We start from the raw sequence: 121,896 nt of genomic DNA, 5'->3' as shown, positions 1-121,896 counted from the left end.
GTTTCCAGTGCTAAGGGGAACACAACATACATGGACCAATGCAATAATCAGCTGGATTTTATGTCTGATCCAATCAGATTGGAATGAGCCCTGGCCAATGTCAGAGAGGAAAGAGAATAGGTTTGGCCACATACATGAACAGGTGGCAGATTTTGCAGTCAGCATCAGTCTTTGTATTAGTGAAATTCACTAAATGAAGTGCAGTTGAGGAGCAGTGCCGCAACCTATAGCATCTCACTACAGTTGAATTAATTCAAGGATATGTAGTTAAATAACAGAGTGAAAAAAGTCAAAAGCATTATTGTACAATACATCGAGAAGGTGATTTATTTTTAGCCCCAATTCATTTATCATATTATGCATACAAGTATATTTAACAAATAAAATAAAATCACATAGTATGATAATTTTATCTTGGATTTTCCAAAACATTGATTCAGACATGGTTTTTTTTTTCCACTCTCCCCTCTAATGCCCTGCGCATGATCCCAGGGAAAAACAAAAACACGGTGCAGAATTGCTTAACGCCAGGGTTTAATGGGGTCCAAAATAGTATTTTAAGGTGAACTGCCACGTTCACTTAGCCACAAAGAGTTCAAAAAAAAAAAAAAACAGCAAAGAGCACACAAAGTCCTTTTTACTTAGTCTTTTTTTTAAAAAATCCTTCTGTTTATGCGCCCAGTCTGTCCTGATCATAGTACAACTCATCGAAAAGCAGGAAAGCATTGAATATCGAATCACCTGAACTGGACAACTGACGGAGAAAGATCTACAATGCTGCACCAAGCAAGTGTGGGGGAGGAAGGAAATAAATTGACGTTTTGAAAACAAAATATTATGTGTTCATTGTACATCCCTTTATCTTGTATAGCTCAGGAATCTGCAGCCTGTGGATCTCCAGAAGATGCTGGACCACAACAACCAGAAGCCAATGACAGTAAATAGCTGCACCCGATGGGGAGCCACAATCTTGTGGATCCCTGTATGATCTTACTTCCCTTTCACGGGTCAAAATGGCGGTTTATTAAAAAGAAAATCTTGTCTTGGGAGAAAAGCACAGAGTTTTGAGTTTTTGTCCTGTCCTACTAGGTGATATACTGTACTCTGGATGGAGTGGACAATCCATTGGCATGCACGCTGGTGGGAAATAAGGAGGTACAGTCGGCAAGGTTTACATCCCAGTGTAGGCTCTTTTTACAAAAATGGAACTATCGGAAACTATACCTAGGGGATATGATGAAGGCTTCCACTGAGCAATCTGCTCATTATCTCCAGACACATATTTCACAAGAACTTCCTGAGAAACTAACAAAGCCCCAGTAGCAACAAGTCCAGCATCCGACCTTACTGTCCCTACGGGGATTCATTTAAAAGCCATGCTTTGACCAAAGTAAAAATGTGTATATATATTACAAAAGAAAAGAGGTTTGGTAGACTACGGAGCTTCAGGTTTTTCTGAAACGAAGCTGTAGGGAAGGTTCTACAAGTAGAACCAATATAGCTTGAGCATGAACGAGTGCGGAGCTTGATTAGAGTAAACCTTTGATATAACTCAAATGGCTGACACTTTAAGTTGAAACAATAAATCTCTACTCAAAAAGACCCAACTTTTCCTTCTTCACGAGTCTCTGTTTTGCAAATAAAAGGCTGCACTAGGTACGAGACTAGTATATAAAAGAAAAAACATGATCTAAGCCTACAGGCTGACAATCTGATCTACGACCCAAGACGGTGGTAAATCAATTCCCAAATGTGCCATCCCACAGCAAAATGGTGAGAATGAAACATTTCCACAAATTTTTCATTAGCCATTTGAGGGTTTTCAGCTGCTGCGATGGAGTAAAATAGAACTGAATGTAGTGTGGAAACAAAAGACACTTTGAATCACAGCTATAGCTATTCCTATCACAACTAGAGGAATATTGAAGCAACATCATGTGAGGCTTTTCTTCTAAACTCCTCAGTGTTAATGGGTCACAAACTGTGAGCCAACAAAAGCCATCTCCAGTGCATTCATATGTGCCACTAACCATAGAAAGTCCACATAGAAGCAATCCAGGAACCAGCGTCACTACGGCACTAAATACACATCTATAAGCAATGCTCTGAATGGTTCTCTTCATCTTTGGACATTGCTCCAGCATTCTGATGTATATTTCCCAGTTAGAGGCATGTTCATGAAGTCTGATCTGCAAGTCCATAACACCCAAAAGATGGCGGCTTTTCTTTGCTTTAGTTTCAATAAGTTAAAATTTTGTGCAAAATGGTCTTCCTTCATTCAGCTTCAAGGAGAAGCCCAGCCCCTAAAAATCAACACTTCATCTGAATCTTAGGTAATACAGGTATGGGACCTGTTATCCAGAATGCTTGGGACCTGGGGTTTTCCCGATAACGGATCTTTCCGTAATTTGGGTCTTCATACCTTAAGTCTACTAGAAATTCATTTAAACACGAAATAAATCCAATATTCTGGTTTTGCTTCCAATAAGGATTAATTATATCTTAGTTGGTATCAAGTATAAGCTACAGTTTTATTATTACACAGAAAAAGGAAATCATTTTTAAAAATTTGGATTATTTGGATAAAATGGAGTCTATGGGAGACAGCCATTCCGTAATTCGGAGCTTTCTGGATATCGGGTTTCCGGATAAGGGATCCTATACCTGTAAAAGCAATCAAGCTTTCATCTACAGCTGACATTTATGTGGCACCCAATCCCAAACAGCTTTTCTTTGTTCCTTTCCCTTTCCAAAGGCACACACATAAATAAAACGGTCTAAAGAATATTGCAAACCAAAAATAATTCGTTATTCCATGTCAAGTCTTTAAAAAGAATTACTGATTCCTGTATCTGTCTACTGTAGGAGGTAAAAATTCACAACAAGCCCCACCGTAGGTCAAGCCATGATGGCGCCAAAAGACCACTTCTTGCCACCAAGAGTTTGAAATAGAACAGCTAAACTGGTGTCCCTTGAAGATATATGGAGTAGGTGGAAGATATATGGAGTAGGTGGAAGATATATGGAGTAGGTGGAAGATATATGGAGTAGGTGTGCTAAACACAGATATAGACAGAGAAAGGCAATAACGTAGAAGCACATGTACATAAGTGGTGGGAAGAAAAGCAGGGGACCACAGGGAAGTGATCAAACACAATGCTTGAGAAACCAGCACAACGGCAGTAGCATCTTTAGACAAAACAAGTTACAATTCTATGGTGGATCAAAAACATGTGGTGCTGCAATAGGAATATATTTGTATTCTGTGCCTTTGTGAAATGATTTGTTTTGTGTAATCCTAAAGACTTTACCATACTTTACCAAGAATACTAAGGCATAATAAAAAGGCTGTAACCTTTACTAAGGGGGAGTCAAAGAGGGCATCCAATCAAAAAGCAGGAGAGGCGTTTCCTCTAATGCAATGCAGTCTATAAACTCGTATAACTGCACAGCTGAGCTGCAATAGCCTCAAAGCAGAGGTTCTTAACCGATAGCTCAGGACCCAAAATGGGTTTCCATGTTTGTTGAAGGCGGGTCACCACCATCTCCCTGACAGTTCCTCGTACAGCAAAAGAGAATCTTTAAAACTGAATGTGGGCTTGCAGAGCTTAGTCACTTCTATTAGTATCACTGAAGAGACGACACAAGACTAAATTGGCATCAAGCTGTTTTCAAGACTCAATGGCTTGGCAGGGAATGGTACTAAATGTTCCAAGAGACAAATGGATGTGATCGATAAAAGTCATCCTTCGAAACAGAATTCTCAATAAAAAGTCCATTCCTAAGAAAAGCCCTCAACTCTCAAATGCTGCAGTACCCAAGCTCTGTTGTTAAAATATGTAGTACATACACCCAGTTCCAACCACCTGCCTGCTTTGCATCACCTTGTACTTCTCTCATATCTACAATAAATTGGCTGGATTATCTCCAATGCTGTATCCTAAAAGACATTACGATTTAGAATTGTTTTTGAAAAGGAGAAATATGCCACGTTCGTAATCAAAGCTTATTTTCTGTTAATAAATACATAAAAGATGAAGTATCAATGAGCGCTGTTCTTGCCCTTTAATTGTGCATGAAGTCCAGCGGGCAGCTCCTAACAGGACAATGGCTGTGCGGATTATTTCAGTATTCACGCTACTGTATAACTCCATGAGAGAGACCTGATACCTATTAAAATAAAAATGGCAGATGAAATCCACCACCCCGAGTGGTCTTTTCCCACAAGGCCAACACTTGTATAGAAATATACACTTAGTAATGTTGTGTGTTCAGGAAACAATTTATCAAGTGGTTATCAAGCTATTTTCACACTTTTTGACTTCTAATGTTGCAGCAGTGTTGTTCATATTTACATGGATCCAAAGCCTTAGCGGCCGCACAATAGGGGCGTATCCACCCGCTTCCATGAACAAGAACTGGCCGCCAAGTACAATATTCAGATCCATAGGAAAAAGATAACTTCAATAACAGAGTTTTTTGGGTTTCAGAAAGTTCACTTTTTAGTGTTTTATTCAGTTCACATCCCAAACTCAGGCATAACTGTGATGAAAGTGCTATGAACCAAAGAGTGGTATTAAAAAAAACGGATAGCCTATAATGTCGGCTACTCATATGGTTAACAGAGTTCAAACCAACTGCCGCCAAAATAACAGAAAGGGAGCATGTGCCTGCAGTTGCGGTTTAATACTCGACAAAGATGGTATGGGCTGGATTGCAATTAACGATGGGAAGAAGTAAATCGGCCTGGTGAATACAAGCCTCCGGGCCAGAGGAGCTGTCAAATAAAAGATGCAACTGACACTTGCACCAAACCTGGGAGCCCATAGAAACTTCCAGGAGAAAATCAAACAAGACAGGTTACAATCATAGAGTACAGTTCATTAATGCAAAAACGAGGGGATCAATGCAGAGCTCTGGCATAGTTCTCATGATAATTGATGTGCAGAATACAATATGGAATAAATGATCTTCTACCCAAACTCCAGGTGCTGTACTGCTCGGGGTTAAATACTAATTCTTGGTATTTGGAGGCACAGTCAAAGAGTAGCAGACACCAGGAAACATTTTGCTGCTTACACAGGGTTACGTGGATACAGGGACTTTCTGTAGTAGTTGTAAAAGATACTCATTCTAGACCCATCACACCTGGTCATCACCTCTACAAATACTTTAACCCCCACCCCGCCCCCACCTCATAACAGAAAAGGGTTAGTAGTACTCGTCACAGCTTGTGTTGATAAATTTGGGACAAGTGGCTGTGCAACCAGCTGCTGTGGTGGCATCATAGGTGGTAAACCCATTCCAGGAGCCACCGTACCAACTGGCAAGTTGGGAATTCCAGCCATAGGCTGCATTCCAATCATTGGTGCCACGTTTGCTATAGGAATTCCAGGGGCCATGGGAGAGACAGACATCATGGGGGAAGTGAAAGGAATGGTTGCAGGCGTTTGGCCGGCTGGGGTAACTGGCTGTCCCAAGGTCATCACAGGGCTTGAGCGCAGCTGGTTGAGAGTAAGAGATGACTGTTGGTTGGGCTGGAATGGATTTGTTGTGGTTGCGTTGGGTGTTCCTGGCAAAGAAAGAAAATGAGAGCAGAGTTAAAGGCTCCTTGCATATACTGATCACAGTTCACAGATCTCTCCTCTCTAGGGAGATCTAGAACAATTAAAAAAAAAACAAAAAAAAACAATAGTTACTTCCTGTTCTTCTAAAGTAAATAATCTGCGTATTACACATCAAAGAAAGTCTCTCTAGAGAATACAAGTTATTGTTGTTTCTGCTTTTACTAGTACGGTTATAAGTCATTAAAGCTGGCCATATTCTCAAAGATCTGCTTGAATGGCCGAACGATCGAATTAGGATACGCCAAGGGGCTCCGACAGGTCGGTCAAAAATCAAACCTTCCCGATCGATATCGTGGCCAGATATCGATCGGGAAGACCCGTCGGAAGCCGCCATACACGGGCAGATAAACTGTCAAATTGGTCCAAACGACCGATAGCTTTATCTGCCCGTGTATGGCCACCTTAAGATTGTTACACATCAACCAATAGAGCATCTCAGTGCAGAACATTCTCCCTGATCTGCTGTTCAGCATTTCCTCCATGACTCGGGTCCATTTACTAGTGAAGACGTTAGGTAGGGAGAAAGAATGAACAAAGCTTTGGTATAGCCCTAAAGATTTATTTAAAGGGAAACTAAAGTCTAAAATAAAATAATGCTAGAAATGCTGCATTTTGTATACTAAATATAAACATGAACTTACTGCACAACAAGACTAATAAAACAAATGATTTATGTTTTCAAAGTTGGCCACAGGGGGTCACCATCTTGTAACTTTGTTAAACATCTTTACAAGACCAAGACTGTGCACATGCTCAGTGTGGTCTGGGCTGCTTAGGGATCGTCAAATTATCAAAACAGCACAAGTCATTATCAATATCTGCCATAGAAGCAGATACAAGACTGATTAATCAGAATATACAGACTGCATTGGGCCCTGTGTTGTCATGTAATCTAATATGGATTTTATAGGTTTTTTTTTAAAATTTACTTTATTAACTGAAAAAGAAACCTATCCCCAATATACTTCAATGAAAAAATCTGTACAGTTTTAGAAGAAACCTGACTGTATGCAGTGAAATTTCCCCTTTGTTTACTTGCTCTGACTGCTGCAGATATGAATCACTAGACGGTCACCGGCTGTTCTGCAGGGACACAAACAAAGCTGCTCGAGTTCTGGGAAGTCCCTCTCCCCTGCTGTTTGAAAGTATGATCGTTTCCCTGCAGAGCAGTTAGGGACCGTCTGAAGTTCCTATCCACAGCTGTCAGAGCAAGTAAATGAAGAGGGAATTTCACTGCATACAGTCAGGTTTATCATAAAAACCGTAGACATTTTTTCATTAAAGTATATTGGAGATAGATATCTTTTTTATTAATTTTTTTTTTTGCCTTTACATTCCCTTTAAAAAATGAATAATGACTACCTGTAACAAGAAAAGGATTGGAGGTCTTTGTATTCTGCATGGCGGATTTCGAGATTAGAGAATCCAAATCTACAAGGGCAGCGTTCGGTCCCAAGAAGGACTCCGGTGTTTTCCGCATTGGCCTAGAGGAGTCAGACAGGGAGCCACTCATAGCAGTCATGTCAAAAGCATCGGGGCTCTTTGATCCCAATGAACGAGACATTGGGACTTCTCCCGCCAACAGATCTAGTTCACCTGCAATAAAAGGAGAGCTTTACAGAACCTTCATATATTTGCAGTCACAGGATACTCTTTATGTCCACGGAGTAAAAAGTCATCAACCTTTTCTTACGACTGTCCACAACAATTTGCTTTATACCCAAATGAGAGAAATAAGCTTGAGCAGTAGGAAGAGATACATATGCAATATCTGAGTGGCCCTCTGGAACACATGTCCATGGTGTCCCCCTTTATACCTCAATGAGCAGGGGCTACCTCACATCAGATGTAAAAGTAGTGAAAAATCCCAGCAGTTTCAAAAACAACTTCATTCTGATCAGATTCATGGATATTGAAACAGAGAAATCTGCGGTAGGCACAGCTGCCCCAAATATATAGCGGATATACACCAGAGACATTAGCATGTTCTGCTAATACTTTCTATGAAGCCTTACTCTATGTGCTGCGACTGATCTAAACACCCCAATGGTATATGGGAATTGCTGGCCTGTGGAGAGAAACAAATCCATAAAAATGAAACCAAACCTGTAGGGAAGGAAATGATTGAGATGTGGGAGACAAGAGCCGGCTTACCCAATATTTGACACCAAGCAATTTATCCCAAAAGCCAGCACTGCCCCTCACAGATATTGTTATGTGCCCAAAATTAACCCAGCAGAGAACTTGAACTTCTCTGGCACCCAAAGGGTAAAAGCATGAACACAAAAATGATTTCAGGCCATGATTTGAATGTTGAAAGGGAATGCTTTTTATGAGAAGCCCGTCATTTGCTTATATCCCGTGGTTTATAAATATAAAATATACATGTGATTTTGGACTGAAGTTAAAATATTAAACTCGTTAGTATACATATGTATTATCCTTTGTGTCTGTCACTAAGCTGCAACCACAGGATACAAATGACAGGAGGGTATGGAGGAGAGAAGAAACCAGAATGCAGAGCACAATGAGGATGGAATCACAGCGAGCGGACAGGTAGGAAAGAAAGAGCATTCCCCAACCTGTGCTGCTTCCTGACTGGGGCAGAGCATTCCTCAAGGTGTCAAAATCCGAAAACTCGTCTTTATCTGCAGGATTGACGAACTGGTCAAAGGTGGAACTGGCTAAGAAGGGAGGAGGAGCAGACAGATAGGCACACGTACATAAAGACAGACATTGAGACATAAAAAACACAGACAAGGCCTAAAAACAAAGACTGTATAATTGTTCTGCCCTGCAGTCTCTCCGTAATGGCAATAGAGACATTCTGATTGCCTCTATAGCAGAGCACGTTCGGGTGATTTAGTTGATCCACAGGGCACCCAGTTCCCTAATAACAGTGATGCTGATGCAGTCACACACAGAGACAGATGCCAGCACAGATCCATTCACCATTGACAATCTGCTACACTGTCCATCTGACCCCAGGGAGTTCCAGAAGAAAGTTACACTGTTACAATAGGGCTTTGCAAGGTACAAACAAATCAGAGTTTTCTTTGTGTGCCCATTGTGTTTCACCACTGAACACGCACCTATAGCAACTGCTACGGACATCAGGGTAAAGACCAACCAAATCTAAAATACGGGGAACTAGGACAAATTTGTGGACCTATTTTGCATATTAAATGTTTATGAGATGTAAACCAGCTACTCCAGATCCAGTTAACGATGGCTGCTACTCACCCATTGTCCCGTTTGTGCTCGGTTTAGAAGGTGATCCACCCCAAGGATCAGAAAATGAAGCTGCCGGGGCCCACGGATCTGCAGCTTTCTTCACAGACTGAGCCACTGGTGGACTAGAGGACCAGGGATCGTTGCTTGGGATGCCAGTAGTTGCAGCCGAACCTAAAAATGTTAAGTAGCAAAGATACTCAGGCTCATGCACTTATATGGAAAACACATGCGCTTATCTTCACAAGCTCCCAAGAAAGATACGATACGGATTCCTTTGATTATAGCCGCCTTGAAAAAAAGCACTATTTAATTATTGGCTTACTAAGGAATATCCATTAATAACAGATGTCACGTCATACCTCAACCACCTTACTTGTCAAGAAGCTCTGAAAGTTACTACTTTGTTTGACAACTGACCAGAAATTCTAACAACATTTTAATCTCATATTTAAAGGGATCCTGTCATCGGAAAACATTTTTTTTTTTTCAAAACGCATCGGTTAATAGTGCTACTCCAGCAGAATTCTGCACTTAAATCCATTTCTCAAAAGAGCAAACAGATTTTTTAATATTCAATTTTGAAATCTCACATGGGGCTAGACATATTGTCAATTTCCCAGCTGCCCCCAGTCATGTGACTTGTGCCTGCACTTTATGATGGAACTACTTTCTGGCAGGCTGTTATCTCTCCTACTTAATGTAACTGAATCAGTCTCAGTGGGACTTGACCTTTACTATTGAGTGTTGTTCTTAAATTTACCAGGGAGCTGTTATCTTGTGTTAGTGAGCTGCTATCTGGTTACCTTCCCATTGTTCTTTTGTTTGGCTGCAGGGGGGAAAAGGGGAGGGGGGTGATATCACTCCAACTTGCAGTACAGCAGTAGAGTGATTGAAGTTTATCAGAGCACAAGTCACATAACTTGGGGCAGCTGGGAAATTTACAATATGTCTAGCCCCATGTCAGATTTCAAAATTGAATATTAAAAAATCTGTTTGCTCTTTTGAGAAATGGATTTCAGTGCAGAATTCTGCTGGAGCAGCACTATTAACTGATTCATTTTGAAAAAAAAGTTTTTTTCCCAAAACAGTATCCCTTTAAATTCCTTTTGAACTAGCACACTTGTGTGTTACTTGTTATATGATTTCAAGCCTGCAGGAAAGTAGCTGTCATGTTATTATGCTCTTGCTGTTTATTGTGAAACATCCAATAAAATATTTGAAACATATGTTCACAAGAAAGTATTGCAAAAAGGCTAAAGGTTATTATCCACCAATATATTAAAAGGACGTCAAGCTGTAGACGACAACTAAACCTAACGAGGGCATTTGCATGAATGCCTGAGCCTTAATACAGCTTGCGGTTAGGAGAATGGACTCTATACTCTCTGCATTAAGGCTTGGGAACATTTAAACACACTTCTGACATTTCTATTAGATCAGTTTTAGGTGGCTTCCTAATGAAACAATACATCCATATATGGCCACCATACATGCATAACAAATTTAATCCACCTACCTCCTGGATTCCATGGATCAGACACTGATTTGACATCAGCTGAAGTAACAGTAACAGCCTGTGTTCCACCCCAGGGGTCGCCAGAAGTGGAGTTCATCTGTACACCAGTTCCCCACGGATCAGCGCTTGTACCTGTAGCAACTGGAGGGCCCCCCCACGGGTCAGGCGCTGCTGCTGCTGCTGCTACTACTGGTAGTGTAGCTGTAGTAACTCCACCTGCCCATGGATCTGCAGGGGGCGAAGCCGAGGCACCCCATGGGTCTGCAGTAGTGGCGACTGGTGCAGGGGGGCTGAAAACATCAGCTAGGTCCATTAGGGATGACTGCTGGATGAATAAGAATAAAATAAGTTTTTCATAGAATCTAAAGGGAACCAAAGTTGTTTAAATAAAGTTTACAAATGCACAAAGCAGTCAAAAAAAATAAAAATTCTTATTAATGTTGTACAGGTATGGGATGCGTTATCTGGAAACCTATTTCCCAGGAAGTTCCGAATTAGAGGAAGGCCATCTCCCATAGACTCCATTTTATCCAAATAATCCACATTTTTAAAAAATTATTTCCTTTGTCTCTGTAATAATAAAACAATACCTTGTACTTGATCCAAACTAAGATATAATTAATCCTTATTGGAAGCAAAACCAGCCTATTGGGTTTATTTAATGTTTACATGATTTTCTAGTAGTGTTAAGGTATGAAGATCCAAATTATGGAAAGATCGGTTATCCAGAAAACTCCAGCTCCCGAGCATTTTGGAAAAGATATCCCATACCTGTATGTCACAGACACAATTTGGTGCTGTATACTCTGGATTTAAGCCACACCCAGGGCTGAATTTACTTTGAATCACTGCCATTTAATTACAATATGAGTTGTCATTATCAACTACAGTGTCAATGGACTATGGAAAGAAAAAGTTACAGATCACCTCTTCCTGTTTGGAAGGTGCCCCTTTTCTGCTTTCCTCTATAGCCATCTGAAGCCGGAGGTCGTCTCCTCGTTTGATTCGCTCCTCCTGATTTAAATAGAAATAAATAAATGTCCGTTTATTCATCTCAGTGGAGCCCCGGACTATTTCTTTTACTCTCTGACTCGAGTGAAACAGCAGTACAAATAATGTAGGACAAATGGTAAAATGAGACGTGTGCCATGGTCTTCAAGCAGCAATCATAGTGATAACCCAGGGAAAGAAAGGCTTCCTATTAGTTTCAATCATTGCCCTGCTCTTAAATTCTTTACAGCAGTTAAAGCAACATCCTTGCCAGATACAAGATATATGAACTGCCATTGTGTGTATGTTGGGGGAGAATATACTTATAGCAAACATGTACAGATGCACACGTGTGTATTCTAAAAGTTACAATTGCTGCTCAGATTTAGGATGGGGGGGCAGAAAGTTAGGAAATACGACAACCCTATCGGGACAGTTCTAGGGTGAAAATGATGATAAGCATTCATGGAGACAATAGGAGGAAGATGGTTAATACTATACATAAGTTAAGTGCAAGTAAATGTGAATGAGGATTTTTGCAATCAAAAGGAAATGTTACCCCCAAATCAACACAAAGCAATTTACATCCTTTAAAAAAATGTTTTTGGTTAGGGATGCACTGAATCCAGGATTCGGCCTTTTTCAGCAGGATTCGGATCCAGCCGAATCCTTCTGCCCAGCCGAACCGAATCCTAATTTGCATATGCATATTAGGGGTGGCGAGGGAAATCGTGTGACTTTTTTGTCAAAAAACAAGGAAGTAAAAAATGTTTTCCCCTTCCAACCCCTAATTTGCATATGCAAATTAGGGTTCGTTATTCGGCCAAATCTTTAGCAAAGGATTCGGGGGTTCGGCCGAATCCAAAATAGTGGATTTGATGCATCCCTATTTTTGGCACATAATGAATAACTGACACAGCAGTGGGTGTGCAGAGCTTTTCCATTTTAATGTATTATTACAGTAGAACCCCAATTTTACATCTTTTTTCAACAGTTCCTTCATGTTCTAATGCATTTCAAAAGGAGTTTTTTCCGGGTTTTATTTCACTTCATCACCCTTGTCCCTTGCCAATTGGTCTATTTTATCAGTTAAAACCCTTTTACATTTAGTGTTAGCCGTCTGAAACTTGTGACACGCAAAAAATTCAGCTGGAACCGGCAAGGAGGTAGAAGGAGTAAGGGACCAGGCACAAGACTCGGTTCAAAGAGGGAGGAAGTCCTGAAGGTAAGGGATCAGGGCACAAGATTGTGAGCTTCAAAGGGAAACGGTAGCCATGCTTGAGAAGACGGGAGAGGGCAGGCAGGATGCAAATTTTAGAAGCAATTTGTAGAGGTAAACTGTGTTGGAGAAGAAAGTGGACCAGAGCAGCAGCTGTATTGGAGAGGGTGCAGAGAGGCAAGCAGAACTAATGGAGGCGTTAGGGACTGGGGCACAAGATTGTAAAAGTAGCAAAAGGAAGCGAAAGCTTTGTTGGAGAATGAGGGAGCAAGGGAAAGACCCAAGAATGTGTCTAAAGCATGTAAAATAACTTGGTGAACGTAATTCTGTTTCAAATAAAAAAAAATCCTGCACATCTATGTCCTTTACACTTTCCCCATATTTACCATTTTCCTGGCTTTTTTTTTTTTCCCCCACGGTCCCATGAGAAACATAAAATTCGGGGTTCTACTGTATGTTTATGTGATGTTGGACTTGAAATTTTGGAAGCTTCGCGCCAACTGCTTTGTGTTTAGGGGTTGAGAAGACAGGATCAGTCTGTGATGCATGCAAGGGCAGAAGAACTGAAGACGCTCATAATGAAGCAGCAAACAATGGGTCCAGGTTGGACTAATAAGAGTCACTTCTGAAAGCTGTTCCAGGAATAGTAACGGAGACACAATACAGAATTGGTTCCCATAAGGGATCGGTGTAAAGAAAACCTTCATGCACCCTATGTAGATTCCTTCAGGCTCCCAATAGATTTTTAACACCATAATCTGAGGAGTTTTGGGTATTAACTGTATTATTAGATGTACTATCCTTTCTAACAACGCTTGCTTACCTGCACGTTTACTACATACGGACTTAGGAAAGGGGGAAGCACTTTTTATACTTACCTATAGCCAGATTTTGTATTAAAAAATCAAATTTGAAAGCATCATTTCAGAGTTATTAGTAAATGTCAATATCAAGAAATCAAATAAGGTTTTGCTGCTGACAAGAGTGTTATTATGGAAGGGAGAGGAAACATCATTATAAAGACAGTCAGGTAAGAAACTGCAGATTCTGTGCCTTTAAAACATCCTTCTAAAACCACATGCCGCCGTACATTAAGAAACAAGAAACAAGTCAGTGGAAGATACTGTAATATGCATCCCAAATTAACCATTACTTTCTTTTTTAATTACAAATCTTGGTAATTAAAGGATATTCACAATACCAGCTGTTGTAAGCTCTTAGGGTAAGGGCACACCTGGCGATTCGGGGAGATTTAGTCGCCTGGCCACTAATCTCCTCTTCTTTGGGGGCGAATAATCTGCCCGAACGGCTTCTGCACGCGTCGCTTCGTATTCCGAAGTTTCCTCGTGAGGCAACTTCGGAATACGAAGCGTCGGGATTAGTCGCACCAAAGAAGAAGCGATTAGTCGCCAGGCGACTAAATCTCCCTGAATCGTCAGGTGTGCCCTTACCCTTACACAAATCACCCCAAATTAACTTTACCAATAATTAATGAGAAATTAATTCTACAGACACAAAAGGATTAGTACGATCAATGGGAAGGCTAGGTAGCCATGGGTGTTTCGCTTCAGCCCAAGGGGAGCCCAATCTCTGAAGCAATTTTTTTGCTCGCAAGGCACATGCCGGGCACTGGGGTTAATTGAACATTGAAAGTGAAGGATGGGTAAAGAGTAAAAAAGTGCCTAAAAGCGAGATAGAAGAACACTGCTACCTGCAGCTGCCAAGGGTATACTGCCCGTGCGAACGCAGCTTCTAGGGATTCACCACGTAATACAAAAGGAAGCAGAAAGTAAATGAGATTTGAAAAATTGCAGCGTCAGCAAACAATGCTGAGATTTAGTAAGCTCTAGATTGGGAAACTTGGGTGCTGGAGAAAACAACATGAAAATCATGGCCTAGACTACAGGTGGTCCCACTAAATTCATGTAAAGGGGCCGGGAGCACAAACAATGTGCAACAAGAGCGATCCAAAATGCACAGTCATGTATAAGTACGGGTATAGGAACCGGTTATCCGGAAAGCTCTGAATTACGGAAAGGCCGTCTCCTATAGTCTTCTTTGTAATAATAAAACAGGACCTTGTACTTGATCCCAGCTAAGATATAATTAATCCTTATTGGAAGTAAAACCAGCCTATTGGGTTTATTTAACATAAAAGGCATGAAGATGAAAATTATGGATCCTTCATCCAGAAAACACCAGGTCCAGAGCATTCTGGATAACAGGTCCCACCTGTGCTAAGTAACCGTGAATACACCAGCAGGATATGTTTAAGACTATCCATCATGTTTACGGTCTTCTTAGGGTCAAAACGATCACATATTCTATTTTCTAGTCCCACCAGTGCCAAGCCTGTCATAATTCATTTGGCACATGGAGCGGTTTAAACAGGTAAACACTGGGTATTTGGAATACTAGGGTTCTAGAGTTCACCTTTCCATGAACTTTTAGTATGATGTAGAAATTGAAATTCTGAGACAATATCCAATTGGTCTTCATTTTTGTATTTTTTTTGCTGTTTTTATTTGGCTTTTTGTTCAGCAGTTCTTTATCTGGTTGCTACAGTCTTATTTACCATAGCAACCAGGAATTGGTTTGACTTAGAAACAATTAATAAGAGGGGAGTGCCTGGATAGAAAGATAAGACATAAAAATGTAACAATAAAATTGTAGTTTTGCAGTTTTGGCTGCCAGGGTCAGTGACCCCCTATTTGAAAGTTGCAGAGGCAGAAGAGGAGGCAAATAATTAAAAATAAATAAATAAACAATGAAGACCAATCACAAAATTCCTAAGAACTATAACATACTAAAAGTTAACTTAAAGATAAATCTCGCCTTTACATTGATGCAAGACAGTCAAAAGTTATAGACCCCTAATGTTACCTGAATGCAAAATAAAACAAAAGCTGGTACCTCTGATTATATAAAGCTTAAGGCACAGATATGGAGTCATTTTACTTTAAAAAATAAGTTTATAGAGAGACATCTAGGTAAAATTTGATGTCATAGTGGCATAGATTCCCATAAACTTCAATGGTGAGCAATTCTTGACAGATCCCTGTATTTTGTGTTAAAGCAGCCTATAGAATCTAGTTTTACACTACCATAACATGTGGCAGAGATAGAAGCGATCTCTAAATATCTAAGGCCAGCAATGTTTTCTTCTCCAGCTCTCAGAGCATTTGATCAGTAGAAAGAAGCAAAAAAGGGGTTAGTGCAAGTTAAATAGCAACCTCACCCTCTTCACCAAGCGGAAGAAAAGAAAGGAAACGGCTGGCAGGGAGGGGGTCTGATTGTTATTGTTGCTCAATTTTGGACACCAAACTCATCGGCTCTACCTTGTCGTGTTCCTCTTTGCTCATGCTAAGGGCAAGCTGTAGCTGCAATTCCTCTTCGGACACAGGAGGGGGCTGGGAAAGAGAAACAAAATAAAAGCACAAGACACACCAGCATGGTGGGAAACCAAGTAGAGGGCAGAAAGTAATGGGGAGGAGGCAATAAGGAAAGCAGATGGAGAGATATAAAACATTCAGCCAAGTACACCACAGCTTCAACTCTGGGCGAAAGAACTACTGTAAATTTTCTTTTCCTAATCTTTCTTCTGCTGAAGGCTGATGATTTACGGAATCCCTTAAATATTAAATTATTATTAGATATGACAAAATAAAAACCCCAAACCTTATATTGAATATCCAAGTTCCAGGCTTTTAAAGCTAAAAATTTGTGTTGGGCAAAATCTGAATGCTCCTTAGACACGTGTTTGTTCTATACATAAGTGTTTGTACTCTATACGTGTAGATACGTGTTTGTACTCTATACTAGTGGATACGTGTTTGTACTCTATACTAGTGGATACGTGTTTGTACTCTATACTAGTGGATACGTGTTTGTACTCTATACTAGTGGATACGTGTTTGTACTCTATACTAGTGGATACGTGTTTGTACTCTATACTAGTGGATACGTGTTTGTACTCTATACTAGTGGATACGTGTTTGTACTCTATACTAGTGGATACGTGTTTGTACTCTATACTAGTGGATACGTGTTTGTACTCTATACATTATATATAAGTGTTTGTACTCCCCATGTTGAGAGCTTTAATTCCTAGAATTCTGCTCATGGAAAATGGACTTGGTAGTGATAGTGCTGGTCTCATACTCAAGTGAAAACGTTTAGATGGACCTCACAGTGCAGAGATGTCGGCCTTTAAGTCTTCCAGCTATCAAATCTACAGCTTCCTGCACAAGAGGGTGAATTTAGATTACGAGAGGACTAAAACTGTGGCAATTCTACAGCAATCTACATATGTGGGGGTACATATACAATAAATACATATGTGCATGTATGAATTACCATACACATATAACCGTAGGAGTTGAAGCTGGGTAAACGTTGGCCTCAGTCACCAACAAAGTACCAAATAAACAGAACAGTGAAACTGAAACAAAAATACGTTTATCAACAAATGTGCCGGCAATGTGGGTAAAGGGAAGGAGAGAGGAACAAAAAAAAATTGTTCAGGAATTGAGGTAAGGGGAAGATTTTATAACTGGTCCAAAACAGGAATTGAAGGAGAGAATTCTCTCTTGTTCTGGAACAACCCCTACAGATTGTCCCCATGTTGACAAAGCCGAGGAGCCCCAACAGATCTTAGTACAAACTCAGTTTGGGCCTTTGTTATGGACACCTCTTTTGATACTCTGACCTTCTCTGGAAAACCTTTGTGCATAGAAAAGAAAACAGTTTTAATATAGATGTTTCCAGCAAACTGGTGAGATCCTTCTGCATCCTTCGATGGCTTGTTGACCTTAATAATAACCCTTCTTTTAGGGACGCACCAAGCCATTGCTTTATTCAATTTAAACACAGATTCCTCCACAAAAGGTCTGGCTAAATATATACCTTACCTGAATCCAAACCCTTTGCATTCTCATAGTTGAGCAAAATAAAAAACAAAGTCATCTGTGAGAATCAATTTGTTACAATACATTGACCACAGTGCTTTATAGCCCCCTAACATTAAAGATTCAGATTGGTTGAGAATCTAGGATTTCCCGGCATCTAAATCCTGCAAAAAGTGCTGGAGAAAAGAACCTGCTTTGGGTGCATCCCTGCCAATTATTAAAGGGGTTGTTCATATTTAAATTAACTTTTAGAATGACAGACATTGCTAGTGTGACAATTTTTTTTGGCGGCAGGGGTCAGTGACCCCCATTTAAAAGATGTAGAAAAGGAGGGCAAATCATTTTTAACTATTAAAAAAAGAACAATGATAACCAATTGCAAAGTTGCTAGAAATAAGACATTCTATATGTACCAAAAGGGAACTCTAATAGGAACAACCGCTTTAAAGGAGCAATCATTCAATTATGGTTTTCTTTAATTCCGGCTACAAGGAATCAAAGTTTTGAAGGCTTGATATTATTAAAATCTTACCCAATTTTTGTTAATTCAAATGTACATGTAACACTGAGCAGCTAACAAGGTACCATATGCATTTACTAGGTTTTAGGTTAGGACAAAATAACGGAAGCTGGTTCTAGTTAAGAAAGTTCCAAGCTCTGTTTATAGAGTTCTGTTAAGCGCTTATTAATAACAGGTTGTAGTGGGACACTCATGAGGCTTCCTTCACTTTCTTACCCAATAAGTATTTCTCTGAGAACAGTTGTCAACCCAGTTGTAAGAGCAGTAAGGAATTCTCATAAAAGGCCACTATATGTTTTCCTTCTGAGATGTACTATATCTGCTCAGCTTTTGGGAGTTGCCACCGTTATGGTAAAATCTATAGTGTCCTAAACACATCCTCCAATACTGGACACTGTTCAGACCTTCTGCCTTCTTGTTAGAAGAATAAAACACATTGCGTACGGAGATGTGATGATAGTTGGATATTTTTTAAATGTTCTATTGTATAAAGGTATGTTCTGCAAATCAATAAAACTCGTTAAATGCTCTATCCAAATAGATTAGGGGGGGGGAGGAAATGTTGCTTAAGTCAAAGCAACTTTTCTTTACATGTTAAATATTTTCAATAATATTTAATATACCTGTAAAAAGTAATTGCTACTGAAAACAGTACTCCAGTTCCAACAAGGCTGAGCACTGGTCTGTTAATCACAGGATATGCAAGTCATAGTGGGAATCTCAGTCTTATAGCAATGTCTGGGTAGGCCCAAAAAAGTAACATAAGCCACTGGGTGGGTTGAAGTCAACATTCTGCTTACAGGGGCAGGTGGCGGGCCAAAAATCTAATAGGGACCCTCTTTCATTTGTGACATCTCCATTATGCCATCCTTTATGGTAGCAAGCCAAACTGTTTAACAGTGTTTTTTTTTTTTTTTTTGCTAGAGGCAAAGACAATGATTCAGCCAGTATCTGCCCTGTGTGTTTATCAGCAAACATAATACAGTATATCTATCTATCTATCTATCTATCTATCTATCTATCTATCTATCTATCTATCTATCTATCTATCTATCTATCTATCTATCTATATGTAGGGCCTCAAATCCTTGATCAGTCTCAGGTATGGCCAAGTCAAGCATCACTAACACAGAAAATAAAATAATGCTTTTAAAAACAACCGCAAATGTGTATAGGATTCCAAGAAATGTCGGACTTAATGGCTTACTTTATGTTTTTGTTTACAGTTCTATTTTTCCCAATCATTGCAAGTTTACTGAAATTAATTTCATTTTTGGTTACAGTGTTCATTTAAAGGGGCAGTATATTCCCTTGTTCTACACGAGTTCCATGAGCAGGACTTGTGCGCTACATAAATCTTACCTACTGAAACCTTTAAGTGTCACCTGCCAAAGAACCATGTACAGGTATGAGATCCGTTATCCGGAAACCCGATATCCAGAAAGTTCCGAATTGCAAAAAGGCTGTTTCCCATAGACTCCATTATAGTCAAACCATCCAAATTTTTCTCTATAGTAATAAAACCGTACCTTGTACTTGATCCCATATAATTAATCCTTATTGGAAGCAAAATCAGCCTACTGGATTTATTTTTGTTTACATGATTTTCTAGTAGACTTAAGGTATGATTGAAATTACGGAAAGACGCGTTATCCGGAAAGCCCCAGGTCCCGAGCATTCTGGATAACAGGTCCCATACCTGTACCAACATGTCAAGATTCAATTCAGCATTATCTTTAATTTATTCTACATTCTACATGTTTTCTGTCAACACACTTTAAAGCAAAATTAAAAGGAGCCTGCCAATGAAAAGTTAAAAAATTCTCTATGGTTTCTGATACTTGTACTAAACAGCACAAAAAGTGAACATGAAAGTACTTTCACTTTGTGGCTTCCTGGGGTTGTTTATTTTAGAACAATTTTGGAGGAGGAGAAAATAGTTTCTCTTTCATCCTTATGGACAAACCTGAGTCACAGGTAGCAGTTATGGGACAGTGGGGATTTTATATTTTGTTTATGTTGAACAGAGGAATGTAGAACTGCCCCTTTAACAGAGATATTCCATTACAGCTAAAGAGCAAATTGCATGTGAATACTTATGACTTTAAAGAATACGTGTGTTGTACAACATATGCTCAAGAGAAGAACAGATCTAATGGGAAAATTAATGAACCGTCTTCATGATCCATGACAATTCCATCCTACTGAGATACAGAATACAAAAGCAAATAGGACAAATTTTGCACGCTACGGACTCATCTTCAGGCTTGAAATTCTGGAATCAGTTAAACATAAACGTATGTTTTATAGTGGCGTGTTCATTAACAAATCTTGCTTTGCCAGACAGCAGATATTAGATAACAACACACAAAGACAAATATTGCATACAAGTGCATTGTAAAATACACAAGGAAAAGGTTAGCCCACAAGTCCCCCCCTTTCGATATTTACCTTTGCTCTTACCTGCTCCGCTTCTTCTTTACTCATGGCCAAGGCAAGCTGGAGCTGAAGTTCTTCCTCTCCGCTGCTTTGAGGCCAAGCTTGCTCTGCTTCTGGGGCCGGGTTTAAGGTGGAGGATGCAGAAGAAGCTGCATAAATTCATAAAGAGTCAACATGTCAGTAAGAATGAGAATGTGACTCGGTTGTTAATGGCTTTACACCAACATCACCAATAAATGACCCAGGTTTCACTACAATTCTGAGGAACCCCCTACCTTATTTCTAGAGCATGACTGAAGGAACAATGGTGTTCCAAAACCATATACAAGTCCACCAACGTCCATCATCCTTACTGGTTTTACAAGCAGAGGGTGGGCCTACACTCCTTCAATGGATAGAAGTTTTTTTATGGTATAGGAGTGTGGGAAGCTAGAGGGAGGCTCAAGTTGTATACAGATCAAAGGTGATAATCTTGACAGTATAAAAGTTGCAGACTGAGCATCTACCTGATCTTCAGCTCTTTCTTCCAGAGAATGCTGAAAATAGTAGCGGTCAGACATCAGTGTGTTAAGAGGTGTAATGTACAAAATATTAATGTGTGACCTGCTGGCACTAAATAAATCCCTTCATCCAACATCATCATCATCATTTATTTAAATAGTGCCGACAAGATATGCAGTGCTTTACCTTAGTTATAACAACAAATGGTGGATAACAAACAAGGGTTTACAGAGAACAATAGGATTAGAGGGGCCTGCAAATTATAGTTTACAAACTAAAGGTTAGGGTACAATTGAGACATTAGGATTTTAGAAAAATTTTGTGATTTATGATACAGCAATGACTGATTAATTAAGGTACATTGAATAAGCTTCTTTAAACAGGTGGGTCTTTAAGGAGCGTTTGAAAGTTTGGAAAGAAGGAGAAAGTCTGACAACTCAAGGTAGAGAGAGTTCCAGAGAAAAGCAGAAGCCCGAGAGAAGTCTTGTAGATGAGAATGGGCAGAAGTGATGAGAGGAGAAGCGAGACGAAGGTCAACAGCAGAGCGAAGGTTGCGTAAAGGAGTGTATTTGGAGATCAGAGATGAAATATAGGAAGGGCTTCATTGTTAAGGGCCTTGAATGTGAGTAATTTGAATTTGATTCTAGAGGATATTGGGAGCCAGTGAAGGGACATGCATATGGGAGCAGCTGAGCTGTGAGATAAATGAATTGGTAAATCTAGCAGCCGCATTTAGAACAGATTGGAGTTGTGAAAGGCGACTTGTTGAAATACCTGTGAGGAGTAGGTTGCAGTAATCAAGGCGGGAGATAAGAGATTGAATAAGTGTTTTAGCGGATTCTGAACTATGGTCGTATTCGGGCAATGTTGCTCAGTTGAATACGACAAAATTTGTGTTTGGATGTGTAGTGAAAAAGACAGATGCGAGTCTAAGGTAACTCCTAGTGCCTGTGTGGTGGAATGAAAGGTGGTGTTGTTTACGGTGAGTGATATCTGAGGGACAGGGGAAGACCTTGGAGGAAATAGGAGTTCTGTTTTTGAAAGGTTAAGTTTCAGGTGGTGCTTTGACATCCAGGAGGAGACAGTAGATAGACAGTCTGTAACATGGGAAAGGACAGAAGGAGAGAAATCAGGAGTAGAGTTGGGTGTCATCAACAAAGGTGATACTGAAGTCCAAACAACTGAATATGTTTTCCTAGTGAAGTAGTATAGAGCGAGAACAGCAGAGGACCTACAACAGAGCCTTGAGGAACTCCGACAGAGAGAGGGAACATAGTAGAAGTGGACTTTAAAGGAATGGTCAGACAGATAAGATGTAAACCATGAAAGAAGAGTGTCACAAATGCCAGCTGAGTATAGAACGCCTAGGAAGAGTGGATGGTCAATTGTGTCAAAGACTGCAGAGAGATCTAGAAGGATAAGTATGGAATAGTGACCTTTAGACTGTCAGCAGAAGATCATTGGTTACTTTGGTGTGTGCAGTTTCAGTTATAATGGTCTGACCATTTAGAAAAGGGACAGTTTTATAGGGCGTGGCTGGGCAGACTGGAGGCATAGCCAATTAACTGGGCGGTTATGTGGCAGAAGGATTCAGTGTTGATATATGTAAAGTAATAATATGCAAGCCACTTGTACCCTTAATGGAATTGCATTGGGTACATTTCAGGATGATGGACCTTGGGGTACTTGTGCATAATAAACATGGCTGTAGCAAGTAAAACATGCAGTCTTGGTCTCTGGTGCTCAAACAAAATATTACTGAAGTCCCTGTTTAAACTGGAGAAGAGGTGTTGAAGCAGAGATATGATAACTATGTATGAATAGATAAGGGGAGCAAATAATGTACTTTCTGATGCATTGACCAGTAGTTCCTTCCAGAAGGCACAAACTAATATTAGAAGATTTGGGGGGGGGGGGTGTAGAAAAAGTGGATTTGCCCCCCCCCCAGTCCACATGTCCGCATTTTGAACTTGAAAATTAGCAATGGTGACTATGGGTGTAAACTTTCTCTGTGAGCTACAAACAACCTCTATCCACCAGTCGCGTTTTTTAAAATACGCGTCTTTATAAAGGTAATAAGCCGCAGTTACGTCCATTCGCCAGGCGTTAAGGGGCGAAGTACCGCTATCTATCTCCTTCGCTAGCGACCGTTGGTAAATCAGCGAAGTACCGAAATGACACCACGCTGGCGAATTTTTCGCCCCGCGTTAGTCACTTCGCCCTCTCATAAATTTGCCCCATAGAAGGCTGAATTGCAGCGAATTGTTAGTGTATTTGTGAATTGGTGATGACAGCGGCTAAGCTTTTATAATAGTTGTATACAATAAAAATTTTAATGGCCAATATAACGTATCATAACGTGCTGTACTATCCGAACTGGTTTGCTTTGAGTTAAAAGTAAAGACACGCTGGGGTGTTGTGGGACTTTTCCATTGATAACTGAATGGTTAAGAAGTTATATGGCCAATACCTGTTACCTTTGCCCTTTGGAAAGATAAACTGTGGCAACAGAGCTCAGAGATCCGAGATTAGATTAAGAACAGTAAACGCTGCATTTCTGAAGCAGAAACAAGTAACTATGTTGTTCCTTCCTGTACAGATCTCTACCCATGTGCGACTATATAATGTCAAAAGGGTTTGGATTCAGTATTTGGCCGAATCTTTCACAAAGGATTCGGGGGTTCGGCCAAATCCAAAAAAGTGGATTCGGTGCATCCCTAAAATTTACCGTTTCAGTCAAACCTAATCTGAACTGGTAATTATGAGTTCCGGACGGCTGAATGCAACCGTTTTTGTTTTTTTTTTAACAAAAAATCATAATTTATGCAATTTAAAATATTTTCTTAAATCTTAAAAATGCAGATTAGGGCTCAGGTTCACTTCAGTATGCAAGAAAATCCTTTTTTTAAAAAAAAGATTTTGCATTCAAGAAAATCTTATATACTTCAAATTTTTTTTTGGGGTGGGGGGTGTTTTTCATTTCTTTGTTTTGCTGTCGCTTTTGCATACAAATATTATGTATACATCTATAATACACAAAAGCCATGAATATCCTGTAAATTCTATCCTTATAAACGGTGAGTAGTGATGTCATTTTTGTCACATGAATCTCTAAATCTTGCGTATTATAATAAATTAAGTACCCCTTGTTGGAAAATATGAGGCTATTAGAAGTAACCTCAGAGTTCCACGGCCTTGTGCTTTTATATGGTCCTGGAACTCCTCGGGGACTTATAATATCCTTATATTTTACAATAGGGGGTACTTTATTCACTATATATGTGGCACACATGTTGCTATAGGTAGAGTGTCATAGGAAATGTAACCGGACCAAATGAACAATAGCTTATATCACAGTGTCTTTACACAGTGGAATACTGACCTATGATAAGTAACCCATATAGGCGACTACAATATGACCTATTACAATTTTTACGTTTACTCCATCCCTTTAAATCTGTGTATAGAGGTGATGCAGCTCTTTGCCCGTTTGCTTGTCTTATCCTGTTCTGAACACTGAGCAACTATTATCTATTTATCCATTACTATTGGGCACATTTCCGCATATTATTGGATGACAGTCACGGTGACTGAATGGCACAAACCTTCCAGTTAAAAGTGAATGGCTCATTCCTGCCTTTTTATTTATAATATCTTTAATCAAAGAGGTTAATTATGTGATGACGGTCACCTATGAAATAGGACTTCATTTCAGAACCAGTCATTTCTGAGATTTTCAAGATAATGTGCTGCTCGCGGTGCACTTCTGGGCAGGTTGCATGCGGTTAATTTCCACGTATTGGAGCAGCGAGTTAATAAATCCTATCTAGTGCCGTGAGTCATTGATTCTGCTACCATTCCTTTATAATGGAACAATACGTCCATGTAAGTGTAAATGTTTACTCTGCAGTGCAAGTTGCTGGCATGATAAGATTAGAAATAACTTGCAATCAAATCCCAGATGCAACATCCGGCTTGAGTATTTTCACATTTTCGCATGATGTTATCCCAACGGCTATGATAAATACTGCATTCCAATCCAGTAGTAGGGTTCAAAGAGCAACTAATGGAGGAAAAAAAATAGGTATCGCTTTACCCACTACTCTCAATCCAAAAATGCACCATGGAGAGATTTGGGGTATTGGTAGCAGGTATAGAGATTCCGGGGATGCTTTCAATCAGGTGAATCAGATATGATTGAGGTTGCTTGCCCCCCTACTACAGGTATGGAACCGTTTATCCAGAATGTTCGGGACCTGGGATAAGGGATCTTTCTGTAACTTGGATCTTCATTTATTAAGCCTACTTAAAATTAATTTGACTAATAAACTCAACAGGATGTTTGCCTCCAACAAGGACTAATTATATTTTAGTTGGGATCAAGTATAAGCTACTGTTCTACTATTATTAAGAAAAAAAAGAGAATCAATTTTAAAAATCTGAATTTGATTACTATTTGATTAAAATTGTGTCTATGGCAGACTGTATTGCAGTAACTTGGAGCCCTCTGGATAACAGGTTTCCAGAAAATGGACCCCATATCTGCAGGCGTGCTTGAAAATTTTCCAGTACATATTACAGGTACAGGATGTATTGTTTAGAATACTTGGGCACTGGGGGTTTTTCGGACAAAAGATCTTTCCACAGTTTGGATTTCCATACCATTTATATATGAAATATAAAGTATTATTTGGGCACTAACTTGCAGCTTAGTTACCATCAAGTTTAAGGTACGGTTTTATTATTAGAAAAAAAAATTATTCTAAAAAAAAAAAACAACATGTGCATAAATGGACTTTATGGAAGATGGCTTTCCTGTAATTCAGAGCTTTCTGGATAACAGGTTTTCAGATAAGGAATCCCATACCTGGTGATATAAGGTTGCTGCCGATTACATATGCTAATGAATAACTGACTAATCATTCCATGGAGTGAACAATAACGATGGGCGAATTTCTCCCGAAAAATCGGTGAAAAATTAGTGAAACTCAAAACTTGACGCCCGCGTCAATTTTGCAGTCGTTTGCGTAAATTTTGACCCTGGCGTTAAAGTCAATGGGTGTTCGAATAGTGTTACATTTAAAATTGAAATGATCTATAAAAAATAAAAAAAATAAAAAAAAACCAAGCATCTTATTTACAAATCAATTCAGTTTAAGGCTTAAAAAAAATAGACACAGAAATGGTTGTTTTCACCTTAGTAATTGATGGTGCGATTCAAGGTCAAGGAATGTCCAACCATTTCTTATCAACATTAGGGGGAAATCTGGGACTGACAAACAGATGCTTCAGAAATAGTAAAAGGGCCCTGCTTGACGCCAGATCATCAGTGGTTTAAATGTGACCTGACAAGTATGAGGAGTTCAGAGGGCTCAGCACAGCTAAGTGCAAAATAATATTCAAGGCCCTTTTTGTTTCATTAGAAGCTCTCCCATGCCAACCTCAGCGATTCATGGAGAATGTGCTATTTACTGACAGCGTAGGCTTTGTCTGCTGGGTACAAAGGTCTTCTAACCACTCGCTAACACTGATAAGACGCTCACTGATGAGACGTAGAACTACACCGTTCATTGCTAGAGAGAAGGACACTTTACTAAAGGCTGCCTTGAAGGGAGTACAAACCAGGGTTTAACTACCAGTTATTTTGTTTTAAATAGACGTTTCAGGCCACACATATGTTATGCACACAACCTCCCTTCCTTGACATCATAGGCACAAGAAGAAAAACAAGAACTAGAGCATTTTCAGCCAATTAAAAGGCAAGCTCTCTTTCATGGCTCAATTCCCTCTTTGGCATCCAACTTTTATTATGTGTTCCCAAATATCAATCTTAGACTGAACTCCACCTGCCATTGAGTTTCAGGTATCTCAAAGCTGTTGTGTATTACACCTTCAACCATGTGTTTTGTTGGGAAGTCTAGATATCCTTACACCCTGGAACATAACATGCAACATTCTATGTAATGTAACCTTACATGTGGCAGTTTGTGCCAGCTTCTCCTTGGTCTTCAGGGCATGTGCTCTTTCTTCCTTCAGCCTTTCATCATCTTTCAGCAGGGACACTAACTGTTTAGCTTTCTCACGGACATTGACACCCTGGTCTTTTCCATCTCTGTCCACATATTGGAAATCTTTAAGGGTCTGTATGGCATATATGTTCTCTTTACACTGCTGTGCCACCCGCTCAGAGCCAGTTTTAATCAGGTACTCCATTAGCGTCATGGCCTAAGAGAAAACAAAAGTCTAGTGTTACATATATGTACACTTCAGCAAGACTGGTGTTTAAGTCACACGGTGTTCTTAAAGGGTCTTCAAGACAAAAACCAAAACCAAAGGAGCAAGGGGATACCAGTAAAAGGGGTTCGGTCATGATTGTTATTTCTAAATTACACTGTTTACACTGCAAATAATTCACTCTATCATATAAAAGTTAGTTCATGAATAATATTGGTGGGTAGGCAGCCATCTCAGGTAATTTTGCCTGGTCATGTGCTTGCAGAAAGAGCCCGCACTTTAGGATGGAACTGCTTTCTGGCAGGCTGTTGTTTCGCCTACTCAATATAACTGAATGTGTCGCAGTGGGACCTTGATTTTACTATTGAGTGCTGTTCTTAGATCTGCTAGACCAGGGATCCCCAACCTTTTGAACCCATGAGCAAAATTCAGAAGTAAAAAGGAGTTGGGGAGCAACGCTAGCATGAAAAATGTTCCTGGGGTGCCAAATATGGGCTGTGATTGGCCATTTAGTAGCTCCTATGTGGATTGTCAACATACATTGAGACTCTGTTTGGCAGTACACCTGGTTTTTATGCAACCAAAACTTGCCTCCAAGCCTGGAATTCAAAAATAACACCTGCTTCGAGGCCACTGGGAGCAACATCCAAGGGGTTGGAGAGCAACATGTTGCTCACGAGCTGCTGGTTGGGAATCACTGTACTAGGCATATACCTTCCTATTGTTCTGTTAGGCTGGGGGGTGAAAGGGAGGGGTGATATTACTCCAACTTGCAGTACAGCAGTAAAGAGTGACTGAAGTTTATCAGAGCACAAGTCACATGACTGGGGGCAGCTGGGAAACTGACAATATGTTTAGCCCCATGTCAGATTTAAAAATTAAATATAAAAATATCTGTGCTCTTTTGAGAAACGAATTTCAGTGCAGAATTCTGCTGGAGCAGCACCAATTTTCCTATGACAGTTAAGTGCTAGGGGGAAAAAAGGGAATGGGGACAAAATGTTCTGAATTTTACACCAGGAATATTGGGAGGTGAGCAATGGTTGTAGTAAGAGAAGAAATTATTCCTATGTAGCTGGCCTAATTTGGAACCCACATTCTTCTCTTGAAGATGTGCCAGATGCACCCTGAATAAGTAATGGCTGAACAAGGGAATTTAATCCATGAGCCACTGGACTAAATGGCCCTGGCAATGGAAACAGCTGCACTGAACCATACGCATGATAAAAAGAAGACAATTATTAACTCCCCTTTGATCTAAGAACATTGAACACTTTTTAGCAAGATACTAAAACTAGATGGGTGAGTTGATTATCTGTCATACTGCATATGTTTGAGAACTGGTTTACATTAAATGTATCATATTATACAGCAAATTCTATGGCCAACAGGCCTCCGGTTGGACAGCCATCAAATAGAGAGCAACTGTACCATTGCTATAATCTTTCCCTTAGGCGTCCATTATAAGACATTTTTCCTGGTGCAATAGATTATTATGTTTTCACCAGCTCTGAGTTGCCAAACAATGAACTTGAAAACTTTCCTGAAGGAAAGTATTGCTCAAAAATAGACGTCATAGAGAAAACCCATGCTGTTTCCTCATGCTACTGGACCTTAAAAAAGAGAAAAACCATTGTTTTTTTAAAGCTGTACTTTCTCATCTAAGAAAAACAAGAGTAGAGGAAAATACAGAAAGGCTAAGTATCTCCATCTGCATTCCTGACGGCTGAACAGCTGGCGGGCCAAAGTTTGGACACCCTGAAGTTCTTAATACTCTAAACAATCTCAACTTGTTTCTCTACGGGATTGCATTCCTTTTCTAACCTCAAAAACCTATAATACATTTTTGAAGCAAATGTTCATTATATTGCAACATACTTCAATGTTAAAATAAGTCCAGTACCACACTGGTAGAGATGTGTTGTCCTTTAAAGGGATTCTGTCATGATTTGTATAGTGTAGTTTTTATTTCTAAATTACACTGTTTACACTGCAAATAATTCACTCTACCATGTAACATTTTATTCCTGAACCAACAAGTGTATTTTTTTAGTTGTAATATTGGTGTGTAGGCGCCATCTCAGGTTAGCTTGCCTGGTCACGTGCTTTCAGAAAGAGCCAGCACTTCATGATGGAACTGCTTTTAGACAGGCTATTGTTACTCCTACTCAATGTAATTTAAGGAGTCACAGTGGGACCTGGATTTTTACTATTGAGTGATGTTCTTAAATCTACTAGGCAGCTGTTATCTTTTGTTAGGGAGCTGTAATCTGGTTACCTTCCCATTGTTTCGCTGATGGACTGCTGGGGGGGAAACGTAGGGGGTGATATCAGTCCAACTTGCAGTACAGCAGTAAAGAGTGACTGAAGTTTATGAGAGCACACAGTCACATGGGCACCTCGGAAACCTATAATATGTCAAGTCCCATGTCAGATTTCAAAATTAAATATAAAAAATCTATTTGTTCTTTTGAAAAATGGATTTCAGTGCAGAAGTCTGTGGGAGCAGCACTATTAACTGAGTTTTTGAGAGAAAGAAAAAAAAAACATGTTTTCCCATGACAGTATCCCTTTAAATGGAGCAGCCAATAATGCTACAAATAAATAAAATATTACTCTTTCCAAAAGATAACTTTCCTAGAATTAACGACCAGGACGAAGCAAAAAATAAAGGCAATATCAATACATAAAATGTTGTTTACAACAGAGAAGCATTATGAGCCTTACTTTGTAGACATGTCGCCAGTTCTTTCCATGATCATTGAGTCGTTTCCATATCATGCTCATGATTTCTGAGAAGGCCACCACGTTGTAGGTAAGGTCAGCGATCTCTGACATTAAGGAGCTGGACGGACCCCATGGATCATTTGAAGTGGCCTCCCTCACTTTAATTTCTGCTTCAGAGTAATTGTGGACTATGTTTTTCATCTGTCGGCGCAAGGAGGAGGTAGACATGTCGGCCAGGTTTGTGGTAGCAGGTGACGGTAGATGGAAAAAAAATGGTCCCTCTTTCCAGAGGTTGCAAATGCTGCTACTCAAAGTATAGTCACCGAGTAACAGAAGGGTCTCTGCAGACAAGTCTGACAATCGATCTACAGGGAATGCAGTGCACTTGTGTGTGTTTAGGATGCTCTGATTCTGGTTTCTGCAGCTTTGTGATGTTCTGGCATACTGACTGCACTAACGCCCCATCTGTAAGAAAAATACACAAAGGCACATAAAACTGCTGTTTAAGTTTAGATACATTTTCCATTCCTAGAACATACGACATCTTTAATAATAAATATGCAAATCCACTTTACGTTTGTGCCATTTCCTAAACCAGTTGGTGCACTCAAGTCAATCAACAACTCACTCAGTGTTTCTGATTCAAAGAATAAGATTATTTTCCCAACACAACTGGCTGAATGAACCAAATGATAAAGATCGCAGTATCGGCTTATAATTGAATGCATTCAAATACAATTTCAACAGAGGTTAAAGGGAAGGTGTTGCAACAGCATATATTGCAATTGCTGGATGAAGTAATCAAGCCAACACTGGGTGCTGAATCATGTAATGAATACACACGTCTAAAGTATGTAGCATCTACGGAGAAAGCAAAATGGCACATGTGTAAATTAAAGGAACAGTAGCACCAAAAAATTAAGTAATGTACATAGAATATACTGTTGTGCTGCACTGGTAAAACTGGTGTGTTTGCTTCAAAAACTCTACTATAGTTTATATAAACAAGTTTCTGTTTAGCCACGGGGCAGCCATTCAAAGCTGAAAAGTGAGAATAGGCACAGGACACACAACAGATAAGCGATGTAGTATACATTGGGATTCTTCAGAACGTATCTGTTATCTACGGTGTATCCTGTGCTTGAATGGCTGCCCCCATGGCTACACAGCAGCGTGTTTATATAAACTATAGTAGTGTTTCTGTAGCAAACACCCCACTTTAACCAGTGCAGGGCAACAGTACATTATACTATCATTCCTTTAAAACACTTTAATTTTTTGGTGTTACTGTTCCTTTAAACACACAGAAAATGTATGCAAAAAGGTTACCGCAACTATGTATATATACATTTTTCCCTGCTCCTCTTGAGAAATGTTTTGAAAAACTGTTTTCTACAGCAGGGTGCATAAATCTAGAGATAGATTGGTTCTGGAATTCCCAAAATAAACTTTAGGGTAGGGACACACTGGGCGATTTGGGGAGATTTAGTCGCCTGGCGACTAATCGCCGCGACTTTCCACGACCAATCTTCCCCGAATGCCTCCCCTCACTCTGCGCCTGGATAAAATGAAAAATCGCCTGCGCTAATCACACGCGGCGATTTGTTTTCCGAAGTCGCCCGAAGTTTCCTCGTGAGGCAACTTCGGGCGATTTCGGAAAACAAATCGCCGTGTGTGATTAGCGCCGGCGACTTTTCATTTTATCCAGGCGCAGAGTGAGGGGAGGCATTCGGGGAGAAAAGTCGCTGCGATTAGTCGCCAGGCGACTAAATCTCCCCAAACCGCCCAGTGTGTCCCTACCCTTATGGCCAAATTTGGAGCAGTTTGGTCAGACAGTACAAAACAGAGGTCATTTACAACAAACATAGTTGCACATAAAACCCCGTTCTTTTAAGGGATACTGTCATGGAAAAACTTTTTTTTTTCCAAAACACATCAGTTAATAGTGCTGCTCCTGCAGAATTCTGCACTGAAATCCATTTCTCAAAAGAGTAAACAGATTTTTTTATATTCAATTTTGAAATCTGACATGGGGCTAGACATATTGTCAGTTTCCAAGCTGCCCCAGTCATGTGACTTGTGCCTGCACTTTAGGATGGAATTACTTTCTGGCAGGCTGTTCTTTCTCCTACTTAATGTAACTGAATCAGTCTCAGTGGGACTTGGCTTTTACTATTAAAGGGGAAGGAAACCTAGTTGGCGCAAAAACCATCCCCCCTCCCGTGTGTTGCCCACCCTCCCTCCTCCCCCCTGGCCTACCCGTCCCGCTGGGCAAATGCCCCTAACTTGTTACTTAACCTTCTGCGTAGGTCCAGTCCAGGGAGTTCAAAGACGACATCTTCTTCCACGCGATCTTCTTCCTGCTTTGACCGGCGCATGCGCAGTAGGAGCATTTTGCCGGTACGATCTACTGCGCATGCGCCAAAAGTACATTGTGACATGCGCAGTAGATCCGTACCGGCAAAATGCTCCTACTGCGCATGTGCCAAAACGCCGTTCAAAGCAGGAAGAAGATCGCGTGGAAGAAGATTTCGTCTGTGAACTCCCTGGACTGGACCTACGCAGAAGGGTAAGTAACAAGTTTGCCCAGCGGGACGGGTAGGCCAGGGGGGAGGAGGGAGGGTGGGCAACACACGGGAGGGGGGAGGGTTTTTGCGCCAACTAGGTTTCCTTCCCCTTTAAGTGCTGTTCTTAGATCTTCCAGGAGCTGTTATCTTGTGTTAGGGAGCTGCTATCTCATTACGTTCCCATTGTTCTGTTTTTAGGCTGCTGGGGGGGGGGGGGGAAGGGTGATATCACTCCAACTTGCAGTACAGCAGTAAAGAGTGATTGAAGTTTATCAGAGAACAAGTCACATCACTTGGGGCAGCTGGGAAATTGACAAAATGTCTAGCCCCATGTCAGATTTCAAAATTGAATATAACAAAATCTGTTTGCTCTTTTGAAAATGGATTTCAGTGCAGAATTCTGCTGGAGCAGCACTATTAACTGATGTGTTTTGAAAAAAAACATGTTTTCCCATGACAGTATCTCTTTAAGGGTATTTGTGTCAAAAAGCGCTCCGTGCACCCATTAATGCAAGGGAACCCACCAAAAAAGGTGGTAGCTCTAGGGTTCCCACGTTGGCTTGCCTGACTAGGAAGAGTAAAAAAAAAATCAGATGTACACATTAATCTCAACGCTAGAAAGAATGTCTACCCATTCACAACAACCACAACTGTGTCAATTTAAGACATCATCCATAATAGACTGGATGCTCCCCTGGTGACCACAACAATTCTCTGAAATTCTGGGGACTGTGCTGCATTGTGGGTAAAAAACTTGCCAATTTTGCACACTGCACTTGCATTCATAAATTTCGAGCATTGTCCTGGAGAAGACAACTTTATTTTGCACACCAGATGTGTTCATCCTGGAAAGCAAGCTTCCCAAAGGGATATCACTTTTCTGGATATTTCATATTAAAAAAAACTGTTACTAAGCAATACAGGCACGGTTCCCATTTAATCTCATTTGTTCAATCAATTAACATTTTTAGAAAAACAATACACAGGAATAGAAAACCCAGAATATAAGAGATACTGTTCCCCTGGCAGGCAACAGCAGGGTAAATGGTAATTTGGGTGCCATTCCAAACACCTTTTGTTATGTAACAAATGTCATTTACAGCAAAAGAGGATTGTGTTGGTGAAGCAAACAATCCCTAGTCTGTTTACACTCTTAATATAAGCAATGATTATAAATGCATGTTGTGCCAGAGGATTCTACAGAGAACTTGCCATCAGCGAGGGATGGGCACAAACATGCCAGGCATGAAGCTGGAAACTGGAGCAGAGAAATCAATTCATTTACAGTCATATGAAAAAGTTTGGGAACCCCTCTCAGCCTGCATAATAACGTACTCCACTTTAACAAAAAAGATAACAGTGGTATGTCTTTCATTTCCCAGGAACATCCGAGTACTGGGGTGTTTTCTGAACAAAGACTTTTAATGAAGCAGTATTCAGTTGTATGAATTAAATCAAATGTCAAATCTGGCTTTGCAAAAATGTGGGTACCCTTGTAAGTTTGCCAATTTGAATGCATGTAACTGCTCAATACTGATTACTGGCAACACCAAATTAGTTGGATTAGCTTGTTAAGCCTTGAACTTCATAGGCAGGTGTGTCCAATCATGAGAAAAAGGTATTTAAGGTGACCAATTGCAAGTTGTGTTTCTGTTTGACTCTCCTCTGAAGAGTGACAGCAAGGGATCCTCAAAGCAACTCTCATAAGATCCGAAAACAAAGCTTGTCCAGTATCTCGGTTTAGGGTTAGTCCACACGAGCAGATTCGGGAAGAATTAGCCGACTGACGACTAATCGGCTCTTCCTCTGGGCGACAATCTCCCATAACTGCCTTCCCGTCCGCTACAATGAAAAGTTGCCTATGCTAAAGCACACACGGCGCTTCGTTTTCTGAACTTGCCTCGCTTTAGCGCAAGTGACTTTTCATTATAGCGGACAGGAAGACACGCTAAGGCAGTTTGGGGAGATTGTCACCCAGAAGAAGAGGCAAAGTCACCAGGCGACTAAATCTCCCTGAATCTGCTCATGTGGACTAACCCTTAGGGGTAGGCTACAAACAGCTATCTCAAGAGGTTTAAACTGTCAGTTTTAACTGTAAGGAATGTAATCAGGAAATGGAAGGCCACAGGCACAGTTGCTCTAATCCCCAAGTCTGGCAGGCCAAGAAAAATACAGGAGTGGCATATACAGGGGATTGTGAGAATGGTTACAGACAACCCAACGATCACATCCAAAGACCTGCAAGAATATCTTGTTGCAGATGGTTTATCTGTACATCGTGTGCAATCTGCACTAAGAACATCTTTATGGCAGGGGGATGAGAAAGAAGCTCTTTCTGCACTCACGCCACAAGAGTTCACAGGCGTCATCTTCTCTTCTGTAATCTTCGGATATTCGTTCCGGCTCTTCGGCAATTTCCGGCGCATGGGCAGTTCTCGCGAACAAGATTGCTCCAACTGCGCATGCGTCGGACGCCCGTGAACTCCGCTGCACAGAATCTGCACCGAGGGGGTATGTAAAGAGGTAGGGGTATTTACCAGGGGTAACACCTAGGCTGGGGGGGTCTATTTAGGGTTTTTTTTTTATAATTAAGGGTTTGGTTCTCCTTTAAGCCAGATGAAGGGATCCATTCTCAAAGGTTGCAATACAAGACCAAAATGATTCGTATATTTGTACCCATTGTTTGTCTTTCTTCCCTCGGGAGGAGTTTGAGAGATTTCTCCATTTCCTGGTGACCACAAACCTTGGTTGTGTCTACAAAAATGACAACATCATTTAGAACTCAATTGTACTCAAATGATCAAAAAAAAAAAAGCAGAGGAAATTCCATCACCAAGAGGAAGAACAGAAACTAGGATGGGTTTTGCAACATGTTGTAAGACGGCGATGCCTCTGACGCAGAAGCAGCTCAGCCACAAACTAGTGGAGACAGGGCATGGAGTGTATCGGATTATATGTAGATAACCAGATCTGGATATCAACTGAACACGGTGACACAGAAACCAAGAGAACAGATGAATTCTTTAAGGATTACTGCAGCCGCACACTGAAAACACTACTACATGTTTATTGGCCACAAATGTGCACTGCGATAGAGCAGGACAGAAGGCAAATATTGATATAAAAACCTGGGCTGCAACTGGATAGTGCACAGTTTATATTATCCACTCAATGTCATTTATGCAGCCTGGAATGATTTTGACAGGGGCGCTTTGTGCAGTAAAAATAAATGTTGAAGGGAGCCCCACACATTTTGGGAAACGACTTGTAATAAAAATCCATTCTGGATGTTTTTTTATTAAAAAGAGAAACCACTAAATATTGTCGCACCATACCGTGAAGTAAAGAGAAATTGAAAGTACTTTCATTTCACACCTGATCCCACATCATTGGTTCAGCAGGGAAAGTTTAAGGTGGTGAATTATTTAGGGAATACCTAAGGAGGATATTTTGATTAAATGACTGTCTAAGCCTAAGAAACAGGTAGCAGGTAGTAGTAGGCAGAAAATGATGCAAACATTAAATAAACCAAATAGGCTGGTTTTGCTTTCAATAAGAATAAATTATATATTAGTTTGGATCAAATACAAGGTACTGTTTTATTAATACAGAGAAAAAGAAATTAAAAAAAAAAAAATCTGATTATTTGGATAAAATGGGGTCTATGAGAGACCTTTCTGTAATTTGGAGCTTTCTGGATAACTGATCCCATACCTGTATTGTTACTGGTACTTTTTTCTACTCATCTTTCTAATCAGACCCTTTCCTATTCATATTCCAATCTCTTATTCAAATCAATGCATGGTTGCTGAGGTAATTTGGACCCTAGCAACCAGACTGCTGAAATTGCAAACTGGAGAGCTGCTGAATAAAAAGCTAAATAACTCAAAAACCACAAATAATAAAAAATTAAAACCAATTGCAAATGGTCTCAGAATATCACTCTCTACATCATACTAAAAGTTCATTTAAAGGTGAACAATCCCTATAAAATGGCCATACACAGGCTCATGCAAGAGGACAGGTCAGCCCCTTTAGATTAAGTAAGAAGTTTATTGGTATGGGGCCTTCTTGATGGTTTACTTGACTACTTGAATGATAACCAGAATTTTTCATTAGCATTGTACTGTACGTACGGCCGTAATGGGTTAAGGAGGATTAAATGACTTCCAATTAGGAATGCACCAAATCCATTATTTTGGATTCAGCCGAACCCCGAATACTTTGCGAAAGATTCAGCCGAATATCGAACCCGGATCCTAATTTGCATATGCAAATTAGGGCTGGGAAGGGGAAAACATTGTTTACTTCCTTGTTTTGTGACAAAAAGTCATGAGTTTTCAAATTGCAAATGTGGATTCGGTTTCGACCAGGCAGAAGGATTCGGCCGAATCCAAATCGTGCTGAAAAAGGCCGAATCCTGGCCGAATCCCGAACTGAATCCTGGATTCGGTGCATCCATAATTCTACTACCCAGTTCCATATCATACAAAAATCAATATAGCCTTACTGGACACGTAAAGGTCTAAAACATACTGAAAATATAAAGTCACATTTTGTAACAATAGGTAGTATATAATTACCCCCTACACTAGAGCAAAGTGTGAGCACTAATATATTAAGCATTGGACAGGGGGCTGGTAAAAAGCTCTATATTTCCAGCATACAACTGCCGAAAGCTATTTTAATGAATAACTACTTCCTAGAAGTATCTCGGCAGTACGGTCTCACGCCCTTGCCTAATAGAGGTGGATATGTGCAAACGAAAAGCAATTTACTACATGTGAATGTTACTAAAATGCTCTCGCTTACCTCAGAAATGCAGATATTTCCCCGTAGTGCCCAAGCGTCGGTATTTATACTCACTTGAGAAATTCACTTTATGACTGGGTCACTGAGCCTTAAAGCAGCAGCAGCAGGAAGTGACAGTGAGGCAATAAGAGACAGACTAACCGGCACAGAGTTCCTTCCTTTCCCACTTCCTTCCATACTGCTGTGCTTTTTATTTTCAGTAATTAAAACACAAATCAGCAGCGATTTTGGGATTTTAAACAAAGAATATTAAGCCAGTGGTAAATGTATAATAAACGGAACCACCGACTCTGACGGAGCAGTGAATCCATACAATATAGTATACTGTACTATAATAAAATATACAGGTATAGGATCCCTTATCCGGAAACCCGATATCCAGAAAGCTCAGAATTATGGCATGGCTTTCTCCCATAGACTCCATTTTATCCAAATAATCCAAATTTTTAAAAATGATTTCCTTTTTCTCTATAATAATAAAACAGTAACTTGTACTTGATCCCAACTAAGATATAATTAATCCTTATTGGAAGCAAAACCAGCCTATTGGGTTTATTTAATGTTTAAATGAATTTCGAGTAGAATTAAGGTATGAAGACCCAAATTGCAGAAAGATCCATTATCCGGAAAACCCCAGTTCCCGAGCATTCTGGATAACAGGTCCCATACCTGTACAAGGCTGATGTGCAATTATTTCAGATTCAAACTACATAGCAGTACAGAGAACTTTATTTAGGGATTGCCTCTAAGCCTTCTGACTGAATAAACAGAATTACTGTTATTACTTCTATTTATTAAAGCCACATAGGCTTTTAAATATCTTTTTAAAGTGGACCTGTCACCCAGACATAAAAAGCTGTATAATAAATGTCCTTTTCAAATTAAACATAAACCCAAAATATTTTTTTTATTTAAGCATTCATAGCTGTTTAAAAACATCAGCTGTCAATCACAATTACTTTCACTTTCCATTCAGTTCTTCCTAGTTGTCACTGCTCTCCTCACATTCCCTCGTTCTCTTCACCATTTAATTGTGTAACCAGGGCATGGGGATGGATCTTAGGTCCCCCATTCTGGTGCACAAACAAGATTCTGAGATGATACAAGGCTTGTCTTAATAACAGTGTCCACAAAATGGCTCCTGCCTGCTTGCTATAATTATGAATTCCCAGACTGAAGGAAACTAGATTCAAATAATCTATACAGTGTAAATTTATTTTGCTAGACTAACATGATAAAACAGGATTTGGAATTATTTTAATAGTTGACGGGTCCCCTTTAACTGGTTCACAGCTAGAGCCATTAACTAACCAGTTATTCTGACCAAGCGAGGCCCAACAATGGCTGATTACTGACATTCTAGTTATTTATCAGTCCATGCATGGTGCCAAAGTCACTTCCAGGGGGGTGAAGCAAAGGTTAGATTGGTGTGGCTCAAAAAATACAAGCTTCACCTAAATAAACATTTGCAGGGGGTATAAAATACAGGTAAAACCGTACAATGTGCGATGGTAATATTAGGTTTGACTGGTGCAGTGATCCCCAACCAGTGGATCCTGAGAAACATGTTTCTCACTGACCCCTTGGATGTTGCTCCCAGTGACCTCAAAGCAGGAGCTTATTTTTGAATTCCTGGCTTGGAGACAAGTTTTGGTTGCATAAAATATAGGTACTGCCAAACCGGGCCTCCTGTAGGCTGCCAGTCCACATTATATTCAGGCATAGATAAGGCAACCGCATGTAAACTCATACACTGAGCCATTAGTAATACTACCCACCCATCAGATTTTCATGTTTCATAACTTAATCATGAGACATCTACAGAAAAATCAAAATACAGTATTATGTTTACAGATGTAGTCCATAATGAGAATTTAGACGAGGAAATGAGTCAAACAATTGGATCAGCCCAATGTGGCCCAGAATGTAGGTGGCCAAATCGGACAAAGACCTGCTCATTTGGAGACCTAACCAAACGGGTGGATCTTATGGTGTATGGCCAGCTTTGCAAGGTCAAATAATTAAAACACAGATATAAGGTGGCCATACACGGGCCGATAAAAGCTGCCAACAGTCGGCAGCTTATTCCGTGTGTGGGGCCCTCCAACGGGCTCCTCCGATCGTGCAGGGGTAATCCCATCGGATCACAGACTGCATCTGTTAGTTGATGTAGTCTCGCAACCGGACAGCCCATTATGACACGTTCATTGGGTCCTAGGGCCCACTATTGGGCCAATATCGCCTACCTCAAGGTGGGCATATCGGAGAGAGATCTGCTCATTTGGCAAACGAGCGGATCATTATGTGTATGGCCACCTTTAAAGTGTCCATAGACAGGACAATAAAAGCTGCCAACAGACCAAGTCGGCAACTTATTGGTCAGTATATGGGGTCCTCCAACAGGTTTTCCTGATCAAATCAGTCAGATGTCGACTGGGCAGATTAAAAAAAAAAAACCTGTCGGATCGAGGACTGTATTGGTTCATTGATGCAGTCCTCACTCCAACCACCTGCATTCCTGGCACTGTGATCCGATTACCCTATGGCCCATGATCAGATCAGCCCGATATCATACACACACACAGGATGGGCACATTGGAGCAAGCTCTGCGCATTTGGTGCCCTCTCCATATGAGTGGATCTGCCCCTGTATGTCCACCTTTAAACTGGATCAGCTACATACTTAAAGGGGGCGGTTCACCTTTAAGGTAACTTTTATTACGTTATAGAACAGCCAATTCTAAACAACATTACAATTGGTTTTCATTGTTTATTTTTTATAGGTTTATAGTTAGTTGCCTTTTTCTTCTGACTCTTTGCAGTTTTCAAATGGTCGTCGCTGACTCCCTTCTAAAAAACAAATGTATTGTTACTTTTTATTACTGATCCTTCTATTCAGGCCTCTCCTATTCATATTCCAGTCTCTTATTCAAATCAATGCATGGTTGCTAGGGGAATTTGGACCGAAGTTACCCGATTGCTTAAAATGCAAATTGCTGCTGAGTAAAAGCTAAATAACTCAAAAACGTTCAATAATAAAAAATGAAAAATTGTCTCAGAATAAAACTCTCTACATCATACCAACAGTTATCTCAAAGGTGAACAACTCCTTTAACCACTGAGAAGCAGCACTCTATTCGGCAAAACAAAAGGCTGTCAATGTACTTGCATTCCAGTCCCATATAGAACTCCACAACAAGGAGTTAAATGAAAGGTAGGTTAACTTAAACATAAAAGAAGAATCTTTGGAATTTAGCTGTGAGTGTACATAGAAGGTTTAGTCATTACCAGTTATGGAATGTTCAATGGCAAATCCGTTATTTGTACAACAGAATCATGCTCTAATGAACAGCACAAAAACGCACCTCCACTTTGGCACTTAGTAAACTGTCATCTTATGCCGCCTGCTACACTGGATACAGCATAATCTGCCGCCAAGGTCTGCACTGATTCCTTAGCTTGATGGAGAAGCAACTGGCGAGGCAGGAGATGGTACAGAGCAGAGGAGGAGAGGAAGCTACTCTTAAAGGGATACGGTCATGGAAAAAATGGTTTTTTTTCGAAGCGCGTCAGTTAACAGTGCTGCTCCAGCAAAATTTATGCACTGAAATCCGTTTCTCAAAAGAGCAAACAGATTTTTTTATATTTAATTTTGAAATCTGACATATTGCCAGTTTCCCAGCTGCCCCCAGTCATATGACTTCTGCTCTGATAAACTTCAGTCACTCTTTACTTCAAGTTGGAGTGACATCACCTGCTCCCTTTGCCCCAGCAGCCTAACAACAGAACAATTGGAAGGTAACCAGATAGCAGCTTCCTAACACAAGAGAACAGCTCCCTGGTAGATCTAAGAACAGAACTCAATAGTAAAATCCAGGTCCCACTGCGACACATTCAGTTACATTGAGTAAGAGAAACAACAGCCTGCCAGAAAGCAGTTCCATCCTAAAGTGCAGGCACAAGTCACATGACCAGGCAAAATGACCTGAGATGGCTGCCTACACAACAAATATTAGTTAAAAAAATACACTTGCTGGTTCAAGAATTCAATTTTATATTGTAGAGTGAATTATTTGCAGTGTAAACAGTGTAATTTCGAAATAAATAAAATCCCTTTAAGGAAACATAAAATAGCTTATAGCCTCAAGCACAAAAGGAAACAAGATGATGAAACAAATACGGGCACTGGTAACCTGCTACAGGAAAGAATGGGACAACATGTTAGCGAGGATCTTGGAGAATCCCTTTTGAAATATTTAGTTTGGTTTCTCTTTGTTGTTGACGTGAGTGGTTTCACCAGGCCTAGATTCTCTGAGGGCTTTAGAGAGAAGATTAAAGATGCTTGGAAGGAATTTAAAAACTTCTCTAGTTGTAAATAACTGGCAACTTGACCAGGCCAGGCCGTGACAACAAGTTCAGCCTGAGAGCAGAACACAAGATGCTTAAAGAAGTCTCTAAAAATGTCACCATGGGACCTACAAGTAGCTCTCGCCACTACGGATGTCAACATACGAGTCTACCATCAGTTATGGCAATTGGAGGTATGTGAGGAGATATTTGCTGTCCTGAAAGAACATAAGTCAATAAAGAAAACTAAACAATAAAATTCCTTTTACGTTACAGCAGCAGAGGAAGCAATACTGTAGTTCCGATTTTACACAAATAAATATGCAGATTGGAAGCCAATGTGTTCCTGGCGTTCAGTAAGCATGCTCCTAGTGAGAGTTCTATGTCCAAGAGCTAGAGACACAAAACATTGCAGTCAGACATGGCAGCCCCAATCACTCTGCATAGCACTGTCTTTTCTGTTCAGCAATAGGGGAGTCTAATAAATGCGGTTGGGGAGTGAGGCCTGTGCAGTAGTGGTGTGTGGGTCAGGAAAAACTCAACCCACACCAGACACTAACTTTTACACACACTTTTAACCTGCAAACCCTTAACCCGCACAAAGTAGCCACCGAGACCCACGCACCCGACCATAACCCACAATAGGTAGCCACTCGGACCCCCGCACCCAACAGTAACCCAGAATATGTAGCCACCCGGAACCCCGGCACCAGACCCTAACCCACAATATGTAGCTACCCGGACACCCGCACCCGACCCTAACCCACAATATGTAGCCACACAGACCCGAAATCAAACCTGACCAGTGTCTTCTTGCTCTGTACGTTACTTCTGTGCGCACCTCTGGTTGCAAGGGAATCTTAGGGAGCAGAGTAGGAGTGTACTTCCCCAGTATGACCTGCACCCAACCCTAACCCACAATGGTTGGCCAAATTACTGCCCAAACCCATCCAATTGGTGGTCAACCTGTGGGTCCCTGTGGTTTTGTGTAAAACCACACATTACTATTGTGCAGGCGCCCTTATGTTTGCAAAATTGGGTTACTTCTCCTTTAATTAACTACATTCCTTACGCAATCCAAGTTCTCCAGGACTACAAAATAAGTGGGAGGTTTTCTACTGAAACCGGAGAAACAAGATAAGAGGAATCCAAAGGGCCCTCTCAATTAGAGAGTTCCATGTCCACAGTTAGAAATGATTAACTTTGAGTATGGGTGTATGTATGTATACATGTATATACACGTATGCATATATACACACACACACACACACACACAAACACAGGCATAAACAGCACTATTTTTCTTTTAGGCTGTCAGATGGGGACTGATCTTGGCACTGAAATCTGCCAACACAATGGACCCGGCTGCAGGCAGGGAAGGAAGGAGATGGCAGTATAGGGGCTGATTCCTGGCCTGTGCTTTTCATGAGACTAATATCAACAGCCTTAAAGAGCTAGTACCAAACAATAAAACTTTGAATTGAATTTACATGTATATTCTGCAACATGCTTATATTGTGTAAAAGTAATGTAACACCCAATACCTGTTGGTTTTGACATGCTCACTGTTGGAGACAGCTTTATGTGAACTTGCTCTCATCTCCAGATTGGCCTGGGCCAAAGGACACTTCTCTACCAGGTGCATCCTGGTTCTCTTTATTCTAATGTAATGTAAAAAAAATCTTATCGTCCATTTCTGCTTAGCACAATAGTGGCTTAGTTCTATACTTGACTCTCTCGTGTTTTCCCTGAACACCCTCTTTGGCTATGATCTGCATGAAGGTAATGAATGGCTGAAGCCTCACACACAGATTTATCTATTCCTCTACTTGCATCTGAAATTTATAACCAGATGTCTATCATTTAGCTATTCCCCCACCCCCTTTAGGATTATTTACGTTAATTTACAAAATCCTTAACATTCAGAGAAATTCATTGCTCTGCCTCCTCATTTGTATATTCAGTTGCTCCTGTTCACCCCCCTGGTGCTCTCAAAACCACTACCCACACCCAGTGCCTCATCATTTCTCCCTTAGCTCTGAAATTCCATCCACCGATCCACCAACTCTACTTCAGCCTCTTTAAAACTGAACTCATATCCCACCAGCTGGAAAACAGAATCTCATTGTGTCTTGGCGTATATGGGGCAATCTCGCTTATGGTTGTATTTATTATCCTCATATAGTGTATGGAAGTGGCCTAGAAGCTTCGATTTTAAGCTTTACTAGCCATGCAGTAAAGAGTTTCCTTGTCCTTGAACGTATTGATATATATATATATATATATATATATATATATATATATATATATATATAACACACACACACACATATACCATACATACAAACACACTGTATATACATACAGCCAATTAAAAGATGACTTCCATTCAAATAGAATAGTTAAAAAGGAGAGTGTCAGGGAGGAACAACAAAAACATCTCTTGAAGTGACTCAGTTTTCCATATGGCTGGAGAGAGATACATACCGGGGAATGATACAAATGGCACTTAGTCGGGTGCTACATGTGAAAACAATCCAGGCATTACTGCAGCAAATAACTGCAAATACAATGCAGCCAATAGTTTTAAGCATAGCCCTAGCCTCAAGAGTCAAGAAGAATTATGTCTCTCCTGCCCCATGTTATTCTATTACAGCATTCATAAAATGTGAAAGAAAGACAAAGAGTGAACCAGATGAGCACAGAACAGCCTGGCCACGGTTGAGAGAAGATGAAGCAGAGAGTAAAATTTCAATAGAGGCCTAGCACTGCAGAAATATATACTCACCTATCAGGAGTCTCTGTACAAGACTAAAGGCCCCCATACACAAGCCAATAAAAGCTGCCGACAGACTGAGTCGGCAGCTTATTGGCCCGTGTGTGGGGCATTCAATGGGCTTCCCGGATCCATATCTGGCTGAAAGACAGATCTCGATCGTGCAGGTTAAAAAATCCCGTCAGATCGCAGCCGCATCTGTGTGCGTGATATCAATTATATGTCTACATATAAACACATACCATACTAAACAGCACCACTCGTTTTCCACACACATTGCCCTCACTATGAAGAACCACCTACGCTGCTTCCAATGAAAGCTCTGTTCCTCTAGTCTAAAGGGTTCCTCTAGTCTAAAGGGGTGCATTCTGGTGCAGTGATCTTTTCAATTATATTTCAATTGTAGGAGACAACCTCAACCTTGACAGGCTACCCTCATAGTTTAATTGTTCTATTAATAGTACCAGTTTAGTTGCAAATCTCTGCACTTTCTCCATCTCATTAATATATTTCTAAAGGACTGGGGCCCAAAAGTGCACTGCATACTCCAGGTGAGGCCTTACCAGGATCTATAGAGGCAAAACAACTAGAGAGAAAGGAGGCCCTGTGGCCCAGGAGGTATAGGAGGCCCTAATTAATGAGCAATTTCAAAATATTTTGGTAAAACAGGACAACCTCTGTATACGTTTGCTTGGGGACCCAGTAACATCTAGGTACGCCACTGTGCAAGACTGTACTTTATTTGCTTTAGCAGTAACTGACTGGCGCTGCCTAGAGTTACACAATTCATTATCCACAAAAATCCTTCTCAATTGAAATGGTTCACAACAGTTGTATAATGTATGGCAAGAGGGAGAAAAAGTACAAAAATTATTCAAAGAGACCAATGGATAGTAAATATAAAAAAAAAAATATACTATAGTAAAAGTAAATATAGCCCAGTTGGCACGAAATGCATTGGGTTAGACATGTCCTAATAAATATCTTACATTTTTATAATTATTTTGCTACTGTATTTACTAAACACGGGTCTCTATTTTTTAATTCAATCCAATTTTGGTGAACCTGGAAATAAAAAAAAAATATATATATATATATATTGTATATGTGTGTATAGTTTGTTTTTCAAGAGCAGATATGCATACCATTTTTATTTGGAATAAAAGGACACCTGCATTTGTTTGCATTTAAGGGATACTGTCATGGGAAAAAAATATTTTTTCAAAATGAATCAGTTAATAGTGCTGCTCCAGCAGAATTCTGCACTGAAATCCATTTCTCAAAAGAGCAAACAGATTTTTTTATATTCAATTTTGAAATCTGACATGGGGCTAGAGATTTTGTCAATTTCCCAGCTTCCCCAAGTCATGTGACTTGTGCTCTGATAAACTTCAATCACTCTTTACTGCAAATTGGAATGATATCACCCCCCTCCCTTCCCCCCCCCCAGCAGCCAAACAAAAGAACAATGGGAAGGCAACCAGATAGCAGCTCCCTAACACAAGATATCAGCTGCCTGGTATATCTAAGAACAGCACTCAATAGTAAAAACCCATGTCTCACTGAGACACATTGTTACATTGAGAAGGAAAAACAGCAGCCTGCCAGAAAGCATTTCTCTCCTAAAGTGCAGGCACAAGTCACATGACCAGGGGCAGCTGGGAAATTGACAAAATGTCAAGCCCCATGTCAGATTTTAAAATTGAATATAAAAAAAAAAATCTGTTTGCTCTTTTGAGAAATGGATTTCATTGCAGAATTCTGCTGGAGTAGCACTATTAACTGATGCGTTTTGAAAAAAACATGTTTTCCGATGACAGGATCCCTTTAAAGAACAGGACCCTATGTAACCCCATAACTATTAAAAAAAAAAAAAAAAGTTTCACACATAAGAGTGCCCTCGCCAGCACATAAGGTCACCAAGTCTATAGAGGATGCAGCTGTCTGACTGGTGGCAGTGACTGGAAATCTTGAAGCAACAGGATAGGCCATGTTTGTACAAGCAGTGAGTTGGGGTAAAGTATTTTTTGTCTTGTGTGTAGGCTCACTTTTCATCAGTGCAGCCAGTCAGATGCCTACTCAGAAATCCATCTCCTCCATTAACAAGGGGCTATGGAAAATGATTAGTATCCCTGCTTCCTGAGGAGGAAACCGGGTTAGCTAAGGAAATGGCTTAATCCGGATTGCTGAAATGCTTCTCTCTATCCAATGTAATCAGAACATAAAGCCCCACTCCTCGCATTTCAACAGTTCTGCCCTCAATTTGCAAGTGCCTTTTCACTCTATTCAATAGGTAAAACACCCTGTAAAAAGGATTAAATAACAGCCTCTACAGCTCTGCACGATAGAGAAGCCTGAACACGACATTACTTATGATCATTTTCCCATATGGTTACACAAACTGCTTTTATGGTTATTTAATTCTCCTGGGAGGGCATCAATTTACATTACGCAAATAAAACAGGCCGGATACATCCAAGTGGCTATTACAAACAGAGTACGGGGCTGGAGGAAACAGATCAACTTAAATAATAGCTCTACATAAATACAGTTTATTCTTCTATTCCTACAGATACATTAATCATCTTTAATCTACTTTTCTAGAACCGTAAAGAGTGGGTGTAATGAGACGGAGCACGCAGCCAGTTGCATGTATCTGACAGGGCCACATCATCTGCACAATTAGAGGGGGAGTAAATTAATATTTCAATCAAATGTTTGTTTTGTATTTTAAAAAACATGGTAGATATATATATACTTTTTAAAATTATAAATGCAAATGCTTTCTTATTAATTTTCCATTCATATGCAAGATAACATTGGTCAATGGCGTGATCTTCACATAAGGAAATGTAGCAGAACAGTCGCAAAGCGAATTATTACATACCCACTCTCGCACGCAAACTACTCGCAATTCGCTTTGCGAACAGTTTATGCGATTGCGCGTGATATTACATTCCCCAGTTTGTATTTTCTTGCAATTCAATTATGTGGCACAATAATAGCGCTGTTAAAAGTGGCTCAGGTTGACGCAATAGCTTCTCTAAATCTAGACCCTATATTTGTTACATCTGTAGGATGCACAGAATCCACTATTTTGGATTCGGCCGAACCCCCCAAATCCTTCGCAAAAGATTGGGCTGAATACTGAACCAAATCCGGATTTGCATATGCAAATTAGGGGTGGGAAGGGGAGAACATTTTTTACTTTCTTGTTTTATAACAAAAAGTCCCGCGATTTCCCTCCCTGCCCCTAATTTGCAAATGCAAATAAGGATTTAGATTCGGTTCGGCCATGCAGAAGGATTCAGCCGAATCCAAATCCTGCTGAAAAAGGCTGATTCCCGAACCCTGGATTCAGTGCATCACTACATATGGGCACTTGATCACTAAATAATAGCAGGCAAGTTATCATTCAATAATATTTGGAGGGCCACAGTTAGCCAAACATTCTTCTAAAGGAGAAGGAAAGGCTAAAATTAAGTAAGATTTATGAGAAAAATCTACATAAATACACCAGTAAATCCTCAAAAGTAATGCTGCTCTGAGTAATCTGTCAAAAGAAACACTGCACACGACCAATTTACCGCTGGCAGCGCTGGAAAACGTATCCACGGGAGACGGTAGGAATAATATCAATGTCTGGCTTTATTTAAACAAACATAGTGGTTTCAAAGTAGTGGGAGTGCCAAAAACTGACGCGTATCGTGCCCCACTCTGGGCACTTCTTCAGAGTTCGAACTCTGAAGAAGTGCCCAGAGTGGGGCACGATACGCGTCAGTTTTTGGCACTCCCACTACTTTGAAACCACTATGTTTGTTTAAATAAAGCCAGACATTGATATTATTCCTACCGTCTCCCGTGGATACGTTTTCCAGCGCTGCCAGCGGTAAATTGGTCGTGTGTATGTGAATGCTCGGCTGAGTGTTGCCGGGATCCCGCGATAGCTGCGGAGGACGTGGGAGAGTGGAAGGAGTGGGGAGAGCTCCGCCATCGATTTCTCTTTTCTAATAGTAAAAGAAACACTGCATTTATTTCCTTCTATTGTGTACACATGGGCTTCTGTCAGACTTTCTGTTTTCAGCTTAAACCTCCAGGGCTAGGGCCCAGAGTTATGAGCAAGCAGGGAGAGAATCAGACAGGAAGCAATGCCACACCAAGCTAATATGGCAGCTGCTATCCTAAACAAACAGAGAGAGCTTCTAGAGCCGTTTACTCAGGTATGATAAAGCATATTGCAGATTAAATACAGTGTTAAAGCTTGCACTATTGTGGCTAATCTATTGGCAATAAACTACCTCTGTAGCTTTCCTTCTCCTTTAATAGTTCCTGATTCCTCATTCCTGATCAGCTCTTCCTTTCTTAGATCTTCACCCACTACTGTATTGCTGGCCTTGACACATGGTGGGTACTGTAATGAATATCACAAAATGTGCACCAGGTCCATAGTAACCAATCAAATATCCATTACATACTCAATGCTGACTGGTCACTATAGATATAATTGTATTCCTCTTAATGGATACCAAAACCTACACAAATGAATAAGCAGGATAGCAGCTACTAGCATATCGTTGTTACTGGCCCTTTAAGGGTTAGCTCCAGTTATAGATGGTAACAGGTACTTAAAGAGATACTGACACCAGAAATTGAACCTTTTTTTTCCACATTTACCATAAATTTGGCTTTGCATGCTTCTTATAATTGTAGAGACGAAAAATATAATTGTGCCATAAAGTATTTACCCAATGCTTTTACAGTATCTGTCTCCCTGTGATCGTCTATGAGGGGGCTGCCATATTTGTACAGCAGGAGTCCGTTTGCATTCGAAACTTTAACCGACAGACTGAGATGGGACAGTCAGGTTGGCAAATACAGTCAGGTTTAAGTACTTTAACTCACCATTTCTTACAAAATTAAACCTCTCAGCAAAAAAAAACAAAAAAAAAAAAAATCAACATGACCTATAGGTAACTTAATATACATTCATATTTTAAAAATAGTTTTTAAGTGTCAATATCACTTTAATACAGTAAGGTTGGAAGAACCCTGCGCCTGGAAAGTCCCAAGAGTCTGGTTTTTATAGTGACCGCACCCAAACCACGATAGAGAACTTGGGACATTGTACATGACTAAGTCGTGTAAATTTACACGGCCTACAAAGTTTATGTTAATCAGAAAATACTTTCACCAGTGACTAGGGTTGCCACCTGGCCGGTATTTTAGAGGCCTGGCCGGTAAAAATGATGGTTGATCCCAATGTTATTAATAGGGAAAATAAATATAGAAAGGCCGGTATTTTTTTCCAGAAAAGGTGGCAACCCTACTAGTGACCCCATCCAATGTTTTTCCGAGCACAGTTACAATTGCACACAAATAGCAATAGCTGAGATAATGAGAAGCCAATGGGGGAATTTTGGACACAATTGTAAGCAAATCCAATCTCCATATGGCTCAGTGTTGCAGGGTAGGTAATATAGTGAATAAAGTACCCCCTATTGGAAAATATAAGGATATTATAGGTTACCGAGGAGTTCCACGTACATATAAAAGCACAAGGCTAAAAGCCGAGTGTTTTTATACAGGTCATGGAACTCCAAGGCGAATATTTTTTGTAGTGATGTGCAGGCCGGGCCGATACCTGTGGGACAGTCAGAATTGGGCCTACTATGCACCACCATTGCCCCCCCCCGGCTTCCAACTTCCGTTTTTTTAGCCGCACGCCTGCTTGCCCCGCCCCTTTTGTGATGTCATCGCCGGATGCGGGAGGCCACGTCCGGGTCGGGCATGTCACTAATGTTTTGGTAAAATGGGTGTGGTATTTAAGGGAGTGTGTCACAAAGTGCTTTACAGCCAAAAACTTTTGCAGTGATGCATAATTCATACTCTCTACTTAAAGGACCAGTAACAACTTTTTTTTTTTAAATTTGTTTCTTTGTAACAGAAAAAAAAAAACACACCAAGACAGCTTTAACTTTTAAATCGCAGAGGTTGTATTAACAAATTACTTACCGATTCACTGCATGCGCTCCTCTTGGTGGGTTTTTTTCCGTTACAAAGAAACTAACTTTTGTAAAAAAAAAAAAAAGCCCCTCTAGTTACACAGGTATGCAAGTTGTGAGTGACTTTGTGGGCTTTGCCAATAAATTGATTTCCTACAAACTTGGCACCTAGTTATTGTATACAGGCTTAGTCTTAGAAAAACAGGTTGATTTTGCTGGATGACTTTGCACCCCCCGGAATATTTTCTGTGGATGCCCAAGTCAGTGACACATATATGAAAGCTGGAAAAAGTCAGAATTAGAAGACAAATAATACCCAGTGAACTATCACTAACAGGCTTCATATGCTGTTCAGGAAATGATAGTGATAATCTATGGGGAGCTTTAGGGCTACTTAAAGATTGTTCACCTTTAATTAACTTTTAGTGTGATGTAGAGATTGATATTCTGAGACAATTTGCAACTGGTTTTCATTTTTTATCATTTGTGGTTTTTGCATTATTTAGCTTTTTATTCAGAAGCAATTGCAATTTCAGCTACATGCGTTTATTTCAATGAGAGACTGGAATATGAATAGGAGAGGACCTGAATAAAAAAAATTAGTAATAAAAAGTAGCAGTAACAATATGGTTGTAGCCTTTCAGAGCATTTGTTGTTTAAATGGGGTCAGTGACCCCCATTTCTAAGCTGGAAAGAGTCAGAAAAAGATGGCAATTCAAAAACTGTCAAAAAAAAATAATGAAGACTAATTGGAAAGTTGCTTAAAATTGGCCGTTCTAGAGCACACTAAAAGTAAACTTCAAGATGAACCACCCTTAAAATCTCTGTGAGACAATGCTTTAATAAGGTAAATGTAATGTTTTTTATACTTAATATGCATTTCCTTAACCTAGATAATATAAACACATTCAGATGTTAAAATCACCTTTAAAAAAAGCATTTTCGCGCGATTTATGTTAGATACATGAATTGCTGTGCCCCAGGAATGAAAAGATATACCACCCTTATTTATCAGAACGTTTACATTAAGAACAACAATACATTATACAAAAGCATAATAATGTAAGTAGTATGCAATATGTATATACAGCCCACATTATCTTAAAGGACAAGTAAGCCTTTCCTTTTAAAATCTGCTAAAGACTCTAAAAAGCCCCCAAAATAACATATCTTTCACCATGCATTCAATTTTTTTGTTGTTTCTAAATCAGAAGCAGCTCAACTGCAGCTCTTTCACTTACATCCTTTTTCTAGCATGAAGCCGGCCCCATTTTCTCTCCTCGTCTCTTTGACCGTGAAGAGGTTGAAGAAGTGCCTACTGCGTGTAACTGATTGATTTCCACCAGGAGAATAGGCAGTGAGCATACACAGTCACAGAGAGGAGAACTCAGAAAATAAATGGGGCAGAGCTTCAAGTTAGACGAGCAAGTAGCTAAAAGAGCTGCAGTTGATCTGCTTGTGATTTAATAATGAAATAAGACTGAATGCAGGGAGAAAGGTATTCTGGGTAGTAGTTAAGAGTCATTTTAGAGAGGAAAAAAAGCTTTACCGGTACTTATTCTTTAATGCTTTTTAAATAAAAGGATGTGGTGTACTAAGCAGTTTGCACTTACCTTCACAGAGCAGGGATATGGCTCATGATCTAGAGAAGACTTCCAGCATTCTGTATTTCCACAAGCCTTAACCCTCACTGGTCAGATTAGCAGCACATTTATGGAACTCAGTCGAATCTCTTCACAACAGCAAAGCTTTAATAATCCACAAAGCTCAGTGGTCTCCAATCAACACTCAAGCCAACAGCAATCTAAGGTACATAATGTTTAAAAAGAAAGTGGTCCAGAATTCAACTCAAGACGATGTCCAATGTGAAGGTCAAATAAGAGTATGTCCCAAGAAAGCTTTATGCCCAACTGGAAACCTAAAGAGAAGGGAAGAAATTAATAAATGAGTTATAACAGAACCCGTCTGGTCCTTACTCTCACTTCTAATGTTCAACCCACATATTAACAGAATGCCTGTATCATGGGAGGTCAGTAGACACTGATTTCAGGTAAGTCCCATCTAATCCTGGAACATAACATACATTTTGATGAGGCAGCTTTAAAGCAACACACCCATGATGTTTCCCTGCCAGTGGAGCATAACAACGTTTCACATAGCCCTTATGGCAGCATGAACCCTAAGCAGATACAACTAGGCACAAACTGACCCCTGCAGCTGCCTGCTCCGTATTTGAGATCGGCTTTCAGTGAGGATAGCTAAATGCTGCTTCAATATTATCTTCATAAAGCACACCCAGACATTTTGTCCAAGAGATGACAATTTCCCTCTAGTGTCCAAGTTCTTCATACTGTGGGAGTAACTAGCAGTTCCATATGGTTGCCAACAAGCAGAGCAGCTATAATTCCTATACCAATCCCAGTAAACGAAGAACGTGATTTTTGGCATGCCAGGTTCAAATAGCACATTTCAAGCCTGTTGTAGTTTACAGAATGGTTAAAGAACTACTTGATTTTTAATGTTTCATCAACACTCGATATAATTAAGAGAAATTGCACAAAAAGAGGGTCCTAAAATTAACCTACTAGAGATCTGCACCTACCCCTATTCTCAGACACAGCTAAAAAAAAACAGCAATGAGTGAAATACACAAAGCTACAAATCCAGATGAGCCACAAAACAATTAATAACATATAATCCTAATTAGCTTTTAATGTGTCCTGTTTGGCTCATGTGGGGTGGGGAGCATAGTAAAGGGGCAAATCAACCACAAAATTTTTATTGCCCATTTCAAAGTCAAGTGCCAATGCCAATAACACAGATTTACATAGTTACATAATTAAATTGGGGTGAAAAAAAGACCAAGTCCATCAAGTTCAACCACTCCAAATGAAAACCCATTTGTATAATTAAGTCCTCCTGTAAGATTTCCCTAAAACAGAATTTCTATACAGGTATGGGACTCATTATTCAGAAAGCTCCGAATTATGGGAAGGCCATCTTCCATGGACTCCATCTTATCAAAATAATCATAATAAAATGGTACCTTGTCCAAACTAAGATATAATTAATCCTTATGGGAAGCAAAAACATCCATTATCCGGACAACCCCAGGTCCTGAGCATTCTGCATAATAGGTCCCATACCTGTACCAGTTTCCATTGGAAATGGTATAGTTTAGCATCGCAGCTCTGAGAATACTGAATGGTGTGGGTATTACTCGTAAACTATGAGGTACAAGGCAAGAACCAGCCTACTAATCCATGGGAATCAAAGTAGGTTGTAGTCTGCCTTCTTGGACCCCAGTATGGATTTCCAGACTTCATCCGGGTACCCTTTCAAACCCTGCATTACAAGATAAAAAAAGCTCATGTGCATACTGGCCACAAAAAACAACTAACATTTTGGCTAGCACTCTAGCCTTTCTCAAAGTGAGAAAGGCTAGAGTGCTAGCCGAAACGTTAGTTGTCAAGGCAGCACTCGTATCAAAAAGTGAAAAAAGTGTATTTAAGTTAAAAGTTCATTACATGACCTGTTAGCGGCAGAACATCTCTCCGCCTGCGACGTTTCGGGCCTGCAGCGTGCCCTTTCTCAAGCATAACAGGATAATGTCAGTAACACATGCCAAACATTTAAACATCTCAACAGGAAATTACATCAGGCTCATTAGCTGTCAGCATTTTTAACCCATTCTCTGCCATCCCTGTTGTTACATAGAGTCATAAGCAATTCACCTCTGGGAATTCAAAAATCAAATCTAACACACCTACTTCATGTCATGCTGCTACATTGTATCACAGAAATAAATACAGATCATAGTCCCTATTTAACCCGGATGGTGCCAGTGTCTTCAACCTGTGAATCCACCACACCTCCCTTTGCTTTAATTTTAATTCCCTATTGCCTCCAAATTTGAGGGGTGGAATTCCCTCCAGAACCATGTATTTTAATTGGTCTGCTACATGGCCAGCCTCTAGGAAATGTTTTGAGACAGGTAGTCTCATGTTTCCCAAATTGATAGAGGATTTGTGTTGAGATATGCGTGACTTGACCATCTGTGTGGTTTCCCCAATGTATATGAAACCACATGGGCAGGTCAACGCATATATCACATATATATATATCTATATATCTATATATAATCCTAATACAAAAAGGAGAATTATCTTAGTCTTTTAAGAAATGCAATGTGAAGATGTGAGCTAGATCTGCCAACATGCACTGAACGTATGACATAAGCTGTACAACAAGACATGGAATGAAAGGGCTGGGTTCCTCCACCCAACTCTTCACATTCCTATGATCTTTCCTATAACAGTAACATAACTTAACTGACAGCAAAACAATTTCCCCATTATTACTTTATTAGATGTAGTATTTATTTTTACATTATATCATTAATAAATTTTAATAAAAACTTTAACAAGAAATTCAAGAAATGTTATATGTTACTAGGTAATGTACTATTCACATTAGAGCAGCCCTTGCTTCACAGGAGGTTCCTTATCACAACATGAAATGTGCCTGAACCCAACATACCAGCCCCAAAGGTCATTGGCAAATTCACTGAAGGCAGAGTAAAGCTAGTAAAGATCCCAGGTGCTGTTGCCCTTCCTAGTTATTGTTCTATGAAGAGTTTTCCAATAACCTGGCATAGACCTTTTCCCTTGTCAAAAATCCATAATTCTGTTTGCTTAAAGTAGTAACGCAAGTCACTAATGGACATAGCCAAACTGATTAGTTACATTCCCTTTTGTCATCACATGACTAGATTGTTGCATCACTAGCAACTACAAAAGCAAGATGGTGCAGCAATATTTAAATACTGTTAATGGGGTCGTTCACCTGTGAGGTAACATTTAATATGATGTAGAAAGTGATATTCTGAGACAATCTGGTAGCTAGGGTCTGAATTCCCCCAGCAACCATGCCTTGTTTTGTATAAGAGACTGGAATATGAATAGCAGAGGCCTGAATAGAAAGAGGAGTAATAAAAAGTAACAATAACAATACATTTGTCGCCTTACAGAGCATTTGCTTTGTAGAAGGGGTCACCGACGCCCATTTGAAAGCTGGAAAGAGTCAGAAGAAGAAGGCAAATAATTAAAAAAAAAACTAAGAAATTATTAATGACAACCAATAGTTGTTCAGAATTGGTCATTCTAGAACATACTAAAAGTTAACTTAAAGGTGGTTCACCCCATTAAAGCAAAGAGTCTCTGACCTTTCCACAGCCTCTGCTCAATCTCAGCATCACATTGTACTTCCACAAACATCAGGGCTGCAACAGTATTAAGGAAAGCAATGTTTCACGGGTTAATGGCACTTGTACGCCCACAGACTGGAAGTTATATTGAGCCGCCTCTTACAAGACTCACCAGTTTTACAGTAAAGGGCAGCGAGTTGCACTTACACATGAATCTCATTAATGACACATTCTGCGTAATGACAAAGGCCAATTAGCCACAATTTGTGCTAACTGAGCTAAACGGTTTACTTGCCGCTGGGAAATCACCCAACGTCTGTAAAAAATTTCAGTTTGAGATTGAATATACCCAAGAGTTTGTTCACAAAATAGAAAACTCAATAAACACTTTATCTCACTGATTTTCAGAGTTTTCAGTGTTAAAAGGGGTGGTTTGCCTTTTAGTATGTAATAGAATGGCTATTTCTAAGCAACTTGTCAATTGGCCTTTATTTTTATAGTTTTTGAATAAAATTACCTTCTTCTGGCCAGCTTTAAAATGAGGGCCTAAAAAATGCTCTGTAAGACTACAAATGTATTGTTATTGCTACTTTTTATTACTCATTTTTTCATTCCGGCCTCTCCTATTTATATTCCAGTCTCTTATTCATATCATTGCATAGTTGCTTGGGTAATTTGGGCCCTAGCAACCAGATAGTTGAAACTGCAAAACGGAGAGCTGCTGAATAAAAAGCTAAACAAATCATAAATCTGAAAGTAATAAAAACTGAAAACCAATTGCAAAATGTCTCAGAATATCACTCTCTACAGTCTATGTCATACTAAAGTTTATTTAAAGGTGAACAACCCCTTTACTGCAAAGTTTCAGGAACAGCCATGTGCTCTTGCTAAAGTACATTTTTGCCTGGCCAAAACCTGGAAATTTTCAAGTGTTTATTGGATCAAAAACCAACTAACGTTTCCATAACTGAGCTAAACAAACTTTGCAACATAAAGGGATTGCTCACCTTTAAACTAATATTTAGTATGATATAGACAGTTATATTCTGAGCCAATTTGTAATTGGTTTTCATTTTCTATTATTTGCGGTTTTTGAGTTATTTAGCTTTTTATTCAGCAGTTCTCCAGTTTGCAGTTTCAGCACTCTGGTTGCTAGTGTTCAAATTACCCTAGCAACCATGCACTAATTTGAATAAGAGACTGGAATATAAATAGGAGAGACCTGAATAGAAAGGGGATTGATAAAAATGAGTGATAACAATAAATGTGTAGCCTTACAGAGCATTTGTTTTTAGATGGGGGTCAGTGAAAGCTTAAAGGACCAGCAACATCAAATTGTTTGTATAGATCGAAAAAAAAACACCAACACAAAGTGTGTTTATTAAGAAATGACTTACCGAAATTCCGCTTGCGCTCCTCTTCAGAAAAGGCGACGATCCATCGTGCACCTCTCGATTTCTCCTCCCTGGCTATCTCCTATAAGGAAGGTAGGGAGGAGAAATCCACATGATGGATCGCCCAATCGCTTTCTGAAGAGGAGCGCAAGCAGAGATTCGGTAAGTTATTTCTTAATAAAGACTTTGTGATTTTAAAGTTTAATTTGTCTTTTTGTTTTTCAATCTATACAATTTTTTTTTTATTTTTTTTTAAATGATGTTACTGATCCTTTAAAAGTCAGAAAAAATGCAAATAATTAAAAAACTATAAAAAAAAGGCCAACTGAACAGTTGCTTAGAATTAACCATTCGATAAGATACTATAAATTTACTTAAAGGTGAACCACCCCTTTAGGGGTTTGGCCGAGCCCAAATGATTGTCAGACTGCTGGTAAATGATGGGAGGGGGTTGCCAAATGACTGTTATATTACAGCTTAGGTCATAGGAAGTCTCATTGCACAGTGTTCTGCCCAGAGCTGGCCATATGGCAACAGACGTCAGCACTCCAGGGTTCCCTTAGTGACTTAAAAGTGTTATTTGTTTCCTGGCACGTGCGAAATCTGCCATCGTATGCCCGTACAGAACCATGCTGGAGATTTTGCGGTGTTTAATAAGGCTCCTGTTGTCTCCTGGCCATTCAACAACACCACATCTAAAGCAAGTAACGGATTTGTAGAGGTTATATATAGGAAGCATTTGCAAGAACAGGGCAGGAACACATGAAGCAGCCTCTGCACCACCACATATATATTTTATTAGAACAATTCCTAATGTATTTAGTCGCATACTGAGCTGTAGTAAAACCACAAGTATTGAACCAACAGCTCTGACTGGCAAGTGCTTGTCTCTTTCCTGCTGAAGCCGTTTTCTGCTGAGCAATGAATGCAACGCTGAGAGTGTGCAGGCCAGTAGTACAGCACTGAGCTCATTTGCAGGGATCCAGTGGGAGGCGAATAAGCACATGGAGTGCAGCAGTGCTGGGATACAGTACAAAAGGGATTTCAGGAATATCAAAAAGGGGGAATTGAATTCAAACGTGTCCCCAGCTGTTGGCTACTAGCACCATGCCATATGGTATTATATCTGCCTTATTTCCTAGTCATCGTGCACACTAGCCCCTGTGAAGTCAGCAGTCTGTCCTCCAGTAGGACGACAGCAGTTTTAATGCAACACAAATCACAGGGTGATCCTCAATTACACAGGACGTTTCCTTTTTTTTATATCCATAGTACAGTACATACAGCTTTATCAATCAGCTCTTTACTCCATGGATCAGCCCTAAGCCAGAATATGCATTATTTATTTCAGCTGTCCCTGTATCCTCCTTCATCATCATCATCATCATACACACTATGGAACATCTTCTGTGAAAGGGAGGGGTGGCCCCAGGGAATGCAGCCTGGCAGAGCCCCCCAAAATGAATAGTGAAATACAATATTTTAACCCTTATCCCGATGTCGAAGCTACAACTAGCAGCCCCAAGCACAGCAAGCTACAGTTCCAACAAAAGCTGGAGGGCCGCAGCAGACCAGACAACACCAGTGTATATGCTGAATAAATCGAACATTTACAGTAGAACCTCAATTTTACATCCCCTCGTTTTACGTTGTTGTTTTGTGGTCCCACCTATATATTTTGCAGAATACATTTCCCTGGATATTATACAGTGTCGGACTGGTCCACCGGTAAACCAGGAAAAGTCCCGGTGGGCCCAGATGTCAGTGGCCCTTGTGCTGCTAAATGTTGGCCTATTTCATGGTCATTCCCTATTTCTATGAGAAAAAGATGCTAAATAGATGGACTAATAGATTATAGTATGTAAAGAAAAGAGACTAGAATAGAGGTTGAGTGAGGAGAGGAATAATAATAATACTGAGAGTGGGCCCCTGGTCTAAGGTTTTTGGGTGGGCCCCTGGTGTCCCAGTCCGACACTGATTTTATAGAATTCTAGTCCCCTGAATAAAGTAAAATGTTGGTTCTACTGTATATTTAATCCTTTGTACCCCCAGAAGCTCCAGTGATGCTCTAGCCAGCCTGAGGGGAAGTTGTCAGGAGTCTGATTATTACAAGATACACAGGGGGACACTGAAATCAGCAGAGAATAAATCTGCAACTAATTCTCTTAAAGGGGAAGGTGAACTCAAAAATAACGCGTTGCCAAATAAAACAAACTTTGAAGCCATTGGAAGAGTCGTGATGAATGCAAATGGGAAGGCTGCCTGGTATGACAATTGCTGGCCTATGAGGCTCCAGATAAGTGAAGTGGGTTCAGGGGATGAGGCTGCAGCAGCCCGTGACATTCACATAAGGATCAGAAAGCGGAATGGGCCCAATACTGCGGCTCGGCACATGCAAGAGAAATACAAGGCGCTAGTTTGCGCACAGATACCAATTCTAGGGGTCGTCGCACTCGCTCAGCAGCATCTGTCCCGTACCTCTCTCTCTTGTATGCAACGCTGCCTCGCCTCTCCACTAGGACAGAATGGAAGCCTGGCCCCTCCCGAGCCGCTCCGGTGTAGAGGCTGCTGCAACAGGGAAGTCCTGCGGTTCCTCGCCAAGCCGCCCTGGGCCTCACTCCTGATGTCTCCGCCGCACGGCTAATAGAGAGCAGCAGCAGCAGGAGCCGCCCCGGAGCCCGCGCCCTTTCACCCCGGAAAAACTAAGGGACGGAAAAGGGTGGGAGGGCAATTACTGGCAGCTTGCGGGCAAGATGTCGCCGCTTCCGCCATCACAGTGACGTCATCGGCGTCCTCGCCTCTTTCCTACAACAAAGCTTTATTTACAGTGTTCCTTGTTCGCTTGTGCAGCCAACTGTACGAATACGATAGAAATAAATCTCTCTGCAGCTCGGCCGGTTTAATATGGAGTTTTTGCTGGGCCCCTGGGATTATAGGATTTAAAAGTGGAAAGGCCATGTTATATTTTGCAACAGTTCTTAGATATATTCCTAATATGCAACTGGCATCCCTTTAGTTGTTTATAATTAGTCGCCTCCAGAATTCCTGGGACTGCTGAAAGCACTCAGGGCATGCTGGGAGTTGTAGTTCATTCACCATAAACTGCATTGGCAGCCTCTCCCCTCTCTGTTTATATCCTGGCCTTCTCATCTTTAAGAGTATGAATCACTTTATTCTCTATTACTCCCCAGCTAACATGTCCAGGAGTAGATGTCATGTCATGTAAAGTCACTGGAGCCCTTGTAGGGTTGTCACCTTTTCTGGAAAAAAAATACCGGCCTTCCTATATATTTATATTTTTTCCCTATTTATAACATTAGGATCAGCCATCATTTTTACCGGCCAGGCCAGTAAAATACCGGCCAAGTGGCAACCCTAAGCCCTTGCTAGGGCCATACAAACCTCTTGAAGAGATATATTTGACTCATGGGCTTTGAGTTGCACATCCCTGCTGTAGGGTTGCCACCTGGCCGGTATTTTACGGGCCTGGCCGGTAAAAATGATGCTTGAGCACAATGTTATTAATAAGGAAAAAAGATAAATATATAGGAAGGCCGGTAGTTTTTTCCAGAAAAGGTGGCAACCCTACCCTGCTGTAATAAAAATCTGTATTTACTGTATTATTTACAGTATGTATTCATCTTGCTTACTACTCCCAATATTTTTTTTAGGTTGCCTTGCATCTCTACAGTGCTTCCTAATAGCAATTATTTCACATATTGCTTCCCCTTAAAATTAAATATCACAAGGACCTATTCCCTTTCCCCTAACTCCTCTAAAATCCCTACTCTCCTTCAGTCCCTCAGAACTTTGCTTCTTCCCTAAACCCATAAAAAACCCTGCTTCTCCCATAAACCCAGAACTCTCGTCAGTAACGTAACTAGTAGTACCCAGGCCCCTGAGGGTTTGCGCTACACCCCTAGTAGTTCCCCTTGTCTCAAGTGCTAAAGTGCCAATACACAGGCCCATAAAGCTACAGACAGAGGATATTGGTAGCTTATTTGACATGTATGGAGCCCTCCAACGGGCTTCCCCTACCAATATTGGGCAGATATCTATAGGACAGGTTTAAAAAATCTCATCAGAGCGAGGTTCGTTGATGCAGTCCTCGCCTGACTGCCTGTTTTCCTGTCGTTGTGATACGATCAATGGATCCTAGGGCACAACGATCGGATCAGCCCTATATCTCCCATCTCAATGTGGGCATACCTGGGAAAGATCCACTCGTTATTCCAAACAAGCATATCCAAGTGTATGGCCAGCTTAAGTCTATCTCGCAACACTCACCCTAGAGGGGGCTGAAAAACCTGTAGTTTCTTTGTCCTTGCCTGTCACAACCTGACTGATCAGTTTATGGATTATCTATACAGGCAACCTGGAAACAGCAAAACTGACAGTTACAAAGTCCTTGCCTGTCCCCTCCCTCCCTGCTGATATTGCATTTTATAAATGGGCCAAAATATCTATATTGCTTGTTTGTGTTTGATGTTCTGTTATAAGGACTTAAGATATTAGCAATGGGCAATATCTAGTTTTTTCTCTCCAGTCTCACTTTGTGGGAGGGGTAAAACCCTAGAAATTATCCGCTGTGTATTTTTCTCATTCACTTTGAATGGGAGATGGTTTTCTACAGTATTTCTCGTTCACTTTAAATGGGAGATGGTTTTCTAATGTATTTCCGCCTCCCATGGAGTGAAAAAAAATCTCTCCTGTGAGCTAGAAAGTGTGCCATTACTCTGAAGGATAAGTAATATGATTTTTGTGCAAAAAGGCTTGTACATTTATTTTAATAGCTGCAGCACACAGGCCCCACATCCCAACCCTATCATAGCAGTGGCTTATTTGACCATAATACTGACCATAATAAACATGAAATGCTGTTGCTGCAAACCGGCACTGACATCATCAGAAATTAGTGGGGCAAAAAAAACCTTTAAAAAATGTGTAAAGGAGTAAAACTTACTATAGATAAGACCCACTACCCCTGTACCCGCAACCCACCCACTTTTTTGCAGGTACCCGACCTGCTGCTGGACTCTACCCTCAAACACAAGTCTGCGATTCAGTAAGCACTGTGGGGCAGATTTATCAAAATGTGATATTAGTTCTTACCACAGAAAAATGTACCCACTTTCTATTCATTCCTATAAGATTTTTAGAAGGGTATTTATCAATGAGTATAAGTTAGCGTTCACCATTTGATAAATACGCTTCTATGAAAACCACATTATAATTTCACGTTTTGATAAATCTGCCCCTATGAGTGGGGAAGTAGCAGTATCTCAGGGAAAAACGTAACTACAGTCAAAAGTAATGAAATAACGTTTAATTTTACGGAGAAGTAAGACTTTCTTCTAAGGTCCTGAAGAAGCCATCCCTTTCCCCAACTATGTTTAAACCATGTGTTTTTATTGTAGCAACTTGATTTAACTAATTCAAATGTTCTTATCCAATGAGAATGAAGTGTTAAACAGAACAGTCACTGTGCGTTGTTATTGAAATAACTAGGGCAGCAAATATGTTCACCCGAACTGACCTTCATACTGGGCTTTCAGGAGTATCTAGAAGAGGAAGTAGACATTCCCAATACGTGGCTAACTGACCTTCAGACTGGGCCCCTCCCCCCCTGCCAGGACTAAATGCCATCTTAGAGTTTGGAAACCACTACCATAGGCTGACACCATGAACAAGTGGGTGTTTGGTGAACTGTATCTAAATGAATACAAACCCCAGATGCACCAAAAAGTGCAGAGCAGCATGTGTCAATGAGAATATTCAAGCGAGCACCAGATCCTGCATACTACAGATCTCCTGAATTCCCTAAAATGGCGCATCTGATTATTCTTCACACATTCATGGCCCGCATTCTTGAAAAATCATTGTTCTTTGCAGACGATACTCCCTTCTTATTAGTAAAAGGCAATAAAAAAAATCACAATGCGTAGACATTTTTCTAGGACACCCAACAGACTGTGTGGCTATTGTAAAGCTCGGGTTGCTATGCCTACCAAACACGGCATGCCAGATGGGCACGGATTTTACGATTCGTGTTTTAAGCAACCTGTTTCATAAGCAATACTGAGTGAGAGAACGCATTGTCAAAAAAAAGTCTGTTTTAAAGGCTAATGTTGCTTAAATAAACATTCTTGGAATGATGCTGAAATGTCAAGGCTGAAAGCTGTAGTTCATTAGCAACAGGGTTTGTTTGTTTGTTTTTAAAGCAACAGCAAGCCAACGATCCATGTAATACTAAAGGGTTCTCCAATCAGAATCCTGCCTGCTCTGTGTACCTGGATCTTTGTTCAACAAATCTACACTGTGTCTGACCTTTACCTATTTGTTTGGAGTGTAGCAACAACATGCAAGAAAAAAATAGGGGGTACTTTATTCACCAAATAAAATAGCAGGGAGGTTTATTTAGTAGCAGGATTTTAACTGGAGCATCTTGGCGGACTTTTACAGAAGAGAAGATTCAAGACCTGGGACATTTCCCAGGATGGCAAAAATATCCTGTGACTAGGGTTGCCAACTGGCCGGTATTTTAACGGCCTGGCCGGTAAAAATGATTCTTGATGCCAATGTTATTAATAGGAAAAAACTGCAAGAATATTTTTTTCCAGAAAAGGTGGCAACCCTACCTGTGACACAAAGTCAAAATTGAATACACTAACTTCCCCTTATGAAAAGGGAGGCTTAGCACTCCAACACAGACAGTCGTATTAAATAGCTGCAAAATACATTATATCCATGAATGATTTCACCCACACCCAGAAAAGCCTAGTTTGTCAGTTCATATATGGGGCAAATTTGGGTGTAAAAATGTGAAAGTATGCATTTCCACAACAAAATCTGCCCTGTGCCTGTAAGTGCATACTCAAGACAATGCAGAGAGTAGTGATGTATGGGTTGATTACCAGTTGGGGCAAGTTTGGGTTGAAATTTGGCCAACCATTGTGGGTTAGGGTTGGGTGCTTGTCAGACTGGGGAAATACATTCTTCTACTACACTGGTAAGGGTCGGGTGTGGGTCCTACAATGGCAACATTTTGCGAGTACAGGTTGATGATGAAGGTGATTAAGGGTCAGGTGTGGGTTAAGGTTGTGTGGGTTGAGGTTTTCCTGACCCGGACACCACTAGCAGACAAGAGTGCATTAGCCTTTAATACAATGGTGTATCTACACCAGTAAAAAGCACAGAGGTAACACTACCCTTACACTTCTAGGTACCTTACTTGCCTCTCTAAAAGGCATAAAATCTACAGAAGGCTTAGTGACTGCAATAAATGAATTACAACTTGACCACTGCTTACTTTACAAGGAGAACTGCCTGCAAATGATAACACTTATATCTGACACCTCTTCATATAAAATAATTAGGTGTTTCTGGAGCACAAAATGTGTAAGGCTATAGAGATGTTGTCTTAAAGGGATACTGTCATGGGAAAACTTTTTTTTTTTTTCAAAAACGCATCAGTTAATCGTGCTGCTCCAGCTGAATTCTGCACTGAAATCCATTTCCCAAAAGAGCAAACAGATTTTTTTATATTTAATTTTGAAATCTGACATGGGGCTAGACATATTGTCAGTTTCCCAGCTGCCCCCAGTCATGTCACTTGTGCTCTGATAAACTTTAGTCACTCTTTACTGCTGTACTGCAAGTTGGAGCGATATCACCCCCCTCCCTTTCCCACCCAGCAGTCCATCAGCAGAACAATGGGAAGGTAACCAGATAGCAGCTCCCTAACAGCACTCAATAATAAAATCCAAGTCCCACTGCAACACATTCAGTTACATTGAGTAGGAGAAAAAACAGCCTGCCAGAAAGCAGTTCCATCCTAAAGTGCTGGCTCTTTCTGAAAGCAGATGACCAGGCAAAATGACCTGAGATGGCACCTACACACCAATATTAAAACTAAAAAAAACACTTGCTGGTTCAGGAATTACAATGTATATGGTAGGGTGAATTATTAGCAGTGTAAACAGTGTAATTTAGAAATAAAAACAACATCATAAAAATCATGACAGAATCCCTTTAAATAAAGAATCTTCTTTAAAGTATAATATTGGTAATTGTATGCATGACAAAGTACATAGGTCTTAGCCTTATGCAATATTAGCAGCCTGGGATAATAAAATGTTAGGAAAAACATTTCAACCTAAATGCCTTTTTTTCTACAGCACCAGCTGAATTTTCGAGTCCCCTGGCTCTTTACAGCGCTACTAATGTGTGAGGCCTCGGCACACCTCATTGCACTCAATAAACAAGAAAAATCCCAAATAATTTGGATATCATTTCAGGCCATTAGGGATTTGTTTGGAGGTGCTGAAGATTGAACAACGTTGAATGACAATGGAGTCTATAGATTATGCAAATTAACCTCAGATAAATGGCTGGTACCTCACTGAAGGGCACAGATCTATTTCGGGAGCAGTGAAAAGGTAAGAATGACACTGATTAATAATAGTAATGCTGTTGTTACTGCTATATATGTATACAATTATGATTTTATAGCATTCTGCATATTGGAAACTCATATGCATACTAGGAGCAGCCTTCAGTTACATGGTAACTTGATATCTTTTTTTTTTAAGAGGTTTTATTTTTTATCAAAATGAATGAAGAGAAGGAAGTAGATGAAGGCAAGCAATGATGAGATACTGAACATAGAGTTTTTTGTTCTAACATCATTTTGTTTTAGGAAGCAGTTTACAGATACAGTGCATATGTTATACAGGTATGGGACCTGTTATCCAGAATGCTCAGGACCTCGGGTTCTCCGGATAAGGGGGTCTTACCATAATTTGGATCTTCACTAGTGATGAGTTTATTTTTTCGCTAACCATGAATTCTCTGAAAAACTTTCCCGCAACAAAAAGGTGGCTGAGACAAAAGAAGTCGCCAGAAGAAAAAACTCCCATTGACTTTAATGCATTTGGAGCGAGAAAAATTGTTGCACGCGTAAACAACTGTCTAGTGTAAAAATGTTTTGACCCCATTGACTTCAATGTGTTTTGTGAATTTTTCACCATTTCGTGAAAGCAAAGTGGGACAGATTCGCTCAACACCTTGGGGCAGATTCACTAAGCTCGAGTGAAGGATTCGAATGAAAAATACTTCGAATTTCGAAGTATTTTTTTGGTACTTCGACCATCGAATTGGTTAAATTCGTTCGAACGAAATCGAACGAATCGAACGAAAAATCGTTCGACTATTCGACCATTCGATAGTCGAAGTACTTGCCCTTTAAAAAAAACTTCGACCCCCTACTTCGGCAGGTAAAACCTACCGAAGTCAATGTTAGCCTATGGGGAAGGTCCCCATAGGCTTGCTAACCTTTTTTTGATCGAAGGATTTTCGTTCGATCGTTGGATTCAAATCCTTCGAATCGTTCGATTCGAAGGATTTAATCGTTCGATCGAACGAAAAATCCTTCGATCGATCGATCGAAGGATTAGCGCTAAATCCTTCGACTTCGATATTCGAAGTCGAAGGATTTCAATCCGAGGGTCGAATTTCGAAGTATTTTTAACTTCGAAATTCGACCCTTAGTGAATCAGCCCCCTTAAGTCTACTTAAAAATGATTTAAATATTAAATAAACCCAATAGGATTGTTTTGCCACAAGGGGTGTAACTACAGAGAAAGCAGACCTTGCAGCTGCCAGGGGGCCCAGGAAGTATAGGGACCACGTGAGGCCCTAATTCATTTACAATTTCTATAAATATTGGTAAAACAGGTCAACCTCTGGACATTTTGGGGGCCTGAAAAATAATTTGCTGTGGGACCCAGTAATTTCTGTACGCTACTGTTTGCCACCGATATGGATTAATGCAGATTAGTTACCTTCAAGTAAAAGGTACAGGTATGGGACATGTTGTCCAGAATGCTCAGGACCTGAGTTTTAATGGACAAGGGATCTTTCCATAATTTGGATCTCAATTCCTTAAAGTGGACCTGTCACCCAGACACAAAAATCTGTATAATAAAAGTCCTTTTTAAATTAAACATGAAATCCAATTTCTATTTTTTATTAAAGCATTCATAGCTGTTGTAAGCTCATTTAAACATCTCAGCTGTCAATCAAATATTGTCTGCCCCTCCTCTATGCCCTGGGCATAGAGGCGGGGCAGGCAATTATTTTCACTTTCAATTCAGCACTTCCTAGATGTCACTGCTCTCCCCACATATCCCCATTCTCTTTAACATTTAATTGTTTAGCCAGTGCATGGAAATGGACAGCGGGTCCCCCATTCTGGTGCACAAACAAGATTCTGAGATGATACAAGGCTTTCCTTAATAACAGTGTCCATAAAATGGCTCCTGCCTGCTTGCTATCAATTTTGAATTCCTAGACTGAAGGCAACAAGATTCAATTAATTTATACAGTGTAATTAAAGTTCATTTTGCTTGACTAATGTGATAAAATAGGATTTTGAATAATTTTTTTGGGTGACGGGTCCCCTTTAAGTCTACTAAAAAAATGATATAAATATTAAATAGACTCAATAGGATTGTTTTGCCACTGATATGGATTCATGTAGATTCATTATCTTCAAGTACAAGGTACAGGTAAGGGATCTCTCCATAATTTGGATCTCCGTACCTCAAGTCTGCTAAAATAACATATTAAACATAAATTAAACCCAATACAATTTTTTTGCTTCCAATAAGGATTAATGATATCCTATTTAAGATTAAATACACAGAAGTGTTTTATTATTACAGAGAAAAAGGAAATACATTTTAAAAACTTGAATTATTTGTTTAAAATTGAGTCTATGGGAGATTTTTTCCACAAATCTGTAAAAATTTGTGGTTCTATTTTTTTAAAAAAGCTCTAAAAATTCAAGATTTATTAAGTGTAAAATCCATGAAATACAAAACTCCGCCAGGTAAAAGTTGTCTAGAAGTCAATGGGAGCTGCACTGATTCTATTGGACCTTTTTAAATCAATTCTAATTTTTTTTTGCTAGGAATTGTCAAAAAAACTTGAATTTTTAGAATTCTTCAGCGTAATTTTTCATCTAACTTTTTTTAGTTCTGATCTTTTAATAAATTCCATGGCATTCATGGTTTTAGAGAAAGTGAGTTTAGTCGTGGTTTCAAAAATCACTAAAACCACAAACCGCCACTGTTGATAATATACAGATGACTGAAAAAGCATAAACTGATGCTTTCCTGGCATTTAATTACCAAGAGTATGAATATTTCTTCTTCCCCTATAGTTTAGCTTTTCAAATACACCAACAGGCGAAATAATATAAACAGGACTATCTGATTTTTGATCATGATGGCGAATTGGAATACCACTTTAAGGAGGTTATTTACTAAAATTCTAATTAATCTCAGTTTTTTATGAAAACAAAGTCGACCAAACTCCCCTCCATGAATTGAACTCATTTATCATTAATTGTTCTCAAAACAACATCAAAGCGACAAAACGCTGCACCAAAACCGAACATCACTTCATATCGTCTGATTGACTCTCCACAAACTCAATTGCAAAAACTCAATTTTTTTCGGATTATCGGACAAAAAACCCAGACTTTAGCTTATCCAGTGTGGATCACAATGTCAAGAAACAACTTCAGGGACATGTGCCATTGACTTCTACATGACCTCGACAGGTTTGAGAGTATTTTCAGATTTGGATTTTTAGCAGCTTTGGGGTATACCGTATATCAGTGATCCCCAACCAGTAGCTTGTGAGCAACATGTTGCTCTCCAACCCCTTGGATGTTGCTCCCAGTGACCTCAAAGCAGGTGCTTATTTTTGAATTCCAGGCTTGGAGGCAAGTTTTAATTGCATAAAAACCAGTTGTACTGTCAGAGTCTCAATCTAGATTGACAATCCACATATGGGCTACCAAATGGCCAATCACAGCACTTATTTGGCACCCCAAGAACATTTTATATGCATGTGTTGCTCCCCAACTCCTTTTACTTCTGAATGTTGCTCACGGGTTCAAAAGGTTGGGGATCCCAGCCGTATATACTGGAGTATAAGCCGAGTTTTTCAGCCCCCAAAATATGCTGAAAAACTCTACCTCGGCTTATACTCGTGTCAAGCGCAAAAATGGTCGCCGGCATCTAAGAATAGTCGCCGGTGCCTAAGAATAGTCGCCGGCGTCCAAGAATAGTCGCCCGCGTCCAAGAAAAGTCGTCCAAGAATGGTCGCCGGCATCCAAAAACTAGACGCCGGCACCTCCAATGGGAGCAGAAACCCTAAATTTTTTGATTGAAACTTACCAGAAGCTGCTGCATTTCTCACCCTAGGCTTATACTCGAGTCAAGAAGCTTTCCCAGTTTTTGGAAGTAAAATTAGGTACCTTGGCTTATACTCGGGACGGTTTATACTCGAGTATATACGGTAATACATTTTTAAAATTCGAGTTTTTATTGAATGATTTATTTTTAAATTAAAGTGTTCCCATAAAAACCTCAACCAGAAAAAATAGAGGTTTAATAAATGGGCCCCTAAGAGATGAAGAATTACATTGTGAGAATATTTTGAGGTTCTAGTGTTGGCTCTCAAGAGGGGCACATGATCATCTTAACTGGGTTCATAAATCATGGCAGCTATATAATGTGCAGAGAAATTATACCTTGTCAATGCCATAAGACATGTAGGGTTTAACCTTTCAATATTCTATTATTCCAGTAAGGTAAAGCAAATAAAGTTTTGTCTATTTTACATGTTTCATAATTGTACTCACATTTCAGGTTCAACAACTTCTGACAGTCGAAATTAAAAAGACAATACAAACAAAGAGAGACGACCAACTGAAAGGGAAGATGTTGTCACGTGTAACCATTATGCGTGTGTTTGTAATCTCATGTTCTGTTTGGGCGGCCGTATTCAGGAGTACTGGTATGGTTTCTAATAAGTACTTATTTAAATTATGGAGAATACCCTCATTATATTGTTATTGGGAAAACTATAAAGCTAGCACTCATGTGAAATAGTATTTAGAAATGCTTCTAAATATGTGCTCAGACTTTGTTCATGTTCAGCATTGAACATGGGGTATGGAATCCTTTTATAGTATCTGCCTTCTTCATTATTCACAGAAAGGCATAAGCATCTAAGGTGTGTCTCATATTCCCGGTATAAAAACATATTGAATTCTGTACAGGGTCCTTGTTCATCCATCTGTGCCACCAGTGCAGAGTAAATAAGTAGAGGGACCTACATTACATGTGATAAAATGAACTGCTAGATAGAGTGCAAGTAAATCATCTGAATTAATTGGTGTAGATTTCCGGAACTACTCAGTACATACACAGTACATAAATGGTTTGCAAATGACAGCTACGTAAATCCTAAATTTAAATTTAATATCCCCTGCTTCTTCCATATGGAATATATGTACTTTACGTTTGACCTCCACTGATGCTCAGGGCTGGGTGGTAATATGTTTTAAGTGAGGTATTAAACTGTCTTTCAGAATTACACATACAACTTCCTATTATTGTACAGGTATGGGACCTGTTATCCAGAATGCCCGGGACCTGGGGTTTTCCAGATAAGGGATCTTTCCATAATTTTGATCTCCATACTTTAAAGGGAAACTGACATCAGAAAATAACCTTTTTTTATTATCTATCATAACATTGTCTTTAAATGATATTTATAATTTTGCCATAAAAGTATAAAAATAGAGGCCTCATTTTTGTAGTCGCCCCTTTGACAAGTCTGTAGAGCTTTATATGAAGTTTTACCTGTATATAAACCTCCTCTAAAGGAGATGGAAAGTCATTTGGCACTTGGAGGTGCCAAATGTTAGGCACCCCCAAGTGATTGTATTTATTTACATGACTGGGTCGGTGCTCCTATCAGGAGAAAACTGCACCAGCCCGCGGTTATTCCAGCGAGCACATAGAGCGATCCTCTTCCTGCTTCTTCTTTCTTCAAATTTCCCGTGTCAGACGCATGCGCAGTGGAATGAAATAGCCAATTTTAAAGTTCAGCTTCTCACTCTACTGTGCATGCGCAGCAGTGAGAAGAAAGAAGAAGCCGGAAGAGGATCGATCCGTGGTGCTCGCTGGTATAACCCTGGGCCGGTGCAGTTTTCTGCTGATAGGAGCACTGGCCTGGGGTGTCAGTTAAGTAAATACAATCACTTGGGGGCACCCACAAGTGCCAAATGACTTTCCTTCTCCTTTAACTTCCTTAAAGTGCATTTATGGGAATGGATTCAATATTGACAACAAATCAATAACATTGCAAGTGTGTGAATCAGCAAATACGGTTTACAGTGGATCAGCCTGTATGTACCAAACTCATTTTTCTTATATGTGTTTATTAGAGCTGGCAATTCGTCTTGTAGGACCCAGCCCATGTGAAGGACGTGTGGAAGTTTACCACAATCAATACTGGGGCACCATTTGCGCTACCTTCTGGGACCTAAACATTTCCAGTGTGGTGTGCCGAGAGCTGAACTGTGGAACAGCCGTAGAAGCCTCTGACAATGGCAAATACCAGCACTACGGGCACAGCTGGAATTACAGTGGCCTGAGCTTTTTCCAGTGCAGAGGCAACGAGAGTGAGCTCCTAAGTTGTACATATGAAGTATTTCCACATCACCACAAACCTGTAAATGATGGTGGAGTCAAATGTACAGGTAAGGAACACAATGGCCCCTAAGGCCTGGCCTATTTTGCTCTTCAAACTTGAATGCTTAAAGAGATTCTGTCATGCTTTTTTTAATGTATTATTTATTTCTAAATTACACTGTTTAAGCTGCAAATAATTCACTTTACAATATAAAATGTCATTCCTGAACCAGGAAGTGTGTATTTTTTAGTTGTAATATTGGTGTGTAGGCAGCCATCTCAGGTCATTTTGACTGGTCATGTCAGAAAGAGCCAGCACTTTAGGATGGAACTGCTTTCTGGCAGGCTGTTGTTTCTCCAAATCAATTTAACTGAATGTGTCGCAGTGGGACCTGGATTTGTAATACCAAGTGCTGTTCTTAGATCTACCAGGCAGCTGCTGTTATCTTGTGTTAGGGAGCTGCTATCTGGTTACCTTTCCATTGTTCTGTTGTTAGGCTCCTGGGGGGGAGGGAGGGGGTGATATCACTCCAACTTGCAGTACAGCAGTAAAGAGTGACTGGAGTTTATCAGAGCACAAGTGACATGACTGGGGGCAACTGACAATATGTCTAGCCCCATGTCAGATTTCAAAATTAAATATAAAAAATCTGTTTGCCCTTTTGAGAAACTGATTTCAGTGCAGAATTCAGCTGGAGCAGCACTATTAACTGATGTGTTTTGAAAAAAATTTTTTTTTTCCCATGACAGTATCCCTTGCTTTGCTTTTGAGCATTAGCAAACAAACTGATCAGTTACATCCCATGTGGCCCCCCTTCAAGTGATTGGTTACTGACTGGTAACAGGTTAGAGAGCTGCAAAGGAGGAAGTTGAGTTTGGTCCATTATGTTAGAGATACATTTTCTCCAGCCTTTATAGATTACATTTCTGGCTATTGAAAACATTTTTTTTACACAGCCTAGCTATTTACACAGTTTAATTTTTACACTGAACAGTTCCTTTAAGTAAACATCCTGCTGTGAATTAATCCATATGCATTCTGCAGGCTGCATTGGTTTCTATGCAGCCACACACACACACAAATGAATGACCATTTATTAAGCTTGCAGGGTGTGCAGGTTACCAGGGGTGGCTTTTTGCAGTTTAGGGAATTAACCGTTGTGAACAGTCAAATTTTCAAAAATTACCATAACAAGATTTTAAGATGGATACGCTACATTGATGATATCCTGATACTATGGTCTGGCACGGAACAGGAAGCTCTGGAATTTATAGACAAGCTCAATATTAATAAACTCAAATCAAACTGACTGTGAATATCTCTAAACAAATGGTTTCCTTCCTGGACCTATCAATTATGATAACAGAGGAGGGTAAATTGACTACTGACAACTACAGAAAAGAGACAGCCACTAATTCCTTGCTAAGTTTCTCTAGTCATCATCCGTATGCTGTGAAAAAATCACTCCCTATAGGGGAATTTTTAAGACTAAAACGGAACTGTTCCTCTCATGTTCTCTTTAAAGAACAAGCGGTACTACTTAAAAACAGATTAAAACAAAGGGGATACTCCGGTAAACTCATAAAGAGAGCTTATCATAGAGCTTTAGGGACTGAAAGAGAACAATTGCTCCATCCAAAGACTAGGTCTCAGCAAGATAACACGGTCAGGTTTATAACTACATATAACTCTAACAGTAAGACAATTAATCAAATTATTAATAAACACTGGTCGGTTTTGAAAGAAGACACGGTTCTAGATACTGTTCTACAAGATACAGTTTCTGTATGCTACAGACGTAGCCCTAATCTGAAAGACCTACTATCGAGAAGTCACTTCCAGACACCCAGCAGATCCAATACCATTAAGGGCTGCTTCCCCTGTGGAAATTGCAATATGTGTGATCACATGATTAAAAGCACAAAATTCAGTGATAGATTTAACATTAATCATACAATCAAGGATTACATTAATTGTAGAACCAAGGGAGTAATTTATGTACTGGAGTGCCCTTGTAAGAAACAATACGTTGGGATGACAACACAGATGCTCAAACTCAGAATACAACAACATTGCAGTTCAATCAGAAATGCGGATAAAATAGGTAAAGCAGACAAAATATTATCCACAGTTGCAAGTCATTTCAAACAATATCACAATATGAACCCCTCCAGTGTCAAATTTTGGGCTATAGAACAGATCCAATTGGGAATCAGAGGGGGTGATCTGGAACAAGAATTACTCAAACGGGAAACACATTGGATTTTCAAACTAAATTCAGTTTCACCCAATGGGATCAATGAAAATATACTATTTAATGCTTTTCTTTAATAATCATGATTTAGGTATTTGGTTTAACACATCAATTCCTTCATTCCTCATTGTGAGATCCCATTTCCAAGTATCGCGAGATCTTATCGTGAGATCCTATTTCCAAGTATCGCGAGACCTCATCGCGAGATCTCATTTCCAAGTATCGCGAGATTTTGTATCCAGGAAGTGATAAAGATGCCACACCAAACGAGTCACTTTTAGATTTTGCCTTGACAAAGCCAGCAGGCGAAACACGTGTTGGCACACTGGGAAGCGCTTTTTGTGAAGTCTCCTGGGCGCTTTCCTTATTTTTACTATTGCAAAATAATTTCCTATTGATCTTAAACCTTTGCGACCGCATTGATTCTTCTTTTTAATCTTACCTGTTATCCAATGGCACTGTGGGATTTGTAGTTTTATAGGGAAGATTAGCTCTCCGAATTATAAGATAGCAAGGTAGAATCGAGACTACAGTCCCCAGTGACCTACTTTCTCCTCCGTGTGGGGTCCCAGACTTAGAAAAAATTTAGGCAGCTAGAACTTGGGACTTCTCCACCTCTAACAATTTTCCTATTCCTTCTTTCTCTTTCAATGCTGGTCTCTTTTGAATAATTTTATGCAAACGTTTCTTAACACCCTATAACCTTAACGGGGGTGTATGGATTAATTACTATTCACCAATTTTTATGCAGTTCTCAAAGATTACCTTAATTGATTTGCAGCAATTTTAATGAATTTAGTAAAGTTTACTTTTTAACAGTTAATCAGTTATTTACAATCTTCTATAATGAATGGATTTTAATGTGTGATATATAATAATGAATTAACTTTAATCTCACCTGGGTCAACTTAATCCTGGTTATTTAAATCAACTCCTTAATTTCATTTGAAGCACTAGCACTTTATAGCACAATATTAATTAATCCTATTACATGGTTTTTAATTGCTGATGAATTATTAGCACCTAGTACATAGCACTTTATTGGGTAATCCAGCAATGGCTGCCTAATAATTGAAGCAACACTGGGTTAGTAACCTTTAACCAATCAATTGAAACTGTTAATTTCGACACTGCTGCACAGATACTTGAATTTTCTCTAATTGGTGGTCCATTGAATAGAGAGGGGTTTTACTTCTTTTCATTTCTATAACACATTATTTTGGTAATCACACCTCTTTCGTTCGGAAAACGTATTGCTTTTTTAGGAAGGTACACTGAACAATTCTTTCTTTATAAGAACGTCTGATGCTGTTATTTTTTAGGTGTTATTCAAGGAAACAGAACGGAGTGGACCCTGCGGATGTATCTCACAACAAGTGAGGCTTTAGAGAACATGAACTACACTGAGCTTCAGAATTCAGTAGGTAACATCTCATAAAGCATTATGTTCATAATAAGGAGAGAGTCCCCAAAGCCCATTGTTATGCAGAACAGCATGAATTCTGGGAATAATTTCTTGAAACTCTTCATGGAACCCTTTATAAGACAATACTTACTGACTGTGTTTAAAGAACAGCTATGGTAGCCGGTAGTGATCAGATTCCAGGTACAGCCTATGGAGTCAATTAGCTACAATATTACTTCCACAATAAAAAGTAATAAAAAGTATTTTATGGCTCATTTATGAAGGCAAGTGCAAAGTGCTAGTTTGGTTGTACAAATTGATCACACAGTAATATTAGTTAGAAAAGGTACCTGCGCTCATACATTCTTCTAGCTGCTTGTGGCGTCCATCCAGCCTGCTGTGATGAATATCTCATGTACACACATGAATGCTTGGGGACAATGAACTACTACCAGCCTGGATACCAGGGATCCCTTAAAGGGGTTGTTCACTTTTAAGTTAACTTTTATTTTGAAGCAGAGAGTGATATTCTGAGACAATTTACAATTTTTTATTATTTATGGGTTTTGAGTTTTTGAGCATTCAGCAGCTCTCCAATTTGCAATATGAGCGATCCCGTTGCTGGGGTCCAAATTACCTTAGCAACCATGCATTGATATGAATAAGAACTGGAATATGAATAGTAGCAATAACAATACAATTGTAGCCTTAAAGAGCATTTGTGTTTAGATGGGATCAGTGACCCACATATGAAAGCTGGAAAGAGTCAGAAGAAGAAGGCAAATAATTCAAAAACTATAAAAAAATAGACAATGAAGGCCAATTGAAAAGTTGCTGAAAAATGGTTATGCTATAACATACTAAAGGTAACTATACCCCCAAATGAATACTTGAGCAACAGATAGTTTATATAAAATTGAGTGACATATTTAAGAATCTTACCAAACTGGAATATATATTTAAGTAAATATTGCCCTATTACATCTCTTGCCTTTAACCCCTATTTCTTGATGGTCTGTGTGCTGTCTCAGAGATCACCTGACCAGAAATACTGCAACACTAAGGGGCACATTTACAAAGCTCGAGTGAAGGATTCGAATTAAAAAAACTTCGAATTTCAAAGTTTTTTTTGGCTACTTCGACCATCGAATGGGCTACTTCGACCATCGAATGGGCTACTTCGACCTTCGACTACTACTTCGACTTCGAATCGAACGATTCGAACTAAAAATCATTCGACTATTCGACCATTCGATAATCGAAGTACTGTCTCTTTAAGAAAAACTTCGACCCCCTAGTTCGGCAGCTAAAAGCTACCGAACTCAATGTTAGCCTATGGGGAAGGTCCCCATAGGCTTGCCTGCGTTTTTTTGATCGAAGGATATTCCTTTGATCGTTGGATTAAAATCCTTCGAATCGTTCGATTCAAAGGATTTAATCGTTCGATCGAACGAATAATCCTTCGATCGTTTGATCGCAGGATTTGCGCTAAATCGTTCGACTTCGATATTCGAAGTCGAACGATTTTAGTTCCTGGTCGAATATCGAGGGTTAATTAACCCTCGATATTCGACCCTTAGTAAATCTGCCCCTAACTGTAACAGGAAGAAATGTGGAAGCAAAAGTCAGAACTCTGTCTGTTAATTGGCTCATGTGACCTTACATGTATAGTTTGTTTGTGTGCACCGCGAATCCTACGATCCCAGAGGGCAGTCCTTATTTTTTAAAATGGCAATATTCTATTTATGATTAGCCAATGGCACATACTACTAAAAAGTATATTACATGAAAATGGTGAAATGAGACTTTGCGCAGGGATGGGGGTCACAGGTGACCTGCTCTCTTCTCAGGTATGGGATCTATTATCTAGAATGCTAGAAATTATGGATTTGGCGCATCCCTATTAGTAATCTAATCTAAATGCAAAAGAGAATGACATCAGACAATTAAGCAGTCTCTTATACATTGGCCAAACCCTGGGATCTCTTGGGATTATAGAAGAATAAAATGATGTAGCATATACAGGTTTGGGACCTGTTATCCAGAATGCTTGGGACTTGGGTATTTCAGGATAAAGGATCTTTCCATTTGGATCTTCATACCTTAATTTAGGAAAAAATCATTTAAACATTAATAAAACCTAATGGGATTATTTTGTCTCCAATAAGGATTTATTATATTTTAGTTGGGAACCAATACAAGGCACTGTTTTATTATTACAAAGAAAAAGGAAATACCTATTACCTATATACCTGTACTATAAACAACTCATCACTCCCAGCCTCACTATTGGTTTCTGACAACCCTGTTCAGGTACTCATTGGCCAATTTCTCTTGTTCTTGTAAATGTGTTCATATAACTGATAGCATATATGGCTAAATATATATCCATTATCTGCTGCTCTACTTCCTCCAGGTGCTTCTGGGAATCTCCTCTCTCACAAGACTGAATGTGCTGGAGATGACGTTTTTAAGGATTTGGAGAATATCAGGATAACGTTTACAAGGTTACAGAAACAGCGACCAAAATATACCTTTACATCAATGAAAATGAAACTACTATTTTCTATATTGTGAGCTTTCCTTTAGAGCAAATATATATTGATCAGTGGTTTATGGTAACAAGATACATTGTCTTACATCACTATGTTGTTATATATAGTAATACACCATGTCTACATTAGCAACTGTATAATGTTTATTTCAATTGTTTATTATGAGGATCTCCATAAACAAAGAAAAGGACATTACAGGTATGTGCAAATTAGGAGTGGGAAGGGGAAAACATTTTTTACTTTGTTTTGTGATGAAAAGTCACACGATTTCCCTCCCGGGCCCTAATTTGCATATGCAAATTAGGATTTGGTTCGGTCGGGCAGAAGGATTCGGCCGAATACGAATCCTGCTGAAAAAGGCCGCATCACTTTTTTCTAAAAGGAACATCATGCAAATTATTTCTAAGTCTTCGCTATTTCTATTGCAGCTCATTTAAGGCCTCATCCCAATGGACTATCAATAAGATATTAAGTTTAATCAAAATTCTGTAACCTTATTGGGCCATCTTTCAGGTCATATTGTCTGCTGGCTCCTGAAAACACAGTACTAAAACCACTAGAGGAAGTATTTTGTAGCCTAATGGATGAATAATGAAAATCTGTGACACGCTGAAATGGCTCATTTGTTCCACCATTGACAGTCTGGTTTCCATTCATTACTCTACATGTAGACTTGCCAGACAGACTATTTAGCCATGTTTATTCACAGGTGTTGATTGGGTCAAACAGAGAAAGAGAAGGTTCATATCAGCAACATTGTGTTTTGTAGTTAAAAAAACATCAAGAGTGACTTCACTTGCCCGTATTTGTTAAATATATTAAGATTTGACTAACTTTATGTGCTGTATGAGATGCCATACTGTTATAAGGTGGGAGGCTGGAGCTTAATGCCCTTATGGAAATGCCATGTTTACCTCTGCACACAAAACCTTCTGTGATATATTGCTTGTCAAACCATGTCACATATGACTGAACTCAATAAGCAAAATAGAATTGTAGAAGTATTTGGACAGAGCCGCAGCCCATTAGTGGCTTGTTTGGTGGAGGCGTAGAACAAACAAACGAATTCTAATGACATGTGAATATTTATTTATGCAAATAAGAAATATTACATAAAATCATTCATTAAGGAAGCCTATAATATCCCAGGACTAATAGCAATTGACCTGGGCCTGGTCCTAAGTGCAAGACGAAGGGAAAGTGCTGCAAGTTCAGCAAATCTTGGTAGTCAAAACCGTTGCAACAAACAGAAACTTCATGCATTAAAATCTGGTGGTATGTTAATCTGTATTGAGGATGAAGAATATCTGTTCCAGGAAGGGCATATGGTAAACTTTATAGTTGTGGGATGGAAGGACAACATCACTTCTGCATATGCCCTTCCAGAGTGTCATCTTAAGTGAAACCACTGTGTGTGGGGGGTCTGCAGATTGATCTGCCTCCTTCAATAAAGTTGTGTCTGCCCAACTCCCAAGGTATATCATCCTGATATAGAGAAGTGGAGTGGGGAGCTGGAGTCAGACCATGAAGCTGAACCCCTTAAAAACACAGAGCTAAAATCATCAGAAGCAGCCAGTGTACCAGTGCCCTAAGGCAGTGTTTTTGTAACCTAATGAATGAATAATGAAACTCTGTGACAAGCCTGAAAAAGTTCATTCATGTTCCTCCTCATCACTGACAGTCTGATTTCCGCTTATTATCTTGCAAGTAGACTTGCCAGGCAGACTCATTAGCCATATTTAATCATCGGTGTTGTCAGAAGAAGATTAAGTAGACAGGGAACAGAGACATGATTAGTATCTGTGTCTTCATATTGTGGACTCAGTACCAAAATGTTGGGGAGAATCTAAGCGGGAGAGCTAGGAAGAAATGGAGATGTGCATTGGGGAGAGTGTTATATAATGGAAGTGAGTATAAGAGAAATGGAAATCCCATAAGACAAAGCTAAAAGGGAAACATATCCTAGAGAAAGGGAAAAGGATAGGGTAGGTGGGAGATTTATATGAAAAGAATAAAGAAAATAGATTGAAGGAGTAAATTGAATAGAAATGTGAAATACATTTAAATAGAGCAGAGAGATCAAAGAGGAGAGGTGAATAAAATCAGGGATATTAGAAAAATCAGGGGTGGAGGAACAAGTGGAACAAGAAGTGGCCAGTTACGAGGGGAGGCAAAAAGCTGCCTCCAGTAACTCTAAACCAGTTTTTAAACCGGAAATATGGCTCTGCTAGTGCAATGAGCACAATAGTGCTCTGACCTGCTACGACGCTAAAGTTTTAAGTACAGAGCGAAAGGGGGGGGGGCCACCCACCTGAGGAGGACTTTCTGATGTTGCTCCCCCCTCACCTACCTGTGCCTAATGTTCAGAGCTTCTGCACGGGTCAAGGGGGGGGGCGCGTAGTTAGTGCAGAGAGCACAACTGCACTCTTTGCACTAGAACAGCTAAATATCTTGGTTTAAGAATGAAAAGTTAGGTTTTTTTGCCTCTCCTGGTTACTTGAGGGCTGCTACTGCCTAAGAAGAATTTCTCAACTTGCCTCATGGAAGCAGTGCCCTTGAAAGTGGATATTCACATATAGATTGGTGCTACCCTTATAATTGTCTAGTAATGGCCCTGCATTTTGTTCATACCATATTGCATTTAAGATAGTGCTATACTTATAGGGTCAGACTGAACCGACAGGACATCAGGAAAAAACCCAGTGGGCCCTGCGGCCCAGACCCGCTCCCCAAAGATGTACTCCTTCCTGACCTCCCTCCCACCCGATTGCATGACGAAATTATGCACTTAAAGATGGTACACGCTGTAGGATGGTACAGCATTTTCCAACTTGTGTCCTTTTTCTATTGCCATCATTCAGATCCGTAGCATAGAGAGGGGCAAGATCACATTTTGGTGCAGCTTTATGTGCACCCTCCCCGGGATTCCCAATGATGGGAGAAATTCAAATGAACAAGGCTTCTATTAATGCATATTCCATTTTCTGTACATATTCTAACCTCTGTTGGTTGTATAAGGCAACTGCAACTACATCACTTTGAAAGCTTGTTAATCTGACTACCCCTTGATGCAGCTAAATGTTTCTTTTCTGCCAAGGCTGTTATTGCTGTGTCAGTCTCCTAAATTAAACATAACATTAGAGGAACCTAAAATTGATTTTTCAGTGGAGCCCAGCCATTAAGTAGGTTCAATTCTTACTGAATTTCAAGGAGCAGCGTGGGGAACATCGAGCAGCGCTACAACTCATGAGACACATCAGAACCTGCCGGAATTAACACAGTAACTATATTCTTGGGAGTGTTTGTAGCCCTTTAACTTAATTTGTACTTCTGCAATGTACACCACATTACATGCAAATATCATCTATTTATTATTAGAGTTGATGCTGGATTTATTTTCAGTAAACAAATTGCAGACACAGACAGAGAGCACTGTAATCACAGGAAATTCCTGTTTTGCATCGTTACATTCCCAGTTATGGATGGAAGCTGTCATACCACTCTCCTTTAGTAAAGTAAATAAGTCCCTATAATGAAGAAATGCTAAGCAAGATGAGGATACCCTTCTTTTAATGTATTTTAAGAGATCATTTAAAGGTAGAAAGACAAGAGAAAGAAAGACAGAGAAGAGGTGCAACTAAGCTATTCAGTGTGAATGTGAATAGGTAAGGAAAGAGTAAGGCGTTGAAAGGTTGAGGAGTAGATCATTAGAAGAACATAATGAGCAGCTTGCTAAGTATTAGACATAAGTTCAGAGATGTAGGGCAGAGCAGCATCATGGCCTGTTTTGATTGTCAGGGTCTGTAGTTTGAATTTTATCCTGATTGGTAGCAGAAATCGGTGTAGGGGGAAGGCCAGTCAACAAAGACTGGTGGTAATCAATACATATAGCGAACATTTTAGCTAGAATTCCTACCTGCAGTATATATTATATTGTGTATAATTAAAGGAGGCTTGGTCAAACTGATTTTGAATTTCTGTCCTGAGCAACCAGGAGAAGATATATCTAGATGGTAGGATATTGATGGAGAATTTTGTAGGAAATTGGCAACATGGCAGCCATGGAACATCTCCAACCAAGTAGGGCAATGAATAAGCTAGTTCAGAGCTGAAAACCCCATAACCAAAATGAAGTTTTGCATTCCAATTTACTCTAATGCATTTTGGCCTCTGATGCTTTCCTGAAATATGCCACATTTTTGCAAAAATTTGAACAAAACATTCATTGTGTGTTTTTAGTCTGGTGTGAAGCCCAAAATATAGCTTACCTTGCGCTTACCATGCACTCTCTTGTGCCCCAGGATAAAGTACATGACCCCTAGAGTGTTTTCTTTATCTACCCCTTTCCAAAACCAGGGACTGAATCAAGCCCCAGGCATGCCATGGGGTATATGTTAAGCAATTGTCAGCTGCTAGTTCCAGAATTACTAGAGTTGCCAGCACTAAATCAGCTTCATCCGATCAGGCACTATTTATTCTATAATTTTATTCCTTTGAATGCATAATTAGATGCTGGCATTAAAACTATATATACATTGTACTGTAATTTGTATATTTGAATTGCAGCCATTGCATCTCTCTGTTGACTAACCTTTACTAATAATTGCATAATGTGCATATAATCCACATAGCATAGGGTAGCCACCGTTGACCTTGGCTAAAAGCAAAATGAGGGTTTATTGATAATATTGGGGGTAGAGTAGTCAGGGCCGGATCTACGTAGTGGGTGCCCCTAGGCCCACTGCCGTTGGTCGCCCCTGTCCCCTCCCCTTTATTTGTGCAAATTTTCATCATCTGGACCGGAGCAATGGGGATTGGCGCACGGGAATTAAAAAAATTATTGTATCTCCAGTGCATCCCCAGTGTTTTTGAACCAATGTGGGTGTGATGTGATTGGGCAGCATGCCGCCCTAGGCCCAGGCCTAGGTGGCCTTTCCACAAATCCGGGACTGAGAGTAGTGGCATATGGGACTGGAGTCATGATATCCAGGGGTATGTTTGTGCCTTGCGAGGGCAGAGCTGTGACATCAGATATCGTCCAGATTTTTGTTTGAGGTTCACAAGGCTGCAACCATAATAAACAGTTGTGACCCAGATAAAAAATAAACTGTTTGGGTCAAAAACGAACATGTGGCAACCATAATATAGCATCCTGGGTAAACAATTCAACCATAGCTCAGAAAAAGAAATTAGAAAGCATTGACTGTTATCATATAAAGGCTTAAGGGTACATGCCAATGGCCTCTGGGTCACAAGTGTTTGACTGGTACAAAAGGGCAACTGGATATATACTGGTGGGCCTGGTCATTCCGGGTCTGTGCGGCAGGTATTTGCAGTATTTGCAGTGGTTAAACAGGAGGCGGTGGAGCAGAAGGTGGCAGGGTGATGATGGGTGGTCGGAGGTGCTAGCTGGAGAAGATAGGGTTGTCACCTGCAGGATGGCTTGATGTTGGTGGCAGGCCCTCCAGTGTCCTTCAAGTCCTCCAGTGGTCCCTTGGCTCTCCAGTTTGACAGTGTGAATCACAAAATTGAAACATGACTATCATATATTTTCCACAGGTGGTACATTACCTCTTGTAATACAGGTGTGTTACTCCTGTAATCTGTTGATTTGTTGCCTAATAGCTTTGTACAATCAATAGCCATGTTCAGCCTAAAGCCCTTTATGGCCTTTAGATGTTTGTGTGCCTGTACCCGGCTGATCCAATGGTTCCGTCTGCAGATGAAGAAGGCAGCAGATGCCAGAGGAAGGCTGATTCTCGGGTGCTTTTTTCCACAGACCAAGATCAGCCCTTGTGTGGCATTAGCCTGTCATTGTCTAAACACTTCCCATAACCACCTTGGACTTTTCAGGGTATATTGGGGCAAAACCAAAGTTTGCCAAATTAAATTAAATTTCACAGCTCTCTGTTCATTTGTATAGGTGTTTTAGGGCAATTTTATGTGTCTCCAAAAAACCTATGTTTCTTTTGTGACATGTGAAAACCACTTTGATAAATAGCAATTTAGCAGCAGCCAGTAAGGCGGAGGTTTGAATATTGTAAAATATTATCCACGTCATTTTCCCACATCCATCAGCTGTATATCATCTATGTTTGATCTGCTTTTGATTTGCGCTGCTTCACAATAAGCTACAATTATACATACACCACTGATGCCAAAATATAACTTGTTACCACATTACAGCAAATGCTTAAACACTGACAAATTTCCATATGCTAAAATATTTTACAGCTATTGGGCCTATTTACCAAGGGTGTAATGTGGAACACTGTATCTTAATGCTATTAATAATATTAGTGTTTTGTCATTAGCATAGATCTGTGCTAGCTTATTGCTATTTAATTTCTTATTAGTACAGAGAAAAAACGAATTGGTCACAGATATATAGATTGATATTGTATGTCAGTGCCACCAGACTTGCTCTTATAAGCTTAGTAAAGGTAGCTGTAAGAAACTCCCATATTAAAATGAGACAGCGGCTGAGGCACCCTCCTCCCTTTCCCCAGCAGCCTATCAGCAGAACAATTAAAAGGTAAAATGCTCCATGCCCCACCTAGTGGTAGATATAACAACAGCACTCAATAGTTAAAATCCAAGCCCAGCTCACTCAAGTTGCGACTTCTTTAGTTACATTAAGTTGAAGAAACAATAGTTTATCTGAAAGCAGTTGCATTGTGAAGTCTTTCTAAAAGCTTAGCATCAGGCACAATGACCTGAGGTAGCTGCCCACTCACCAATATAGCAACTAAAAATTTACATTTATTGGTTCAAGATTAAAACTTGATAGAATTAATTACTTGCAATACGCTCACTGTAATTTAGTAATAAAAGACTGTTGGTGGGGATAAAAGCAAGATGGATAAGTACATCATGTTTGTGACCCATTTATGCCTGAGGAAGGCAGCACCAGACTAGGGAACAAGGACCCACATACAAACGATAACAAACTGGTTTGTATAACTTTGCACATGCTATGGATACAAATTTCTTACCGGACAAAAGGCTGTAGTATAGGAATAGGTCAACAGCACTATACAGTACATTGGGCCATATTCAATTCAATGAGAAACTGTTATGTCATGGTTTATCCTGTAAACACTCAATTGAAGCCTAGAGGGAAATCTGGAACTGAATTAGGAGATAAAATCACTGAATTAAATCTGGCCCATTGTTTGCCAAGGCTACTGAAAACAGAACCTGCATAGACACATACATTATTACTCAAATTAAGTTCTATACCATAGGAATCACGACAGAATCCATTTAACAGTAAGCTTTTTAATTCAGTTATTAAACCGGCACCTTTGGGCAAAGTGAGAGTTAAGAATAAACGTCTCCTATTTCAATAAATTCAATAATTTATCACGTTAAAAAAACAGGAGTGTCCATAGGAATACAAACCACAAATCAAGAATCAATGCTGTATGGCATCATTCACTGGCATATCGAGTGTGGCAACATGGATAAATTAGTTTGTTTAACTGTATATTAATATATACAGTCTATGGGACAAAGTGACTAACACTGGCGGAAATTTGCCAGCGTGACATAATTTCGATTTAATAACGACCGCTGGCATAACTTCGCTAGCAAAGGAGATAGGGGCAAATTCACTAAGATTCGTAGTTGCGCCAGGCGTAACTTCGCCGCACTTCGCCAGGCGTAGTTTCGCCAGCATTCCGCAAATTCACTAAAAATCCAAAGTTGCGCACAGGGGTAGCGTAAGGTTGCGAAGTTGCGCTAGCATTGATTCGCTAAGCGAAGCAAAGTTACGCTAGCGATGGTTAATTTGCATACGGCGCCAAATTCATATTTCAATGGAGGAATACGTAGAATCACTACAAATGCCTGGGAAACCTTCAAAACATCAAATAAAATTTTTTTTTTGCCCTATACATGTGCCCACTGTATAGTTAAGTTGCCATGAGTTAGGAAATGTAGGGGGGAAGGAGGGGAGCCCCAAAATTTTTTTCAATCTTTTTCAGCCTATCACCCATAATATAGAAAAAACGCCAGCGTTTTTTGGGACTTAGAAAAAATTTGAACTTTTTTTGAAGCAATCCCTATCTACTCTATTGCGCTTCGCCTGGTCTGAGGTGGCGAAGGAAGTCTAGCGTAAAAGGTAGCGTTCAGTACACTGCACGCGTTAGTGAATTTTGTAGTTACTTCCGTAGCGAAAATTCGCCAGGCGTAAGGGTGCGAAGTAACACTAGCGAATTTACGCCAGCGTTCGTTAGTGAATTTGCGAAGTAACGAAAATGTCCAACGCTAACGAATTTACACTAGCATTAGGCGCTTCGGCACTGAATTTGCCCCATAGACTCTAGTGGTACTTCTCTCCCTAACGCCTGCCGAATTTGCGCTCTGGCAAATGGAAGCAACTACACAAATTCACTAAGATGCGGATTTTACTGAACGTTACCTCTTGCGCCAGACTTGCATTCGCCAGCTCAGACCAGGCGAAGTGCAATAGAGTAGATAGGAGTTCCAAAAAAAATAAACACTGGCGTCTTTTCCTTTTTTCAGGGTGATAGGCTGCAAAAGAGTGTTAAATTTTTTTGGGGTAACCCGCTTCCCCCCTACATTTCCTAACATATGGCACATAAACTATACACTGGGCTTATGTGTAGGGCAATATAACAATTTTAATTCATTACGTTTTCCCTGGGCTTGTGTAGTGTAATGTATTTGCCGCAACATAAACCTCCATTGAACTTTAACTTTCCACCATATGCAAATTAGCCAACGCTAGCGCAACTTCAATTAGCTTGGCGCAGTAACGCTAGTGCAACTTCGCCAGCGTTCGGCGCCCTGGATTTTAGTGAATTAGCGTTGACTTTGCGAATCTACGCCTGGCGAAGTGTTGCACTGTGATCAAAGCCGTTGCTGGCGAATTTTCGAAGGTTAGTGAATTTGCCCCTATGTCTCCATGACCATTAACCAAATATAAAGGGATATTTAGTAACAATTAAATATGCTAATCTAAATTTATAGCCTTGGATCACTGTGGCTCGATAGTGATTTCTGGGCATGTGAGAATTTGTTAGCACTGAAGGGATCAAGGCTAAATTCTTCTGAACAGATCTATGGAAAGCACTCCAAAACTTCAAAATTAAAATGAAAAAATGTATTTGCCAATTCAGTATGATCCTCACAGAGTCGGCTTATTTGCCCTGCTGCTTTGCTCCCCATAGAATTCAGAATAGCAGTAGTGACATTAGTGGTTTAGAACTTAAGTCTATGGAAAGTGTATTGCTGGCTGAGGGCAGTATGACATTTACTGAAAACATAATAAGCTATGAGTCTGATCAAAATAAAATTGAGACTAAAAAACAAAATAAAATACAACTTCATATACTCCATCGGCAGCTTTCCTGTGTGATGCTTCATTTTTCTAATAAAGAAAGATTGAGGCCTGGTTTAAAAAGTTTGTAGAAAGTCTATAATGGTATAGAATGCTTCTAGAACTGTTTAATCACATAGCACAGTTAACTGTCCTTCACCTGTAAAGGGGTGGTTCACCTTTAAGTAAACTTTTGGTATGTTATAGAATGGCTAATTCTGAGCAACTTTACAATTGGCCTTCATTTCTCCTTTTTTATAGCTTTTGAATTATTTGCTGCCTACTTTTTACTCTTTCCAGCTTTTAAATGGGGGTCACTGACCATCTAAAGGCTACACATTTATTGTTATTGATTCTTTTTATTACTTATCTTTCTATTCAGGGCCTCTCCTATTCATATTCCAGTCCCTTATTCCAAACAATGCATGGTTGCTGGGGAAACTTGGACCCTAGCAACTAGATTACTGAAATTGTAAACTGGAGCATTGCTAAATAACTCAAAAACCACAAATAATAAAAAAAAATGAAAGCAAATTATCTCAGCATATCTTTCTATACATTCTATACTTAGGGGCACATTTAGCTCGAGTGAATGAAAAGAAGAAAAAATACTTCTAATTTCAAACTTTTTTTTGGCTACTTCAACCATCGAATTGGCTACTTTTACCTTCAACTTCGAATCGAACGATTGGAACTAAAAATCTTTCGATCATTCGATAGTCGAAGTACTGTGTCTTTAAAAAAAACTTCGACCCCCTACTTCGCCAAGTAAAACCTACCGAACATCAATGTTAACCTATGGGGAAGGTCCCCATAGGCTTTCTAACAAATTTCAGGTCGAAGGAAAATCGTTTGATCGATGGATTTAATCGTTCAATCAAACAAATTGCGGTAAATCCTTTGGCTTCGATATTCGAAGGCATAGTGAGGCATGTGCATGTCTTTGAGAATTTTCGGCTGGAGGCGTGTCCCCCAAATTGAATAAAAAGCACTAGGCTTGCCCAGGAGGTGACAAGTACATTCTACCTGTTGATTTGTTACTATGGGCAAACTTAGTGCCTTTAATTACATAACGCCCCATAGAGACCATATATTGGGGAATGTAATAAAAGTTTGTAATGGGGAAAAAATGTTCGCAATGCGAAAAGTTATGCCTCTGTGTGAACAAATTTTCCTTTGCGAGAATTTAATATAGCCTTTGCGAACCCAGAAACTATTTAGCGACCACTACCGACAGCGGAAGAAGGTCTGCGAATTTTATAGTTTGTACCAATGTCCAGTGAATGTAATAAAATGTCTTACTGAAAGATTACGACACATTCAAGCATTTATTAAAAGTGGGAAATGCCCAATGAAAATTCGCAAATGCAATAACAGTTTAAATACGAGTATTACATAGGGAAATGCCACATTTTATTCGTATACATTGTTTTGCTCTTTGCGACTTTTATTACATTCCCCCAATAGAGTGTTCTTTCTCATAACTGATTATGACTCTCCATCATGTTCATTGCCTCTCTCAGTCTAACCTTTCTATTTCCTCTGTTTTGCCAAAAGCGACAAGATAAGCCCAAAGAACCAGAACTTGTTATTGTTCTATCTTAATTAGGAACAAATTGCACATTTACTGGGTTTTCATGCTATTCTTGCATTCAGCCCACTGCTGCCATCACTCTGGAATTACCATTTCCACTACACAAATACAAAGAGAAATAATCGAAGCTATTTAGCACCGTAAGTTAGGAAGAAAGGTTGGGCATTGGTCATCAGCAGTGTCTTTAGTTATTTATTTTATCAAGCAAATTGCAGGCGTGCCTCCGCAGAGGCAGTTTGTTTGGAAGCGTTGGAAAGCAAACAGCAGCAAATCATAACAGAGGCTGAAGCCTGTATAAATACAAACACAAAAAATATAAGTGCGTCTCAGCAAGGAGAGAAGTGAACCAGAGCTGTGAGAAGGTAAGAGGGTCACAGAATAGGTGCCCATTGTGGATAGTATTCTTATTCTATATATTTTAAGCCTGCAACTAAAAATGTTTACACCAGCAACCCAAAATATTTTATTACAGGTATGGGACCGGTTGGGGTTTTCCAGATAGCGGATTTTTCTGTAATTTGGATCTCCATACAGTCTACTAAAAAATGAACCCAATAGGCTGGTTTTGCTTCCGATAAGGATTCATTATATCTTAGTTTGGATCAAGGACAATGTCCTTGAAATAGGAAATAATCATTTTAAAATGGAGTCTATGGAAGATAGCCTTCCTATAATTTGGTGCTTTCTGCATAACAATTTTCCGGATAACAGATCCCATATCTGTACTTACTTTTCAGGACTTCTCCCACTGATTATCTATTCTGGATTCCAAACTGCTCTCTGGTTAATAGGAGAATTAAGCTCTAGAAACCTAATAGTTACAGGACATAAAATGTAAATATTTCAAAAACTACAAAATGTGAAAAAGTGTGACTAATTGCAAACTGTCTTTAAAGTTGATCTTAAAGGGATACTGTCATGGGAAAAAAAAATTTTTTCAAAATGAATCAGTTAATAGTGCTGCTCCAGCAGAATTCTGCACTGAAATCCATTTCTCAAAAGAGCAAACAGATTTTTTTATATTCAATTTTGAAATCTGACATGGGGCTAGACATTTTGTTAATTTCCCAGCTGCCCCATGTCATGTGACTTGTGCCTGCACTTCAGGAGAGAAATGCTTTCTGGCAGGCTGCTGTTTTTCCTTCTCAATGTAACTGAATGTGTCCCAGTGGGACATGGGTTTTTACTATTGAGTGTTGTTCTTAGATCTACCATGCAGCTGTTATCTTGTGTTAGGGAGCTGCTATCTGGTTACCTTCCCATTGTTCTGTTGTTAGGCTGCTGGGGGGGGGGGGAAGGGAGGGGTGATATCACTCCAACTTGCAGTACAGCAGTAAAGAGTGATTGAAGTTTATCAGAGTACAAGTCACATGACATGGGGCAGCTGGGAAATTGACAAAATGTCTCCCTCATACAGGAACATGGGACATCAGACAGGTAATGTAAATGCATTGTGCAAATACTTTATAATATGATAGATGTAAAAAAGAGTTACATTTCTGGTGTCAGTATCTCTTTAAGAGTGGCACATAAAGTAGGTGCAATGTGCTTATAGCACGATATACTTGGGGGCATATTTATCAAGGGTCGAATTTCAAATTGAAAAAACTTCGAAATTCGAATTCAAAAAGACCAACCGAAATTAAGTCGAAGTTTTTTTTTTGGTCGAATAGGTCCATTTTAGATCGAATAGGTCCATAATCTGATAGAATTCTGATAGAACGAATTGAAGGAATAGCGCATTCAATCGAATTCAATTCAGAGTTTTTCCCCAAAAAAAACTTAGGTTTTTCAAAGTCCACCAATAGAATCCAGATAGATTCTAGGAGGTCCTAGATAGGCTAAAACAGCAATTCGGCAGGTTTTTAGATGGTGAATGATTGAAGTCGAATTTTTAAAGAGACAGTACAAGATAAAATTCGATATTCGAATTTTGGAATTTTTTTCAAATTTGAATTGAATTTGGTCTATTCCATAGTCGAAGTACAAAAAAATATCTTGAAATTTGATTTTTTTTTTCATTCGAAAATTCACCTCGACCATTAATAAATCTGCCCCTTGATGTTTTCAGCCACTAAGACACAAACTGTAAAACAGGCAAAAGATTTGTATTCCTTTGGTGGTTTTTGGAGACTTACAACATTAGAAACTGTAAGTCACTAGGTAGTTACCTGCCGAACTTTCTGGCAGGAGGGAGAGCCGTGCATCAACTGAATAGATATGTGGCAGCAGGTGCACCTTACATGTATGTATATATATACAAGTATGGGATCCATTATCCGAAAACACATTATCCAAAAAAGTTCTGAATTACGGAAAGGCCATCTCCCATAGACTCCATTTTATCCAAATAATCCAAATTTTTAAAACCGGTTTTGCTTTTTTTCTGTAATAATAAAACATTACCTTGTACTTGATCCAAACTAAGATATAATTAATCCTTATTAATAACAGAACCAGTCCATTGGGCTGATTCAATACATTCATGATTTTCTAGTAGAGTTAAGGTATCTAAATTAAGGAAAGATCCGTTATCCGGAAAGACCCAGGTCGCGAGCATTCTGGATAACAGGTTCCATAGCTGTATATATACATTATAACCCATTTAAGCACCCTGTCTACAACATCCATTTGGTTATCATATCCTCTTTCAGGCCCTCAGACCACTGACCGTAAAGAATCCGGTTAATTGAGACAGAATCTTCACTTGACAACATGCGTGTGTGTGTGATCTTTTGTGCTGTGTGGGCAGCATTGTTAAGGAGTGTTGGTAAGATATATATTTTAATACTCCTTCATATATTGTACTGAGATTTTATTGTTGCCTCACTTGTACAGATGCCCCAACTGTGGCAGAAAATAAAGGATCACTGCTTTATTCAAAAGATTTTCAATTTCTGCACCAAAATTCGCTCCGTGTGTCTGCACCCAGACCGACGAAGTGTTGTGAGTGCAGACACATGAACAAGCGGATCAGCATGCGGAGGCCAGATGAAACCCATTCCGCAGCACCCTGGGCCTGTGGGTGTATAATTCCATTTTTCAGCTCAGACATCTCATGCTGACCCATACTACATCTCTACTACCTGTAGTTCATCCCAGGAGTAGGGTTGCCACCTTTTCTGGAAAAAAATACCGGCCTTCCTATATATTTATCTTTTTCCCCTATTAATAACACTGGGATCAACCATCATTTTTACCGGCCAGGCTGGTAAAATACTGGCCAGGTGACAACCCTACCCAGGAGGTGAGGTCCTCTTACCTCCTCCAGGAATGGTTCATGCTGTTGTCCCCTCTCTCCTGTATAAAATAAAACCTCCTGATAAAACTGGAAGTTGAGCTTTTATAGTTACACTTGTTCCATTGGAAGCATACTCTGCTATTGCCAGTGACTATTTACCACCTATGTAGAGGTTCCTCATGAATCAAAGTTCTTACTCTCCTTGCCCACGACAAATCTCCTCTTCTGCGGATGACTTACACAGGCCATAAAGTGGTAAAACATATGCTGCGCTTCCAACAGAAGAGGAGATTTGTAGTGGACAACTAAATTCTTCATGTGCCATTTCCTAGTAAGAACATTCCTGAAGAGAATTTTATGGGTAACATTCTGTCTGTGACAAGCAAGAACGGTATCAACAGTGGTGTAACTAGATGATACTGGGACCAACAGCAAATTCATTTTAGGGCCCCAAACATATACAGAGTTATTCTAATAATAGATGCTGAAATTGATCATTAATTAGGACCTCATGGTGCCCCATGTAGCTCCCAGCCATCCTGCAGCCACAGGGTCTGCTTCCTCTGTAAAGAAAGTGCTGCTCTGAAGCAAAGTACCCAAAGCCAGTTTGTTCTTTAAAGAACACAATGGCCCACGGTGAAAAATGACAACGACAAGCATAATAAATTCTCATTCTTTCTATGCTTTCTAATTAACTTTCCCTTTAAAGTTGTCTGGTCCCAAGTTACCTCTGAAATTGTGCAGCAGACTAAAACTGCTGTCTTATAAAGACAAATAGCGGCCCCCTCACAAGGCAAGCAGGAGGCATGCAGATATGTGAAGTGGGAAGGAGCACACCAAAATGTCCAGGCAATGCCTTAATTCATATGCAGATTTATTGAGTGCACAAGCTTTCGGGGTCAGAACCCCTTCCTCAGGTGCAATACAGAAACAATGAACACAGTGCAATTTAAACATTCCACCCCCCAGTGCACACAGGAAATCAAACCCTGCATGTGACTTGTTAACCCTTCCAGACCTTACAATAACGCATGTATCCCAAGTGATTGTAGTCAATCTGTGTGTATATTACACGAATCAAATATCATAGTCCTCTTTATCTGAAAAATGTGACAAGAAATATCTTGTTAAAAACAATGTAACAAAATAGTATATGCAATGTAACAAAATAGTATATACAATATATAAAATCTATAGAAAACATCTCAATCCAAAACATTCATTAAGCCCCCTAGGGGAAAGCGAATCTATTTTGTTAATCCAAAAAGTCTCCCTCCTGAGTAACTGCTGATTAATATTACCCCCTCTGGGCATCTTGATCTGCTCCAAGCAGGAGGCATGAGCATAAGCAATGGGGCAGGTGCATGCAAACTTTATTGTCATGAAATATAGTATATGTAGCTGCTACTTGAGATTGAGCTGTTCATTATGCAATTCAGACAGTAAATCTTCAGCACAGGTGGCTTATACATCTGCCTGCTCAGCTTTCTACTGCCTTAAACACCAAAAAAGTGAATATACTTTACATACACTTATAGATCATTTCTGTTTTCTAATAGAATCTAAAGGTATTTTTTACTTTGTAGACCAGAGTCTGATTGGAGAGAGTGAGGTTTGTTCAATAGTGTTGGATCATGCTGCTAAATTCCACATAGTATTAGTTCCCTTGATTGGACTTTAACAAAAGGCAGGAGGTGGCAAACAGGGATACAGTTTTTTCATGTCTGTGGGGAAGGCAGGTATGTGACTTGATAAGACTTATTTGGTCTATTTGTGCTTATTTTTGTCTTTTTTTTGTGTTCTTCAGACTTACAAGTCCGCCTTGTCGGACCAAGCCCATGCGAAGGGCGTGTGGAGATTTTCTACGCTCAAAAATGGGGCACTATTTGCTATCACATGTGGGATATGATTGAGGCAGAGGTGGTGTGCCGGGAGCTGAACTGCGGAACAGCAACTGAAACAACTACAGATGGGAAATACGGGCCAGGTGGAGTCTATAGCGGGCTGGACAGCTTCCAATGCAAAGGGAATGAGACTCAGCTCCTGCAATGTGCCTATCTAATAGACCGACATGAGCACTCCTTTCTGGCTGACTGTGGAGTCAAATGTTCAGGTGAGAAGTAGTAGAGTACATTGAGTTCTGGGTATCAACCCCTGGCACAGACAGGAGAAAGTATAACCAAGAGGAGACTTGGGCCATTAAGGAAAGAAAACACATTAACTGCTATAGCAAGATCTTTAGCAGCATGTGACAACAATGATATATTATTATTATTATTTTAGAGCACCAACATATTGCACAGCGCTACACTTCAAGAGCCAGTTAAATCGGGTTGAAAAAAGACAAAGGCCATCAAGTTCAACCCCTCCAAATGAAAACCCAGCATCCACACACACACCCCTCCCTACTTTTAATTAAATTCTATATACCCATACCTATACTAACTATAGAGTTTAGTATCACAATAGCCTTTGATATTATGTCTGTCCAAAAAATCATCCAAGCCATTCTTAAAGGCATTAACTGAATCAGCCATAACAACATCACCCAGCAGTGCATTCCACAACCTCACTGTCCTGACTGTGAAGAACCCCCTACGTTGCTTCAAATGAAAGTTCTTTTCTTCTAATCTAAAGGGGAGGCCTCTGGTACGGTGATCCTCTTTATGGATAAAAAGGTCCCCTGCTATTTGTCTATAATGTCCTCTAATGTACTTGTAAAGTCTAATCATGTCCCCTCGCAAGCGCCTTTTTTCCAGAGAAAACAACCCCAACCTTGACAGTCTACCCTCATAATTTAAGTCTTCCGTCCCTCTAACCAAGTATAGATGAGTGAGATCATTTTAATTGATATTGTTCTGTAATCTCATTCCAGGATTCATGACCTGGGAGTGGTTTCTTAAATATAAGATCAGATCAGATTCTGCCCTGGAAGGAGTAAACATCACTGTGCTTCAGAATGCAGTAAGTAGCTTGTGTCTGGCTGAAATGTTCAGTTGCTCACATAGATGGCAGTTTGTAGTCGGCAATAAAACGAGAATTACAGGATAAACATCATGCAATTCAATTTGCTTGGGCTTATAAGCACTAAATCAACAACCCCGGCCAGTCAGATTCCCACGTGCTGTCCCATCCACTGTTTGGTCATTTTGTGCTGTAAATGTTTCAGGTTTGGTGGGAAGGAAGAGGAAATGGGAAGGGGTGGAGGGCAGATGGTTAAAAGACTTTTTTCTAGTGAAGTTTTTTTAAAAGGTTAAGAATTTTTCATATCAATACAATATCCACCATTTCTTAACTGACCCCATTCTAGTGTGATATATTTAGTATCAGAGATGTATCAGAAAATACAGCCATCTGGATTCAGTATAAGAATAGCCGCAGGCTGGATAGGACTAAGGGCTCTTACACATGGGCGTTTTTTGGTGCGATCTTTTGCGTTTTGCTTTCTTCCATTCAGCCGCAGGGGAGCGCAGGAGTAAACGCACTTAATTATGTCAAGGGGGCTGTACTCACACAGACGTATGCAAGCGCCAAACGCAGGCAGGACACAGCATGTTGAATTTCACCTGCGTTCGGGTGCTTACATGCGCTGTGTGAGTACAGCCCACTTGACAATAATGAAGTGTGTTTACTCCTGCGCTCCCCTGCGGCAGAATGGAAGAAAGAGGAAGAGTGCACCAAAAAACGCCCGTGTGTAAGAGCCCTAATTTATATATAAGGTTCTTCTGCATTGTTTGGGACCCCACTCCCACCTTAACTTTGGCCCCGCAGAAAGTTCAACTTGATGTCACATACAGGGCAACCATTTAACTCATTTTCATTACCAATCACCTTTAACAGCTTGAGAGGATCTCTACTACAATAAATGTTCCATATGCATGTGATAGTACTGATGAGCCAGATGTAAATGACTACAAATACATTATATTTAATATACGGCGTGTTGAGCTACACAATATTAGGGATGCACCGAATCAGCTTTTTCGGATGCAGCAGATCCTCTGAATCCTTTGCGAAAGATCCAGTCGAATACCGAACCAAATTTGCATAAGCAAATTGGGGGTGGGAATGGGGAACATTTACTTTTTTTTTTTTATACAAAAAGGCACACTATTTCCCCCGCCCTTAATTTGCATATGCAAATTAGGATTCGTCCAAATCCTGCTGAAAAAAAAAGCCAAATCCTGAACTGAATCCTGGATTCGGTGCATCCCTACTGTGTGTCAGATATAAATGTAATACTACAGGGCCTCTACTTTCCCATCATATATATTATCCTTTTTTTTTTTTATTCCAGGTAGTCTCTGCCATCTCTGGTCTGAGCAGACAGACTATATTGCAGGTGAAATACTGGAAGATGCGGAGCAAATAACCAGATAAAGGATTACTGAGCAATTGCACAAACTGGAGTGTCTCAATGTTTGTTTTTGTTTTTTTTTTTAAATTCCCTAGAGCTATAGTTTTACACACTGACTGGCGGCATTTTTTCCTGTATCCATTTTCATTGCAGGAGTGCATATGATTCCAGCAGGGAGCAAGGCCCTCAACTATTGGGCCATTGTACTTTTTTGTGCCTATACATTAGATATGCCCCATATTTCCACCTGGATGTAACCAAAATCAGTATGCCAACATTACTTGCAGAATGAGCGTATGCAATCAAACGCGGCAACTGTAAGAATGGCTTATAGCCAGGATGTGTGTATTTGACCAGTTATATCAGCACTATGTAGATTACAACAGATTTTGTATACATTAAAGGAAAACTACACCGCCCCAAACAATGTAGGTCTCTATAAAAAGATATTGCATAAAACAGCTCATATGTAAAATCCTGCTTCATGTAAACAAAACATTTTCATAATAATATACTGTATGTGCCATTGGGTAATCATAAATAGAAAATTAAAAAAATAAAATAAGGGCCTCCCCCAGGGATCGTACGATTCACAGTGCACACAAACATACCAACAAACCATACTTGTTAGGTCACATGAGCCAATTAGCAAACAGAGTTCTGTCTTTTGCTTCAACACTTCTTCCTGTTACAGTTAAGAGTTGTAGTATTTTTGTGATCTCTAAAGGAAGCACACAGACCAACACAAAATGGGGGTTCAAGGCAAATGATGTAAAAGGGCTTAAGTGTTCATTTTGGGGGTATAGTTTTCCTTTAAGTCAGCCATACATTGTCCAAAAGTGTATGCCACCCACCCGATCTGCAGGGCAAATAGATAGTGTACAATAGACCTCACACTGTATGACATTTCTTTAGTTCAGCTCCTCACTTCACCCGACTAAATTGACATTTTTCCTCAAACCAAAATTCATAGAATATTGAAACGTCAGTTTTACTTCCCCTGATTTTAAGTTTTCCCTCATTTGACACCTCTATATTATGCACAATACATTTCCCTCATTTTATATCTTTCTTTCTGGTCCCATGAAAATGTAAAATGAGGAATTCTACTGCACATGGATATTGTTTGATAGTGTAAGGCTGCCACGCACACACTAAAAATCTGTGTCTATGGCCAAATATTGAGCTTCTGTAGCAAACAAATCAAGAGCAGATTAACAGATCATATATAAACACAGAAACACTTACTGAAGCAGCAGTATATTGGGTAAAAAAGAGGAAGCAGTAATATGTAAATAAAACAAGTTTAATTGCTAGCAAATAACCTTTACTTCATCAATTTGGAGACAATACAGATACAAGACAAATAAAGAAATGCCGAGCTCTCTCTGGCTGGCTTTAGAAATCACACATTCTAGGTTTAAGTCTGCAAGACTGGAGGAGCAGGTTTGGGACACACTACACATCAGACGCTGCCGCTTGTCATTCAGGAGTTAGAAGCATTTGTGGAAACCATTTTGCTTCAATGAAATATTTCGGTCAGTATAGGTAAAAACACCCCTGGGAAAGATGAAAACATTTAATTGAGATGGCTTGAAAAAAAAAAAAAAAAAATCCAAACACTCTGTTAAGAATAAAAAGTAAAATACAACAAAAAATGTTTAATGAGCAATTTTGCCTTTGCAAATATGAAACGGTCACGGAAAGAAAATGAAGAAAAAGACATTTTACTACAGTATAAGCACCGCTGAGATTGTTCATGGGGGCAGGGGCAATGGAGGTTCCAGGGTTATTTTACATTGTGTGTCAAATTTTAATTCCTTAAAAAGTATTAGTGAGGTGGTCATGATGTTTCAGAGAGGGATAAAGTAACATTTGGCCATGAAAATATAAACAAGTCAAAAAACAAAAAAAAAAAAAGCCTCCTGCAAAAAGAAAAAACAATAAAATGAAGGTCCTTTTGATATTCCCCCAGCCTCTGGATCCTCTCGCTCATCTCTTCCAGTCCATCACGTCACTTCCATTCTACCAGAAATCACGGCGGTGGTAACCATCGGGATCACAGTATTTTGTAACCACCACTCTGTTAGCAAATTTGCGCCCAGTGAGTCCTTGCATGGCTTTCTGACAATCAAAGACCGACGTAAATTCTACAAAGATCTGAAACACAAATTTATATCATTATACATTTAACATTGTCAAAAATTGGCAAGATATATAGGATTGTCATGATTTAGTTATTTCTAAATTACACTGTTTACACTGCAAATAATTCACTCTACCATATAAAATTGCATTCCTGAACAAGCAAGTTTATTTTTTTTAGTTGTAATATTGGTGTGTAGGCATGACTGGGGGCAGCTGGGAAACTGACAATAGCCCCATGTCGGATTTTAAACTTAAATATAAAAAATATAAAAAAAATCTGCTCTTTTGAGAAATGGATTTCAGTGCAGAATTCTACTGGAGCAGCACTATTAACTGATGTGTTAAAAATAAACACAGTATCCCTTTGAGGAGGGTCCTTCAAGTAGGGTTTCCGTTCTTTTACTATTGAGTGCTGTTCTTATATCTACTGGGCAGCTGTTATCTTGTGTTAGGGAGATGTTATCTGGTTACCTTCCCGATATTCTGTTAGGCTGCTGGGGAGAAAGGGAGGGTTGAGATCCCTTCCAACTTGCAGTACAGCAGTAAAGTGACTGAAGTTTATCAGAGCACAAGTCACATGACATGGGGCAGTTGGGAAACAATGTTTAGTCCATGTCAGATATCAAAATTAGATCGGTTTGCTCTTTTGAGAAACGGATTCCAGTGCAGAATTCTGCTGGAGCAGCACTATTAACTGATGCATTTTGAAAAAACATTTTCCCCACTACAGTATCCCTTTAAATAAAAAAAAACATGACATTCGCCAATGCTGGAACGGATACCCGCACAAGAGTATAAAAGCACTTGCCTTGCCGCATCCTGGCACTTCAACTCCATCCACTGGCCGTGGAATTTCAAGTGACTTGACAGCGCCGTATTTGCCACACTCATCTTTAACATCCTCCACTATCTCCTCATACTCATCATCATCTATCAGTTCTTCTGGCAGCACCATATTCATTAGGCACAACACTTCAGTTGGATGACCACCCATCTGCACCTGGGAACTCATAAGACCAGGGACTTGAAGGGTCACTGGTGTCTGGTTTATTGTGCTCTGAAATGGGAAAAAAAGTCAGAACATTAGAAAGCAATGCACACATTCCTGAACTGTGCCAATTACTAGGTGTGTGCTGTTGGCCATACACGGAGTAATCATGGGACAGTTTAACCAGCCACTGCTTAACAGCACCGTTCTATCCATGGGGTACAATTTTACTGCACGAAATCCACTATTTGGGAATCGGCCAAATCCCTGAATCCTTTGCGTAAGCGTTGGCGGAATACCGAACCGAATCCTAATTATGCAAATTAGGGGCAAGGAGAAATTATTTTGTGATTAAGTCACGTGATTTCCCTACCCACCCCTAATTTATATATGCAAATTAGGAATTGGTTCAGCCAGGCATGAGGATTCAGCCAAATCCTGCTGAAAAAGCCAGAATCCCGAGCCTAATCCTGGATTCGGTGCATCCCTAATCAGTAGTAAAAGCATGCTGGGAGTTGTAGTCCAGAAAAATGTAGACACCCTAGGTTCAGAAACAGGATTCTAAGATCAGCCCTGTGTGTGTGGATGACCACGAGTTGCCTCTGAAGTGACTAAAGCCGTGCCACTTCCTTTGGCCTATCAGCATAGGCATCTGTGCGGTTAAACTGTACAAAATGCACATAAACAGTTCTCAACATTCCGCTAAAAATGACAGCTTAACTTATAGAAAATATAAGGCTCTTACACATGAGCGTTTTTACCTGCGCTCCCCTGCGTTCCGTTTTTCGGCGTTCAGCCGCAGGGGAGCACAGGAATAGACACATTTAATTATTTCAAATGGGGCTGTATTCACACAGGCGCATGTAGGCGCCGAACGCAGGTTGAGACGCAACATGCTGGATTTTTCCTGCGTTCGGCGCCTACATGCGCCTGTGTGAGTACAGCCCCATTTGAAATAATTAAATGCGTCTATTCCTGCGCTCCCCTGCGACTGAACGCCGAAAAACGGAACGCAGGGGAGCGCAGGTAAAAACGCTCATGTGTAAGAGTCCTTAATCAAGGAAAACTCTTCTAAATCATCGCTGGTTAAAAGATGCCCCTGATCAAGTCAGCATTTAGAGTAAACTAATCAGTGCTTATTCTAAATAACTTCATGGGTATTATTTCTAATTTTGTAGACTTCCAAGCTATTGAAGGAAGAACAGGGTATACTTTCAGTACGTAAATTATCTGCCTGAGTGGCCCTTGCTCAACACAAGAATTTACACAGCTATTTAATGTACCAAAAATTAAAATATTTGATGCTTGAAACCAACCTGGGGGGGATGGGGGAATCATTTAAGATGGAGAATTAGAAGTAGTTTAGAATAAAGCTTTATAATGTGTAAACAATTGGTGGGATTAAAACGTATCCTTACCAGAGTTGCATTCTTAGCTCCAACACTCGCCCTCTGCACCAAAAGCTTTTTATCACCCAGTTGCATCCCATTGAGTCCAGCAATTGCCTAGGGAAATAAAATTTGGTCAAGCAGGCACAGATCTTACCAACTGTGCAGTGATAAACTAATATGTAACAAATGAACAAGTCCCGAATGGCAATTGTCTAGTAGTCAAAGTAATAGGCCAAACGTGTACCAACTGGACTGCCAATTGTTAACTACAGTAACCAAAACATATTCACTCAGATCACAAACAAAAATATAGTTCACTTGTAATTAATGTTCACTCACTTGTATTACCCAATTTCAGGCTGTGTAGAGGTATATAAACCAGAATAGGGATACTAAAAACAAGAGAAAGCAGTAAAACCCCACACTACTTTACTAAAATTAATTGAGATCTAATTATATAAGTGCTTAGTGCTATTATAAACATATGCTTAGTTCTCAATCAATTTAGCACCAACATACAATTAATGGTATTTCAATCGATTGTGTTAATACAAATAATTGCTGTAGTTTATAATTTTAAAGCGAGTTCATGGTATCAAACAATTAAAAATAAAGCGTCAGCAATTCATGAATAAAAGTTAGAAATTAGAAAATAGTATAGAGGTGGAGTTGTCCCGAAGAAACTCCCACGAGTGGTGTCCCAGGGCTTAGAACAACGCAGCTAGTTTTTTCGGGACAACTCCACCTCTATACTATTTTCTAATTTCTAACTTTTATTCATGAATTGCTGACTCTATTTTTAATTGTTTGATACCATGAACTCACTTTAAAATTATAACTACAGCACTAGCACCTTATTTAATTCATATAAGAACCATGAACTTTTAGATTATTCATCAATTGTGTGTAGATACATTTTGTTGAAGGTCACAGCGCCTATTTTATAGCACTTAAGCACTTTAATCATAATTATTTGTATTAACACAATACAATACCATTAATTGTATGTTGGTGCTAAATTGATTGAGAACTAAGCATATGTTTATAATAGCACTAAGCACTTATATAATTAGATCTCAATTAATTTTAGTCAGGTAGTGTGGGGTTTTACTGCTTTCTCTTGTTTTTAGCAAAACATATTCACTGCAAAGCTACATTTTTGCACACTTTTTTCCCCCCCACTAGTTGCCTGCCCATTCTGAATTCCAAACCAGATGCCTGGTTACTAGTGTAAGTCTAGCAAACAGATAAAGCTGCTGAAATTTCAAACTGGAGAGTCACAGAACTGAAAGTTAAAGGGAATCTGTCGTCATTTTAAACTTTTTTTTTCTTTTGCATTTTTATAAAAAACACACATCTATAAACACTGTCTGGCAAATAAAATGTTAATCCACAAATCCATGCATAAGTTATTTTAGTTTGTATTTTGTCATGGGGGCTTCCATTTCTGCCCATTACACATTCATCCTGTGCTGCTCTAACAGCAGGCACAGCATTACCTGTGTGCTTGGAGGCAGCCACTCTGTAATGAAAAGCCAGGTCGCACTACGACATGAGAATCCAGCTGTACACTCCCCCTCCCCTCTCTGCCCATGCGTGTGATGTTTGGAGGAGAGAGGTCACATGGTTTGCAGGGAAGCAATTACTTTCACATTCCTACGTTCTGCTCTACAGCTGCACTAACAGCCCCTCCTCCCACAGACACTATCAAAGCTCCTGCCGTTCTGTAAGTTTGTTCTCTGCATTCCTTTGGAGGGGGGGGGAACGTTCTCTCCTTGCTGCCTTCCTAGTTAGTTTTACTGGTTACTAGATGAGGTAAAGGAGCTGTGAGTTCCCTCTGCTATCCACCTCACACAGACCTTGTCCTTTCCTGCCTGCAATACTTCTTTTTTCATTAACTACTTACTGCCTCCTTTCTCCTGAGCTATTTTAACCCTTCCTAGACTTCCTCCTAAGTTTTCCTCGTTTTCAAGTATGTCCTTATTTTATCCTTTTTTTCTATTCCCTGTCATCAGTCCTGGGAGTGTACTCCTGTGTTTCTGCCATTCATTTTTGTGTAAACAAATATAATAAACTATCTATATAAAATATTTTTTCCAGTGCCCAAAATAATTTGTGTGTGTGAATATATATATATTTCTTTTTGAAATGTAAGTGGGGGCAGTGATCACAGGACTATCTTATTTCAGTCCTTCTGAAGTGGTGTCAGTGAGAGCTTATTTTGATTCCTGCCTATTGTTCAATTGACAGGCTCAGCACACAAGGCTCTATTTACATTACAGCAGCTTGTAGGAGGGAGGAGCACAAGTCACATGACCTGAGGGCAGCTGGGAAATGTCAAAATGTCTAGCCCCATAGCAAATTTTAAAATTAGATATAAAAAAATCCATTTCTTGTTTTGAAAAACTGATTTCAATGCAGGATTCTGCTGTAGTAGCACTATTAACTGATACATTTTGTAAAAAACATGTTTTTCCATGACAGTATCCCTTTAAATAACTTTAAAGGGGTAGATTAAGGGTTGAATTAAAAATTAGAACATTCAATTCTGTCATGGTCAAAACTGTCAAATTCGACTAGGGAATTATCCAAACTCAAGTTTTTTTAAAAAAATTCTAATACAGTTTTCAAGATTAATCAAACTCCCTTTAAGAGTTATAATTCGACTATTTGCCACCTAAAAGCTGCTAAATTTCTTTATAAATCAATAGGTGAGGTCCAGTGAACAATTTGTAGCCTGCAAATTTTTACTGAGAAAAAACATGAACAGAGTTTAGTCGAATTCAAATCGAATTTAAGGGGTCGCTAAAAATCGTCAAATAACCCTCCAGTCGATTTTTGCATTTAAGGGACTTTAAAAAAAAAAAACAAAAAAAAACAAATTTGAAATTCGACCCTGGATAAATGTGACTAAGAAAAGATCAAAGGCAAAATGTTATCGTTGGGTTATGGGTTGGGAACGGGTTATATTTTAACTTGAGCTTGTGAGAAAATTTGTTGTGCACTCTTTTTCCTAGTGCTAATAAATGAAATCACACTGCCAGTTTTGGCACTCCAGATTTACTAATGCTAGAATTGTCTGATAAAAATCACTGTAAAAGATTAAGTTTTTAAACATATTTCTTACCTGATCTGTAACATTAATATCCACGTATTCACAAAAGGCATAACCTTTTGATAGGCCTGTGGCACTGTCTTTTACCAAATTAAATGCTTTTAAAGGCCCAAAAGATGTAAGCAATTCTTTGACCTGTGAATGAAAATAATCCAAAAGGTTATTTACTGAGCGACAGGGGAAAATGAATGCTTTAAACATTCAGTTATATAGAATATTTACAGAACCTAGAAAGAGAAGGCATAAAGTCAGTGAAGCCTGCAGGCTGTGGCCTTATAATAAAACAAGTCAGTTATTATACCTAAGGAAATACAGGCTCTCCAAAACAGAGTTTTCCATGTACAAGAGCTGTAATTACATTAGGGATGCACCGAATCCAGGATTCAGCCTTTGTCAGCAGGATTCAGCCAAATCCTTCTGCCCGGCCAAACCATATCCAAATTTGCATATGCAAATTAGGGTGTGGAGGGAAATTGTGTGACTGTCACAAAACATGGAAGTAAAAAAATGGTTCCCCTTCCCATCCTAATTTGCAGATGCAGATTAGGATCTAGTTCGGCTGAATATTTTGCAAAGAATTTAGGGGTTCAGCCAAATTCAAAATAGTGGATTTGGTGCACAGCTATTTTAATAAGCAAACCAACACTGTAACTTGGTTTTACCTAAGGAAAAATTAGTTTAGTGCCAGAAAGCTGAAAAATAAAGGTTAGTTCACAAGCCCACCCAAAATATTTTAGATGGTGAAGTGCAATATGCTGCACTGAGCCCCACACAACCCACTTATCCCCTAACAAGTGCAGTGCCAGTAGAAATAGCACAGCTTCCTGGGCCATTTGCTAGTGTGGCTCCACACTTTGATTAGGGGACTAGTATTTTGTGTGTCCATTCAACCATATTGCCTTCCTGCTGGCATTGCTTACGGGAAGGCTGGATGCAACGGAACACATTAGGGGAGTGGTCCATATTACAGACCTCAGTTCAGATTGATGGGAAAGCCAAATTGAAACATTCCCAGGTATGAAAAATAACAAATAAGTAAGCCTGAAATTACCAACCCATAGGCTTAATGACTCCATGGTTACCTGGTCATCATTCAGATAGTTGGGTAAACCTCCAATGAATAGCTTGTGTGCAGAGTCAGGGACAACTGTGGAAACCACCCCTGTTAAGAAAGGATGGATATTTGGAAAGAGAAAAAAAAACAAACCACCATTCCATTTATGCCTTTTTTTGCTCTGAAGTCCTGGCTGGAACTGCAGTCTCTGTAATAACAGACGGTACTGTGTTCTGGTAAGTAAAATAAGCCATTATATTTTCATATTACTAAAACCACTATAAAACTAAAGCTTGCATCGGGAACCTAAATAATGTTAAAGCAGCATAATCCTAAAAACCTAGCAGAAGGAAGGAAAAATAACCTAAATATAAAATGTAATGATGCACAGTGGAGGTAGAATTCTCCATATACTTGTACAAGGAACATTTTAATCAGGTGTAGGAGCAGCTTACCTGGTACATACACAGATGGGTTTTCAGACATGCCTGGTAAAGGCTGGTAATCATGAGGGCGCCTAATTTTAAGAGACTGGCCTTGAAAAATGATCCCATCAAAAGCCATTGCCTGTGTGGTTTCATCAACAGAACGAAACTAAAAAAAAAAAAAGGGGAAAATGTTGATTAGTCTAGCAAATAAAGGAAAGTTTGATTTAAAAAGAAAAAAAGTCAGTGGTTAAGCAATTCACTGATGTGATATTTATAAATTTGGTTCTGGAATAGTATTCTTTATCTGAAAGTCAACATGAGCATTGGAGGGTTCTGCGAATGATTATGAACACGCACCGGCAACCACTTCAAGCACTGTGGATGCAGACAACTTAAAATGTGAAGCTACAAAGAGCACTCCTTGTGTGGAAATGCAGTGGCATTCTTCTTCCAGAGTGATTATACATAACATGCTTTAGTATGTGAGTGTTCACAGTGAGCATTCACCACAAATGCAACCCTTGTAAAAAGAAAAACATTACCACTACCATAAAATAATTGAGTCATAGAAGAGGGAAGGTGGATGCAATTAAATGAATAACAAAATTAAATTGTTGTAAAGTAATAAAAATATAATGCAGTGTTGCCTTGCACTGGTAAAACGGATGAGTGCTTTAGGATTACTACTATTGTTTATATAAATATTATGCTGTGTAGCCATGGGGGCAGCCATTCAAAGGAGAAATGGCTCAGGTTACACAGCAGATAAGCTCTGTAGAACATAATGGTGTTAACTGTTATCCACTATTTAACCTGTGCCATATAGCCTTTTTTCGATTTCCGCTATTGCTACACAGCAAAACACACCAGTTTTACCAATGCAGGGCAACAGTACATGATATTTTCATTACTTTAAAACACTCATTTTTTGGTGTTACTGTACCTTTAAATAGAAGTGTTATACATGCACTCCCATTGGACAGAAACCCACTTCCCACCGCAACTTACCTCCAAAAAGGCAAAATTTTTGTCTTGATTGATTTGAACAGCCAGTACAGGATTTCCAGGTGCTTGAGTCAATCCACCAAGTCGCATCTGAGCATTAAAGAAGTCCATCATTGCCTCCTGCAAGGTAAGGAGAAGAGAGAGATATAAGTGGTCTGATATCCCAGTTAATAGCAACAAAGAGCAGGTTTAAGATCTAGAATGTCCTACTTGCCTTGCACGATGGTAGCAAACTTATTTTGCTACGAAGGGATTTCAGCCCCACAATTTTCACTTTAAAAAGAAATGGAAATATCTTTGATCTTGTTTTTCAAATAGAAAAGGTTTCTTTTAAAATTAAAGTTGTTTATATTGTTGTAATTCAACAAAAAGTAGCCATTTCTGCAAAAACCATGCTAACTGCTGGAAAAATTTGAAAAAAAGTTTGAAACTTTATTAGATTACAAGTGTAGGGCCATATTACAATTGTTCCTTTACATAATAGTACCATTTCCAAAAAAATAAAAAAGCAAAAACCGGATACCCATTACCCATAGTTTCAAAATGTAGGGTTAAGCAATGTGTATCATAACCAAATGTAAAACAAAAACTTTTTAAGTACCATGGAGATGGGACACTGTCTTAAAAAACCCACCTGTTTCTCTGCACAACACCGAAAGACCACTTATGAAATTAGTGTGGTCAAAGCAGTTGCCTAATACCTTACCTGTGTCAACTAGATTAATGGGCTGATTTATCAAGGGTTGAAGTGAAAATTGAATTTTTTATGTCCAAAACTGTCAAATTTGACTAGGGAATTCTTAAAATTCGGTTTTTCGCCATCTAAAAACCTGCCGAATTGCTTTTAGTCAATGAGACGTCATTGAATTTGATGCGAATTCTATTTGAGTTTTCTGGTTGATCCAATTCACCAGAGTTCTGAAAATTAGATTTTGTAAATAAATTTCAATTGGTCGAATTTCAAGTTCATGGGAGTTTTAAAAACTCCCATCAACTTGACCCTTGATAAATCTGCCCCTTAAACTGCTATTTAACAGAACTCAACAAAGGTGCTCCGTCAAGGTCCATTGTTTGTAATTGAGTAATGTTACAATGACCTCTGACACTGGCTCTCAATCTAGTCTTTCAGTAAGTCACCAACTGCCAAGCCAATCTTTCTGACCCCACTGTACACAGGGATATCTGTGAAATACAGCTCCAAAAAATTGCCCCAACTGCCAAAAAACTGCAGTCACAATTTACCCAAATATAATGTTTATTAAGTCAATGGTACCTGCAAACAGAGGTAGTTACAGGCCTGAAATGGCACAAGGCCTGTAACTTTAATGTCATTGTACAACCAGTAAGCTTGAATACATTTATTTTTTTACAGGTGTAGTTTAAAATGCTTGAGTGCACGTCACAAGAATGAACAGAAGACATCAGTACTCATGTGATACTTTATTCAGGCATAATTTGAGAATTGTATGTGGTTGCTGGTGAATTTAGACCACTATTGTCCCTTAGAGCAGGGGGGGGGGGGCAACTTTTTTTTACCCACTAGCTACATTAAGATGTAAAAGAAAAGTTAAAGGGATATTGTCATGGGAAAACATATTTTTTTCAAAACGCATCAGTTAATAGTGCTGCTCCAGCAGAAATCCATTATCCAAAAGAGCAAACAGATTTTTTTAGATTCAATTTTGAAATCAGACATGGGGCTAGACATATTGTCAGTTTCCCAGCTGCCCCCAGTCATGTGACTTGTGCTCTGATAAACTTCAGTCACTCTTTACTGCAAGTTGGAATCATATCATCCCCTCCCTCCCCCCAGCAGCCTAACAAAAGAACAATGGGAAGGTAACCAGATAGCAGCCCCCTAAAACAAGATAACAGCTCCCTAGTAGATCTAAGAACAACACTCAATAGTAAAAGCCAAGTCCCACTGAGACTGATTCAGTTATATTAAGTAGGAGAGATAACAGCCTGCCAGAAAGTAGTTCCATCATAAAGTGCAGGCACAAGTCACATGACTGGGGGCAGCTGGGAAACTTACAATATGTCTAGCACCATGTCAGATTTCAAAATTGAATATAAAAAAAATCTGTTTGCTCTTCTGAGAAATGTATTTCAGTGCAGAAGTATGGTTGAGTAGCACCATTAACTGTTGTGTCCCTTAAAAGTTTTCCTGGGTGGCATAAAATAGATGCTGTAATTGGCCAATTGGTAGCATCTATGAGGACTGGCAGCCTACATGAGGCTTGATTTGGCAGTAAACCTGGCTGTTATGCAACCAAAACTTGCCTCCAAACCACAAATTCAAAAATAAGCACCTTCTTTGGGGACAGTGGGAGCAACATCCAAGGGGTTGGTGAGGAACATGTTGCTCACAAGCCAATATTTTATTATAGCAAGGAAACAATAGCAAGAGCAAATACCTCAGTGATTCCAAATGGAATATTTCCGACATAGAGTCGACGGGCCTGCCTCGTCATCTGACTGCCCACAACAGGCACTGGAGTAGGAGTAACTGCCAGACCATCTGGAGTCATGGTTGGAAGAAGAGCTGTAGCTGGAATCTGTCCCGCAGCTGGAAAAAAATGTTAAGCAAAAAAAATATACATGGACTGAGAATGTGCAAATTGAAAGTGATGTGTTTTACTGATGCTTACAATTCAGTGCTTATTGAATGAAACCCTTGAAAGAAAACAAATCTAACAAATGATACCAACAATAAATAACCATGCAAAATTCAAATATACGAACAATTCACAAGGTTTTTGTACTCGCTGTAAGATCACCTGCTATGCTTTTAGATACAGGTGCCAGAAGCACAGTAGGAGGGGGACAGCCATTCACAGCCCTGCAGACGCACAAGCTTAGACAGGCGCCAGTTCCCTATCAGGTCCTGCTAGCTGCTGATTGGTTCCTGTCCTACAGTGAGCCGAGAGCCGCCGGCTACCCTGCACAGCCTGGAAATTCAGGGAGCAGGAAGTGGAAGGGAAAGGAAGGAATTATTAGGGTTTTTGCAGAAATATTCAATAAATCCGCCTGAACAACTACTTTTTTAAGCACAATTCTTCGATATCTAAATGAGTAGAATTAACTGGTACGTGCTTATTTACACAAAAAATCATCTCCTTTAAGAAAGGGAATACCCAAGATGAAAGTTTAATGGCTTCTATTCAAACAAAAAAAGGCTTTACAAAGTCTTTGTCTTGCACAGTACACATCAAGAGTAAGATGCCTTTTTAGCAGATACTTCTTTGAACAAGGGACTCCCCCACATGGTTTTAGCCCAACGTGTAGTCTTGCACAAAACAAACCCAAGCTTGACAACCTGTCTGAAAAGCAAAATATAGCACTCCTTATATATTCTTCACCTCTTCTCTGGACTCACTGTAGTTGCACAATGTAATTTTTGTGAACTGGAGCCTAAAATTTCACTGCATGTTTAAGAGAAGGGCCTTCTAAAGCATATTACACAGATGGACTTACATCTTTCTCCGCTTTTCCCCTTTTGTAACCTAGACGCCACTCTACTGTCTAAGCAAATTAAAATAATTTCCCCTTCTCACTCCCTCCCAACACAAAGGGATTTGGGTGCAAGCCACACCAATAATTATGACTAAAGAACCTGAACCCACGGTTTCCTTTTAACCTCCAAACACAGAAATATATAAAATTGATAAATCAGCCACTGCAAACACATTTCTAAATTCATCCATTAAAATTATACAGACATGAGATCTGTTATCCAGAGAGCTCTAACATGAGAATGGCGCATCATACAGACTCCTTTTTCAGCTTTGTATGCAGTTATTGCAGGTAAAAAGGAAAATCAGACAAATCATTTCAAAACTAATACTGGAGAATGACTGACAAGTTTTCAAAAGCTACAACAAAAGGATGAGAATTATAACTGAATGTTTAAAATCACCTTGCATGGCTTTATACTGCAGAGGCGTGATATGCTCAAAACCAGGAGGTGGAATATCCCAATATTTACGGATCTTCTTTTTCTTCTCATTTCTTGGTGAGCGACTGAACGAGAAAAAAGGGAATACTTTAGTATTTCAAGGGTAAGCAAACCTTCACAATAGTTTTGAGATATCTCTACTAGTTTACCTGCGTCGCCTCCGATCCTTGGATCCACTTCGTTGCTCTCTAGCTCGTCTTTCTCTGCTACGGCTTCGTCGCTTCCGTTCTCGGCTTCTAGAACGGCTGTGACTGCGTTTTTTATGGCGATTTTCCTTGTCTCTTTCTACAAGTACCAGAAAATTGTTGCAATTACTTGCGTGTAATCTTTAACATGGAGGTACACTTCATCAGATTTAAAAAAACATAACTCTAAACTAATTAGTTTGATTCCAATCTTTGCCTTCTAAAAAGAAAAAAACACCTACTTACATATCTTATATAAACCAAGAGGGCTAAGGGCTAGTCCACACGGGGAGATAGCCACGCGTTTGCGGTCGCGGCGACAAAGCGCCGCGCCAGTCGCCGCGACCGGCGCAGGCGACAGTTTTGTATGGGCGCCTATGTAAAAACGCCTGTGCTAACCACACGAGGCGATGCGCTTTTCAACAGTCGCCTGAAAATGCCTCGCCAGGCTTTTTCAGGCGACTGTTGAAAAGCGCATCGCCTCGTGTGGTTAGCACAGGAGTTTTTACATAGGCGCCCATACAAAACTGTCGCCTGCGCCGGTCGCGGCGACTGGCGCGTCGCTTTGTCGCCGCGACCGCAAACGCGTGGCTATCTCCCCGTGTGGAATAGCCCTTAAAGGACCAGTAACGTCAAAAATTTTTATTTGAGAAATACATTTTACATGTTAAAAATAATGGGCATGCCCTAATAAATTAATATAACACACCTAGCGCTTTTTTTAAAAAATAAATCAAAATACCTTTCCTCCATTACATGGAAAACGGCGAAAAGGCGACCAGTGCGCACTCCCGACGCTGTACACACAACCGGAAGTAGGGAAACCGGAAGTCAAAACACAGAGCAGCCGGTAACATCCAAGCAGGCAGTGGTGAGTGAACTGCTGCGCGAAGAGAAAGACTGAGGATTTTAAGCGCTGCACACACAGATAGAGGGAGGCTGAGAGGACAGAATGCTGCAGGGACTTAAACGCTTCGTGGAGAGAGAGGCTGGGACAGAAAAGCTGCCGGCAGAGAGGCTGAGGGGAGAAATGCTCAGGTAGGAAAGATTACGGGGAGAAAAGTTTAGGAGACAGAAAAGCTGCCGGCAGAGGGGAGGGAAACACTGCGGGGACACAAACGCTGCAGAGTTACAAAAGCCTGGAGGAGGAGGAACGGGTGCCGGGAGAGGGGAGGTAAAGGGTGCGGGGGGGGGAAAAAAGATAAATTATCTTGACAAAAATATTCTGGAGGGGGAGAGAGAGACCTGCTGGAGGAATGCACATAACTGCTGGGCAAAAGAGCAGGGAGATAATGTAACAGGACGGCTGTCAGCTGTGAGCGTGAGCAGAGAAAAGTGACCAGAAGTGACGTCAGTCCAGGAAGAGAGACACAGCAGCGCGCACGTAGTGGAGAAGAGAAGGAGAACCAGCAAGAAGATGGCGGAGACCCTTTGGACACCGTGGGACAGTGCCGGTTTGAGTTTTTTCCTATGTCTTATCCAAACAGCAGGAAAGATCAGCATATTGGAGGTAAGTAATATGTATGCATTTGTTTTTTTTTATTTTTAAAAATTGTGTTACTGGTCCTTTAAAAGGAAATTTTCTAAACATCGTGGAGCCAGAGACACAAGGAAACTGCAGAATATGTGAAATCAAAGAGACTGTTCTTCTGCTTTAAAGCGATATCAAACAGCCTGGGTCTATGCAGCTATTCAATGTCCCATGATGGCAGTACAGATATCACTACCAGCTCCTGTTCTGGTGAAAATGGGTCACAAGTGTTTAGAAATACTTAAAGGATCAGTAACAAATTTTTTTTTTAAAGAAAAAATAGTTACTATAGAACAAAAAAACCCACAGACAAATTGAACTTTTAAATTGCTAAGTTTTTATTAAGAAATAACTTACGGAAACTCAGATTGCGCTCCACTTCAGAAAAGGCGATCAGCGATCCATCGTGCCGCGCTCCATTTCTCCTCCCTGCCTTCCTTATAGGCGAGGAGGAGAAATTGAACTCTGCGCGATCGATCGTCACCCTGTTGCAGTTTCTGAAGAGGAGCGCAAGTGAAGTTTCGGTAAGTTATTTCTTAATAAAGACTTAGTGATTTTAAAGTTTAATATGTGTTGGGTTTTTTTTTCGTAGCATACTAACAAATTTTTTCAAAAGTGTTTTGCTGTTGTTACTGGTCCTTTAATACCAATGTGCCAAGCACATACTACAGTTTCACCCTTTACCCTTAAGACATCTTGATAAAATTTTAATTATTTGCCATATTGCCTATTTGGCTTCAAGTGTCCAGTTAAGAGTATTACCAGATTCTTGAAGCACATCTCCAACATTTGCGCCGACTAGGTTTCCTTCCCCTTTAAATCCATTTCTCAAAAAAACAAAGATTTTTTTTATATTTAATTTTGAAATCTGACATGGGGCTAGACATATTGCCAGTTTCCCAGCTGCCCCAGTCATGTGACTTGTGCTCTGATAAACTTCAGTCACTCTTTACTGCAAATTGGAACGATATCATCCCCCTCCCGCAGCCTAACAGAATAATGGGAAGCTAATCAGATATCAGTAGGGATGTAGCGAACTGCTGTTTTGGTGTTCGCGAACGCCGTTCGCGAACACCGGCAAAAAATGCGAACGGTTCGCGAACTTCGAACACCCGCAAAATCGTTCGATTCGAACGTTCGAAGGATTTTTCGTTCGATTCAAACGTTTGAAGGATTTTCATCGTTCGATCGAAGGATTTTCATTCGAATCGAACGTTCGAGGGATTTTAATCGTTCGAACGAATGGAAATCGGTCGAACGAATGGAAATCGGTCGATTTTAGCGGTCGAATGGTCGCGAACTCAAATTGCGAACGTTCCCAAACGTTCGCGAACATTAGGCGGACGCGAACGGTCGATGTTCGCGCGAACAAGTTCGCAGGCGAACAGTTCGCTACATCCCTAGATATCAGCTCCCCAACACATTAGAAATAAAAAAAGACATCATAAAAATCATGACAGAATCCCTTTAAGAAGAGGGAAATATGCAGATACATGTACAAAACATGAGTTCATTGCTACATTACTTAATGAATGAGTAAACTGGATAATATGTAGTTTTCCCAGAAAATACAATTTAGTTTGACAATAACATGCACAAATTGGAATGTACTTGTCATGGATCAGTAAAGAGCAGCAAAATTATTGCACACTGCATGTCAACCCAGGTACGGGCTGTAAAGGGAAGCAGAGGGATAACTTATGTATCTAGCATAATGCATACAAAATAGAAAGTCCCTCATTACATACTAAGAAAAAAAATACTTGGGCATATTAGCATAAACAGAAAACAGTGAAGTCTCCAGACTAAAAAACATCAATGAAATACTAGTCTAAACGGTGTAGTTTACTATTACATGGTGACATTCCCCAAGAGCCACAAAGGCACTTCATTTCAAATTCCTGTATCTCAGATTGCCTTTACTACTTTAAGGGCTAGGCCACAGGGGAAGATTTCAGGGAGATTGGTCGCCTGGCGACTAATCGCCACGTCTTTGAGGCGACTAATCTCCCTGAATGGCTTGCTGGTATCTCGCACCCGCTAGCGCTAAAGTCGCCTGCACCTATTCACACGCGGCAATGCGGTTTTCAAACTCGTTTGAAAATTGCCGTGCAAGACAATTTTGAGCGACTTTGAAAAATGTATCGCCGCGTGTGAATAGGTGCAGGCGACTTTAGCGCTAGCGGGTGCGAGATACCAGCAAGCCATTCAGGGAGATTAGTCGCCTCAAAGACGCAGCGATTAGTCACCAGGCGACCAATCTCCCTGAATCTTCCCGTGTGGCCCTAGCCTTAAGGGATACTGTCAGAGATTTCCCCCCCCCCCAAAACGCATTCGTTAATATGGCTGCTCCAACAGATTTCTGCACTGAAATCAGTTTGGAAAGAGTAAACAGATTTTTTTTATATTTAAATTTTGAAATCTGACATGGGGCTAGACATATTGCCAGTTTCCCAGCTGCCCCCAGTCGTGTGACTTCTGCTCTCATAAACATCAATCACTCATATCACTCCAACTTGCAGTGCAGCAGTAATCACCCCCCCCCCCCAGCAGCCTAACAACAGAACAATGGGAAGGTAACCAGATATCAGCACCTTAACACAAGATAACAGCTGCCTGGTAGATCTAAGAACAGCGCTCAATAGTAAAAGCATTTCCCACTGAGACACATTCAGTTACATTGAGGAGAAACAGCCGTTCCATCATCAAGTGTTGGCTCTTTCTGAAAGCACATGACCAGGCAAAATGACCTGAAATGGCTGCCTACACACCAATATTACAACTAAAAAAAAATACACTTGCTGGTTCAGGAATTACATTTTATATTGTAGAGTGAATTATTTGTAAACAGCGTAATTTAGAAATAAAAAATACATCATAAAAATCATGAGAGAATCCCTTTAAAGCGTATAAATAAGTGGAGCAACACCAACACACTGGCACACCTAAAGCTGGCGATAGATGTAAAGATTTCTAAGATATTTTCATTATCGTGAGAACAAGATTATCTTGATTAAATGTACGATTTGTCCATCAACTAAAAAGACCATTTCAGACGATATGGTCTAGCTGAAGCCAGGAAAACTGATGGGAGCTGCCTGCTTGGTCCTGCTAACATAGATACATTTCTTTGTGACCGATAAATTCTTAAACCTAGTTGATCAATTTGCTGACAGATGATGGACGAAAAATCGTTAGACGCAAGATCATTCGATTCCCACTCACCTCACGATAATTTGACCGATTGCACTAAAATCGGTCGTTCAAAGAAAAAGCTTTGCGTCTATGAGGACCTTAAAACATTAGAATATACTACCAATAACAATATGCTTAATAGCCCTAATATACAGAGGAAAGACATGGTTACTTTATAGGCCTCCAAACAATAGTGAACACAGACAACACCTGGTTGGACAATGTTTGTACAACTTGCCGTCCTGTAACACCCCCTTCATCAGACCTACAGTCCGACCCTATAACAATGCTTTGGGACCATCTGTACATCGATATATAGCAGGGACCCCCACCAACTTTTTCTTTTTTTTAACCTGTGAGCCACATTTAAAGGAGAATTCAATGCGTTACCAAAAAAAACACCCTACCCCCACCCCACACAGACCCCCCTCCCTCGAAGGGAAATGCCCCTAACTTTTTACTTCCCCCTTGGTGAAGATTCAGGGATAGCAGTTCACTGCAGCCATCTTCTGGGTCTTCTTTCGCAAAATTCGTCTATTGCGGCGCATGTGCAGTTGTCGCCAACTGGTAAATTGCTCCAACTGCGCATGCACCTCTTTGCTGTCCTCCGTCTCAGCTTACTGAAGACCCGGAAAATGGCTGTGGTGAACCGTAATCCCTGAATCTGCACAGAGGGGTAATTAAAAAGCTAGGAACATTTCCCCGGGGGGCAGCTAGGCTGGGGGTGAAGGGAGGGGGGTCTATGTGGGGTGGAGGTTTTTTTGGTAAAGGGTCAAAGACTCCTTTAAAGATAAAAACAGTTGGGGAGCAACACAAACATGAAAAAGTCCCTTGGCTATTTGGTAGCCCCTATGTGGACTGGTAGCCTACAGGAGACTGTTTGGCAATGTATCTGTTTTTTTTATGTTTTCAGAACTTGCCTGGAATACAAAAAGAAGGCACCTACTTTGAGAACAAAGAATAACAGCCAAAGGGATAGTGAACAAGGTTTGTGAAGCACTGATATATCTAGGTTTAATGATGAACACTAGGAAGAGGAGTTTAGTTACCTAGCACACATTGTGGGAATAAACAAAGCTCCAGCACATACCCCAGTGTTCTCTTCTGTGGGTAAACTTGGTATTGAGGTAAAGGGGCTGTGGGACTTCTGTATAGAATAAGTCAGTGGCCAGGCTAATAAAGGTGAATAAAACTGATACTGTGGAAGCCCACGCCAGCAAGAGCAGCACACTGGGGCCTATCCAATGGGCTATGTAAAGAATAACTCCGCCCATCGAGGCCTCAACCGCGCGCATTACCCTTTTTCCCACCACGCCGCGCACTAGACGGCACCAGGCCGGCGGCTCCCCCGGTTACACCATACCTTGCTTATTTTCATTCAGTTGCCGCTCGAACTCGTCGAAGTCGGACATGATGGTCCCCCTTGTAGCGATGGCGGCGGCAAGCGGTGCTCAAGAGCCAGTCCAGCGGTCTTTTCTCGCGCTCTTGTTCTCTGAGGAACGAGCGGGGGAGGAGGAAGAAGAACAAGACGACGCAGCCGCAACACGCTCACCAACTTGCTTGTCGGCTTCCCGAAGTAGAGGGGCGGGGTCTTGTTAAGATTTCAACTGCTTCCGGAAATGATTCGGGCGTGGCTTACTATCTATCGGCTTTCTTCGCGATGACTTTAATAGGGCTTCGTCTGTTTCCGATTAGAATCGGAAGGCTTCCGGGCGCTTCGACAGTTTTCGTAACTGCGGGCAGGGTTTGTTCAAATGTACATCTGTCGAAATATATGAATGAAATACAGCCGACGGAAAGCTTTGTTTTTTTTGCAACGTTTTGACTTGGAAACAAAATGAGCAATTAAAGAGGGGAGGGGGGGGTAGCTAAGCAACTTTTCAATTGGTCTTCGTTATTTATATTGTTTAGTTTTATAGTTATTTGCCTTTTTCTTCTGAATCTTTTCAGCTTTTAAATGAGGGTCACTGACTCCATCGAAAAAAAAACCAAATGCTCTGTACGGCTACAAATGTATTGTTATTGCTACTTTTTATTACTGATCCTTCTATTCAGACTTTCTCCTATTCATATTCCAGTCTCTTATTCAAATCAGTGCATGGTTGCTGGGGGAAATTGCACCCTAGCAACCACATTCCTCAAAATGCACATTGAACAGCTGCAACATAAAAAGCGAAATAACTCAAAAACCACAAATAATAAAAAAAGAAAACCAATTGCAAATTGTCTCAGAATATCACTCTCTACATCATACTAACAGTTATCTCAAAGGTGAACCACCCTTTTAAGATGGTGTTGTAGACAGCCGAGCATGCAGCCTTTTATAAATGGAAGCTACCTGGGCTTAATTAGCCCGTATCTGAGTGGCCTTATAGGGATGCTGCAGTCAGGTATATTCTTCAACAATGACAAAAGTCAATTAAAACACTTCCAATGGAGAATACAAGGTTAAAGTGGTTGTTGAACGTTGGTACCATGTAGAGAGTGATATTCTGAAACAAAAGGCAAGTGGTTATTTTTTATCTGGTTGCTAGGGTCAAATGTACCCTAGCAACCATGCATTCAATCAATCAAGAGACTGGAATATAAATAGGAGAGGCCTGAATAAAAAGAGGAGTAACAAAAAGTAGCAATAATAATATGTTTGTAGCCTTACAGGGCATTTGTTATTTTTTATATGGGGTCAGTGACCCCCATTTGAAAGCTGGAAAGAATCAGAAAAAGGCAAATAAAATAATTCAAAAACAACGAAAACCGATTGAAAAGTTGCTTAGAATTGGCCATTCTATAACATACTAAAAGTTAACTTAAAGGTGAGGAACATAAGAACATGTATAGATGTATCTTTGCACGTTATGTAATACATACAGTATTGATTGTGTGTTCTTATTTGCACGGACAGTCTCTGCTTTATGTGTTTGAAAATGGCACAATGCCCAAGTCAAATATGAGGCAGTAACTTGCAATGTACTTTAATACATTTGCAGCCAGCCTTGTGAACTTACCTGTGCAGCTTTGTTTAGCAAGATTTCCATTCAACTTTTCCATGCAGAAATTCTACATTTCCTTACAAGTGTACTGCTGTAGTTCATGAACACCCAGTGCTGAATGTTTTTAACAAACTAGTTTCCCAGCCTTACCTTTTTTTTTTTCTAAACTAGAGGTACACTTTTCTTACAGGAACACTAAACCACTGTCTCCCTCCAACCCAACCCCCTATGTATACCATATAAAATAGGAGCTGAAAGTAGAGTTATTTACTGGCCAACTGTTTTCATCACAATCAGGCTAAGATAAAATCAATTCAACATCTTTGCCTATTTGCAACTTTATATTTGAATTTGAAAGAAGCCAATATAGCAGATGGTACAGTTGTCAGGTGAGTAGAACATCTGATCTATCATTAGGAGCAGCGCGCTCCTGGGTCTTTCTCAAAGATCGCACGTTTTAATGAATGGGAAGCAGCTACTGGCAAAGCAAGTGTGTTACTGCAGTTCTCACTGAGAGGACAACAGGCCCCATATTCCATCAGCTGAAATTTGTCTATTGCCTCATTAACTATATACAGGTATGGGACCTGTTATCCAGAATGGTTGGATCCTTGGATTTCCAGATAATGGATCTTTCCATAATTTGGATTTTCATACCATAAGTCTACTAGAACATCACGAAAACATTAATTAAACCCAATGGGCTGGTTTTGCTTCCAATAAGGATTAATTCCATCTTAGTTTGGATCAAGTGCAAGCTACTGTTTTATTATTACACAGAAAAAATGTAATCATTTAAAAAATGGATTATTTGGATAATATTACATCTATGGGAGATGGCCTTTCTGTAATTTGGAGCTTTCTGGATAACAGATCCTATCCCTGTACCATAAATTAATGACAAATTCATTCAAGGGTGGTGATTTTTTGTGTTATAATAGGCTTTAAAAAAAAATCACGAATTTTTCGGAATTTATTAAACCCCGAGCGCTAAAAAGCCTGAATATAAAAACACGGCATCTCAAACCTGTCGCATAAAAGTCAATGGGAACAGTCCCACTGATTTTTGGTTGTGTCGGGGGGGGTTCGGGAAATTGTGAAAATTTGAGCTTTTCCCGCAAAGGTAATTTTCGGGAAAATGTAATAATAAATAAGCGTTAAAAACCCGAGCGGGTTAGATCGGAGTTTGTAGCAGCCCATTCTGAGATAAATTCGGACCTTCATAAATAATCCCCGTAGTGTATATTCCACTGGTGGGGAATGCTCAATAGCTGCTATAGACCCTAAAAGCAATCACCTTGCACTGTGTAAACAGGGTAGAGTTTGGGCTGAAGTCACTATGTACACAATGCAACATACACTGCTGTTTTTAGTACAGAGCCAAAGTGCCCATCTGTTTGAAATTCTAGCAACTGCATATGCTTGAGGGTACAAGGCACTATCCTCTTATTATTCACAAGCCTCATCTAATAACAGAAACTGTATAGGTAGACATAAAAGGAGTGTGATAATGTTATAATTATCCTTTATATAGTTCCAATGTGTTTATGAAGTATGTATGCAAATATAATAGGCAATGCAGTAAAATGTATAATTTATTGCTTTTTCTCACAGTTTTTTTTTTAATATCTTCAAAACACTAGTTTTAAATGAAGAAGACATTTTTCTTGAGTATACAGTAGCTCCACAGACATCAGAGGTAAAATGCGCACTGCATAAAAACAGAGTACAGTTCTATAGCTCATCAAACATGGACATGTTAATATAATAACCAACTAGTCGCCTGTGCAAAACAAAATAAATGCTTCAAACAGAAGTTTTACAAGGAATAAAGGGGAAAAGACCGCTTACATCTTTAGGAGCAATAAAGTTAAAATAAGCTAGTCTGAATAAATTGACAAATTCCTTGCTAACAAGAAAGGCTGGTGATAATTATTCAGTTTAGATTGTCTATTATCTCCTTCAGCCTCACTGTCAGCCCTTCTTTGGGGGGTAACTAAGATGCTGAACATTCACGTTGTTTATGGTTTTGTCACTATTTACTTCTATGGATACGGTTGCTAAATGTGATAGTACAAGTCACAACCAGAAAAATCACTTATTCCAGCTGAAAGTAAGTTTCCATACGGCAGTGAAGCTTAATCCTATGGGTCTGGACCCAAAATTGGGTCCCTGTGTTTATGATATATCTCCTTGACCCTCTTTACTACAGTAAAATATTCAGCTACAACAATAAGGTGCATAATTCTAAATCATTACTTTGGATAACTCAAGTAAATTGAAATGCAAAGAAAATTATCAGACAGAAACTCTGCAGTCACAATGTCATGCTTCAACCATGTCCACCTTTTTTGGGAGAGAGTTTTACAATAATGTTTAAAAGCTCAGTTTGTGGTGATACATGGGAAATGTTTCAAAGTAGTTACTGGTCCTCTGTTGCTACTTGTTTTCAAGTTGGCTGGAAGCCTTTCCATTTTCTGCAGCATATAAAATATCAAGTAAAATTCCCATGTAAATCAGACCTTAAAGTGATACAGACACTGAAAATACTCTTCAAAATATAAATGTACATTAGGGGCAGATTTATCAAGGGTCGACTTTTTTTGTAGTCAAAACTGTCAAATTCGACTAGGGAGTTTTTCAAATTTGATTTGAGTTTTTTTTTAAAGTATTCAAATTAGATTTTCGAAATTTATCATACTCTTTCCCTTCAAGAACTCAAATTCGAATATTCACCACCTCGAATCACGAGGTCGAATCCATTCTTTCGAGTTTAAAAATTTAGATCTTTAAAATAAATTTAGATTGGTCGAATTTCAAATTTAAAGGAAAACTATACCCCCAAAATGAACACATGAGCAACAGATAGTTTATATCATATTAAGAGGCATATTAAAGAATCTTACCAAACTGGTCAATATATTTAAGTAAATCTTGCCCCTTTACATCTCTTGCCTTGAACCCCCATTTTGTGATGCCTGTGTGCTGCCTCAGAGATCACCTGACCAAAAATACTACAACTCTAACTGTAACAGGAAGAAGTGTGGAAGCAAAAGACACAATTGGCTGTTAATTGGCTCACGTGACCTAACAAGTATGGTTTGTTTGGTATGTTTGTGTGCACAGTGAAACGTTTGATCCCAGGGGGGCGGCCCTTATTTTTTAAAATGGCAATTTTCTATTTAGGATTACCCAATGGCACATACTACTAAAAAAGTATATTATGAAAATGAAGCAGGGTTTTACATATGAACTGTTTTATGCAATATCTTTTTATAAAGACCTACATTATTTGGGGGGTATAGTTTTCCTTTAAGAGATTTTTCAAAAACTCACATGAATTCGAAATTTGACCTTTGATAAATGTGCCTCTAGGTTACCAATAGGTCATCTTGATCATTTTTAGAGTTTCTAATGCTAAAAGACTACTGCTGCACAAATATGGCAGCCTCCTCATAGAAAAACATGGGGGATCAGATAGTTAGTTGCATTGAGCAAATACTTTAATGGCAAAATAATAAATACCATGTAAAGACAATGTTATGATAGATGTAGAAAAAAAAAGGTTTCATTTCTGGTGAC

The 121,896-nt window shown here is 39.8% G+C and overlaps 4 protein-coding genes across 21 annotated transcripts; 2 read left to right on the top strand and 2 right to left on the bottom strand.

Moving 5' to 3' along the window:
* Window positions 1-298: 298 nt before the first annotated feature.
* On the bottom strand, window positions 299-59,830 carry epn1.L (epsin 1 L homeolog). Of its 16 annotated transcripts, XM_041569479.1 has the most exons (13): window positions 59,497-59,813; window positions 55,643-55,699; window positions 52,032-52,336; window positions 29,915-30,379; window positions 26,929-27,178; window positions 20,465-20,601; window positions 15,925-15,996; window positions 11,305-11,391; window positions 10,378-10,702; window positions 8,871-9,032; window positions 8,210-8,311; window positions 6,990-7,223; window positions 299-5,572 (listed from the first exon to the last, which is right to left on the bottom strand). In XM_041569479.1, exons 4-13 carry the CDS (start codon window positions 30,140-30,142, stop codon window positions 5,196-5,198), a joined length of 1,974 nt encoding a protein of 657 aa, XP_041425413.1. In that variant the 5' UTR covers window positions 30,143-30,379; window positions 52,032-52,336; window positions 55,643-55,699; window positions 59,497-59,813; the 3' UTR covers window positions 299-5,195. The 16 variants fall into 16 exon arrangements, with proteins under 16 accessions (XP_041425413.1, XP_018081696.1, XP_018081702.1 ...); XM_018226207.2 differs by lacking the exon at window positions 55,643-55,699 and having other exon boundaries at window positions 59,497-59,830; XM_018226213.2 differs by lacking the exon at window positions 55,643-55,699 and having other exon boundaries at window positions 8,210-8,275; window positions 59,497-59,830.
* A 5,212-nt stretch (window positions 59,831-65,042) lies between these two features.
* Window positions 65,043-78,066, top strand: LOC108695887 (CD5 antigen-like). Of its 2 annotated transcripts, none has more exons than XM_041569477.1 (5): window positions 65,043-65,456; window positions 69,741-69,888; window positions 71,348-71,641; window positions 75,151-75,248; window positions 77,650-78,066. In XM_041569477.1, exons 2-5 carry the CDS (start codon window positions 69,813-69,815, stop codon window positions 77,728-77,730), a joined length of 549 nt encoding a protein of 182 aa, XP_041425411.1. In that variant the 5' UTR covers window positions 65,043-65,456; window positions 69,741-69,812; the 3' UTR covers window positions 77,731-78,066. The 2 variants fall into 2 exon arrangements, with proteins under 2 accessions (XP_041425411.1, XP_041425410.1); XM_041569476.1 differs by having other exon boundaries at window positions 65,049-65,456; window positions 71,327-71,641.
* Window positions 78,067-91,386: 13,320 nt separating this feature from the next.
* LOC121395603 (scavenger receptor cysteine-rich domain-containing group B protein-like) lies at window positions 91,387-96,377 on the top strand. The gene is made up of 4 exons (XM_041569475.1): window positions 91,387-91,498; window positions 93,777-94,082; window positions 94,845-94,933; window positions 96,267-96,377. Exons 1-4 carry the CDS (start codon window positions 91,444-91,446, stop codon window positions 96,339-96,341), a joined length of 525 nt encoding a protein of 174 aa, XP_041425409.1. The 5' UTR covers window positions 91,387-91,443; the 3' UTR covers window positions 96,342-96,377.
* A 1,239-nt stretch (window positions 96,378-97,616) lies between these two features.
* On the bottom strand, window positions 97,617-116,951 carry LOC108696656 (splicing factor U2AF 65 kDa subunit). 2 transcript variants are annotated; one of them, XM_018226196.2, is made up of 11 exons: window positions 116,688-116,951; window positions 110,563-110,698; window positions 110,375-110,478; window positions 108,873-109,024; window positions 106,459-106,575; window positions 105,478-105,616; window positions 105,024-105,130; window positions 103,981-104,103; window positions 100,881-100,967; window positions 99,283-99,531; window positions 97,617-98,486 (listed from the first exon to the last, which is right to left on the bottom strand). In XM_018226196.2, the coding sequence occupies exons 1-11, from the start codon at window positions 116,734-116,736 to the stop codon at window positions 98,352-98,354; spliced, it is 1,398 nt and encodes a 465-aa protein (XP_018081685.1). In that variant the 5' UTR covers window positions 116,737-116,951; the 3' UTR covers window positions 97,617-98,351. The 2 variants fall into 2 exon arrangements, with proteins under 2 accessions (XP_018081685.1, XP_018081686.1); XM_018226197.2 differs by having other exon boundaries at window positions 105,051-105,130.
* Between the last annotated feature and the right edge of the window lie 4,945 nt (window positions 116,952-121,896).

Source organism: Xenopus laevis, chromosome 7L, assembly GCF_017654675.1.
Source record: "Xenopus laevis strain J_2021 chromosome 7L, Xenopus_laevis_v10.1, whole genome shotgun sequence".
NCBI classification, from domain to species: Eukaryota; Metazoa; Chordata; class Amphibia; order Anura; family Pipidae; genus Xenopus; species Xenopus laevis.
Note: the sequence above shows the minus strand (reverse complement) of the source record. Positions and strands in the feature narration are given on the sequence as shown.

Bases quoted from the DNA above. Each gene is read 5' to 3' on its own strand.
- epn1.L (XM_018226207.2), bottom strand. From the start codon at position 30,142: ATGTCTACCTCCTCCTTGCGCCGACAGATGAAAAACATAGTCCACAAT. The intron at 8,312-8,870 runs GTGAGTAGCAGC...CTCCCTTCTTAG, and splicing joins GAGCACAAACGGGACAATGG to CCAGTTCCACCTTTGACCAG. The intron at 5,573-6,989 runs GTAGTCATTATT...TTTCTTTGCCAG, and splicing joins CAATCCTTTTCTTGTTACAG to GAACACCCAACGCAACCACA.
- LOC108695887 (XM_041569476.1), top strand. From the start codon at position 69,813: ATGTTGTCACGTGTAACCATTATGCGTGTGTTTGTAATCTCATGTTCT. The intron at 69,889-71,326 runs GTATGGTTTCTA...TGTGTTTATTAG, and splicing joins GGCCGTATTCAGGAGTACTG to AGCTGGCAATTCGTCTTGTA. The intron at 71,642-75,150 runs GTAAGGAACACA...GTTATTTTTTAG, and splicing joins TGGTGGAGTCAAATGTACAG to GTGTTATTCAAGGAAACAGA.
- LOC121395603 (XM_041569475.1), top strand. From the start codon at position 91,444: ATGCGTGTGTGTGTGATCTTTTGTGCTGTGTGGGCAGCATTGTTAAGG. The intron at 94,083-94,844 runs GTGAGAAGTAGT...ATCTCATTCCAG, and splicing joins CTGTGGAGTCAAATGTTCAG to GATTCATGACCTGGGAGTGG. The intron at 94,934-96,266 runs GTAAGTAGCTTG...TTTTTATTCCAG, and splicing joins TCACTGTGCTTCAGAATGCA to GTAGTCTCTGCCATCTCTGG.
- LOC108696656 (XM_018226196.2), bottom strand. From the start codon at position 116,736: ATGTCCGACTTCGACGAGTTCGAGCGGCAACTGAATGAAAATAAGCAA. The intron at 109,025-110,374 runs GTGATTTTAAAC...ATTTTTTTCCAG, and splicing joins GCAGTATAAAGCCATGCAAG to CTGCGGGACAGATTCCAGCT. The intron at 105,131-105,477 runs GTAAGCTGCTCC...CTTTCTTAACAG, and splicing joins CCCATCTGTGTATGTACCAG to GGGTGGTTTCCACAGTTGTC.